General features: G+C 42.4%; 15 protein-coding genes, 1 long non-coding RNA gene and 4 other non-coding genes across 47 annotated transcripts in view; 13 read left to right on the top strand and 7 right to left on the bottom strand.

Moving 5' to 3' along the window:
• Window positions 1-10223, top strand: part of si:dkeyp-9d4.3 (caskin-1) — a 31498-nt gene extending 21275 nt beyond the window's left edge. The window contains exons 15-21 of one of the 2 annotated variants that reach the window (XM_034590982.1): window positions 414-521; window positions 1039-1140; window positions 1233-1371; window positions 1754-2556; window positions 2634-3282; window positions 4081-4711; window positions 8047-10223. In XM_034590982.1, coding sequence (XP_034446873.1) covers window positions 414-521; window positions 1039-1140; window positions 1233-1371; window positions 1754-2556; window positions 2634-3282; window positions 4081-4711; window positions 8047-8143 — 2529 coding nt within the window. In that variant the 3' untranslated portion in view covers window positions 8144-10223. The remainder of the gene's footprint in view (window positions 1-413; window positions 522-1038; window positions 1141-1232; window positions 1372-1753; window positions 2557-2633; window positions 3283-4080; window positions 4712-8046) is intronic. The other variant, XM_034590991.1, reaches the window with a different exon arrangement.
• A 785-nt stretch (window positions 10224-11008) lies between these two features.
• On the top strand, window positions 11009-13435 carry LOC117765007. Its single transcript, XR_004614488.1, has 6 exons — window positions 11009-11166; window positions 12162-12272; window positions 12476-12552; window positions 12751-12835; window positions 13034-13106; window positions 13299-13435. It is a non-coding gene; the product is annotated as an uncharacterized LOC117765007 (long non-coding RNA).
• On the top strand, window positions 12307-12396 carry LOC117771967. Its single transcript, XR_004615682.1, has one exon. It is a non-coding gene; the product is annotated as a small nucleolar RNA SNORD60 (small nucleolar RNA).
• On the top strand, window positions 12592-12679 carry LOC117771984. Its single transcript, XR_004615694.1, has one exon. It is a non-coding gene; the product is annotated as a small nucleolar RNA SNORD60 (small nucleolar RNA).
• On the top strand, window positions 12876-12962 carry LOC117771978. The gene has a single exon (XR_004615691.1). It is a non-coding gene; the product is annotated as a small nucleolar RNA SNORD60 (small nucleolar RNA).
• LOC117771997 lies at window positions 13145-13231 on the top strand. The gene has a single exon (XR_004615698.1). It is a non-coding gene; the product is annotated as a small nucleolar RNA SNORD60 (small nucleolar RNA).
• Window positions 13436-14135: 700 nt separating the features above from the next.
• On the top strand, window positions 14136-21812 carry gng13a (guanine nucleotide binding protein (G protein), gamma 13a). Of its 2 annotated transcripts, XR_004614487.1 has the most exons (4): window positions 14136-14436; window positions 15901-16008; window positions 16116-16675; window positions 21790-21812. XR_004614487.1 is itself a non-coding variant. In XM_034591194.1 (3 exons), the coding sequence occupies exons 2-3, from the start codon at window positions 15911-15913 to the stop codon at window positions 16219-16221; spliced, it is 204 nt and encodes a 67-aa protein (XP_034447085.1). In that variant the 5' UTR covers window positions 14157-14436; window positions 15901-15910; the 3' UTR covers window positions 16222-16597. The 2 variants fall into 2 exon arrangements, 1 of the variants encoding a protein (XP_034447085.1); XM_034591194.1 differs by lacking the exon at window positions 21790-21812 and having other exon boundaries at window positions 14157-14436; window positions 16116-16597.
• chtf18 (CTF18, chromosome transmission fidelity factor 18 homolog (S. cerevisiae)) lies at window positions 16530-27991 on the bottom strand. Of its 8 annotated transcripts, none has more exons than XM_034591004.1 (22): window positions 27748-27991; window positions 26896-26985; window positions 26662-26812; window positions 26289-26529; window positions 26112-26204; window positions 25589-25641; window positions 25347-25497; window positions 24986-25210; window positions 24808-24905; window positions 24573-24696; window positions 24331-24467; window positions 24131-24224; window positions 23945-24043; window positions 23722-23852; window positions 22835-22949; window positions 22516-22740; window positions 22220-22369; window positions 21832-21962; window positions 19716-19860; window positions 19480-19581; window positions 18705-18774; window positions 16530-16811 (listed from the first exon to the last, which is right to left on the bottom strand). In XM_034591004.1, the coding sequence occupies exons 1-22, from the start codon at window positions 27833-27835 to the stop codon at window positions 16690-16692; spliced, it is 2835 nt and encodes a 944-aa protein (XP_034446895.1). In that variant the 5' UTR covers window positions 27836-27991; the 3' UTR covers window positions 16530-16689. The 8 variants fall into 8 exon arrangements, with proteins under 8 accessions (XP_034446895.1, XP_034446904.1, XP_034446911.1 ...); XM_034591013.1 differs by having other exon boundaries at window positions 19480-19575; XM_034591020.1 differs by having other exon boundaries at window positions 26911-26985.
• A 1692-nt stretch (window positions 27992-29683) lies between these two features.
• Window positions 29684-40435, top strand: LOC117762774 (E3 ubiquitin-protein ligase RBBP6-like). The gene is made up of 20 exons (XM_034587403.1): window positions 29684-30102; window positions 30964-31063; window positions 32450-32624; window positions 32742-32830; window positions 32944-33040; window positions 33154-33290; window positions 33463-33635; window positions 33762-33865; window positions 33950-34317; window positions 36708-36771; window positions 37177-37234; window positions 37327-37381; window positions 37465-37785; window positions 37941-38036; window positions 38168-38173; window positions 38264-38813; window positions 39144-39577; window positions 39858-39953; window positions 40091-40100; window positions 40238-40435. Exons 1-20 carry the CDS (start codon window positions 29937-29939, stop codon window positions 40433-40435), a joined length of 3297 nt encoding a protein of 1098 aa, XP_034443294.1. The 5' UTR covers window positions 29684-29936.
• A 101-nt stretch (window positions 40436-40536) lies between these two features.
• On the top strand, window positions 40537-42439 carry LOC117764973 (neurofilament medium polypeptide-like). The gene is made up of 2 exons (XM_034591161.1): window positions 40537-41394; window positions 42390-42439. Exon 1 carries the CDS (start codon window positions 40608-40610, stop codon window positions 41337-41339), a length of 732 nt encoding a protein of 243 aa, XP_034447052.1. The 5' UTR covers window positions 40537-40607; the 3' UTR covers window positions 41340-41394; window positions 42390-42439.
• Window positions 42440-43444: 1005 nt separating this feature from the next.
• Window positions 43445-58471, bottom strand: cpe (carboxypeptidase E). The gene is made up of 9 exons (XM_034591107.1): window positions 58055-58471; window positions 48797-48993; window positions 48441-48608; window positions 47646-47763; window positions 47037-47219; window positions 46223-46362; window positions 45249-45348; window positions 44763-44881; window positions 43445-44011 (listed from the first exon to the last, which is right to left on the bottom strand). Exons 1-9 carry the CDS (start codon window positions 58284-58286, stop codon window positions 43913-43915), a joined length of 1356 nt encoding a protein of 451 aa, XP_034446998.1. The 5' UTR covers window positions 58287-58471; the 3' UTR covers window positions 43445-43912.
• Window positions 45108-63602, bottom strand: msmo1 (methylsterol monooxygenase 1). 5 transcript variants are annotated; one of them, XR_004614481.1, is made up of 7 exons: window positions 63500-63602; window positions 61906-62199; window positions 61668-61816; window positions 61283-61409; window positions 60972-61126; window positions 60038-60322; window positions 45108-45138 (listed from the first exon to the last, which is right to left on the bottom strand). XR_004614481.1 is itself a non-coding variant. In XM_034591117.1 (6 exons), exons 2-6 carry the CDS (start codon window positions 62158-62160, stop codon window positions 60133-60135), a joined length of 876 nt encoding a protein of 291 aa, XP_034447008.1. In that variant the 5' UTR covers window positions 62161-62199; window positions 63500-63602; the 3' UTR covers window positions 59521-60132. The 5 variants fall into 5 exon arrangements, 1 of the variants encoding a protein (XP_034447008.1); XR_004614479.1 differs by lacking the exon at window positions 45108-45138 and adding an exon at window positions 45202-45219 and having other exon boundaries at window positions 60027-60322; XR_004614480.1 differs by lacking the exon at window positions 45108-45138 and adding an exon at window positions 47607-47625 and having other exon boundaries at window positions 60030-60322.
• A 690-nt stretch (window positions 63603-64292) lies between these two features.
• Window positions 64293-75602, bottom strand: klhl2 (kelch-like family member 2). The gene is made up of 15 exons (XM_034591094.1): window positions 75129-75602; window positions 72342-72461; window positions 72108-72214; window positions 71851-71972; window positions 70309-70471; window positions 70001-70110; window positions 69760-69876; window positions 68738-68887; window positions 68514-68631; window positions 67619-67816; window positions 67412-67513; window positions 66463-66591; window positions 66183-66323; window positions 65951-66094; window positions 64293-65851 (listed from the first exon to the last, which is right to left on the bottom strand). Exons 1-15 carry the CDS (start codon window positions 75194-75196, stop codon window positions 65823-65825), a joined length of 1818 nt encoding a protein of 605 aa, XP_034446985.1. The 5' UTR covers window positions 75197-75602; the 3' UTR covers window positions 64293-65822.
• A 1401-nt stretch (window positions 75603-77003) lies between these two features.
• Window positions 77004-80348, bottom strand: med28 (mediator complex subunit 28). The gene is made up of 4 exons (XM_034591168.1): window positions 80156-80348; window positions 78235-78301; window positions 77659-77771; window positions 77004-77429 (listed from the first exon to the last, which is right to left on the bottom strand). The coding sequence occupies exons 1-4, from the start codon at window positions 80312-80314 to the stop codon at window positions 77226-77228; spliced, it is 543 nt and encodes a 180-aa protein (XP_034447059.1). The 5' UTR covers window positions 80315-80348; the 3' UTR covers window positions 77004-77225.
• Window positions 80349-80966: 618 nt separating this feature from the next.
• On the bottom strand, window positions 80967-85119 carry lap3 (leucine aminopeptidase 3). The gene is made up of 13 exons (XM_034595472.1): window positions 84867-85119; window positions 84546-84661; window positions 83977-84031; window positions 83793-83898; window positions 83550-83709; window positions 83285-83449; window positions 82885-83043; window positions 82631-82755; window positions 82358-82446; window positions 82170-82272; window positions 81790-81869; window positions 81590-81702; window positions 80967-81468 (listed from the first exon to the last, which is right to left on the bottom strand). The coding sequence occupies exons 1-13, from the start codon at window positions 84948-84950 to the stop codon at window positions 81282-81284; spliced, it is 1542 nt and encodes a 513-aa protein (XP_034451363.1). The 5' UTR covers window positions 84951-85119; the 3' UTR covers window positions 80967-81281.
• Window positions 85120-85918: 799 nt separating this feature from the next.
• clrn2 (clarin 2) lies at window positions 85919-89916 on the bottom strand. Of its 2 annotated transcripts, XM_034592431.1 has the most exons (5): window positions 89834-89916; window positions 87456-87792; window positions 86870-87049; window positions 86355-86701; window positions 85919-86324 (listed from the first exon to the last, which is right to left on the bottom strand). In XM_034592431.1, the coding sequence occupies exons 2-4, from the start codon at window positions 87706-87708 to the stop codon at window positions 86433-86435; spliced, it is 702 nt and encodes a 233-aa protein (XP_034448322.1). In that variant the 5' UTR covers window positions 87709-87792; window positions 89834-89916; the 3' UTR covers window positions 85919-86324; window positions 86355-86432. The 2 variants fall into 2 exon arrangements, with proteins under 2 accessions (XP_034448322.1, XP_034448313.1); XM_034592422.1 differs by lacking the exon at window positions 89834-89916 and having other exon boundaries at window positions 87456-87859.
• Window positions 89899-98256, top strand: tapt1b (transmembrane anterior posterior transformation 1b). 2 transcript variants are annotated; one of them, XM_034592405.1, is made up of 14 exons: window positions 89899-90144; window positions 92246-92376; window positions 92464-92582; window positions 93320-93482; window positions 93595-93730; window positions 94196-94293; window positions 94390-94459; window positions 94645-94725; window positions 94910-95019; window positions 96033-96092; window positions 96536-96604; window positions 96698-96774; window positions 96872-97044; window positions 97279-98250. In XM_034592405.1, exons 1-14 carry the CDS (start codon window positions 89967-89969, stop codon window positions 97533-97535), a joined length of 1722 nt encoding a protein of 573 aa, XP_034448296.1. In that variant the 5' UTR covers window positions 89899-89966; the 3' UTR covers window positions 97536-98250. The 2 variants fall into 2 exon arrangements, with proteins under 2 accessions (XP_034448296.1, XP_034448306.1); XM_034592415.1 differs by having other exon boundaries at window positions 89956-90144; window positions 97282-98256.
• Window positions 98257-102116: 3860 nt separating this feature from the next.
• prom1b (prominin 1 b) lies at window positions 102117-124004 on the top strand. 13 transcript variants are annotated; one of them, XM_034594213.1, is made up of 30 exons: window positions 102117-102752; window positions 111159-111220; window positions 111758-111784; window positions 111893-112098; window positions 112695-112815; window positions 113004-113067; window positions 113169-113258; window positions 113420-113443; window positions 113696-113913; window positions 114021-114095; window positions 114306-114369; window positions 114521-114529; window positions 114656-114815; window positions 115210-115362; window positions 115552-115675; window positions 115827-115930; window positions 116089-116173; window positions 116285-116431; window positions 116544-116615; window positions 117877-117969; window positions 118318-118335; window positions 118494-118547; window positions 118647-118727; window positions 118825-118893; window positions 119216-119305; window positions 120366-120481; window positions 121036-121101; window positions 121288-121384; window positions 122209-122243; window positions 122411-124004. In XM_034594213.1, exons 1-28 carry the CDS (start codon window positions 102482-102484, stop codon window positions 121352-121354), a joined length of 2730 nt encoding a protein of 909 aa, XP_034450104.1. In that variant the 5' UTR covers window positions 102117-102481; the 3' UTR covers window positions 121355-121384; window positions 122209-122243; window positions 122411-124004. The 13 variants fall into 13 exon arrangements, with proteins under 13 accessions (XP_034450104.1, XP_034450113.1, XP_034450122.1 ...); XM_034594222.1 differs by lacking the exon at window positions 114521-114529; XM_034594231.1 differs by lacking the exon at window positions 118318-118335 and having other exon boundaries at window positions 102118-102752.
• Window positions 124005-126316: 2312 nt separating this feature from the next.
• fgfbp2b (fibroblast growth factor binding protein 2b) lies at window positions 126317-127947 on the top strand. Its single transcript, XM_034596043.1, has 2 exons — window positions 126317-127374; window positions 127572-127947. The coding sequence occupies exon 1, from the start codon at window positions 126495-126497 to the stop codon at window positions 127353-127355; it is 861 nt and encodes a 286-aa protein (XP_034451934.1). The 5' UTR covers window positions 126317-126494; the 3' UTR covers window positions 127356-127374; window positions 127572-127947.
• Window positions 127948-129831: 1884 nt separating this feature from the next.
• On the top strand, window positions 129832-131884 carry LOC117768137 (fibroblast growth factor-binding protein 1-like). Its single transcript, XM_034596259.1, has 2 exons — window positions 129832-129955; window positions 130157-131884. Exon 2 carries the CDS (start codon window positions 130189-130191, stop codon window positions 130870-130872), a length of 684 nt encoding a protein of 227 aa, XP_034452150.1. The 5' UTR covers window positions 129832-129955; window positions 130157-130188; the 3' UTR covers window positions 130873-131884.
• Window positions 131885-138467: the final 6583 nt, after the last annotated feature.

Below are 138467 nucleotides of genomic sequence, written 5' to 3'. Positions count from 1 at the left end.
ATGATTTATTGTCACCTAATTCTTTATTTTATTCTCCAGTATGTGTCTTGCTATTTATACAAACCTTTATTATTCATTACTGTGTAGTGGCAGTCTGAGCATTAATGAAGACAGTATCTGTCTTTGAATTTGTGTCTGTTGTGCAGTATTACAGTTTCATTGTTCTGTAAGTTAAAGACAAGCTGGAGCTATGTTATTCTATTATTCTACTATGTGTAAACACTTTCTAGATTTTGTTGTAGAACAGGGTTAAACTCTGGAATTACTGCAGATGCTTCCCAGCTGTTTTCTAGACAGTTGGCTCTCCGGCTGCTACACTGTGTTCTAGAGCAGCTGTGTGTGTTCTGTGCTCTAGAAGAACCTCGTGGGCTCTTCTAGGAGCCGGCAGTACCGTTCTGTGTTCTGTGTTCTAGAAGCAGGCAGTAGTGGCGTGGCTGGGTGAGTTTCAGCTGCAGTTCTACACCACCCACTTCCTCACCGCGGGATATGATCTAGACACCATTAGCCGCATGACCCCCGAGGTAAGGTCATGACCCCTGACCCCCTCTCGCCCCGCCCCTTGTCTGTCAAGGCTCCACCCAGCTCAAATCAGCTCCCCACTGACCTGGATGATGTCATCATGAACCCTCCTGTCTCTGTCACCTGACCCCCCCGGTGTGAGTCCTGAGCCTCAACCAGTCACTTCTCATTCTCCGTCTGCTTCATTTACATACCTGTGTTCACACATGGCCACGTGTTCCAGCCCGTGCTGTAAACGTTACTCTGTGTTTGTCCTTGAGTGTGTTCCCTGTGCCTGTGTGCATGTGTATGTGTGTATGTGTGTTTGTGTGTCTGTGTGTACTGAAGCAGACACAGTGGTATGACGTGAACCCCCCTGAGGGTGGGGGGACACTTCAAAGCTAAACTATTCCTGAAGGCAGATCGCACACAGCTCACGTACAAATGTCAAACGACGGCATAAATTGGTTTACATAAAAAATAACACCTACTGTTGCTGTGTTGACCTTCTGATGGGACTAAATGTGCTTTGCGTTGAAGGACCTGACGGCGATTGGGGTCATGAAGCCTGGACATCGGAAAAAGTTAACGTCAGAGATCAGCAAGGTGCCGTCTACGGACTGGCTGCCGGACCACAAGCCTGTAAGACTCTATTCTATTCTGTATTTTGTGGGCTTTTTTACATTGTGTGCCCGTGTTTTGTGTTTCACTGTTTGTGTGTTTTGTTTTTTTAGGCCAATCTGGCAGAGTGGCTGTCTCACCTGGGTCTCAGTCAGTACTACCAGGTTCTGGTGCAGAATGGATATGAAAACACTGACTTCATCTCTGACATCAGCCTTGAAGATCTGCAGGAGATCGGCATCACTAAGCTCGGTGAGTCACAGATAACAAAGCAACCGGAGCTAATAAGCTTCTGATGTTGTTCAAGCAGAGTTGTCAAAACTCACTAATTGTGGATCAGGTAGTGGGTTGTCCACTGACCAGAAGGTTGTTGGTTTGATCCCCGGGTCCAACCAACAAGTGACCTTGGGCAAGATACTGAACCCTAAATTGCCCTTAATGGCTGACTTGTAGTGTGAAGTACTTTGAGTAGTCTGGACTAGAAAAGCACTTTATAAACACAATAAAGTCTCAATTTATTTAGTGTATGGTGATAGTAGAGTATTTGCCATCAACCAAATACAACTTTTATAGAAGGTGTAAATATGTTTTTAACTTCCTGCGTTCTTCTCCTCCACACCACCGCCCCCCTCAGGCCATCAGAAGAAGCTGATGTTGGGAGTGAGGAGACTGAAGGAGCTGCAGAAAGGAGAAAGTGGTTCTGAGCCTCCTCAGAGTCCCTCCACGCCTCCGACCAGCCCAGGTGGCAGCGGCAGCTCGGAGCCACGGAGGGAGACCAGGAAGCAGAGGGACGGGGCCCCGAGCCCACTGGCCAAACCTCGCCCAGGTCTCAAGCAAGCACAGACCCCTCCCCAAACTCCGACACAAACCCCACCACAGACCCCCCAACATGCCCGGACCCAGCAGGCCTCCCCGAGGGCTCGGCCGCGCCCCTCCACCCAGGTGTCTGCGGTAGATTCTTCAGTGCCGCTGCTTCGGCTGCCCAGCGAGGAGGAGGAGCGGCGGAGAACTCACAGTCTCATTGGCTCAGAATCAGATTCTAGATACGCCACCGTGTGCCGCAGCAGCTCCGCACGTACTGCTGCCTCCAATGACGTCACGGTCAACCGCAGCCAATCATCTGTCACCCTCCGACCCCGTCGGAAAGGTAGGCCCCCAACGCCGCCTAAACGCTCCTGTTCTTCCATTACCGGGGGTGACGGGGAAGGGGAGGAGCAGGGGGAGGGGCTGCTGGGGCTGCCAACCTATCGAGAGCGGCGGGCCAGTGACTGCGGCAGCCTGGGATCAGCTTTAAGAGCTCAGGAGTCAGGAGGCCTGGAGAGATCAGAGGGGGCTTCTGGGAGTGTTCGCAGCCTGGCTGCCATGCTGGAAACCTCCATTGTTGGTGGAGCCAAAACCCTGCCGAAGAATCTGGGAAGCGGCACCAACTACCTACAGGTGGGTGTCATGGACTGAGAAGTGTATATTATCTTTTTACTGGAAGTATTCATGTGTAACAATCGTGTGATCCTCAGGTGAGTCCGCCTGTACTCCGTCGCCAGGCACGCCTTGGATCTGAGGAGGATGATGCCCTAAGCCGCCGCAGGACAATCAGCGGACCAGAAGGTATCCCTGGTGATGAAGCTGACCTGTTACCACGGCAACCAGCCCAGCCGCGTCCAGAGCCCAGGCCCCGCTCCACCGTGGTCTCCTCAGCATCAGAGATCACAGACGGCACGGTGACGCTCCGTAGGAAGCCGCATCCCCCGGCAACAGATTCTAAAGCGCCAGTATCAGAGGCTACCACTGTAGTTAACATGGCAACCGCGTCAGAAACCATACGCAGGAGACCACGCAAGTCCGAGCATAAGGAAAATGCCGTTAAAAGCAATAACCAATCAGACTCTCCGAGCAGTCCCGTTGATGGTAGCCGGAAAAATGGAGGCGAGGTGCAGCAGAACGGCGGCGTGGTCCTGAGGCAGAGGCCTGTGTCTCAGGTCTCTGATAGGACGGAGCCCAACAGTGAGAGCTGTGAGTGGATGGAGGCCAGGAAGTCTCTTAAGCCAGCGGTTTCCCCCAAACCAGCCACAGTCGCACTGAGAAAGTCACAAGCTGAACCCCCAACACCAACACGCAGAGTCCCCATACCCGGGCCTGATCACGCTGAGAAGGCACAGAGCCCTGGTGAGACACACACACTCTCACACACACACACACACACACACACACACACACACACACACACACATACACACACACACACACACACACACACACACACACACACACACACACACACACACACACACACACACACACACACACACACACACACACACACACACACACACACACACACACACACACACACACACACACACACACACACAAAACACTTACTTAGTCATTGAGTTTATGTGGGACAGAGCAGATGCTTCTTTTCATCAAGAATCATGAATTATTCACTGAGAAATTGGTGAAAATTTTATAAAACTTCCAAAAAACTTGATGGATTCTAGGATCCGGCACCAAAACCGTTCTTTTGCGGAGGTAACAATGAAGTGAGAGCACTGCTTTGTTGCTGAAATACACAAGTGCAGAACTAGATTACACAAAGTACTGCCCGTTCTAATCCTGCCCGTTTGGAAAGGGCTGTTTATTTGGCCGGTGATGACGCTGGTTGCAGCTTTTCTTTCTGAAATCGTCAAATTGTAGTAAACATCGGCTGCAGCTCACAAAACCCTGAATATTGAACATATCGTGTTTCCAAATCGCACCAGATTTGACACTGCACTTCCTCGGGCCCTTAACAATGCACATGCCAAGTGTGAAGCTGATAAGATGAACACTTCTTGAGATGTAAGTTACAGACTGACAGGGATTTCTGGAATTGTTAGAAAGATAGAAAGAAGTCTAAGCTGTTACTTAGAACAGGGTTATGTGAAATATCTAACAGCACCATTTCTCTGCCTCCCTGACCAGAGCCGAAGCGAGCTCCTCCTCCTGTATCTCCAAAGCCCCGCGGCCCCCCAACAGCACCCAAACCAGGCAAAGGAATAGTAGCCTCAGCGACCATGAGCCCGGGCTCTGCGGCCACCAGCCCCACCCCGGCCCCCAAACCCTCCTCTCCGCTCTCCGCTGCCCCGCTTCCGGCTCCCGACACCCCCTCCGGTTCATCCCTCTCTCCAGGCCTCCCTCTTACATCCCCCTCTCCGGCCCAGAGTCCCTCCACCCCGTCACCACACCCTGTCAAACCTCCCCGCTCCTCCATCGCCGGGCTCTCCATCGACTTGATGGGAGTACAGGAGGAGGAGGAGAGGAAGAGGGAAGAGGAGAGGAAGAGGGAGGAGGAAGAGCGGAGCAGAGAGAGGGAGCTTAAGAGGTACGAAGAGCAGGAGGAGGAGAGGAAGAGAGCAGAGGAAGAGAGTCAGAGGGAGGTGGAGGAGACGCCCTTGAGGGAAGAAGGAGCGAGTGAGGAGGTGGAGAGTCAAGCGGAGGGAGCAGAGCAGGAGGAGGAGGGGGCGCAGCATCGTTTGGAGGAGACCAGCACCTCCTTGGCTGCAGCTCTTCAGGCTGTGGAGCATAAAATCAAAGAGGAGGATGCACAAAATGAGTGAGTATTTATAAAGTTAATCATCATATTTTGCCATGGAATGTACCATTTATATCCTACAACAATCTCCTGGGAGATCTTCCTGGCATCCAAGCTGATGATGAGAGGTTCGGAGCATCAATTAGCTCTGTCCTCAGAGTGTGGAGCCGCAAAGAGAGAAGATTTATTTTAGACATTCAGTTTTATGGAGACATTTGTCCTGAGACATCCTACGGAGCAGGATTTGAGGTTAGCGAGGTAACTTCAGGTTTAATCCCGGGTTTTCAGGGCTACAAAGCTGGTTCAGTTCTCACATCACCAAGATGAATCCAACTACTGACCAATCAAATCACTGAAAAGCCAGTCGTCATTCTACAGGATCAAAAAAGTTGACGAATATGTCAAATGATTAAGAGCAAAAGATATGTTTTATAGATGAGTCGAATGGTTTTGAAACAAAGTTCATCACAGTGAATAAAAACCTTATAACTACTATCGCTTAAGTATTGAACAAAGATTCTTTGCTTCTCAACAGACTTGCTGACAATGTTTTTAATCTCTTATTCTGTCTCTACAGAATTAAAATTTTATATTTCAAGAGAAGAGAAGATTAACTTTACTGTTCTGAAGAAAATTTCTCTTGCACATAAACTTCATCTTCTGCTAAAAAAAAACATAATATACAGCACATGCATATTTCTCTTCCATATATACACACAGCAAATCCACACTTATATCATCACCACAAACAAATATTTGCACACATGGTTTTAAGTAAGTCTTAGAGTTTCCATCCTGTATTTCTTTTCTCTAAATCAAATATTTGTCAGTTAGCGAGGCTTTAATGTCACACTGCATTTTTGCATTTTGTCAAACAGTTTTTTTAGGTGACAAGTCAAACCTTTAAAACAGAAAAAGGTCAGTTTTCAGTCACATTTTAAAAAACCTGTGCAGAATTCTCATCATATTTTAAACCACAGATTGTAAATAAAGATGGATGACACGACAGCTCCTCAAAAGTGACACCAAAGCATCTTGATCGCCACCTGGTGGCTGGCTGCGGTATATATCATAAACCCCATCATGACCTGTAACAAAAAGTCAAATTACACATCAAATTGAATTTTCACAAAGATGTTTATGGTTCTTCTAACACTGATGTTTGTTCAACCGTGTTTCTGGTAAGTTTCTACGAGTGACAGCTGATTGACTCGAGGATGTATGTCAGTGCTTTGATTCCTCCGCTCCACACCACAATCACTACCGTGCAGACGCTGGCTCCAACGGGTGGAAGATGGCAACGTTCATAGGAATAATTTGGCTCCATTTCTGGATTGTGGGAGGAAGTGGAGACGTCTATTTTTACATCTCCCAAGAAACGTTCAATCACTGGGTGTGCGGCCGGCTGGCGTTCACTCCGTTTTACTGTTGCCAAAGTTTTCTGTCTCCACAGCTGGAGGAACATTTGGACTTCTGGGTCAGTGGTGCAGTGTTTCATCCTCATTTGCAGCAATAAACTGGTTTAAATTTACCACAGCTCTCACTCGTGCCTCTGGCTGGCACCTTTACCATAGCGACGGTTGCTAAGGCTGACGTGCACTGTGGTATTCTGGGCCTAATTCCTCACCCCTAACAAACAGGGTGGAATATATGAATATATCTCACCTATTGCATGGCACAACCTTAAAGTTAGTCAGAGTTTTAAATCCGTCTAAATATTTGATTACCGTGGTAACAGCAGCTACATTGAATGTCTTGCGGCAGCTTCACAATAAAAGTCCCCCTGTGTTTGTGCCAGTAATCATTTTGATGATAAGCAGCAGAAGGAAATGTTCAGTTTGCATAAACAGAGACTTAATGCAGCGGTGACGAGGTGTAAAGAGAGAGAACAGGAGGCAGTCAAGCTGTTTGACATTAGACTAAACACTAATGTGGGAAAAGGCCAGACTGTGTCACTACCAATAAAAGTACTTTCTGCAGAGATAATTACTGGATGTAAATACTTTTAATGTATCGCTGACAATGAATGGGTTTTGATTTCAGGGTAAGAATGTTTAAAATTAAGGTGCTAGTTCCAGTGATGAATCTACAGAGGATTATTCAAAGTGAGTTTCAGCTCATTGTTCAGCTGTTAATCAGTTTCACCGTTCTGGATCACGATGATTCACGCAGCTGTTCCAGAAGCCACTAAAAGACCAACTGCTCAGCACCAAGCAGCCTCCGCACACAGTTAGCAACACACCGGTGGAGCGTTGAGCAGCTGAAGAACCAGATGTTTCTCTCAGGAGATCGTGGAGATGAACTCCAGAAACACGACATCAATGAGCATGTTGCTTTTGTAAATACTGGATGTGTAAATCAGTAATTGTTTGTCAATGGTGGAAGAAGAACTCTGATTGGTTACCTAAATAAACATTGTTTTACCACATTGTAGAAATACTCAAGTAAAAGTCATGCATTCAAAATGTTACTTCAAGTATTAACATCACCATATAAAGTACCATAAAGTCTTCTCTGTATAGAATGTTCCATTTCACAGTAATATAGATTATTGCATTATAATTACTGCTCCATTCATGTTCATGTAGCTGGTTAAGGGTTTAGCTACTGTAGTGGAAAATTACACTGACCAGTGTCTAAGGTATTGGAAATCCCCCTGACCAGGTGTCTCACTGCTGTGATACTGTCTACCTGACAGGATGGAACCCTTATTTGGCGGTGTCTCACTGCTATGACCTTGATCAACAGGGTGTATGCCCTTATTTGGTGATGTTTTTCTTCCAACTGCTACAGCGGACGGACAGACACAGATGATCTCATGTCTTTCATGTCTTTTTTCATATTATGTTTTATGAAACGCCTCTTTGTATAAGTTCTGGCTTTTGTGAACTTGCGGCCAGTTCCATTTTGAGCACCCGTGCTTGTTGTGTAACCTCTGCAGAGTTTACTATTATAAAGACTCAAAGGCAACTCCAGTCTGAGAATTTCATTATTTTAAATCTCAAGATGAATTTCCATCACACTACTTTATAGGGTTCTGAGTAGATGAATTTTGAGTTGTGTATATAGTATAAAATGGTTATAATACTCAACTTCAAGTACCTCAGATTGGTACTTAAGTTCAGCACTCAAGTAAATGTACTTAGTTACTTTCCACCACTGCTGTTTGCTCATCAACATTAAGATACGATGATACTTTATGTCTCTGTTAGAATCAGTTACTGCAGGTTTTAGGAACACTGTGGCTTCCATGAGAAGAACTATTTCAAATTCTGATTCACAGTAAATGTCTAATCTGCTGTGAATGTTTCTGCCCCTTCGGCTAAACTCCTCCTTGTTTTTCATCCAACTCGCAGCTCCAACTCCAGCAAAAAGTCGTCAGTCTCCATCTTGGACGACATCGGCAGCATGTTCGACGACTTGGCGGACCAACTGGATGCAATGCTCGACTGATCCCCTGCCCGCGCCTCATCTCCAACAAACCCTTCCCCCTCTCCCCCTCCTCCATGTGTAGGTACATCAAGACAGCAGCTCTCCCACGGCTCGACGCTGGTGCTCCGAGAGCGTGTGTGTGTGTTTGAGAGCGTGTCCCTCTGGTGCGAGCGCTTCTCATGTAGCCTTGTACAGTCAAACTGTGGAGGGAGTCCTCCTAACCTGGTGCAGTAGCTCTGTAGTTCGCCTCCCAGTGCGAGGAGGCCGCTCCCACACAACCTCTGACCTCTGCAGCCCAGTGAGCAGCCGCCGCCGCCGCCGCCGCCACCCTGGGCTCAGACGGCGGCGTGGACCGAGAAGCACAATCATTTTTCCTCATCCTTTGAAACTCTACAGACTCTGGCTTAGGACAGAGACGCTAACTCAGTCAGACAGGGAGACAGGCAGATAAGCATATTGCTTGCAAAAAAATAAGCACATAAACTGACAGACAGGCAGATAGACAGACAGACAATATGCATACAGATGAGAATTTTTAAAAAGCACATGGAAGCAGACAGGCCGCTTTCTGAGTCTGTCTCACTCCTGCGATGTCAACAGGATGCAATTTTCCAGACGAATCGTAGCCTCTGTTTCTCTTCTGTGTGAGTGGAGGATTGTGGGTAGCTGCACTTCCTGAGCTGTGTGTTGTCTCCGTTCATGTTGCCGTTGTTGCTGTTGTCGTTATCGTTGCTGTTGTTGTCGTTTAAAGAGTGTGTGCGTGTGTATTTCCCTGCTGATGCTCATGTCAGTGTCCTCCCACTCGTACAGTAGTTGTACTCATGATCAGAGCGACAACATAGATGTGTGTCCAGGAATTTTTGGTACACACACACACACAAGCATATACACACACACACACACACACACACACACATACATATTGAATTTTTTGTAATCTCGCTGGTGTTCTGTTGGTGTTTAGCTCCACCTATGGAGGTTTGCTTGGAAATGAATACACACACACATTACAAAGACTGACACACACACACACATTACAAAAAATGACACACAGACATTACAAAGACTGACACACACACACACACAGACACAGACATTACAAAGACTGACACACACACATACACACATTACAAAGACTGAGACACACACACACACATAACAAAAACTCACACACACACATCCCATACTGACACGCACACATTTATACAAGCACACTCATGCGGTGTATCCCTTTGTCCTGCTGCAGTGAACAGTGTTTTTAAAAATTAATCCTATATTTCAATGCTTTCTATAGTACATCCAGTATACATACATACATAGAGTTTATAATATATCTGGGTATTTGAGCTTTTAGAGCTCCCTCTAGTGTTGGTTAGTGAAACTGCCTCTAATCTGCCCCCCTTCTGTCTCGTCCTCTTTCTTTTTAATCTCCCTTTGTGTCCTGTCCGTTAACTCTGCATCTTTCTGTGCCTTGGTAGTTTTCTTTCGTATATTCTAAATATATTTTCTAAGTTTTCCCCTCCTAAAACCCTTTTCTCAGTTTCCTCACGAAACCCCTCGCTCCTTGTTTGTCTGTGTTGTAGCTTTATAGTTTTGACTTGTGAGTCCCTCAGTATATGATCATTGAATTCAGTCGCCCTGTCTGAAGTCCTCCTGTAGCCATTGAGAAGCCATGTTTGAGCCCATGTAAGCCCCTCTGTGTGCTGTTAGAAGTCGGCTCTGCTCCTCCTCGGCTCCCCGGTTTCCAGTGGTCCCACATGTAGGCCCGACAGTGGATCGGCCACCGGTGTTCATCCCAATGAAGAGTCTACGTGTATTTTTATGCTCTTTGAAAACAAAGATATATTTGAGAGACAGATGGTTCTATGTGAATAATAATACAAAATAATAATGATAATTATAATAATGATAAATGGTAATTCTAGACGTTGAATCGAGGTGATCTGATTGAGCCTGTGCATTTCTGGTTGAGTTCTGGATGTGTTGTGACGGCTGTTGTGCCATGGTTGGGTTTTAAGGTTGTGTTTCTGCTGTGGTGATGATGATGCATTCCTGTACAGCTGTGATCAGAATAAATGTGTAAATGAAATCTTGAGCCCGGTTGTGTGAGTGTTTCTTTTGTGTCTCATCCGATAAAAGACTATTATTATTATATCGATATATAAAACTTGTGTTGTTGTTTGGTATGAATGACACCATAACATAGCTTCTGTGAGGTCGGGTTTGGAGATTTTGGACAATAAGAGTTTTTGAAAACTACATACCTGGCCGTTTAAATACGATGCTAAAACATTACATGGACTACAATTTAGAAAATACACAAGTTGACAATGAATAAATGTAATAACAATAATAATAATTGCCTGTTTGTTTCTATACACTGAAAACATAGGCCATAAGAACACTCAACAACAAACAATAATAAACGTGCCTTAACCCTCTACCTCATGTGATGCTCTTTTTTAAAGCAGTATCAATATCCTCACATTTATCTTATTATTTATTAAAATACAATAAACACACAATCATTTGATCTGGATCTTGTTTATGTTTGCATTTTGTGGCTGCTGATGAATGAATGTGTGGTGGTTGATGTTGTTGTTTTACATTTTAAATGCACACAACTGTAGGAGCACTGTTGTGTCCTCTGCAATGACAAGAAAGATTTCTATTCTATTCAAAAAACTACAGCTCCCATGAGGCTTTGAGGGTGGTTCTGCGTCTAAGGCTCATGGGAGATGTAGTTGTTCCGTGTTTCACGCAGCACTGGGGTTGGACTAAACGTTTCCCGGAAGTCCCAGACCAAACTCTCCACCAATCAGTAAGTCCGAAGTAGACACAGCCCGGAAGTGGGAGGGACTTTCTGTTGGACCTGAACCGGATGTGATCCCTGCTTCGGTCTTTTCCTCGCAGCTCGTGGATGTGAACGGAGCCAAGATGAAGTCTGAGCAGTTTAATCTTAAACTCTTCAACAAAGAAGACATGAAAATCAACAGTTTTCAGTCCAGTGTTTCCACTTTGTTCCAGAGAAGCTTCTCGAACAGGTGAGTTTCATGTTAGTGACACGTGGAGGAGCTCAGCAGCCATGTTGCAACACGTGGACGGTGTGAAGATACAGAGGTGGAGGGGAGAGTTATATAAAGTAACTTATAATACTGCCACTAGTCAAAGCCTCTTTTAGGTCTGAGGAACGTGCATATTATAGATTAAATCCAGATATATATATTCACACTTACCAATCCAAAGTCTACATTTAAAAGCATTGTAGTAAATTAGCAAGGCCTACTTTCAGGATAAATTACTTCATATCAGTTAGTAATATAACTTCAGGGTTCCTCACATCCACTGGAGTTCTGCAAAGGTTGATTCTTGAACCTCTAATATTCAATCTCTACAAATCTTTACTGGAAAAAGCTTGATGTCTTAGCGAATGTCGGCAGATGGCATACTATTTATTTATATATGTATATAGCTGTATTACCAGACAACTAACTCCCTGGTTAATTGAACAAATTAGTGTCTGGATGCTACAAACGTTCCTACAATCGGATGAGGACAAAACTGAAGTTATCTATTGGGCTAGAAAGAAAATCTCAGTGTCTAGTCATTGAAAAGGAGAAATCGAGCTAGAAATATTTGTATGGTCCTTGAGTCAGAACTCAATAACAATATTGTACCTCTGACACCTTTAAAAAATACTCTGTCAAAACCTGATCAAGTGAAACTATCTCTAACTACTGCAGTGAACTTGTTACAGGTCTGTCTGAATACGGCAGTTTTAACATAAGTTGTCCAAAAACAGTTCCTTGCGGGACACCAGTGCATGTTTATAATGGTATATTTGATTATACATCTTATGAGACAAAGTATGAATTGTCAGTAGCCTCGCCAAGGTTAAAGAAAATGGCCTCTGCTTTACAATCTTTGTTCATCTTTGATTTTCCAAAAAGAAGCAGATAGCTGTGTGTGAGGTGCAGATCTTTGTGCTTGTTGTTTTCATGTTCGTGTCTAATAATCCTTTTTCCCTTTGCACTTACAGAAATGGCTGAGAGCAGGGAGATGAATGGTGCATTCTGGGAACTCAATCCTTCAGGGACAATGTGATGTGTCGAGTTTCAAGCTGAACGGGACCTCGTCGCCTGTGGAGCTGGTGAGTCTGTGTGTTGGTTGTGTTAAATGATTTTAGCCTGTGATGACAAACTTAAATAAACTTTTCTGACACCTACTATGAAAGCTGCACTGCAGCTTCTGATTCGAAATTTATTCTGAGGCTCTGTTTTCAGTAAATCAGTCTTCACCTATAAATTGTCAGTTTTCTCTAAATTAATTTTTACATTTTAAACCACTTCCCAGGTGAGAATGAGGCGGCTTCAGATCTGACGGGACAAACATCCTGTTTTGGACCAGACGAACAAGCTGGATGACGGATGGTGGGTTCATACAAGATGTTGGCATTTGAACACTTTTATAGCCGGTGATGACCAATCAAATTATTTTTCTGACACCTACTATGAGAGCTGAACTCCAGCTCCTGATTCTACCTTTTTTCTGAGGCTCCAACAGTAAATATATATAAACATGTTAGTAGTTTTCTTGATGTGGGTTAAAACTGAGCTGTTCTGTTACAGGTACATTCATGACTCACCACAGAGCAAATTCAGACTCTTGATGGTCCTGCTGATGACACAGCTGCCGGTGGGGTTTATTTTAAAGGTAAGTCAGTGTGTGTGGATATGTTGACTATTCATGGTACAGCCGGTGATGACCAATCAAATTATTTTCTGACACCTACTATGAGAGCTGAACTCCAGCTCCTGATTCTAACTATTTTCTGAGGCTCCTACACTAAATGTATATAAACATGATGTTAGTAGTTGATGTGGGTTAAAACTGAGCTGCTCTCTGTTACAGGTACATTCATGACTCAACACACAGCAAATTAAGACTCTTGATGGTGCTGCTGCTGATCTGGTTTATTTTAATGGTAAGTTGATGTGTGGATATGTTGAACATTCATGGGTCAGCCGGTGATGACAACCTAATTATTTCTGACACCTCATATGAGAGCTTCCAGCTCCTGATTCTAACTTTTTATTTAATCTGAGGCTACTGTGGATCATCTTTGTTTTTCCACTTATCCCAAAACATTGTTCTAATTTGTATTTGTCTCTTTCAGGTTTCCACAAACAAAACATGCAAATGTATTCATCAGCCAGAAGACGGCTGCTGACGAGCTGCACAACAGACCTGAATGAAGAAAATACTAATTGTGATGTTTAATGAAATACCCAATAAAAACTAATTATACAAATATAATAATGGATTTTATTTATTTAGCACCTTTCCTACAAGAAATTCAGCTCAGAGGGCTTAACATACAATTTAGATGTTATTTATATATGAGAACAGATATTAAGAACATGTTAAAAATGAATATACCAAAAACTCTGCAGTTACTGAAGCCAACATATTCATTTGATGCTTGATATGTTTTGTATATATTCATGTTCGGGTCAAATCTTTATTTACATACAGCACAATGTACAAACAATAACCTCTGTGAAAGGAACAAACAGACCTAGAGTCAGATCTGAGTATCTTTGTTTTCCGCTTTGTATTAATATTCAAAGTGTCTTGATTACTGGAGATTTGACGTTATACATATCAAATTGAATTAAAACTATGTGAAACAGTTTTCCACCTACGAAAAGCTGATGTAACAGCAATGAACAGTAAAATCACGTTTATCAGATTTGACTTGTTTTGATGATTTTAAAGAGATATTCACAAAGCACATGAACCATATGAAGTGTTTCTCTCATTGTGTTTGTGTGTCCTGAACCTCACACTTCTCATGTTTCTGGAGGGTCTCTGCTGCGTAGTAACCTATTAACCCAGAAATCCTCATCCCCGGAGGGATCGAACCCCCAGCGTGTGGAGCTCGTCCTCGTTTGCGTGTTTCCTGCAGATTTCCATGCAGGTGCGTCCCGGGGCTGCAGCCGTCATTTGACTGTCAAACCAGGCGGCGGAGCTGCGTCTCTCCTCCCTGCGCATCCCGCATCCAGTCGCTATCAGAGAGGAGCGCAGGGGAGTGTCCTGCACCGCCGACACACATACACACACACAACCTCCACCTCCTCCTCCTCTTCTTCCTCCTCTACTTAACTGAAGCTGGGACTCATCCACCGGGAGAAACTCCAGCGATTCACCCTCTCTCCGAGCGCTTCTCCTCGGCGGTTCGAGCCCAGTCTACGCCCTCCTTCCTCCGGCCGCGCACGGAATCGATCGGCGGTCCTCCCCCGGTAGGCCTGACGGTAAGAGCGGTTGTTTGTACGGGGGGTGGGGGAAGTGTCGCTGTCGGTGTATTCAGCCACATTTCATCACGACACAGCAGTGGCCGGGGCTGATCGTCTCTAATGTCCCGCGGTGAGAATCTGTAACCGAGCATGTTTGTGTCGGAAGCGACAGAAATACGCTGTGATATAATGTGCGAGGAGACACCAGTGAGTGCAGAGTGATGGAGACTGATGTCACTTTGGAATCATTCTACCACAAAGGCCCCGGGTTTTATCATGGAACATCTGGATGCTGGGAGACACACAGCTGGATGGATGCTGGTGGAGGAAACTGGCACCGGGAGGCCGACCTACTTAGATCCATTAAAGAGATGAAGAGGAGGAAGAGGAAGAGGAGGAGGAGGAGGGGGGAGAAACAGTTTCCAATAGAGAGGACTCAACTCTCCTCTGGGCCCTCTCTCTCTCTCTCTCTCTCCCTCTCTCTCTTCCTGCTGTAATGTGGCCTGTGGCAGGGTGGGGCAGCTTTTACAATAAATAGAAATAAGACACAGAGACTGCATCATCAGATTTGTCGGGTTACATTAAGGTTATTTTTAAACATTTAACTTATAACCACAAAGATCATTCCCTCAAGTCCTGTAATTGAGTATAAATACCTTCAAATTCCACTTATATGTTGAAATCTGACCGTTTCCTCCCCACTACGTCCATTGGAAGGAAAAAGTACCCACATCTTTCAGTGTATAAATACTCTGCTGCAAAAAAACATCCTGCATTGACATTTCAGAATAATGTGTATTAAAATACTGGATTAGTTACTGATCCATTTGTGTGCACATTCCTTTTATGTTGCGATTAAACTAGTACCTTCAATTATTTAAACATGCTGAATTAGAAATGTGATGGTATAAAGTAGCAGAAAAATACTTAAGTATACTCCCAGTACCTAAGACTGCCCTTGAGTACACTACATACTTTCCTCCACTGACTGCATTCATCTAAAAGCTGTTAACTACACAGCAAAATGCATATGTATAAATATTTGACACATGAAACACGCTCTTGATGATTCCATGCCCCTGATAGAACTAACAAATGCATAAGGGAGGCAAAGAGCTCTGTCCCCCCGTTCTGTTCGATGGTCGTCAGTTTCAACTTTAAGAAATAAACTGGGGATCCCATTGTTTAGTGAACAGAATTTACCATGGGATGCTCAACTGTACACATGGGGGGATGGGGGGATGGCAGAATTTACATGCTATCAAGGGGGATGGGGATGAAGGGGGGGTGCCCTCCCCTAACCCTTTTATCTTTGAGTGTGGGACAGTGAGTTGAACCAAAACAAGATGATAGAAGACGTAACCTTGGAAAATATAGATTTTTATAGACAAAAAGGTTGATAATGAAAATTACAGACAGTTGCAGCCTTGGTGTACCTGTACTAAAGTAAGTGTGTGTGTGTGTGTGTGTGTGTGTGTGTAGTAATATCATCATGGAGGAGTTTGACGTCCCACAGATGAGGAGAGAAGTGGAAAGCCTTCAGTATCAGCTGGCGATCAACAGAGAGAAATCCTCCATCACTGTTACCGAGTGAGTACTGGACCCCCTCAACACACACACACACACACACACACACACACGCTCTGTAAGTGCGGAGTATCCGATTGGTGCTGACGCTGTGTGTGTTTGTTGTGCAGGCTGGTGAAGTGGATCGAGGGTTGTGTCTGTGAAGATCCGTTCCTAAACCCTGAGCTGATGAGAGCCAACCCCTGGGTGGAGAAGGGCAAGTGTGTGATCCTCTAATGGTCACACACGCCAACACACAAAATCACGGATGCATATAAACTTAAGAATCACGCACTCCCACACAGTCATGCTGCACTAACTCACTCTCACACTCACTTACTCGCACACATACACACACACACACACACAAATACACACACATACGCACACACACACATTATTGCTATTATCTTGTTTATTTATTTGGAGACTCCTGAATGCTGTTAATTTATGTTTAGAATACTGTGTGTGTGCGTGCGTGCCTGCGCGTGTGTGTGCACAGCACTGAGTAGCTCTATGGAGGTTTGTTTTGACGGACTGCTGAGAAATGTTCAACACCACGTTTTTATTGGCTCTTTACACTGTCAATCAAAAATAAAGACTGTTTTGAATTAACAGATGGATTTTGGATTCATTCAAAAACGTACATACAACAAAGGTAAAATAAAAAAGTGTGTGTGTGTGTGTGTGTGTAATGCCAGTGCGTTACAGTAGTTCTCTGATGTAAATATTTCGCCTGACAGCGTTGGACATGCCCTCGTTGAACCGGAACCACACGTCACTGTTTCCCACCGCGGCTCCCATCGCAAGAACCGGACATTTCTCCCCTAGAACAAGAGGAAAAGAGCAATCAACAAATAAATAATATACAACAGGGTTCATCAAAGGTAGAGAGAAGATTCCTCAGGCTCCTCTCACACGACCTTTTTCTTGTGACATCAGTCACGTAATCTAATAGTTAACAGACCAGAAAGTGACTGATAACAAGTTTAACTTGAATGAGACTCACTGGAGCACAAAGCTCCACCAAGGCCAAACAATCCTACACAGTAGAATACAGGAAGTAGTCTGACGATCGGCACCGAATTGTTCAACCCATAGAGCTCGACATCATTTCTTCATCAAGATCTGATCCATACACTATTTCTGGAGAAATACCAGATCTCACAATGTTAAGAAAAGTGATTGAAAAACATTTCTTGAATCCAATCCTTTGATCAGAGTTCTTCCATCGCCCATCCTCCATCACTCCACCAAGTTTGATGCAAATTCCTTTAAAACATTATCCAGAATCTTGCTGAAAAATAAAAAGCAGACTGACTGACAAACAGACACTGATAAAAACACAACTGCCTCGGTCGAAGTAATAAGTCTTTAATCTACAGATACAACTAACTAACAAATGAGGTAACAAGCTCATAACTAGAAGGGCAGTCTGAGAGCGCACACCTCTGCCAAGGCTAACACCCTATCTCACCACGACAGTCTGTGGGATCTGTGTTAAAGGCTCATGTCTTCAATGGTCCTCAAACCTTTTCTTCACTGATGCCTCATCTCAGAGCAACTACCGAGAGAAGTAGATCATCTCCACTCACTCTCACACTGACGTCCAGGTATTCAGCAGGGGAATCAGGACACAGCTTTAGAGCCAACAGGACTCAGCTGCTCTGACCTAAAAACAGCCGCAGCTCTGCTGCGACTTTCTATCCTCGTTACCCTGCTGATCAATTACTCGGATGCATCATTTTTTCCGGAAGGTCAGTGATTTTAATGGGTCACCGTTTAATTGCTGAATCCAGGCCTGCGTCACCACAGAGCAGCTTGAATCCCTGGTAAAGTCTGTAATCCTCACTTTGACTCAGACTCTTAAACTTAATGTTAATGAACAGCAAGGTTGCATTTCAAAACTGCAGCTAAAGTGGAAAATCTGCTTCAAAAATATTTACACCAGATGTCATGCAGAAAGAGAAAAGGAAAATTACACAATTCAGTTTATTTACATCTATTGTACATGCAAATTCTACATTTGTTTGTTTCCAAAGACAAAGAGCTACTGGCCAAACTACGGTCTCCACCTAAGAGGTTATGTTACCACCTCTTTCCATGTGTTGGTCTGTTTATAAGCAAGATTACACAAAAACAACTGCACAGATTTCCACAAAACTAAGCTGAAGTATGGGACAAAGGGGCGATGGAAGAATCCCTACAATTTTGGTGCAAATCCAGACACAAGGGCAGATCCAGGAATCTATTTTATACTTTCTATAACATTGTTTTTCTGTATTTTTGTTGATTTCTTATGGATCTTGATGAAAAAAAGGGATGTTAAGGGGACTTGTATCTATGAATGTGTGTAATTTGGTGCAGATCCAGATAAAAATCCAGATCGAGTGAATTTCATTACAGTTTCATCAGGGGACTGTTGAGCCTCTGTGCTCTCGTCAGGTTTATGGAGCTACAATGATCCTTTTTGTTGATAATAGAAATATGATACGACCATTATTATGGTGGCAGCGCTGCTGACAGTCCAGATCTCCTGCCTGCACTCGGCCTCAGAAGCTCTGACTTAGAAATGTTACATAACACACATCGTTCCTCACCTCCAGTATGTTTGGACCTCATGCTGCCCGAGGCATTTTCCCCCCCAAACAGCCCCGTGCTCTCAGAGGGTTTGGTTCAACAAAGCTTCACTAATGTCACAGAGAGCGCTCTCACAGTACCTGTGTCTGAGGACAGCTGAGCTCTCTGAGGTTTGGGGGCGACGGTGCGACCGAAGAAATCCAGCTCCGGCTGCGGGACACAAACAGAGTGAAGAGGAGGATGAAGACTTTCAACGGGAAGTTCAACACTGTCCTCAATAAAAAGGTCAATAACAACGAGCAAACTCACGCTCGCTCTCTCATTAGCCTATTTTCCCAGTTTCATCATTGGGGACCGTAACCCAGTGACTTCTCATTATCCTCATTTCTGCCCCCTAGAGGCTCCGTCTCTTCATCACTGAGCTATTAAAACACTACAGCTCATTCTAACGATGTTCGAATCTGATGTTCAGGGCAGACAGCTGCCGGCAGCTCCTCTCTGGCTCCACCTACAGGTTTTTCATTTTTCATGGCCACGGAGCTGGGTCCTGACCTGGTCCTGAAACCTCTATGGTGCAGTTCAGACCTGGTATTAACGTCTGTCCTGAGAGATCCAATCCCAAGTGGACAGCTCTAAGTTCGTCAGTTCATAATAATAAGACCATATTTAAGGCTCAGTACGAAATATTTTAACATATTTATTCAAGGCCTAAAAATCTGATTATTGAATTTCACACTTTTCTTAGACTAAAGGAATGTGGTCACATGTATCCCAGACAACCTCCGAATGTGAACTGAGTGATTGGGTGTTGTTACATCTGTACTTCGAGCTACAGATGTTAACACCAGGTCTGAACGGGGTCGAAGGGGAAACCAGTTGGACTCTGTATGCAAGTGTGTGAGTGCTTAGACTCACCCTGATCTCCACTGTGGTCTGTTTGACAATGGTCTCCAGCCTCTGCTGATGGTTACTGGTTGATGTCGGACCAGCGCTCTTTTTTTCTTCCTTTTTCTGCAGCAGACAGTCACAGTGGATTATAAACACATTAGATTATTAACACACACGGTGGCCTGATTGTCTACAGGCTGTGCTGCAGATACAACAAAACCGAAATCTCTTGGCAAAAGCGTGTCGTGTATTTGGCGTCTCACCGCTGCAGGGTTTCGCTGCAGCATCAGTTGCTCAGCTCTCCTCATCCGTTCTTGCTCCATCTCTCGGCTGATGGTTTGTTTGGCCTGATAAGTCAGCTGGCGATGTGGTGGCAGGCCCGGAAACCTCACTACCTCCTCAACACGCCTGCAAACACACACACACACACTAAATAAATAGCTCTACACAAACAAGCGTCACACATAGTTGACATATTAACACTTTAATCGTGACGCAGCTGACACAGAGGTGAACCCTGTTAGAATAATAAAACGCTTTTGTGCCATGGTTGATGTTTTTTTATAATAAAACCCCGAATCTGCAGCATCTAAAACCTTAATCCTCTTAACACTGATCTCCATCTAACACACACACACACACACACACACACACACACACACACACACACACACACACACACACACACACACACACACACACACACACACACACACACACACACACACACACACACACACACACACACACACACACACGATAAAACCAGATAAAAGCTATTTATTGCATCACTATAAACTATTGATGCCGTTACACTTTGCAAAGTGAAAGAGCTACTTGGCTAAAACTCCCCTGGAACATGGCTGTGTGATATGACTACATATATATATTAGGCTCCATCGTTTATTCCACTCTGACGCATTCACACTCTTTACATATACATATTTTCACATCATGTGAACAAAGCTTTGTCTACACGGCTCAGAGGCAGACGGGTGCATTTTCATGAGGGCAACACAAACAAGCGTGGAGGAGTGGAGGTGACACAGAACGGGGGGGTTCTGTCAGTTTTACAGTATGTTTGGTATTTCTATTTCTGATCATATTAACAGTTTAGTTTGCAATATAGTTGAAAAAAATATTTCTATTTATATTTATTAGAGTTATTAATATCTATTTTATATATAGTGTGTTGATTACATTATAAGAAATAGGCCTCTGCACGTGGTTAGTTTGTTTAAAATATCATTGATTTACATAAAATGTGGATATTTATGTAGATATGCATCATTACATTGGGATATGAAACTTTAGTCATATCACACAGCCTTATCTTTTTACTTATCGCTTTATACACTTCACACTGTGCAGCAAATATTCAGTAGTTTAACCTCTGACAAAGACATTTATCTGTTTAGCTGTTAGAGATGTAAACACAAGAAGTCGTCATCTGCAGAATGCGGTGAACTAAAGAAAAAAGGGTTTTACACCACAAACAAACCCAACCCTGGTTCAGTTTGATCCGGACTATGACCATCTCCTGGTTGGACAACATTTTGGTCCATTGGTCTAAACCGTGGTTCGAGGCACCTGTGATTTTGGTTTGGTGGAGTCCAACCAATCAACAAGAGCATCTAATTAAATCCTCCCTCTGGGACTGGGCGTATCCACTGTCTGGGATGTTCCAAAAGTCTTTACCCATGAGGCCTCAGAGGGTGTTGTTGTGGTGAGCGAGCGACGGCAGGTACAGGAAGGTGTAGATCAGGAGAAGCAGCAGCAGAGCTAACAACAGAGGCAGGCCCCAGTCGTTGGTGACCAGCACGTTGTCACAGCGAGCCTGCAGGAAGGAACCACCCCGGACATTCGGCTGCTCCACGACCTGTGACGGCATGGCTGAGGTGACTGACTACTTATCCCATTCACCAGAGTCTCCGCTGTCCTCAGGCGTCATTACAAAAAAAAAGGGTCCAAATAAACAGGTTTCCCAGGTTAAGTTTGAGACGAAATGTTTCCACTAGTGCTCGCTCTTTCCAGTTCTGTCTTTTGATTCAGTATTCCTCTGTTTTGTTGATGTTGTCCAGCTTTTTTCAACAGCTATTTCATCCTCGCCATCCTTTGACCCGTTTGTCCATCCACCTGCATCCACCCAACTGGTGAGTGTTTGCAGTTTGCCACCTGGCTCCCACACCATCACACACGCAAACACTATGTGCTAAGGGGATTATTTTCTAAGCCTACATGCAGAGACCCACAGTGCGGACAAGAGATATGACCTTCAACATCCCTGAAACACATCTGCTCCACATGTGTCCACATGCAACACACAGCGGGATACAGGTGAGTGTGTGTGTGTGTGTGTGCGCGCGTGTTAGTACTCACGGCTCCAGCACGTATGTGTACTGGCCCTCTGGCGTACGGTCCTGCCTGTAGGAGAGGTTGTAGGCCAACATTGTGTTGATCAGCTCGCGCATCTGCTCCTTCTCTCTGCTGCTGAACAGCTGAGGATTCACCTGGATGAATAAACAGGACGTGAGATCAGCCAGAGTCACTGACAAGTTTACTGTAGCTGACAAATCCAGTGCCATAGAAAAATAAACTAACATGGTTTAGAGTCTACGTAAATATGGCTTTGTCTTATTCGCAATGAAATTATATATCATAATGTGTTTTCTCTCAGGTCCACATGTGGTTATTAGACTCAGGGAGGATTTCCACTCACTATATATACATACAGACACATATGCATTCTGTTGTTGTTTTTACTTACAGGCCGTAGTTTTGGACTGATGATGTTGAGGAGCAGCGTGAGAATGTCAAGAGTCAGAGTGAGGTGGCTGATCCTTGTTCTAATGGATGGTGGGATATCAGCCAACATGGAGGACAAGGCGTTCCTACTGCCGAGGAGACGGGTGGTGGCCTGTAGAGGACACAACAAGGACTCAGTGATGACGTACCTGCTTAAAGGATGTAATGTACGTGTTGTGTCTTGGTTTTTCGTTTGGTTCCTTATGTTATTTGTCACACAGCTCCACAATGGAGTGTGTAGTTGATCAGTAACCGTACCTCGTACTGGCTGTGGGGATAACTGATGCGGGGCACGTGCGTGTGGGCGAACAGGAAGTGGAACGTGACGGACAGGAAGGGCAGGTATCTCATCAGGGAGAAGTTCTGGTTGTGCAGAATCTGTTGGTTTAACCGGTCTGAGAACGAGAGCCAATCCAGAGCCTCGCACACACTGTGCATGTTGGGGTCCCTCGCACGCATGGAGAGATAATTATCATACAGACCCTGAGAGAAAGGACAGATGTGAGTAAAGTGTGGGCCAGTGTTTTCGGTGCTTTTCTGAAGACTAGGATTTCAGATAAAAAAATGTCTTCATTACCTGAGAAACCTTCTCATACTCTCCACTGGATGAAGACAAGTGTAGAATGTGCTGAAACCTCTGAGCTCCCACTCCTGGGCCTGGTGTCCCGTCAAACCCCTCCCCAATGCGTTTCCTTAGAGGACAAATCAGGACAAATGATCAACATCTACTTACTGAGGGACAAAGAAGAAAAAAAACTGCTTTCTAAAATAAATTAATTCAAAATAAAAAAACACAAACCACAAATTACAATCTACCATCTGTTTAACAGTCCCACGGACCAAAGAATAAAAGCTATAAATGAAAACCAGCAGGGATCATAAAAGCTTAGAATTACTGTATTTACCAAGGGATTGATATTTGTATCATTGGCACATTCCAGATGTTTTAAACAGTAAATCCTAATATCAAATATTATCTAATATAATCAAATATAACATGAAGTGAATAGGCAGAAAAATAGTAACTTGAGGGATGAATGGAAAGGTGGACTTATAAAATAAACAATTATTTAAGGTCCACATATTTTACATAAGATCAGGGGTCTGCAAAAGAGGACTTTCATTTTTTTTAAATTACAAAATAACTTTTGTAAAAAGCATTTTACATGAAATGCCAAGAAAAAAAAAAATATATGAAATATTAAATACCTTTTTATAATCAGTGAAAATTAAATCAATGCTTTTTAAAGATTGACAAATTCTGTTTCTAATTTCACTATTGAAGTCCAAAGTAAATGCAAACTTACTCATAGGTCCCTCTTTGCCTCATTTAACATCTTTGCCCACAGTGAATATGGTTGTTAATACATTTTAAAAAAGGTATCTGCATCCAGCAGATACAGCAAAACGTTTATGATTTCATGACAAACTCACACACTGAGACAAGAGGAAAAATAATGGTACCGTTTTGTTCGTGGTAACTGGAAGATCTCCTGCCACAGATGGAACAAGCCTTTGTTCTGATCCTTCTGTCCCACAGAGACACACTGGATCGTCTTGGTGTCGAGCTGCTTGTGGCCACGACCGTGGAGGAACTGCTCAGACACAGTGCACACATTTAAATCAGTTACCATTAGACAGATCCTCACCTACATCTAGGCCCCTCCTGCGCTGTGCTGCCACCCACCTGCAGTGTGTTGATGCAAGACCTGATGTCATTGTCTGTCTTCTCACACAGTGACATCAGAGTGCCTGTGTCCGTCCTCATCCCCTGATGGAGAGAAATCTGCAAAGAAGGGCAAAACAGGCATCATACACCAAAATGCAGCGTTCGTGTGGCTTTGTCTCTTCCTGTGTGTGCGTGTGTGCTGACCTCTGCCAGTCTCTGTGCGAGGCGGGAAGACTGAGTCTGAGGGAAAGCCAGGAGGAAGGCCTGCAGCCTGAGAGGCCTGAGCGCTGGAACATAACTAACAGGAAACAGAGGACATCAGAAAAAAGCTGGAAGTAATGTAATAAGTCACGCGTGTATTGGATTTTTTTTATGCTGCTGTTGAACGCCACAGTCTCTCTTACAGGTCGTTACAGATGCAGATGATTGGTCGAAGCAGGATGGACTCCTTCTTCTTTTTCTTCTTCCCAGTCTCTGTTCCGCTCTCGCCGCCATGTCCGTCTTTCCTGTTCAGCGTTGCTAACAGAATGCTGATGGCAGCCTGTTGAGCACCACAGATTAAACACAAGAATATATCAAGATATTATGCAGATTTGAACCACATTATTATTATTATCACATTAGTTTGCTGGTGCCCTGAACGTACCGACGGCGCTCCATCAATCTCATCAATAATGAGACAGTTTGGTCTCTCGTTGACTCCCAGCACGGACTTCATCTGCGTCGCTGTGTCGATGCGTTTCTGGAAAATCTCCGCACTGCGGTCATCACTGTAAAAACATGAACCGTGCCACTGGAGTCACTACGGGAGGATTCCTCTGTAACTGATTCTCGTTCATTTACTTGCATCATGAGGTGAAGTGTGGATTTAGTTTTCTAACCTGGCATTGATTTCCACGACATTGTATCCAGCGTGTTTGGCGATAACATGAGCCAGGGTGGTCTTCCCCAAACCTGGAGGCCCAGACAACAATGTTACCTAGAGAGGGACAAAGAGAAATGAGTTCTTTTATATCAATTAAAGGTCATTCTACTGACACGATTGTGCAGATGTTCCACCTTGTATTTGGGTCGTTTGTACTGATCCAGTTCCGCCTCCAGTATCTCCTCAGTCATCTCTATCTTGGTCTTGAAGCGATTTGGATTCTGGTTGCCTTGGTTGGGTTTGAACGAGTGTTGGTGGGCAGCCTGTCTGTCAGGGCGGACAGGGCGGGACTTCCTCTCTCTTCCAAACACAACAGTGTCCCAAAGTTTCAGCCACTTGAGCAGACAGCGGTTGGTAAACTGCAACGAAAAGCAATCGCACACATCTGGTGTTCAAGCAGTGTCCAGGAAAAGACTTAGATTTATACGTAAAAGAGCGCTTTTCGTTTTATCTTACAAACACAGACATGCTCTGCTGTACAGAAACACGACTTACATCATCACTGAGAAGCTCTGTGTAGTGTCGGGGAGAAAATCTGTCCACCCAGAGACGCGATCTTCGACCTTCTGTGTCATCAGGATCTTCAGCATCATCATTCTCCTCATCTCCTCTGCTTTCAGACTCAACAAGCCCATCGTTCACACTGCTGTAATTGAACATAAACAGCAAAAAGAGCATGTATTCATATTCACGATGTTTGCATGTGTGTATAAGAGAGATAAAGGAAGGGGGGTTACCTGGCCAGCAGATCTGTGAGGCGCTGAGATTCCAACACAACCTGCTGATGGCGCTGTGGGATTAAAAACAGAGGAGAAAGGGGAATATATGAAAAAATATAGAAGTGAATTTTTTTTTTATCAAAATTATAGAATTACATTGAACAGGTCGATGACTGGATAAAGCAAATTAATTATTGTATACAGTTTGTTTTGGTCTCAAAAAGAAGACACAGACATTAGATTAAAACCTCTTTTTCATATTTATTAAAAATAGATTAATACATTTTCTTTTTCAATTATTACTGTAAAATTCTAAATCATTTACTTATGACAAGATAAGCTTGGTGTCTTCATTGTTTTGTATAATATGACTTAAACAATTGAAAAATGTGCTTTATTTGGCAGCGGATAAACTCAGGTCTTTAATTGAAAATATTGTATTATTCACCTTTCGCCACTGTGACCAATGAGAATCAACTGTGTGTCGCAGTGCAAACTACTTCACAGTTAATACACATTCAACAGCCACCGCATTACTCACCCTCTCAGCTTCTTCCTCTCTCAGCACACTTATTGGCACCACCAGCAGCCCCAGTGCACCATGGGAGTTTGGTGCCACTCTGGTATCCACTACCTGGAGAAGCACACAGGTGAGAAATCAGTATATACTGGACACCAGAGGTTTGTAAGAGTTAATCAGTGTTTTAAAACAAGGTACTATGAGGGGTTTGTGTGTGAATGCGTTTGTGTGATTGCTGAGGAGTTTAACCTTTGTCCCTAATTCTTCTTTCTGTCGCAGGTAGACCCGACTCCCTGACGAGTCCGTCACACTGACGTACTCTCCCTCTAACGGAGGTCGCTTCAGCACACACAGCGATGCTGGCACCGCTGTAGGAGGTCGGCTGGGCGTCTCTGGGATTGTATCAAAGCCACTGATGTCCAACACAGCAGGAGTAGACCTAGAAAACAGACATAGTTTAGAAGATTCCAATCGGCAAAGTTGTGTTTTTAAATTGCTTTTAACAACCAAAACTCTATTTGACAGCTAACAGCTATTTGAATTCCCGATCTTCATCCTCCCTCCCTCCTACCTGAAGGTGTGAGATGGTTCATACTGCTCTGGAGAGGATGGAGGTGTGACGTCAGCATTCTGCGATGGGCCTCTGTTGTCTCGAGCTTGTGATTTGCTGAAAAGCCGCTTGGCCACACCCTGATCCTGCTTCTGCCGTTTCGCCTTTGGAGCTAAAAGGACAAAATCAGATATAAAGTACAAACTAATGACAAAAACAAAGAAAACCAAGGTCACACAGCAAGAGTGAACTCACTGGTGGGCTGCTCATCCAGCAGGTGCTCTATGTCTGAAATGTCGTCTCCTTTAGCCCGAGTCTGATGTCCGTCCGCCTTGGGAGATTTGTCTGGGCCATTCACAGACACATTTGTATAATGATTATTACTGCTGGAAATGATCAGCTGATGAAACACTAACAACAAATCTAATAAGCTTGAGAACTAATTCAAAATTTAAGTAATTCTTCAAACAAACATTTGCAGTTTCCAGCTTTTCCAGCGTGTGAAAATGTGCTGTATTAATATGTATAAGGAATTTGGATGCATTAACTTAGGATCAGGGACATTTTAACCAGCATTTTCCCACCATACACGTTCATTACTTCTGTCATGGAGGTTATGTTTGCATTGCTGTTTGTCTTTTAGCAGGATTATGCAAAAACTACTGAAAAGATGTTATTGAAACTTTCTCACTTTCTTTAACATTGTGAGATTTTGTGTTTTTCAGCATTATAGTGAATTTGTGATAATGCAGAGATCTTGATGTAAAAAATCTGGCTCATAAAACACACTCAAAATCACCAGGGGACTGATATTTATGAGTGTGTTAATGCTTTTTAAAGATTTAGTAGAAAACAGTAATAAAATGTACCCAGAATACACGACAAACCTGTATGACAAGTATGAATGTGACTTGATATGATTGGTGTGTGGTGGAGCTACACAAATAAAGTCATGTTTCATAACTAAGATGTACAGCTGCTCACTTATTTATGTGTTGTTAACTGCTGAGGATGTGCAAGAAGAAGCTAAAACGAGTTAATGAGAAATAATGACGTGTTTTTTTTTTACAGAAGTAAGTTTAAGTTTAAGTCTGTTGGGGGACTCACCCTCCATCTGAGCCAGAACCTCCAGCTCGTCTGCGAACTGATCCTCGAAATCATCCTGGACCTCGAACAGTTCGTCATATTCGTCCATGTTAGACACACGTGGTGAGACACTGCGGTTCTATACAAGTCTGAAGACAAACACACAATTTACTAAAATAAAAAGTCCATCCGCTGCTTCAGTTCGTTTCACGGAGCAGATTTCCCGGCAATTTTTTTTGTTGTGAAGTTTAACTTCCGGGTTACAGATTCATTTTCTTCTTCTTCTTCTTCTTCTTGTAAAACAAAAATCGAACAACGCACATTATCGCCACCAACTGGCGTGGAGGGTGACTGCAGATTTTTAAATAAAACTAAATCAAAGTTTAAACCTTCAAGTCTGAACTGTTATTAGTGTTTTCAATTACTGTTATATTTTTTTTTAACTGGATTTATTTATTAGTAACTGTTGTAATTTGCACGTGTTATTATTGGTTACTGTTATAACTGTTATTCACGCAAGCTCTTAACTGACATGGTTTATCAACTGAAATTAACTCCTTATCGCGGGAAAACCAGCAATAACGAGGCTAATCATTTTTATGTAGGAGCTCGGTGTGTGAGTGGGACAAAGGTGAGCAACACGTAACCAAACCTGAAAGTGACAAAACAACATTTACTGCAGCACACGGAGAATCAGATTCATCTGGATGTAACTGGATTTTGATAATTGCTGAATTATCAACCCGTAAGTAAGCGAATGAGTGACGTCTCGTGTTTCACAAAGAAGGAAGCAGTGGACAATACACTCTTTGCACTTGTTGTGTTTTTTTTTTAAAAATGCTAATGCTAGCGCGTTGCTAACTGTTAGCAGCTTCACTCTCTGAACACGGACCCACAATTTTTTGAAACAACACACAGGACAGTCTGTGCCGTCACGTGGTTGTTGATCCCTTTCACATAAACTGCTCTCCAACCCACAGATGGAGGTTGTCATACATGATTTTTAGCTCAAAATGTAGGAACACTTGTGCCTTTTGGCAGAAATGTCAGTATGAAAGAAAAAACCCGATTGCCTCACCATTGGCTCTAATGTTATTTTAGAGAGGCCACTGCTGGAAGGAGCCCCAAAGTCACACTTCTCTAGCTCGCTCCCACGGTCACATTTTTTTAACTTTAACCAATAAAAATCATATCTCTGTTCGGCAGAGTCTTGGGATTCTCACGATAGGACTCAAGCAACCAGCTCATCAGAGAAGCCCATCTATAAAATCAAATATCCGAAGGCAGTGAAAACAGGGCCATTATATGGTAAGATACACAAAATGTTTTGATTACAAAAATGATTTTTTTATTACAAAGTAAAAACAATTTACATAAATAAAATATTTTACAAACATCACTGTAGAAATGTTTTCCAGGTTATATCCAAGAACTGATGGAGGTCCTGTTTGACAAGGTCTTTAAAGACCCTGCACCATAGGTCGATGAGGTTCAGAAGATCAATGTCCCCAAACTGCTGTCCTCTCAGTAGAGAGACTACCAAAAGAAGAGGTCATTTGTGTTTACTCAAATTGTAGTCAGCCAATCAGAAGAGGGCCTAAAAAAAAAATGAGAGGCAGAAGAGGGGACATGGAAATACACATTGCAGCAGTTTTTTCAACTGTAAACCACTGAAATATCATCTTAGGGGTATACACCCCTAAGATGATATAAGTGTATTTTTTACACTTATCTGGGACTGATAAGTGTAAAATTAAGTCCCAGATACTTATCTGGGGCTTAATTTGAAATTACGGGGACTTTAAACAATGTGGCAACAAAGGCAGCTGCCTTTAATCTGTGTAACAACAAAGGCAGTTGCCTTTAAACTGTGTAACATCTAAGGCAGCTGCCTTAGATGTTACACAGGCAACATAGGCAACTGCCTATAAAAGTGTGGCAGCATATCAGTAGCAGTTTATGTCTTTACATATCAGTTGCAGTTTCTGTTGACACTGAAAGACCCTCTACGAGCTGCTGCCACGATTTTGGTTTGCCGTTACTGGTTCTTTTTTCCTATCGGCCTTGGTTTGGCTCCAGTTCCATTCTGCGCCATTTTGTTGAAACAGCGAAGAGGATTTTGTGGATTTAACTTGAATTAGTTTGTTTTCATACCAGGCCTGTGGGTTTTTGTTTGTTTTCTCCCACCTGTGCTTGATTGACCTGTGAAAATGTCGTGTGTTCACTATAAGTTTTCTTCCAAACTGGACTACAACACAGTCACTTTCGATGGGCTGCATATCACCCTCAACGGGCTAAAAAGGCTGATTATGCGCCGGGAGCGCCTCAAGGCCACAAAAGGCGACCTGCAGATCACCAATGCGCAGACTCATGAAGGTAAGTTGTCAGCTGACGCCTTTACTCATGTGTGACACATCTGTCAGACATTATTTTTAGGTGGTTACCGTAAATGATGCATTTTCTCCATTATTCGACATTCATTTCGTGGGTTTTCTGAACTGACTAACAGTGAAATAATCAGCAGCTCGTAGAATAATAGTTTTATTTACCTTTTCGAGCAAAAATGTTCACAATGTGCCAATTAACAACAGATTCTAACCTCTCAAATAATATTTTCTCTGCTTTGACATCTATAGTTAGTAAATTAAATATTATCAGGTAGAATAATATTATATTAGGTACCACAATAAAATGTCTGGAAAAAAAACCTTAGATTGTTTAATTCTTTGAATCTTTGTAATTTCCCTGGAGCCAAAAATGATAAATTCAATTTGCCTGTTTTATCCAAAGTAGTCCCCATAGAGTTCATCCTAGTTTTACTAGAATAACATTATAAACACAATAAGCTGCTTTAAATGCTCTAAACTGTTTAATTTTCTTTTCAAAATGGCTGTAACATAACCTTCTGTTAATTGATTGTTTAATCTCTTTACAGGGTTTTGTCTAAAGTAACTACCAACTATCTCCTGAGCCTTATTGCTAAACACACATGTCAAGAAAACAACACACGTCTAAAAATTCTGAGAATCAGCTTTTTTTAATAAATTATTTATTCATATATATATATATATATATATATATATATATGAATAAATAAGTTTGAACCATGTCTTTGCAATCCCACTTCATGCATCTGTTTACTTACAAAGGCCTTTCAGTTCTATTGAGTGAATTGTGGAGTCATTGTTAGATTGTTGTGTTTGTGTTTTCTAATGATTTGTTGCTTGTGTCTTGTAGAATATACCGATGATGAAGACCAAATCCCGAGACACTCCTCCGTGATTGTGCGTCGCATTCCGTTTTGTGGAGTAAAGCCCACTGGCAGGACGTTCATTGTGTATGTATTAAGTTATTACTGTTATTAATTTTAAGTCACTGGTTTGTTTATATTAGATTTCCGAGTTATACTTATTAAATTGATCCTGTAGTCGGTCACAATGTTGGTAACTGATGGTTTATTTTTGTCCTGTGTGTTTTTGCAGACATCGTTCTCCCGAAGCTGTGGTTCGACCGTCTAGACCCGTATGTAAAAACAACACTCTGTCCTCCTCCTCCTCCTCCTCCTCCTCCTCCTCCTCCTCCTCCTCCTCTCACTCTCTCACTCTCTCCCCCTCTTTCTGGCTTTAGTCACATGTCTCAAAAACAGCATTTGTGTTGAGATCTCAACCTCTATGTGTTTTATGATGTCTTTTTGGGGAGGGTTTTCTGGAGTCACCAAAGTAGTTTGTTGTTTCTCTCTTTAGAAAATCTTTTTGTGTTTTGAAATGAATATATTAAAGTTTTAAATTCTTGCTGAATGAAACGAGGGTGATAAGAGAAACAACAGACTCGCCATTATTGTTTTTGAATGCTCTGAAATGCCAATTGTTAAACTGTTGCCACTTTATAATTTAATTTAAATTAAACATTTCTTTCATATTGAAATGGTTTTCTACCCTGCTTTAGGCCAGTCAAATGTATTTTTAAAGGGGTTATTTATTAAATATAAATATTAAATATTTATTGTTTGTATGTGAGACTTCCTTCTTGTTGTTTATCGACTCCTGACCTGCACACAATCTCCTGACATAACAGGGGAGGTTTTAGATTCTCAGTGCAGGGATGTGACGGTAAGAGACAGGTTTGATGCTCTTTGACAGTACTGTAGTAAGATGTTAAAGGCTGAGAAAATAAGCAGCTCTAGACTTGGATATATGGCAGCGTAGGCGCAATGAAAGTTTGCTTTACTTGTTAAATGTTAATACAGCTTTATTTTTAATTCTTAATTCTCTAAGCTTTCCAAACATTGACAATCATTTTTTATTTAGATTTTTTGGGTTACAATAAATCTTGCAACTTATTGTGCTAAAATTGCCTTTTGTATACTAGCTGTAAATGATTTTAAAGGGATTTGACTTCAGCATAAATACATAATTAAATAGTAGTTGTTTAATGCAGTTAAATGGGCTATTTCTTCAAAATATTAATTGTTTTTGTAGATAAGGATCTTTAAAATTCAATTAAGCTTTGTTTTAATCAAGCAACTCTAAAAAAGACCCAGCTCTAGATGGGTCTGTTAACCTTTTCTAGATTTTAACACAAAGCCGTCAGTAGAGAGCTGAGTGTTCTTTAGTTCAGTAATCCATGTCTAGGTTTGTGGACAGTCAGTGGTTTAAATGCTCACTCTAATATACTTAAGCATTATCTCCTGGACTTTGACTACTCGACAAACACCTTGATTTTGGTGCGAAGACTTAAATGGCGTGAGGGACTGGACACAGATGTGGTGGGGAACTATCTGGGCTCTTATCTTCCGCTGTGTATCGCTTAGATGTTCTGTTAACACCTTTATTATCTGTACTCAGATTCTCCTGCAGACGGATTCTTCTCCTTCTATGTCACTCGCCGAACTCGCCAAGGTAACGTATCTGCGCATGCTGGCTGAACTGCAAGAAAATGTTTCTTAAGTTGAATCGATTTGTCCCTGTTTTTATTTCATGGTGTTGATGTCCCACTTTTGTCTTATGTGTTTTTAGACGGCTAACCTGGTTGACGCAAATGCATCAGAGGAAGACAAAATCAAAGCCATGATGTTGCAGTCAAACCATGAATATGACCCGATACAGTTAGTACACAAACATTTTGCTCTTGTATTTGCCCAAAGTTGTATTATTTTTATATCATGAACATTCACCAGATGTGGACAGTTAAAAGAATAAGATTTACTTGTCTCTGTAGTTATTCCAAGAAAGCAGTTGGACCTCCACCCGCTCACTATACCTGCCATCGTTGTGGAAAGGGTGGTCATTACATTGGGCAGTGCCCCATGCTGTTGGTAAGGATCCTGTATAATTTCCTTTAATTCTCTGTGAAGTTAATTGTTACTACATCGCAGTAGTGATGTTAGATTTAGAGTATGATGATATTCTGTTAACTTTTCAGGTCAAGGACAAGAATGGGAAGGGTCCTAAGCCAGTCAGGATTTGTAAGGGGATTCCTCAGAGTTTCATGGTGAAAGCAGAGCCTGGCACCCAAGGAGCCATGTTAACCAGCACTGGAGAATATGCAATACCTGCAATAGATGCGTAAGTGAAGGATATCCCCAAATACACACTATTTACCTCCTCCTCCTCCTCCAAGAAAACTAATACTAGAATTAACTATTGTCATATTTATCTTTTCATTTTATATCCTCTGTGGTTTTTTACTTGTTATGACAAAGGCCTTAAATGTATAAATACGAATGTGTTCATACAGGAAAGCATACGCACAAGGAAAGAAGGAGCGCCCCCCCTTTGTTCCACATGAGCAGTCATCGTCTGAGGACGATGCAGACCCAATTCCTGACGAACTCCTGTGTCCAATCTGCAACGACCTGATGACGGACGCAGTAGTTATACCCTGCTGCGGAAACAATTACTGCGATGATTGTAAGTTCTTTCTCGTAACATGGATTAGTAATAAAAATCCGTCCTGGGCTATGTTTCATTGTTTCAGTGTGTTCATTTGGTAGTCAAATGGAATATAGCTTTGAACTAAGGACTGTTTGTTTCCAGGTATCCGGACGGCCTTACTGGACTCAGAGGAGCATGTCTGTTTCACATGCAAACAATCAGATGTTTCACCTGATAATCTCATCGCCAACAAATTTCTTCGACAGGTAACCCATTTCAAACACACGCTTTTTGATGTATGTCATATTTGTTTGATCAGAGGTGTTAAGCAAATCTTTTTCTTCATGCAGGCTGTGAATAACTACAAGAATGAAACAGGATGCACCAAACTCGTACGCAAAAAGGTCCAACAGGCAGCACTGCCTCCGCCTCGCCTCCAGTTGTCCAGGCCTCTGCACTCAAGACAGCAGGACCCACTGCTGGCCAATGTCACTCACCCACCCCCTGCAAGCGTACCAACGGCTGCACCTCAAACACAGGTTCAGCCCCCTGCACCCTCTCCTCCTGTTCCTGGTCCTGTTTCTACTGCTGCGACTGCTACTGCTCCTCCTCATGCTGCTGCTGTCGAAGGTCAAGATGTTTCACCAGCTCCTGCACCTGTCGCTGACCAACATTCTCCTATGCACTCTACCGGCCAGGGCGAACCGCCCCTTGCTGGGTAAGTTCAGTCCCATATTGTTTGAACAATTACATGAAATCACCCACTCAACATGTGATGTCTGAAGTAAAGGGCCATTGCAACTCATCTCAATGTGTCTGCTTGTTTATGTTTCAGTGAATTGGATCCAAATGCATCAGAGGAAGACAAAATCAAAGCCATGATGTTGCAGTCAAGCCATGAATATGACCCGATACAGTTAGTACACAATCATTTTGCTCTTGTATTTGCCTAAAGTCTTATTTTTTTATATCATGAACATTCACCAGATGTGGACAGTTAAAAGAATAAGATTTACTTGTCTCTGTAGTTATTCCAAGAAAGCAGTTGGACCTCCACCCGCTCACTATACCTGCCATCGTTGTGGAAAGGGTGGTCATTACATTGGGCAGTGCCCCATGCTGTTGGTAAGGATCCTGTATAATTTCCTTTAATTCTCTGTGAAGTTAATTGTTACTACATCGCAGTAGTGATGTTAGATTTAGAGTATGATGATATTCTGTTAACTTTTCAGGTCCAGGATAAGAGTGTGGAGGGTCCTAAGCCAGTCAGGATAAGTAAGGGGATTCCTCAGAGTTTCATGGTGAAAGCAGAGCCTGGCACCAAAGGAGCCATGTTAACCAGCACTGCAGAATATGCAATACCTGCAATAGATGCGTAAGTGAAGGATATCCCCAAATACACACTATTTACCTCCTCCTCCTCCAAGAAAACTAATACTAGAATTAACTATTGTCATATTTATCTTTTCATTTTATATCCTCTGTGGTTTTTTACTTGTTATGACAAAGGCCTTAAATGTATAAATACGAATGTGTTCATACAGGAAAGCATACGCACAAGGAAAGAAGGAGCGCCCCCCCTTTGTTCCACATGAGCAGTCATCGGCTGAGGACGATGCAGACCCAATCCCTGACGAACTCCTGTGTCCAATCTGCAACGACCTGATGACGGACGCAGTTGTTATACCCTGCTGCGGAAACAATTACTGCGATGATTGTAAGTTCTTTCTCGTAACATGGATTAGTAATAAAAATCCGTCCTGGGCTATGTTTCATTGTTTCAGTGTGTTCATTTGGTAGTCAAATGGACTATAGCTTTGAACTAAGGACTGTTTGTTTCCAGGTATCCGAACGGCCTTACTGGACTCAGAGGAGCACATCTGTTTCACATGCGAACAATCAGATGTTTCACCTGATAATCTCATCGCCAACAAATTTCTTCGACAGGTAACCCATTTCAAACACACGCTTTTTGATGTATGTCATATTTGTTTGATCAGAGGTGTTAAGCAAATCTTTTTCTTCATGCAGGCTGTGAATAACTACAAGAATGAAACAGGATGCACCAAACTTGTACGCAAGCAGGTCCAACAGGCAGCACTGCCTCCGCCTCGCCTCCAGTTGTCCAGGCCTCTGCACTCAAGACAGCAGGACCCACTGCTGGCCAATGTCACTCACCCACCCCCTGCAAGCGTACCAACGGCTGCACCTCAAACACAGGTTCAGCCCCCTGCACCCTCTCCTCCTGTTCCTGCTCCTGTTTCTACTGCTGCGACTGCTACTGCGACTGCTACTGCTGCTGCTCCTATTCCTCCTCATGCTGCTGCTGTCGAAGGTCAAGATGTTTCACCAGCTCCTGCACCTGTCGCTGACCAACATTCTCCTATGCACTCTACCAGCCAGGGCGAACCGCCCCTTGCTGGGTAAGTTCAGTCCCATATTGTTTGAACAATTACATGAAATCACCCACTCAACATGTGATGTCTGAAGTAAAGGGCCATTGCAACTCATCTCAATGTGTCTGCTTGTTTATGTTTCAGTGAATTGGATCCAAATGCATCAGAGGAAGACAAAATCAAAGCCATGATGTTGCAGTCAAGCCATGAATATGACCCGATACAGTTAGTACACAATCATTTTGCTCTTGTATTTGCCTAAAGTCTTATTTTTTTATATCATGAACATTCACCAGATGTGGACAGTTAAAAGAATAAGATTTACTTGTCTCTGTAGTTATTCCAAGAAAGCAGTTGGACCTCCACCCGCTCACTATACCTGCCATCGTTGTGGAAAGGGTGGTCATTACATTGGGCAGTGCCCCATGCTGTTGGTAAGGATCCTGTATAATTTCCTTTAATTCTCTGTGAAGTTAATTGTTACTACATCGCTGTAGTGATGTTAGATTTAAAAAGAGTGATGATATTCTGTTAACTTTTCAGGTCAAGGACAAGAGTGGGAAGGGTCCTACTGGCCAGGGCGAACCGCCCCTTGCTGGGTAAGTTCAGTCCCATATTGTTTGAACAATTACATGGAATCACCCACTCAACATGTGATGAAGTAAAGGGCCATTGCAACTCATCTCAATGTGTCTGCTTGTTTATGTTTCAGTGAAATGGATCCAGAACCTACTGTGAGACGAAGCCCAGAAAGTACCCCAGAAATTGGACCACATGTGAGTCCCCTCGGATGATCTGATAATAATGCATCTTTCATGGTTATTATAGAGCTCAATAGATAGTTTTCTGAATAGCGATTTTGATCATCACCCATAATATTTTTACCATCCAAGGTAGACTGACCACAAGTTTGTGAAACGATGTTATAAGCTCCCGTAGAAGCCACAAGTCCTTATGATAGCAACTGCATTTTAAGAGAAACGTGTTTTATTTACACAATCCCACAATCCATTCTAAAAGTGGGCATTCAGTGTCACGCTCTATTATTAGAGTTATTAACCTACTTAAGTGCATCCTTACCAGGCACCTGTACATCCATGAGAACTGGAATAGTTCCTGACCCTAACCCTAACCCTAACTCTGAAAGGTAACTACATTTTTTTCACTGATTTCTTCCGCAGGGCTACCATTTTTCTGTTCTTGGCCACCCGCCACCGACAAGGCCGCCACATCCATCAGGTAAGAGGTTGGATTTAGATCATTTAAGGAGGCTCGTGAGCTTGAAGGAAAGACATTCAGCAGCTAACTAAACTGTGTCTCTGCTCCATTAGGTCACCAGTCACGGCCCCATCACTCTCACCGAGGGGGAGGCAGACACTGGGAGAGGTGAGACCCCGTCTATGGAACTATTAAATGTTTTTATTCTAATATGTCGGCCTCTCGATGAATGTTTCTCTCCCTTGAACCAGGTCCTTCAGAGGTAGAGGAGACCTTCCCCCGGCCCACCTCCAAACAGCTCCACCTCCTGGACCTGCTCCTCCGGTGTACCCGTCTCCATACCTGTACCCGCCCCCACCACATCTCTACCCTCCTCCTTACACATCTGGCCTTCTACCTCCTCCTCCATTCGGTTACCCGCCCCAGCCAATTTATGCCCCTGGACCACCGGGGCTCAACCCTCCCTGGATCCCACCTGGTGTCCAGCCCCCTCTACCCCACCTTGGACCCCCCCTCTCTCAGCCCCCCCTCTCTAAGGAAGAATTCTACAGACAAAGGCACCGACAGGACAAGTGAGTAGTTTATTTTTGTTTTGAGTCGTCCTACAGCTACACTAGCTAATCATTTTGGGATTGATACACATTTACACTACTTAGCGGGATTATGATGCATTCAGTATGATTAAGTAATTTTGAAAGTTTGACTGTTCTTGTCTTTGTATTCACAGAACTACATCCAAACTGGATGAATTTACTAAAGACTTCCACAAAGAGCGTATGAAGTACAAAAATTCACCAAAGAGAAGAAGACCATCTTATTCCAGGTAACTTAATTAAGAGGACATTTCCAAATTAGTTCATAAGCATAATCCTTCAAGCCATTCAGTTTATTACATAAGCAGATTTCTTTCTCTCTTGGTTTCCTGATTTTCTTCTCCATTCTTTCCTTTCCCAGGTCCCGGTCAGTCAGTCGCTCTCCATCCGGCCGCTCTCTGTGCACTCGCTCTAGATCAAGATCTAGATCCACCCGTTCACGCTCCCCTTATTCCAGGCACAATGGATGCAGTTACGGACGTTCATGGTCAAAGAAGAAGCCCAGGGAGGAATCTGAGCCATCACACCATTCAGCAGACAGCGGTGGTCTCCTCCCAATCTCCCGTCCACATGGACTCCCGCTCCTCCATCGACCTCCCTCTCCGGTGGATGGTTGGAGGAGAATGGGGGAGGAGGGCCCCTCTTTACTGGGACCTCCTCCTGGAAAGCGGCGGAGAATGGGGGAGGAGGGCCGCTCTTTACTGGGACCTCCTCCTGCAAAGCGGTGGAGAATGGGGGAGGAGGGCCGCTCTTTACTGGGACCTCCTCATGGAAAGCGGCGGAGAATGGGGGAGGAGGGCCGCTCTATACTGGGACCTCCTCCTGGAAAGCTGCGGAGGATAGATGGACTAGGGGGTTGCAGCGATGTCCTCTCCCACTCACATATGTCTCACCAGTCCCCGCTCCACAGACTCCAACTCTCTTTAGACAGACCCCTGCCTGGGAGCCGTGAGATGATCCAAGGAGACGCAGATCGAGGAACCATCAGACCTCTAAAGGACCTGCCGGTGGGTTTAATTCTCAAAAAGTCTGCCGAGAGTGAAATAAATTATATTTTTACCTATATAAACAGTATGAAAACACTTTATGTGGTTTTGAGAGGTTTAAAAGAATATTTGTTCAATATGAATGTTTGGCAGGTCAAATTAAACTGGTTGGATTCCGCAGTGGAGGTTGTAATGGTAAACGCATTGATAAAGACTCAAACTCTGCTTGGAACCACATTGTAGTGTGTTATAAATATTTATTAAATGTTTCTACAAGGCGCATAAATGCTTAATACCATGACTTCTACTTGAACCTTTTCATTTATTGTATGTATTTTTGTCCAATTCCAGATGCCACTCGCCCAGAGGAGGATCAAGTTGAACAGAGATCTGGGGAGAAAAGGCAGCACTGAGACGTCTGCCTCAGACAGAGCACCATTAGGTCCTGAGAAGATGTCGTCCACATCAGACCGATCAGCTTCTTCCAGCGTTTCCGAAGGTGACAGATCCAACAGTACAACAGAAGGGGCTGGACGAAAGGAGCTGTCTGCATCTGCAGAGAGGAGAGCCTCTCGCGAAAGACCAGGGAGTGCTGGAGAGAGACTGCCGGGCTCAGACCGAGAGCAGGACAGAGTCTCAGGACCAGACAGAGATCGAGACAGAGTGTCTGGATCAGACAGAGACAGAGGTGTGGGTTCTGAAAGAGAGAGAGAGAGGGACAGGGTTTCGGGATCGAGCTCACAGAAAGTAGCAGCGACAGCGGAGAGAGACAGCGACAGAGAGAGGTCAGTTGTTGTTTACTGCCTTAATGTTTTTAAGATACATTTTGTTTGTTGCTTTTGTGGAATTGTTGAGATCTTGAGTTCCACCCCCTGTCACAAACCAAATTTGTATATGAGTAGCACTTATTACATTGGGAGCCATGCTCATTCCTTGGGCAAAAAGACCATTACATTTTATAATTTTTTGACATCCATATAATGAATTCAGTAGGATTAAGTAATGAAGAATATGAGTACTGAAGTACTTTTTAAAGTTTGACTGTTCTTGTCTTTGTATTCACAGAACTACATCCAACCTGAATGAATTTACTATAGACTTCCACAAAGAGCTTATGGAGTACAAAAATTCACCAAAGAGACGAAGACCATCTTATTCCAGGTAACTTAATTAAGAGGACATTTCCAAATTGGTTTTAGTTCATAAGCATAATCCTTCAAGCCATTCAGTTTATTACATAAGCAGATTTCTTTCTCTCTTGGTTTCCTGATTTTCTTCTCCATTCTTTCCTTTCCCAGGTCCCGGTCAGTCAGTCGCTCTCCATCCGGCCGCTCTCTGTGCACTCGCTCTAGATCAAGATCTAGATCCAGGACTTACTCCCCAAGTCGATCCCGCTCCCGTTCACGCTCCCATGGGCGGTCTTTTCCACGCTCTCCTTATTCCAGGCACAATGGACGCAGTTATGGACGTTCACGGTCAAGGTCCCGCTCACTCTTGCGTTCTCCTCCTCCCTTCCGGGCCGGACCCTGGGAGGGAGCAGAAGGACCAGGACCCTTCAGGTCCCGGTCTCGCTCCCCTGGTGGCTTCCGGAACCGCAGCCCTGGTGGACGGAAGCCACCTCCTCGGGAGCTTCCACCGTATGAACTCAAGGGACCATGTCCTGGAGGCCATGATCGCTGGGAGAGAGAAAGGTATCGACAATGGGAAAAGGAGTGCACAAACTACTACGACTACTACGACTACCCCGACTACGACAACCAACATCCCTCACTACATCACAGAGGTTGTGGCAAAAGAGACAGGGAGAGGGACAGAATGTCTCCGTTACCCAGAGATTACTCCCCTCAGGGGAGAGGAAGAAGAGGTAGAGAAGAGAGAGGAGCTCCCCCTCACCATCCGCCATCCTCTTCATCATCAGGGACTAAGTCCAGCACAAAAGTCCTTAAAACAAAGAAAGTAAAAAAGAAGAAGCCCGGGGAGGAATCTGAGACATCACACCATTCAGCAGACAGAGGTGATGCTACTCCTGTCAGAGATGAACCGATGGATGAAATCCCCTCAATCAATAAAACACCTCCCAGCTCCTCAAAACCTGCATCTGGCTCTGGAGTCGCTAAAGCTCCTACTTCTAAAAGTCCTGCTGCACCCGCTAAGCCCTCAAACAAGACCGTATCCAAGACCCAGTCTGATAAGACCAGGAAAGAGAAGGCTCAGAAAGTAAAACCTAAAGTGAAGACAGAGGCTGTGAAGACAGAGGCTGTGAAGACAGAGGCTGTGAAGGCAAAGAACGACAAGGTAAAGAAAAACACCGCAGAAGCAGAAGACTCCTCGTCCTCCTCCTCCTCTGTCGCTAAACCGGTTAAGACCATTAAAGCAAATCCAGAAGATAATTTCAACTCAACTACCCCCAAAAAGGAAAAGAGTAAAAGCTCTACAGTGAGGCCTCCCCTGCTTAAGACCCCTCCACTGTCCTCCCAGACCCTTACTTACCATCAATGCTCCCTCTTGTTGCTCCAGCAGGGAAAGATGGCGAAGGGTCTGTTGTGAAGAGCAAACCCAGGATCAGTCGAAAGGTCCTGATGAGCCACAGCAGCTCCACCAGGTGAGGTTATTTGTTGACCATTTGATTTTAATTTTTTTTTTATATCACATTGTTTGCTGCCTTGATGTTTTAGATACATTTTGTTTGTTGTCTTTGGGGAATTCTTGAGATCTTGAGTTGAACCCTCTGTCACAAACCAGATTTCCTGCAGGATAATGGAATCAAAGTTTAAAGGAGTAGTGTTGCTATGAAATACAGTAGCTTTGGCTTTAGTTTATTTTCTATTAGCTGCTTAACTTCAACAGTTTATCAGGAGACAGATTTAAATATATATTTGAAACTGAGAAATTTGTAGTTTGCTATTAGAAACCATTATTATTATCTAAACTCAATGAAAACTGTTCAGTGTTAAAAACCTTGCATTGATCGTCTTGTCACTAGTTTGTAATGTCTCCAGTTTTAGTTCTAAAATCTTGAGCTGTATCTACAACATAAGGAAAACTTAAGGACCTAACGAGCTGCAGGATGAATGGAACAGTTACAACCAGTTATAATCTTAGGCTCCTTGTGTTAAAAACGGAGCTGAATTAGTCAATTATTCACTCGACAGAACATGAATCTACACATTTTGATGATGAATTAATCATTCAAATTCTTTTGCAATCACAAAACTCCACCTTAGTTCCACCTTCTTCTTAAGTGTGAGGATTTGCTGCCCGTCTTTGTCTGATGTAATATTAAGAGTTGAACCATCAAAGTAAAGATGTCACCTGGGGCTGTGGTAATTTATTGACAAATGTTTAATTGTTTTATGAGATGTTAGAGACCGAATGAATCAACTCAAGAGAATAATTGTCAGATATATTAATAAATATATTAAATTGTTTATTACTTATTATTATTTAGTTTCAGAACTGAGTGAATCTGACTGAATGACATTGGCACTAATATTTTGAACTGTATCCAGCCCTATAGGTTATTGTGTGAGGAAGATTGTTTGTCCTCAACCCGTCACATTCCTCAATCAACTTAAATGTTTTTTGTTTTTTCCTCAGCTCTCGGTCGACTCGGGACAAAGAGAAGCTCAGAAAAAGACCAGAAGGGCCCGCAGCCCAGAGTTATTTCAGTATTATTTCAGTTAAACTATGAAGCTGATAAAAAAAATGTTTTAATACATTAACTGTTCTAATATATTATATTATATAAATTTTGACATTGTGAAATGACATTAAGAACTCATTTCCCAGCCTGAAGTTGTATGTCACCTGTTGTGTACATGTCAAAAAGTGTGTTAATAGATATAACTTGCATGTCCCTGCATCCATGTAATTTTTTACTATAATAAAGGCAAAGAAACCAACATGAAATACGGATTTGATTGTGGTTTATTCCATGTGCAGATAATTGATTAATTCTATCCACGGCGTTCTGTCGGGGGATGTAGCTCCTGTGAGAAAAGGCGCTGACACAGTCTGACAACACAAAGGGGGGGCGTTTTATTGATCCGTTCATTCTTTACAGCTCTTTATCAGTTACTGTAGCTTTACATTCAATAAATTCTTCCCATGGTCTCAGACCGGGTGAACTGTGTCCACACTGTGTCCACTCAGAAGATTATAGTGTCAATTTGTCCTTGAAAAACACCTTCTGCCACACTTCCTTATTATTCCCTGTGTGGTGCACATACAAAGGGAAACTGAGGTGGACCGATTCATTCGTTTCATGGCCTTGTTTTTCTTTGATTGATTGATTTGGTACAAAAACCAGACAGTTCTTGCTACTTGCCTACTTCATAATACAGTATATAGATGTATATTATAACCATTCACCTTGTGCTAAAATCAATGCTGTGCTGTAGTCAGTTAAAAAAATCTCAACATCAATAACACACAGGGGGATGAGCTTGCCTGTGTAGTTTATAGTATAATGTTTACAGTGGTTTTACAGTGTTTTTAATGTCCCTGATTATCTCAAAACCATAGTTGTACTTTTTTGATATGTTACACATGGAGAGTATTTGTCAGCATGTGTGTGTGTGTGTGTGTGTGTGTGTGTGTGTGTGTTACCGTGGAAGTGGAAGCGTGCACTGTGTTTGTGTGTTTTTTTTTTCCACTAAAGCCTGGAGAAACAGAGACATTTAAAACAGGAAATGTGATTATTCCTCACGAACAGAGCCACGTGGTAAAGATGTAAACGGCTCTTTTACACACATTATTACTCAGCCACTCGTTGGTTATATAGATGGGTGCTATGGTTTTCAATCACGTGTACGATAATGAACGAAACACCACAGAAATCCACACCAATCCCATTGCTGTCACACTGCCTGCAAATTCTCCTCCTGTGTGTCTGTGCAGGATATCTGAACAATCTACAGGAGTGTGAGGCAATCCGTTAATACATTAATAAACAACATAATCAATTAAAATGATGATTGAAAGAGAACAAAACAAATAAGAGACAATATATTCTTTCTTTTCCTTTTTTTTCTTTTTCTTCTCAAAGTGGACGGGCACACAGAATGTTGAATATATTACGTCGACGTGTGAACGGTCCAGTCGCGAAGCAGACGAGCGCTTCAGAAGTTCAGTGTCTCTGACATCATCTTCCACCAGTCCATCAGCTCCTCCCGCTCCTCCTCCTTCCTCTCCATCAGAGACTCCAGCTCAAAGTCCACCTGACACACAAGCAGTCAAAACATTATGCTGTTGTCTCAGTGGGCCGTATCCACACACAGAAAAATACTGAAATAAATAACGGGGTGAATAAATGTAGAAATACATAAATAACTAAATCTAAAAATATATAAATAAATACAGAAATAAATACATGTATAAGTAAATAAATAAAAATCATAAAAATAAATTAAGAAATGTATATATAAATAAACGAACAAACAAACAAATTAATGGATGAATAAATGTAGAAATACAGAAATAAATAAATCAAACAAATTATAAATAAATAAATGTATAAGTAAATAAATAGCCCCTCTATTCCCTTTGTGCACTGCATTAATAGCACAAATGTGGCATTTATAGTACGCATACTACATGTTTGGAGTACGCTTTGTTTAGTCACTGTTGCCACGGGAAATATAGTGGAAATGTGCAGGAAGTATAAAGTTTCTTTCAACTGACTTTTCACAAATCTTAGTTTTTTCATGTAAAACACTAATTACAGTAGGTTTACTGTTGGAATTATTGAAATTAAACTCACATTTCATTTTGAACTCTCAGTTGGTATATTAAAAACTACACTTCTGAATATAAACAATGTTCTCATGAATCCCATGCAAATACATAATCAGATCCTAGTGTGATGCTTTACTGTATATTGTTAAGAACGGTTGCCTTTATATCACATTTCTGCACAAGTTAGACCCAATGTGCAAAGTGCAAGCATCGCTCAGAGACAGTGAGTCTTACCCGGGTTGCAGGGCTGTAGGGAACAGCCACCTTCTTGATGACAGTCAGGTATCCTGGAGCAGAGGCGGCCACTTTGAAGTTTCCTGGAGCCAGCAGACGCCAATAATCTCCATCTTTGGCTGCAAAATACAGATCCTCTTATTAGTTCATATACTTAATATAACAAATGGAGCAGGAAACGGATGCTCAGCTAAATAAATAATCACATTCACAGCACTGACCATGTATTTCTATCACTCTGAAGTAGGTAGAAGTGACCATAGAAAATGAGAAATAGTGCACTACATCCAGAAGGTGGCAGTATTACAACATCTTACACTCCAGGCCTCTTGTCCTTACAGTTTGTGTGTGTGTGTGTGTGTGTGTGTGTGTGTGTGTGTGTGTGTGTGTGTGTGTGTGTGTGTGTGTGTGTGTGTGTGTGTGTGTGTGTGTGTGTGTGTGTGTGTGTGTGTGTGTTACATCATAATTTGCACTCAATGCTGATACCTGTCGTGAGGTCGTGGTCGATACCCTCCACAGAGATGGTGGCATTGGAGATGGGGTTACCCTGGTGGTCACGCACAAAGCCCTTGACACCACGATGAACCTACACACAAAGACACACGTTACACACACACACACACACACACAAAGAGAAAATTTGACTAGGAAATTAATTTCTGTCTGTGGTTTTCAAATGGATCAGTTCTCTTGGACGATGAAACCGGTTTGGATCCTTTGACCTACTCCATTCACGGTTTTCTTGTCAAACGTCTTGTGCTATTCACATTGTGGATTGTTACTGGGGTTTTTTACTGCTTCCTGTTTTGGGCTCTGGGTTTCGTCTGGTCCCGTCTTTGTGTTTCCTCCCTGTTAGTTTGGCTGAATCCCAGTGTTCCCCCCTCAGGACTCAAACCCTGAACCCTCAGAGACTAACTTGACATGAGCTGGTAAATGACTGAGTGTGAGAGGCAGCAAGGGCTGGGAATAGTATAAACAGGAATATTACATTACTGTGGCGAGTTTTTAATTCAATGCTGTTTACTTTCTCTACGTCAAAGGTGCTTGAGAGAGTGGAGATAATTTTTGAACAATGAATTCACTCTGTATTGTGTCATTGTGCAAACATTTTATTAATGAATGTATAGGAGAAAGAACTACGCAAATTCTTGCTACGGTTCAGCCCCAGAGCTGACCACTCTTATTTTATTTGATGTAATGTCAAGGAGATCTTGCCTCAACCTCGACTAAGTTGTGTCAGTTCCCTAAACTTCACCAAACCTTCCCAATGAGTGTGCCGCACCAGAGAATGTATCCTGGTTCTTTTAAAGCAGGTTATTTCTGTTGAGCATTAGCATTTTCTTCACTGAAGATGGAGCACTTTGTTTTTTTGTTTTTTTTGGGTCAGCTGCATCAAACACACCTTTAGAAAAACGGATGACAACGTTGGAGTCTATTTATAGAGCCGGTTTGCCGCCTACCTGCTCGATGTAGTTGACGAGCGAGTTGCGGTTCTGCTCCCAGTAGAGCTTCAGCGAGTCCTCGTTGGGGAACTTGTCACAGCTGAGCTCCAGAGTGATCTCGAAGCAGTTGCTGCTGAGGTAGTTGAAATCCTGCATTCCTGTGACGGGGCACAAGATGGAGGAGGAGAAATGAATTTAATGAGTGGAAGTGATGGGAACACTGGTGTTGTAGGGATGACAGTAGAGAATGTACATTGTAGGGATGAATGATGTGTAAAAACAATCATATTGAAGAAGAACCAATTGAATGTTGATGCAGATCAGGATGTGGAACATTGCAAAATAGGGGGTTTTTCAACATTCTTACCAAATTCCCAGGAAATGATTCATGGACCATGATGAAGAAAATCCAGCACATTGAGGAGACTGATATCTGAGTGCGTGATTTTGGTGCAGCCTCTACTGAGGAGCATCCTAGTTTTTAGTTCTTTTTATTTTATTGTGTATTTATATAGCATCGGTTTAACTCATATAGCAGCTTTCAAACTATTGAAATGCAATTCAAAGTGCTTTACAAGTTAAAAAAAACGTTTAGATTTAGAGACTAATGGAAACCAAAGCAATCAATAATAGAGAAGACAACAATAAAAGAAATTTAAGGTAATAAAAGATATATAATTGACACTAAATTGTCAATAAAGCTAAATAGAACAAGATAAATAATAAAGAAAAATCTATATAAAAACATACAATTATAAAACACTACATAAAAGTCAGGAAAGCAGTGTAGAGTTATAAATGGGTTTGATTGGGAATGGTTTTTGTTCCTTACCTCCTGGCACACTGTACCAGGCCCCTCCATTGGTGATGCCATCTTTGAAGCTGGTGTCGTCGTCGGTCTTGCGGCACGGGGCTCGGTGCTGGTCGGACATCACCGGGTTGTATATGGAGTAGGCTCTGGCTAGAGACTTGAACATCACATCATCTGGACTGGCGCTGTACTCGTGAGTGGATCCTTACAGGACGAACGAGGAGGAAGGGAACAAACCATGTTCAGACAGTGGCTGCGATAAAGTATTAACTGAACACCTGCAGCTGCTGCACATTAAACCTGTGCTTACGCAAACACATGTTTTATTTACTTTGAGTAATGATGCACAGGAAGCAGCGGCAGGGGGAAAAAACCCATCTGATTTGAATTAGAGTTACGACACTCTGAAGAAAAATGGATAAATCGTTTTTGTTGTTTCAGTTATAGGTCATTTTTCTCTCTCTCATTAAAACGGTGGAAACATTCTCATAAAGCGGAAAGGAACAGTTTCTACACGACTGAACAAACCAAACACAGAAACAAGGTGTTTGTGTGAAGGTGTGTGTGTGTGTGTGTGTGTGTGTGTGTGTGTGTGTGTGTGTGTGTGTGTCTGTGTGTGTGTCCATGTACCAGTGCGGGTCTCATCGTATGGGTAGTTGGCCACCACGTCTCCTCCGTGCAGGTTAGCCGACAGGACAAAAGGAATATCCATGATCCAGTGGATCACTGCCTTGGACTCTGGAGCCAGCTGCAAACACAACACATGCATTATGAATATGTAAAAAAAACACATGTAAGCAAGTCAAAGGTATTTCTGCATCTACAACTACAACTGAAAATTCTAATAATGGTGATTTTCTATATTTTGTATCCATAGTTACCAGGAACTACACGTTAATGAGCTCCACATATGTAATGATTGACATGTTCCTTCACTAATCAATATTTATATCAGACCTACAATAACTGATTAATGGGATTCATAGACAAAAAGAATAAATATCAGCCTTTTGCTTAAGTCATTTAAACAGTTGTTATCTGGGATATGTCTGAGGCTCGTCTCTATTATTATTAATAAACGTTTATTGGTATTATTATTATTAAACTATATTATGGTATTTTTGGTCAATTTAATCTATTAAATTTAAGTTTATTGATTTTTAATTGTAAATAGTGATTGTTTTCTAATAAATTCTGTATGTATGAGCTTTTATAGAAAAACTGTGTATTCACTTCATATGAGAATATATTTACAATTGAATTGTACCTTGCTATTGCTTTAATGGAGCATATTTTCCTTGTAGAAACATTTTATTGTATTTGTATCTTGCTGCCATGTTGCAGTAAGGGGTTTCTGAATAAAATGTTTTAAAAATGAAAATCCCTTTTAAATTATTATTATTATTAGTCATCTGTTTTATGCACCTTGGTGTTTTCGTCCACAGCCTTCTTCATGTTCTGCAGCAGGTGGTTGTTGGCTCCGCCCTCCCTCTCGTTGACGTAAATGATGCGGTCCAGATCGGGGAAGTTCCGGTTCAGATCCACGCCCTGGGCGTTGCTGCGGCCCACGAACCAGTCCTTGATCTCTCCGGGCTGAGCAGGAAACAGCAGAGGACAGTCAGATCGTGCCGGATATGAATAATTACTATTCTTAAACGCAGTGTATGTGTAATTTAAAACCAGGAGCTGCAATTACTCGCTGTTTTAGTCATTGTTTGTTGTCTTATAATCTAAATTGGATCCTGTTTGTCTGTATTCACCATGTCATGCTGTGTCATCACCTGTGACGCGGCCTTCTCGAAGCCGTCGGGGTTCATGGAGGGCATGAGGTGGATCCGGGTGTTGTGGACGAGGTCGATGATGGTCTCGTTGCCCTGCTGGTACTGGTTGCACAGGTACTGAGCCAGGTAGATGAGCAGCTCTCGGCCCACTGCCTCGTTGCCGTGCATGTTGGCGATGTACTTGAACTCGGGCTCACCTGCAGGGAACAAGGAGACACTTGCTGTGTTACCGCGTCACACAAGGAGCCGTAATTGGACATTATGTATTCAACCTCCATCTGTGCAACATCCCTGTGATGTCATTCCCTTTGTAACAAAAGGTGGTTTTCATCAGTAGTCATGGAAACATCTCCTCTGGACAAAGAGAACATCACTGATAACGCTATCTGATTTGTAATGGACGTTACCCTGGACGCGCGCACACACACACACACACACACACACACACACACACACACACACACACACACACACACACACACACACACACACACACACACACACACACACACACACACACACACACACACACACACACACACACACACACACACACACACACACACACACACACACACACACACACACACACACACCTCAGCAGTGACAAACACACTGAGTCATCACATGAGGGATTAAACTGAATTGAACACTGCGGCCCACGACTCCATTTGGACAATAATGAGTGCGAGAGACGGTGGATTATTGGGAGACACTGTCACAGACTGTTGTCCCCGACTCGTGTTGGAGTGACAGGTCCAAGATCAGAGTCGACTTCATCACTGAGAGTTTAACTCCAGGACATTCTGCGACAACATTAGGGATCCTCAGGGACTGTGGCAGCCTATAAATCCAGCGTTTGGCTTGTAGAGTAGTTTATCAGTCACTCTCTCAGCCTCTAAGTCTGTCAGGTCCTCACAAAAACAAGCCGCCAACAGAAACCATGCTTTCACAAAGGGCTGGGTCATAAGACATTATCAATAATTGTCACGATATCATTTTCATCAATAGATATAACGTAAGGTCCAATATATATATTGATATAATGCTTATACATAGAGTTAGTACAGTGATGAGGTAAAATATATTAATTCTCCGCTCATAAGGAATTAAAACCACAAACTTAACTCAGCAGCAGAAATCAAATCAGTCTTTAAACCTTAAATAATGTGACATTTATCATAATTATCAATATCGACTGAAACAAAATGTATGTTTTGATTATGTAATGTAATGTAATGATTATATCCCCCACCCCTACTTTCACATGTAAATTAAGTTCAGAGAAGACTTTGTTTATAATTTACCAATAAAAACTCACATGCGTGTGATTAAGAGATTAACAGAGAGTAGGACATGGAAATGTACAATGTTCGTCTATTACTTAATCATGTCTTTCAGTGCATGAGCCACTTTTTATAATAGAAAATATTGATTTTTGGTGAGTCTGGCTCTGTTACTAATGGTTGTGGTGTTGCCCATCACTAATGTACACCCACCCAAGGAGGTGGTTTCCGCCCCTGTCTGTTTGCTGGCCTGTCTACTGATTGGTGAAAGGATGTGGGTTCGGGAAAAATCCATTAAATATTTGGTGCAAGTTTGGAACTTTTTTCCCCTTTCTTTAACATTGTGAGATAAGGTGTTAAAAGTCAACACTTTCACAGATTTGTCAAGGAATGATTCATGGATCTTGAAAAATCTGGTATATTCAGAGGACTGATATCTATGAGTCAGAGTTAGTTGATCAATTTAAGGGACTGTTGGACCTTCAATGGACAATTTAATACGAAAGTACTCTCAACGATTTGTGGACAAACCTTTGTTGCCCATGTCAGTGAAGGGAAATAATTACTCTCCATTTCCTTCATCCTGTAAATTAACGTTATATATCACAGATCTATTTATATCAGTATGTTTCACCGAGCTGTGTTTTAATGACTGAGGCTCCCACCATCTGTGTCATATACTAATTAGCCTCGCTTCTCCACTGTTCCCTCGAAAACAGCACACGATGAAGACAAGTGATAATAAGGAGCCGTATAAAGTCTCTACAAAGAGCCCGTTCTTTTGAATAACTACAAACCGGAGATTAGTGGCTTTGTGGCTGCACGACAACTAAGAACGTCTCTCGGCACGGAGGGGAAAAAAAGCTCTTTTGTTCAGAACAGTGTCGAGTTATGAAATGTAGATCAAGAGAGTGTTTTGAACTCTACTCTGATTTAACTATTTTAAAGGCCTCCTTTTTACATTTTTAACTTGATTAAAACCAGTTTGTTATGTTAATGTCCTGTAGAGTTCACATTTGCATCTTCTTTTAATCAATTTCTGCAGATTTTTGAGTTTTTGATGTATCCGTAAAAAGTCCAGTTGTTTCATGAGTGAGTAACACACACACACGCACACACACACGCACACACTGACCAGCCCACACCTGGCAGTCAGGTTATTTTTAAATGCTCAAATCTGGTTCCTCTAATGATTTCAAGACTACAATTAACTCTTTCCGTCTTGACATTAGCGAATGGATTTTACAGGCTTCAGAGGCCTGACAGAGCTGTCAAACACACACACACACACACACACACACACACACACACACACACACACACACACACACACACACACACACACACACACACACACACACACACACACACACACACACACACACACACACACACACACACACACACACACACACACACACACACACACACACACACACACACACACACACACACACACACATTGAAGCTGGACTAGGCCAAAACGAGTAACAATGATTCAAGCTGTTACCCAGATGCTCAGCATCTAGAGACTTCTCGTTCTCCCTGATGAAATGTTTCTGTGCTGTTGAGGCTCATGTTCTTGTGGGACAGGAAACACAGCTGTACATGTTTCATACATGTAGAACAGTTGACAGACATAGAAACGATTATAGTGTATGGGCCAATGCGTGTAGGTATTGACCATGTGTTTGGGTGGGTTTTGGGGGAATGTGTATAAGAAGAGCAGCCGAGGAGAGAACTGATGATAATTCTCAATCATAATCAACAGTTCAATTTCAACTAATATCATGAATTATTATTTTTGCTAAGTCAGGTTTATGAAGCAATTCTTTTTACACACACACACACACACACACACACACACACACACACACACACACACACACACACACACACACACACACACACACACACACACACACACACACACACACACACACACACACACACACACACACACACACACACACACACACACACACACACACACACACACACACACACACATTATTGAGCAGACAACGTATTTTACGAAAAGGCGACTGTGATGTGTCACTGCAGAGCTGAAACAATCATGAACAATCATCTCAGCTGTCAATCATGACGTTTCAACCGGTTTTAAAGCAACAAATAACTAATTGAAACCAAATTTTCCGGAAAAATTAATACTTGAACAAACATCAGAGTGATAAGAACAACCTAAAATGACAGAAACCCTCTTTGAGAAAAATGTATCTGACGTGTACTTAGTTTGGTCCAGTGCACCTTCACTAACATGGAGGAGGAAGGGGTTTATGACCTGTAGTGCCGCCAGCCACTAGGGGGCGATTGAGACAGTTTGGCTTTACTTTAGAGGAGGCGTCATGTCGTCCATCTTTATAAACCATCTATGGTGGAAAAGGACTGTATGTAGACACCTTTTGTATCTTTAATATCTCTGAGCGGTGGAGATCGTCTGAATGTGTGTGAGATTGTGTGTGTGAGATCGTCTGTGTGTGCGTGAGATCGTCTGTGTGTGTGAGATTGTGTGCGTGACACCGTCTGAGTGTGTGTGACAGGCTGATGAAGCTCCTCCCTTTAACACCAGCTGATGTCTTCCCTCCACAGGTCAATAAAACACGTCTGACGTCGGCTAAACTCACTGCATCATCCTCCACTTTGTCTGGAATTATCAAACCCGTGTGACGTGCGATCAATACGGTCTCCGGGGCGACCGCGCAATAATGACTGCAGCTGCGACGTCATCGGGGAAGCACCACATTATAGGGCTCTCTGTCGTCATGGCAACCCTGACAGCAGCAGGTGCTCGGGGAGACGAATCCTCCGGGAAGCTGAGTAAACACACTCTCACTCTGTGTGTAACTAGTTAAGCTCTAAAGGACTCCCAGCTTCGTGGTCTGACATTACACCGACACGGCAACAAAACGGGACAAATAAAAACATTTCAAAATGCTAATGACACCTACAGGTGATGTTCGGGATCATACAACTGCTGACACATGTATTATATGGAGCCCAAATGTAATTAAATAATTGAATCTAACCTTTAATAGAGTATGTGTGGAATTTTCTTTCATTGCCATGACCATTGACTGATATTTTTATGATTCCTTTTAATGAGTGGGTCTGATGACAGAAGTTCCTGTGATTTTATGCCCTAGAAGTCAAATCAGGTCAATTTTATATTCATACCACATAATAGCAGTTCAAAATGCTTAACATCATCTTAAAGGCAAATTATCAACATCATAGATTAATCTAATAATGTATAAAGGAATAAATAGTTAAAATTGGCTGCTGAACTGCACCCACTATTATGATAGTGTTTACTTTAAAGGCTCTAAAAATAGATTTTCTCAATCAGCTCTTTTCTCTGAATGCCGCAATCCTAAATGAATACACCAATTTCTACTTAAGTTCAAACAATTTACGTCTTTTCACATCAGTGTGATTCGTGTTCTTTTTCTCAAAATCATTTGCCAAAATCATTTATCGCACCGTCACACAGTGGAAAATGGCCACGGTGATGTAATTAAATGTTTCCTTGTGTCCATTATCTCTTGTGAGCGATCTGTCACTTGACTAATGAAATAATAGATTGATATTTCCAGCTCTGATATTAACTGAGAAGTCCATTCGATGACCTGGCGCACGAGACAGTACAATTCTTAGTTTTACCCGATAAAAAAACAACTGTCAAAGCCTTGTGGGCAGATGTAGTCATACTGATTGTGAACACTGCAGTTACAGAAGCTGATGACAAAAGAAAGGACAGAAAATCAGATAAACATGTTTCAGCTTTTTCAGAAAAACGAATGAAAATGTGCACAAAACAGAAGCCATTGTACAAGAGGCTATGAACGTAAGTGGGACTTCTGCTGTCGACACACCACAGGACACGAAGAGACGTCTCCCAGCGTGTTGAGATGCAGAAGGTAACGGAGGATGCATGCGGCGTGTGATGTATAATAAATGACTTCTGGCTGATGCCTCTGCCTTTCTCTCATCCTCTTTCCGTCTCTCTGACTCTCCCTCGTTCCCTCTACATTCTTTCCCCCACCTCTCTCTCATCACCCTCACGCTACCAAAGATTTCCCCGTTTTTTCAATCATCATTCCTTTCTTTTTTGTTTCTCCTCGTCTTTCAGCTCCTGCTTCCTCCTGCAGAATGGAATTCTCACAGGGGAAACTATCCCTCCACCGGGGTTTACAATCTATTCTCCTCTTTTTTCTACCTTCTATTAGGAACATGTTTCATTTTAAAGCCACTGTATATTCGATGTACCATATGTCTTCTAAAATGTCATGACCGGTGGCTGCTGTTCACTCTAACCGGGCATCTGTGTGCGTGCTCACTGGGGATTACATACTTCCTCTGTCGTCTGATAAAACAGTTCAGTGTGGAGTCGTATGACCACATGACATAGTCTGCACCATATTGGATGGAGCAGTGCCTCATATACCGTCAGACAAAGTCAAACCCGTTACTAGAGGTAGGGTTTCTCCTCCTATTAGGAGTCCTGTAACTAGTTCCAGACACGAGAGTCACAATAGTTTAGCCAGAGCTCTTTTCACAGAGAAAAACCCTTTTCTTTAGCTCCTGGTCACTCAAATATGATCCAGCTGTGAGATGCAAACACCTCGTTCAAACGGAGGAACATGTCACCTATGGTGGAGGATGTTTTCACGTCTTTTTCTTTAGTCGAAAGCTAAATTAAGTAACATTCATGTGACGGCTATTATCATCAAAATGCAGCCTGAATAAACACTCCAACATGTCAGCGATATATTATTGCATATATACAACATTATTGAATAATGTGTAGTAATAATGTGTAAGAAGCATTTAAATCTTATATGAAATGGGAAGATAGGTTTAATTACATACTGCTGTTTGGTTATAATTAGCTTAATATGTGTTTTGTACGGTGGCCAAGAGAGAGAGCCCAACGCACTGCAAATTAAGAACACATGTAAATGAAGAAAACAACTTCAATTTGATGACACATGTGCTGCAAAAAGTCACAACACACGCAAATACAGAAACGTGCATCAAATAGCAACAAAACGGAAATGTTTCCAGGGGACCCAAACGTTTCCCAGGGGACCCCCTGAAGTTATTGACATCTGCTACAACTAGATGGGGTCTATAAGGCGGGGAGTAATAAGAAGCCGAGTCATAAAAACAGGTCATGCCTCGTTCTTGTTGTCCACTTGGGATAAATCTGTGGCAAAATGGCTGCAAAGTCTCCACTGGAAGTTGCGTCAAAATAAAATATTAACACAAATAGGATGACTTTAACTCATTTAAACAACGCTGTGTACGGCTTCACGTGTCAACAAACCACACACAACAAAAGCAGCTAATTTGGGCTAATTTAAGTAATGGATCACAGGGTTAAACCATCACGGAATAATGTGAAACCATTTCCATGTTGTCATGTCAGGAATATCTCCTTTTCTTTACATTCTGCTAACATTTGTGTAAAGTCCAATATCTACTCTCCTTTCAGCTCTGTTTGGATCTGAATCTTCCATTTTTCTCACATACAAGTCACTAACTTTGTCTCTTGCTTATTTCTGCTACAACCAACGAGCTTTTTTACGATGAAAGTTTGCCGGCTGCATTATTCCCTCCTGCATTATTTGAGGAAATGCCCTCGGTTACTTTGCAGCAGTCGTCCTGCACTGTGAATTAATATGTGACCAGTGTGTTTACACTCTTGGCTATAGGCGTTTCCTGTGCCGCAGCGTACGACAGATGGCTGCTTACTGACAGATGCACGAGCTCAAGACCATGGTCCTCCGGAGCCAGCCGGCCGACCAGCCAACCACGAGCGGCCAGTCAGCTCAGTGCACTAAGCCGATCTGTTGCCCCGGCAACCGCTATTTTGGCTCCACCTTAGAGTTTCAACACATTTGCAGGGTCAGATCAAATATTAGGACGGGCACCTCAAAGGGAAGCTTGGAGATGTCTCGGGCAGATTTTTATTCCTCCTGTCTAACACACGCTCATCCATCATTTCTACTCCTTGCACTTAGAAGCATCACCTCTTCATAGCTTCCCTCGCCTTCGCCCTGTCATTCTCCAGATCTCCTCTCTCTGTTGCCTTCTCGGTTTCATCCCCCTCCTCCTCCTCCTCCTCCTCGCCGTGGATGTTGTGCTCAGCAGAGATGAAGGGAGACGCGGGGAGGGAGGAGGGGGAGGAGGGGTGCTACCCCTGTTGGTGAAGCAGCGGCCTGGAAACTCATCTGGTAGTAATAAGGGCCGCTTCACATCGCTACCGTGACTCATGCCTGCGCACGCCCACCACACTATTACAGGCTTATTTAGTACGTACGCACGGTCATTAGGGCCTGGGACCATTTGAGCTGCAAAACATACAAAACCTGTGGCGCACGGTCGAGACCACACATAAACACACCCAGAGAAGAAAATACACCTTAACGAGATTTAGAGTTGTGATCCCACAAACTACATTGTAAACTACACTAATTAGAGGTGTAAGTTTCCTCCTTGTTTTGAGGCCTCGGGATTTGCTGTGCTGAAATGAATCACTTCCTGCAGCGACTTGGACACGAATCAATGACCCGCTCCTGGACGCTCCTTCATCTGAAAGGTTACATGTCCTGCAGGTCAATCCATTTACTGTTCCTCTCACTATCAGGAGTCTGGGTCGTGCTCCGATTCTTTATTGGTTTTCAGATGGGTTGAGGCATTATGATGAAGTCGTGGCTCAAAACCTGGACAGCTGGTTCTGGTTTGTTGACATTTTAATATATTAATACACAACACATATAAGACTTTGTGAGAGATTGGACGGTGAAGCTCTGGACTTATTCTCATCCCTGTCCGTGGTGTTTTATCACAGTCTGCTGTTACCACGTTAGGGTGAGGTATTGAATATCAGATAGTGAGAAGCAGACACGGCTGAGAGGAAAGATTCAAAAGAAAATCCAACCATAAAACACAAAGGAGAAGAGGTGAAGGTCCTATCCTTCATGGGTCCAGATGCTTCTCTTCTAAAAATGTATATTGCCTTTTTTCTTACGTCTCCAGCTGTTCTGACCTTTTTCAATATATTTCAAAGACGTCCCTCTCCTAAAGCAAATGTTGTTTGTGCTTATAAAGTGTGAATTTATTAAAAAAAGAAGGTTCTGCATCTAAGAAAAACAGAAGTGGTGGTTTACCCACACATTTGCATTCACTGTCCCTCAAACTAAAAGGCCTCACATTTTCTGCTCCTTCTCCCCTGGGGTTTGTTCCAGTCTGCAGTCCAGTCCTGTCAGTGTGATGGAGACAGGGACAGACCCCATCCCCATTTCAATCCCAAACTGGGATAAATGAAGTGCATCCATCTATAAACATACAGCTGACCAACACCTAGAGGTTCATTTAATATTCATCCCTCCATGTGTATCCCTCTGCTCACGTTGCAGCCCAACACTGCGGATGCATCTGCTTCTGCTTGTAAATGATCTTTAATTTGAAATTAAAAAAGAAACCCTGCACCCACTGAGCTGTGCCATGACGATGCCACCGCCTTCGGGCTGTTTTCGCACTTCGAGATTCGAGATAAGCACGTAGAGATTCTTATCAACCAGCAAAATGGCGGCTTTGCGTGGCTGATCTCTCACAATCTATCATCTCGTACTGCTCTGGAGAAATGCAGCAGGCCCCCCTGCATGCGCTCAGCGGGGTTTTTTTGTTTTACGCACGGCACGACACACCTGCGCTCCTCCTCCGGTCATCCGAGCGTCCCCACTCCGGTTTCCCTTATTATAACCCTTAGAATAAAAAGCATCACCACCCAGGCTGCTATGCGCCAAAGGTGCGTGATGTGTTTTTTGTTATCACGGCGTGTGGTGATGGAGAGGAAAACCAGTGGGGATGGGATGGGGAGGGGGGGGTGCACGCACAACCGCCGCATTATGGAGCGGACTTTTTAATGTGTGCGTAAAAAACTGACCAGCTTCGTGCGTCCCGGGGTTGTCGGACATCTCCAGCACCAGCAGCTCTCGGCCCTCGAAGCTCTCCCCGATGGTGTAGATGCGGGTGATGGTGGGACACTGCAGCCACACCGACACCAGCGCCTTCCGCAGCTCCTCGTAGCGGTGGTACTCGAAGGAGATCTCACCGTCGGTACCGGCCAGGGCGACCGTCGCGAGCCCGAGGAAAACCACCGACAGGAACAGTTTCATGTTGACTCTTTTTCTCTCCGAAGCCCTGAGTGTGAGTGTGTGTGTGTGTCTGCCTGCGGCTCGGTCCCAAGCCTTATCTGTGCTGCAGCTTCAGGCTTTAAATATCTCTCCTTCTGCTCCCTCTCTCCTCTCTCCTCCTCCTGTGTGATGCGCTGCTCCACCTGAGCCCGAGCTCCCAGTCACCCTCCACCGGGAAGTCAGGGAGAGGGAGGACACACATCCGGCCGGGGTTTTCAAAGTTGAGCGAGCGAGTAGATCTTTATTTATAGAGAAGATTTCATTCCAGGTGGACAGAAAAGAATATGAGGATTGGGTTAAAAATAAAAACGAATTAAAAACAATTAAAATAAGTTTTAATAAAAGATCAAATACAATTGAGACCAGTCAACCAGACGAGTGAAAGGCAAAGCTAAAGAGGAGAGTTTCTAGTTTAGATTTAAAAGATGTTAGTGTTTGAACGCACACAAATAAATACATTAACTGCAACAAGCTGTTTATTTCATATTTCTAAAGTCAAGGACAATAAGTTGACAATAAGATATATAATTGGAAAGACCATTATAGAATAATAAAACTGACTAAACTGCAGATAAAATACACTGAATAACCTTCATATACGATAATCACATAAAATGTTGTTTCATTCTGCTTGTTTTCACATAAATATATTTTTTGGGATGTGTGTTTTAGTTCATTCAAGCTCTTTTAAGCCACTTTCATGAAAAAAATCATTAAATTAAATTAAATGAAAACGACCTGCAATAAACTCTGTCATCATGACAAGAATCAAACGTCTGGGGCTATTCTACAGTTTGTGTTTTTCATATGATTAATTAATATAGTGTGTCTTATTTGGTAGAGTCTTTCAATTTTCTCAATTTAAAGCTCTGAGCACCAAAATAAATCCAGCTAATGAGACGTAGGCTCTTGTTGTGAGGCCACTTCCTGTTCGGTGTGGGCTGCTGCTGGTTGGCTTGATGCTGCTGTGTGCTGGATGGGGCTGTAGGGGTGTGACCACAGTGCAGCAGAGACACAGGGAACTTTGACCCTGTGAAATCCTCCACATCCTGATCAGCCCAGACTTGTGAGATCAGCCAAACCACAGAAACTCACCGAGAGGATTGAAAGATGATGAAGATGAACAATATCTCCTTAAAACGATGGAACAGATGTCATGTCTGATCACATACAGACAAATAAAACTGCTCAACACAACCAAACACAACCTGTTCAATGTAGTTCAAAGGTTTTATTGTAATGTGACAGAAACACCAAAACAAAACATGCTCAAGATTTATTTTTGTAAAAATTAAAACAACATTTTAGTATTGTTACAGTCTTAAACAAAATAGGCTTGATTATCCTGGAAGCTCCACACGGACAAATCACCCCCTTTTTTAATTTTTATGTTTTTCTTCATCTTTTTCTTAAGAAACACTTCTGACTCGGTCCAGGCGTCAGCACTGAGTTTAGTCAGTTCCTGTTAAACTGAAGCTTTAAAGAGTTCAAAACTGTGTCATCGTGACTCAGTTCAACTCCCAGAGGAAGCGCTTAAAGTGCTGAAACATTCAGAGGTACACAGAGCGAGGTCGTGCTCAACGACAAAGCAACAAATCAAAAATGAGGATGTTGATGGTTTTTATTCAGCGAGCAGCACACAACAACACACAGAGAGGCACAGAGGGTGGACTGAAGACTACAGGCAGTCTGATTCAGAATCTAAATAACAGCAGAGATGTGTGAGTGTGTGTTTGATTGTGCACTGACACAATGTGTGTGTGTGCTCACTGTGACACTCACTCCCTCCTCCCGACACACGAGGTGTGTGAACAGAGGTGTGAGCGGTTTACTCCTCCTTCTTGAGTCCCTGTTTCACCAGGTGTTTGTTGTACTGGTTGTCCGTGTTCAGCACCTTGTCCCACCACGTGAAGGTGGAGGCGTAGTTCCCCACGAAGTTCATGTGGTGGAAGTCGTGGAAACGGGTGCCAGCGTAGAAGGGGATGAGGTGAAGAGGGTTCAGGGGGATGTCATAGCCGCTGAGAGAAAAAGACGGGAAGTACAGGGTAAGTCACCTTTTCAATTAAAAATAATATGAAAAACAAAAGCTAAAATTACTAGTTTTTAGACATTTTCCAACAAGACAAAAGTTTGTTTAGATGAGATGTGAAAAATAATCAGAAATGTTATTTTTGAAATGACAATTTTGATGATATTCATGAAATTCAGCACCAGTTGCTTACTTAACATGTTAATGTTATTAATAATATTTCATACATCAGTGATCAAATATAAAAGCACAGAAAGACAAGTGGTTTAAGAATAGATAAATCCAAAATAATGTTTTAAATATACACATACTCAAATATCAAGAATCTGATATTATTATACAAACAGAATCTGTGAACTTGGCCCATGTCTTGTATTATTTTATGAAATGTTCATATTTAATCTTTAAACAAATTTAAATCTCCAATACACATTTGTGTTTTATTTATCAAAAAATACACTTAAATATAATAACAATTGTAAAATGCCCACATTATGATAAAGGGGCTCAATGTCCACTGATGGTACAACATGATAGTAACATCTGGTGTTCTCTGGGGCCCTCTAGTGGTTGATATCACAAGCTACTGACAAGAGCTAACATCAGAACAAATGTAGCTGCTGCTCTATGGAACCTACCTGTGGACGTCGATGGTCTCCAGCAGGCGGAAAGACACCCAGGCCCAGAGGAAGAACACGTGGTTACAGAAGAGCATGATGCCGATGAAGAAACCAGCTCCCAGGATGAGGGTCTCAGCTGGATGGGCGTATTCGGCCTGCATGCCGAACGGAGCCTGGACGACAGAGGAGAGACGGTTATGTACCATGATGTGTTCGTACTCACTGGGTGAAGCCGCAGCATGTTTAATAACTAACTGTACGGTTGAGAGTCAAACCAGAAAGGGGGGTGTTTCTGTGTATTCATCTTATCACTTGTGCATTCCACTCACAGTGAACTCATGGTGGACTTTGTGGATGTACTTGTAGACCCTGCGGTGATGCAGCATGCGATGGAGGAAGTAGTGCCAGGTGTCTTCGACCACAGCGCAACCGAAGCACTGAAGCAGGACGTACGGCCTGGAGACAGAGGGAGGGACGGAAAAAACTCACTGAAATATTCTGACCAGCAAAACAAAGAAACACCATAAAACGATTAGTTCAGTTCAAAAATGTTTTTCACATCCTGCCCGTTATATCAATTTATTAAGTCTTTCACTTTTATTCTCCAAGATTTTCTTTAGTTGTTCCTGGTTTTTATGTTTTAAATTGTTCTTGCTCTTTTTATACACAGTATTATATATTTTTATTTGCTTATATATATAATTAAACACTGACCAGCGTGGCATGGAGTCCCAGTCGTACGGGATGTTGAAGTATTCAGTGAAGTAGTACGTCCCACAGATCAGTGGCAGCTGGATGCAGAAATGGTTGAACAGCAGCATCTTGAAACATCTCCACTGTTTCTCCCAGGTCTCTGGTTTGTCCTGCACACACAGTGGAGAGGCTCATTTAGACCAACCTCACACTGAGGAAATAAAATGACCTCCAACAACCACAAACAACACACACGAACCTGCTGGATCTTGTATCTCTGCATGAAGGGCAGGAACTGGAAGATGAAACCAGGCAGACAGAAGAAGAAGTAGATGAACTCGTGGACTATGAGCGACCCCCAGGTGGCAATCTGAAACTTGGTGTAGTTGTCCATCATGTAGCCCCACGCGTGTTCCAGGGACGGCTGGAAGGGGTTCTCGGGTAGCACTGCGTCGACATACTCCACTGCAAGGTAGGCAGAGCTCAAGATGTCTGCCGAGCCGTTCACCATCATGATGGACAAAGGAAGGTGGCTGCAGGTCTGGAGAGAAGACTGGAGAACAGGAACACATATGTTACATACATGGAATGAAACTGTGGTTTTCTCTATAAACACTCACAAAAACAATGTCAAGAAAAGACCATCTACAACGAGCTTTATATCTTTATCATATTAAGGCTAAAACAGGAGAAAACTTTGAAACACTGTACAATATGTACAACAGTACAAAATGAGGGAATTAAGATAAAATAATCTTAAATTAAAATAATCTGAATGGACACATTTGCTAATCAAATCATTTAAAATAATTATAATAACAATACATCAAATAAACATCAACATAAATTAATCTTCACTTCACCAGAAGAAAGAAATAAGTCATTTAATATTTGGGCTTTTAACGCATGTCAGGGATAATCTTCTGAAATACATAAATGATCTAAAAATGGAACCACTGCAATTCAATTCAGATGAATATAACTCATTTTGAGGTCACAGTTCTAACATGTGTGCTAATCTAGAGGTAGGCGATAAAATAACTATCAATAATTATTGCAGCGACAAAATATATATCGATAAAATGCTTTTACATTGTGCAAACGCAGTGAGGAGGTACAACACATGATCTACCTCAGGTGACTATATCTTGAAACTTAAAAGAAATAATAAAGAGACGTGTGTCGCAATAATCATGAAAATCGACGGATGTGGATTTTCTTTTATCGCTCGGCCCTGAAATGATTCACGCAGAACCATATCTGTCCATCTTTATCTATTTGTGTCACATTAGAGCTTGTTACCAGATCTCAACATCAGTATTTACACTTTATCTTAATATTTTGTCACCATTAATTTCAACCTGCTTCAATTTCCTACAACAAAATATTGCCTAAAATCTCCAACACACTATTAATAAACCACATTTCATTCACAAGCATGTAAAATAACACTAATAACAGTCTATTGTTGTAACTACTTTAACATTTCACTGCAACCTGGTGATAAAACAGTTTGTTCTAGTCTCAGACAACAGACTTCCGCACATAAAAACATCCCATAATCTCTCTGTCTCAGCCGTGTTACATTTAAATAATTAACAATAGTCCCTGCGTCACTCCTTCGTGCACCACATTTGTTTAATTGAGTGTTTATTAATTAAAACCCCATCGCGTCTCCTCTCAGGACTGGAGATCGTTTACACACAACTACACACCAGCGCGCTGCCTCCATTACGGCTCGACAACAAGTTAGCTTCAGCCTTCACGTTAGCCGTTAGTGAATTAAAGAATAAGACATGATTAAATCCCTCTAAGTCATTAAACTGCGTCTGAGGACGTTGTTGATCTCTCACCTTCCCGAGGAACCGTCCCGTTCACCTGAGACAGAGGCGGAAGACCCGGGGTAATGTACACGGAGATCCAACGCCGTGATTGGCCGAGCGGAGAGGAGACTGACGTCGCGGGGGCCGAGCCGCCCTCCCTGATTGGCCCGCGGTGTGGAGCGATGATAGTGAGACTGCAGGTCGCCCCAGCAACAGCCAATCAGCGGGCGAGCTCCGCTTTCATAACCTCCGCGGTTGTTACATGGAGCGAAGGAGATGAGGTGGTTCCACAACTTTGACTCATGTGTCTTTACTTAACTGTCAACCTCCTTTAAATACACTTAACTTATCACACTGTTCTGTACGAGCACCAGAGGGTTTCTCTCCATGTAAAGAAGATAGAAAGTGAACACATCACAGTGTGTTATAACTTTTTATACACATTATATCTCAGACTTTGTAATGTGTGAAATTCAGTCTTGATAAGGGCTGAAAGTAATTTGGAATTTGGCAATAATAGCATGTTTTTGTGTAGTTTTTTTTACTGTACATCATACTACAACTGCTGCTATCTTTAACTGCTATTTACTACATACTGTGGATGTACATTACATTACTTCCCATGTAGTATTTCTGCACTCTCACACATCCTATCCACATGTCCCTTATGTATTGCAGAAAAAAGCTCCAGTTATCCCCATAATGCCAACTTTTGCACACTTGTAACCAAGGACATGATTTATGCAGAAGTTAAATAACACAGCCTGTTTGACATTATAATAAATGAGTTATGGTAAAACTATTAAAATATCACACACACAGGTTCCATTTCAATGTTTTACTGATTTGGCAAAGTTTTAAAAACAGATTATATCATTTCACAGCTTTAAATACAAGAAGCATATTTATTAATGATAATATAAAACAAGTAATGAAACGTTTTCAAAGTCATTAGCCTACATGACATTCCTCAATACACTGACAAGAAACAGCGATACCAGTTACTATTATAGCAAGTTTTCAATAGTAGGAGGAAGAAGGAAGAGAAAGAGACTGAAGAGAAAAAAAATCAAGAGTAGGTTTGGTCACTTTCCAGAAAGAGAGAACAGATCAGTAGAGTAATCAAGAGAGACGGAACAGAAAAAACACTGAAATTGGCACATTCATAGTACGTCAGGGTGTGCAGTAGTTTATAGGGTTGCTACACCGAAAGGAGAAGAGGGTACTGTCGAAGGATACGAGGTTCAGAGACGGGGACCATGCAGTGAGTTCAGGCTGTCGTTGTCGTCAGTGGTTAGAACCACGGTAAAGACGGCTGCCAGGTGACGGCAAAGCACTCGTACATCCAACTGTGTGTCAGCTTCTCCCTCTGTCTGTCACTGCAAAAACTCAAAACAAGGCTTTTCTCCTTCTTCAGAAGAGTTCCAGTGAAAGTCTTGGGTTTTTCTTTCCGTTTTTTTGCTTTAGAAGAAAAAGAAATGTACATTTTCTGCAGCTGCCTCTCACACGGCCGTTCTGAATTCATGCGGACTAATGCAACCGACGCGCCGACACTTTAAGTCTGCTCTCCAAATGTGTTTCTCTGTCGCAGGGCAGCGGCCGAGTCCAGCCGCGCTCTGTCCGGTAACAGCACTCGAGGCTAAACAACGGAGAAGAGAGGGGACGGGGGCGTAATTTGACATTCAGGCACTCTTGAACAGCAACACTGCAAAACTGTAAAAGGTCAGAGGTCAGACGGAGTGCGCTCATGCGGCGTCACCACACAGATGCACACAAACACACACATGCTCACATGTGCAAGCAGTGGAGCACCATTAAATGCAAGCACGCACACACACACACTCGAACACACGTCTCAGGAGGATACAAAAAAAAACGAAGGAGAAACAAAGATTTTAGACCCAAATGTTCGTTCTTGGCCTTCCTCTCCCATGGATCAGAACAGTGGTCTTCCTCGGTGCTGGTTCGTGTTAACATGAGTCATGTTAAAGTCCCTTTGCAGTTGTAGTAGCTTGATTTCAGTAGCGTTTCAATGGCACTGCACCGGTTCAGTGGTGCTTCAAACTGCTTAGTCCAGTCGCTGCTGCAGTCCTGCCAGGAGGGGGATTAAAACACGGGTTCCATTCCCCCCGTCAGTTACAGCGCCCCCCCTGTTCAGGTAAGTGCAAAGATCTTCATCATCATCTTCTTCATCGTCTTCAACAACAACACTCTTGTCATTTCCTTCATCTGCGTCAGTGCCTGTGCGAATGCTGCCCAAATAACCAAGCATTGGCATCATAAACAGATCCAAGATCAGTATTCAGCAGGAGAATACATTCTGCTCCGAGTCAGCGGCGGGTGTCAAGAGCAGTCATAAGGGCTTGTCAATCACTGTCACACCTGCAGGTTAAAACATGTATATTTATTATGATGGTACATCACTGATGCCACACATAATGAAGTTTTCATACATACCACACAAGGAATGTGTGTTCACACCTGCATAACTGCGTCCGGTGCTCATGCAGGTCGGCAGCAGTGTCCACTTGTCCGAGTTCTGATTGTAGAACTCCACGGAGGCCAAATTACAGCTGCCGTCATCTCCCCCCACCACATACAGCACGTTGTTCACAGCACACACACCTGAAAACACACACGTACACAGAATGAAGGAGGGGGGGGGGGACACCTCACACCTCAGGACGTCTGACGGACAGACCGTCGTACTGACCTGCGTTACGTCGACACATGTTCATGTCTGCTACCTGTCGCCAGCTGTTGGAGGTCGGATCGTACACTTCACAGCTCTTTCTCACCAATGGACCGTCGTGTCCACCCACAGCATAGAGTAAACCTTTTAACACACCTACACCTGAGGACGCATTGGAAACATGGTCAATGGCACAATATACATCTTCTTCCCCTGTTTCTTTAATGTTGTTTTAATATGTAACCATCACAGTATTGTTTGGGATCTTTGATGGTAGATCAAAATATGTTTTACAACCCACCTGCTCCACTGCGTCTTGTGCCCATCTCAGCGATGTAGTTCCACGCGTTAGTTTTTGGATTATAAGCTTCTACTGTACTCAGACACTGTCTGGTCGCTCCATCATAACCTCCGACTGCGTATAGGACCCCTGACAATCACACAAAGAAGATATGTGACTCAGAAAGAAAGAGGCGGTGGACTAAATACCAGAAACATGTTAGTACATTAGCCATGAGGGGATTTAAAATGTGTGAAACCAAGTACTCCTAAAAGTATTTTGGTATTTAAGTTTTTCTTAATTTCATAAGTTTTACTTTATGGATTATACATTTATTTCTCCTCGTCTTATATTATATTGTCCGTCTCTGACGCTTCTCTAGGTTATTTCTTTCATTTTCTTCTGTAAAGCACCTCTGTAAACATCTGTTTTGAACAAAGCTAAAAAGATTTAAAAAGTGGGTTAGTTAATGAAGTGTTTCTCATTCTGTGTACATGAACGTCCAGTTCATTATTCAGATAATACAGATAGTTTTTCTTGAGAATTTTTTGATTTACATACTGTATTACTGCTTTTTTAAGTATTTGTGGAAAAATATACCTGCAATTTAAACAAAAGAAACACAATGATGACTAAACACAGTAATCACAAGAACAACTTCACCAACATGAACAACATAGTATTTTGGATAAACTACTATAAGTGGAGAACAAAGAAATCAATCCAATTAAAAATTTTGAAATTTTTGTAAACTTTAAGTGTATAAATTATATAGAAAATTATACCCAATCACAATATTAGCAGAATTCCATCAACATCTCTGTGTCAAAACAAAAATACATGAGCTTTACACTTTAAGTTGTATTTATAAAAGGGCTACAGTCTTATATTGTCGGGTACGTCTATTATTTGGTCCAAACATCTTTGTATATCTGCTGACTGTAAAAACCAAACCAGGAATTATATTCACCATTTACAACTCCCACTCCCACACTGCTGCGCCGGGTGCTCATGGGTAACACATGGAACCATTCGTCTGTCTTAGCGTTGTACGCCTCGATGGTGGACAAACCTGCAAAACCACAGAAACAACCACATCTTGTATGATTCTCTGCAGTTACACACCTGGTTTATCATCATGTTTCAACATCACAGCCACACACTGACACAATCATACCTGTGCTGCCATCAAAGCCTCCCACAGCGTACAGGAGTCCGTTGAGCACGGCAGCGCCGAGCGTCGATCGCCGGTCCTGCATGCTGCTCACGCTGGTCCAGCGGTCCATCATCGGGTCGTAACAGTCGACGGTCCGTACACGCAAAGAACCGTTGAAACCGCCGACTGCGTACACACAGCCGCCCACGTACACCACACCTGAAGACACCGACAGAAGAACATTAACAAAAATATCTACAGAGACACACATAAACAGCCTGATTCATGAAAAAAGCAGAAGGAGCCTCGGTTGCACAACTCATTATTAATGTCACCAGGTTAAAAAGACTGAAGTGAACAGTTTGTAGCCTCTTCCAGTTAAAAGACGCATTTCTAAACTGAAAACATCGACAGGCCGACAAGCTGTTCTCCATTTTCACTGCTGAGAAATACAGCCGTCTCTTATTTTTACCTGAATTGAAGGGCATAACATAGGGTCCAGGTGATGCTTATCATGATGAGGTATTTGGGTTGATGTGGATATCAATCACTGGCAAACGTCTACCAGTGCAGAACGGGAGACGGACTCCAGGGTTAATTCGAGTCAGTTAACTGGTGTTTACTTTATTTGCTCTTTAATGGAAACGGTCTGCGGTGGTTAGCACTGTCACCTCACAGCGAGAAGGTTCCTAGTTTGAATCTGGGGTCTTTCCGTGTTGGGTTTGTATGTTCTCAGTGTTTCTGTGTGGGTTTTCTTCAGTTTCCTCTCACAGTCCAATCACATGCAGATTGGAGTTAGGTGAATTGGAGACTAAACTGTCTGAAGGTGTGAATGTGATTAGTTGCTTGTCTCTGAATGTTGGCCCTGTGATACACTGGTGATGTGACTTATATTATGTTACTTAGGCTTTCCTACCTGCTCTGCACCTCCTGGTTGGGAGTTCAGCCACCTGGTACCATCGCTGCTCCTCAAAATCGTAACATTCAACACTGCGGATCGCCTTGGGAGCCTGGCCTCCGACCACCACCATCACCTAAGAACAACCAGTGACAGTAACATGATGGACTGTGGATCAATTAGGGCCTTGGCCGGTTTAAGTCCTCTGCTCAGTGACTCTTAGTAGGTGACTGTGTTTGTACCTTCGGGCAGCAGGCTGGAGTCCTCATGCGTGTGCGTGCCGTCTTCATCAGAGCTCTCTGGTCGGCCGGCAGCAGGTGATACTTCATGGCCTCAATCAGGTAATCTTTACAGGCACTGCTGTTCTTAATCAGACACTCCTCCTCCACCCGCTGACACACCCGCACAGTGAGAGAGGAACCAATCAGACAGCAGCGTCTACAGAGATATTCTGATATATTGTTAATATAGATATTGTGACACATATTTAAACTATAAAAAAAATGAAACACAGGCTTACATGACAGAAATAAAGATCACTGAACCATTTAAAATCATTTTCCTATTGGACTCACTATACTGACTCACAAACAACAAAATTTAGTTTTTTTAAATAGTGAAGCACATGAAGAAGTATATGCTCTCATTCACGTGTTCTTGGTGCAGCTAAAAAAACTCAATGCCCCTAAAAGTGGTGAAGGCACAACAGTCAACAACACACACACACAGAGAATTCTCATCATAACAACCTGTCGTCTGTGAGAGGGAAGCAACTGCAAAAGTCACTCTGTGTTCATAAAGCTGATTCTGATAGAATATAAAGTTGTTGCAACAATGCTTCAATATGGATGCTGCTGCAAAAAAGTTACAAATACTAAAGCACGGAGGATTCACACACGTTTTCAACCGGGGACACAAAGGATCTTTATAGTTACAGTTCGGCAAATCAGTATCAAACTAAAAATATGGTCATAATCTGCCCTTCTGTTCCTGAAGTATGGGTTTTGGAATAATGTGCAGAAAAGAAAGTGAACGTTATCTTGCCACAGTGAAGGTGACCTTTGACCCTTTAGGAAATGGACAAGTCATCACTTCTCCATCTGATCCTATTATCTATCATCTATCTATTCCTGAAATATCACCTTTACCAGAATGGGACAGACAGACATAAAAACCTTAATGCCTCTGTCCACCCCTGTCGACAGCTTGAAACTGACATGTGTTGAATAAGAGCTTCGACAAAATCAGACGTAGCCTCTCGTACCTGCACCAGGTATTCTCTGGAGAGGAGTGGCAGGCGGACGTGCTCCATCAGGTGAGCCAAGTGTTCCTGGCGCACGTCTTTGTCATGGTTGACCCAGGCTATGACTGCTTCAAAGACCTGTACAAGAATGAACACACCTTTAGCACTTCAGCGACAGAAACAATAATTCTGGTGGTTAGGACACGCTGAGCAGGGTGTGTGTGTGTGTGTGTGTGTGTTGGGTGTGTGTGTGTGTGTGTACCTTCTCTTCTGTGGGGATGGTGAGCTTGTCGCTGGCGATCAGGCTGGACACTTGCTCCATGCCCAAATTAAGGAACTCCTCACTCCCGACCACCTCAGCGAAATGTTGCTCTGTCAGCAAAAACAAGAGATGGAAAATAAATCTTTACGATTACAGATTTTCGCTGTTCTCGTTCTGTCCCACATCCTCCAGGACACACACACACACCTGTTTCAGTGGAGCAATGAAAAGCAGTTACACACACACACACACACACACACACACACACACACACACACACACACACACACACACACACACACACACACCTGCGTAGCTGTTGGCCTGTGCGAGCAGCTGAGAGCAGGCGTGCAGGTCAGCGAAGGCTCGTATTCCCAGACAGTTGGACGGATGAAGCTGAGAGCTCAGAAACTCACAACAGGCCTTTTTCACCTCGTTCAGCTGGAGCAGGCCCGCTGCAGGCAGCAACGCCTGTCACACACACAGACACACACACATTAAGTGGTAGTTATGGCACTGAATAGAGCAAATGATTTAAGTCGGTTGATCATAGGCTCGATCGGGCAAAATGTCCTCTACAGATTTCCTAAGCAAGACACAGAAGTGTTTAATTTGAGGCTGCTGCTGTTGTAAGACCTGTTTGATAAAATACATGGTCTGTGTCATGCACTGTACAATAAATAACAAGAGTAAAACTCAGAAATTACTTTTCAGTTTGGTTTTCGTCTTTTTAACTTTCCAAAAAGACATTAGACAAGGCAAAAGTTCAAAAAGTAGAAGAGAGGTGCGTCAAACATCATCACCATTTATCATGTGAAATAACTGGATACTTGTGAATGTTTATTTGCACTAAAGTACAGTGGCCCTGACAAAACCCCAACAACAAATCACAAAAACCCAACAGCTTTCATTGCTGATTGGATGGATGCACTGTCCACATGTTTTTGTGATTTGCACTTCAGGGCCACCATACAGAAGGGAATTGATTTTTCCTTCATTACAGCAGCAACCTGATGTCGAAGAAACATCCATGCACTCACTTCTGCAGGAAAAAGCCTAATGAAAGCATCTGATCAGGAAATATTCCTCTATCACGTTGTAAATTGTTGGACAAATTTGTTCAGTCCAACCAATGCTACACAGCAAATGGTTGCGATGGAGTGAAATTAAACTAGCAGGAATACAAAGCTTGAAATTTAAAGATTCCAATATTTAATTATTTAACGTGACATAGTTTGTCCAGGCTGTACCTGGATGTACTCTGCCTCTCGGCCAATGTCAGCAGGGAGGTGGTGATGCAGATGAGAAGGATAGAAGGATAGTTTCACTTTAATACATAGAATGGTTAGGTATCAAACATGTGTAAACCAGTGGGTTTAGCACGTCTGGAGATTTAGGTTTTTTATAATGGCATCATTTTCTGGAGTTATTTGTTAAACCTGCTTATATTGAACCAGGTCACCACTTGCGATGCACCCACTGCTTTCCAGGAAGTTTAATTACCCGTTTATTTTCTCATAACTGACCAGCAACAGGTGAACTACGAAGGTTTTAGCATCATGTCAGGTAAACATGTTTACAATTTTAGACCTTAACCTCATGACCTAATATGCTATTTATTTATGTATAAACACAGCCATTCATGTGACAACATTAATTCTAGGAAACTTAAGAGGTATAACAGCAATTTAGACCCTCGAAGTTTGGAGTTAATTTATTATTTCAATATTTATGTTAAAATAAATGAGTGTGTCGATTGAGAGAGAGTGTGTGTGTGTGTGTGTGTGTGTGTGTGTGTGTGTGTGTGTGTGTGTGTGTGTGTGTGTGTGTGTGTGTGTGTGTGTGTTTACCTGCACGTTATCCTCTGTGACCTGTATCTCTGCTGTGTAGATGTAGTCCACCAGCAGGCCCAGAGTCCAACCATCCATCTCCTTTATCCTCACTCTTTTCGCCCTGCTCTCGGCCATCTCCCCTGTTAGTGCACACGCAGACACACACACATGTTCGCCATCTACTGCCACAAACATAATAACTGTGTACTGTGCTAATCAGTGTTAAAGGATCTAAAAACATGTGTCTTGCGGCGAGGATAGAAGATCGTCCTTACCCGTGAACATAGCGTGGAAGTAAGGGCTCCCGGCGGCCAGGACCACTCTGTGAGCAGCGATCTCTACGTCCTCCGCCACTATGGTCACATCACACAACAGATTCTGGCTGTATTCACATGCAGGAGATGGAGACAGAGGGAGGAAACATGTCCAGTTAAATGTCAGACGGAGGGACACAAAGGATTTGAGGAAGACGAGACAAGAGACAGAATTAAAGACGGAGTTTGTCTCACCTGCGCAGCTCGTTCATGACTTTGAACGCCTTCCTCATGTGCCGGTGGTTGAAGGTGATGGGGCCTTGCCTCTCGACTCCATCTTCTTTGTCCACACCGTGTGGACAAAGTCTAGTGCACCTGAGAGGGACAGTGCAGACATGAAGCAAACACACAAACACGCACAAGAAGAGAATCCGTGACAGTGCACACGGAGATGATTTTGTTGCTACAGGACAAAGCAATAACACTGCTGAGCAAGCACGGGTCACTCGAGGTCTCCTGATACATGGAAATCAGAATGAGGACATCTCAGAGTGTGTTATGGTTTTCACTCCAGAGATTGTGTTAAGATTGTCGTCCATTTTTCTGAATTATGTTTGCAATAATTTTAACCCTGCTTACATCTGTTTCTTTATTGTGAGCAGCTTTATCTGTCAGCAACTGCAGCTCTGGATTCCTACAGTTCAATATTTGCTGTCTCTGATTTACAACATTGGTTAAAGGGGGTTTCTTCCCCCAAATGACATGAAAAAAACATGCGCTCAGTGGCCACTTCATGGATTATCAATCAGACAGAGCCAGGAAGCTGCCTGGGTAACACAGACCCTCAGGTTAACTGGGTTTCAACTGGATTCGGTCCTTTGATTAGTTATGGATCTAAAATACAAACTATGTCCAGACCAGAATTATAATCTGATGTTGTGGAGATGTCCTGTGAAGGGTCCCCGTGTCTAAATCCCACTTTAATTATTAGTTTGTATTGTGCTCAACTGGTATATTTATCCCCTAAAGTGTTGATTAATCAAATTATCTCAAACTCATTGAAGATAAAGTCTTACTGATTTCTCGGTTGGCCTTTCACAGACATATAGGTATCAGAGTTTATGTTTGCTGACATGAAACCTTTAATTTTACAGAATAAAAAATGCAAAGGATGTGTACTTATCTACATATTTATTTCTAGATATTTATAACAAAGTTTATGGTTGAACTGTAAAATTTCAAATGCCTCAATTGCACTTAAATTCATATATCAGGCAATAGAATTTCGTACTTTTCAATATCGACATCAGCCCCAAAAAGTTGTGGGCTACAGGTATGGATTTATTTCATCATCATATAATATGCTAATTCTTTTCTTAACTTATTATTCATTTCACATTTAATTTAGAAATGCCTGAAAATATGAAAACTGTCCATCCCTCTTCCCCAGAGACCAAGTTTAGATTTTCAAAAACACTGTCCAACAACCCCAGTCCCAAAGATATTGATTTTACAGTGACATTAAAAAAGAAAAGTAGTAAAAAAAATCTGAGGGGCTGAAAACCGATATTTGTGGTCATTTCAGGTTGAAAGATGATGCAAATGGTTACAGACAATGTTTCGATTAATCAAATAACTGTTGCATCTCTTCACTGGATGATTTCAGCGTCATGAGCACAGAGTTTAAATCTTTGACCTTTTTAAAATACACCGCAGCACCTCGTGGGACACTCTGTCTTTGGCGGAGCTGCTCTCGGTGTGTTTCGGTCTGAACTGACTCAGTCTGCAGAACAACCTTGACCTATTACACATTGTTTGAAAGCTTTTTCTCCCGATTCCATCTGTGAAACCCGTGAATCCTCACAACTGCCACAGCTGTTGACGCAGAACCGGATCAAATGTTTTGCCGTGAAGGCTCTTCAGTGTTTTACCTTCCGAATAGACACGCGACACATTAATCACATTTAAAGGACTTTTTAAAAACTATATATTGAATGGATGGGATGGAGTTGTGATGTGATCTGCTCTTGGATTGAATGCAGGCTAATGCTTATCCTGATTGACTCATTCAATGTGTGATTGTTGTTTGACGTGGGCGATGTGGGTATCTCTCACATTAACTACAAAGATAAAAAAAAGAGGGGTTATATATGAGATTAGATTTTTTTTACCTTCTTCCTTTTCGAGCAAGTATTTCCTTATTTAAATATCTTTCACTGGGATTAGATTTGTACTTGTTTTCTTATTTATATACAACTAAAAACCTTATATACCCTTTTGTATGCCCCCAAAACTAAGTGAGGCAAAAAATGTAAACTTACATTTCTACTATGTTTGTGCCTCTCAGTGTATTCTGTCTGTCAGGTTGTTTAAAAGAGTTCCCTTTTTACCTTGTGCACTAAAATAAATTATCATTTTAAATACGCGTTGTATGTGAAGTTTAAATCTGAAAACAACTAAAGAATATCTATAATTATCGCAATTTCATTTTCATCAATAGCAATGTAACACAAGAAAATGGAAATACTCAAGTAAAGTAACAAGTACCTCAATAGTGTAAATGAACTATATTCCACCACTGTTCAGCACACGCACACACACACGAACACACACACACGCACACACACCATTCATAATAAAATCATCCATTTAATTATGTTGTTAATGTCAAAATCACGTGGCCCTCATGTTCTGCCACAAGCACACCCACACGCACACTCATACACACAAACACAAACACACAAACACAAACACACACACATGCATTGGCTTCATAACTGTTTAACACACATCCTCTCTACCGCAAACCAAACACCCCCAATGTCCCCAACCAACAGGCAGACCCCCTCCAGCCTGCTGCAGCCTCCCGGAGCCTGGATCCTGCACCCGGTCCCCGGTCCCCACCCCCGGGCAGGGAGCAGACACGCCGGCTGTCCGCTGTCTCTGTCAATGCGGCACCATCAGTCACAAGCAGCCACTGGGAAACGTCAACACACAACCAACACACACACACACACTCACACTGGTTTCTCACACACTTACAGCGGATGACTGTCCATGATTCCGGTGTTGTTCAGAGGCTGCACACTTGGCCCAGCGGCATGCACCATTCCATATCCACCGTGTCGTCAGTGACCGGATCCGAGGCTCAGGCGTGAATCACGGGGACCATCTGTCCAGAGGCGAGACGGGCTGACGGCAGCCGCGATCACAGCGCTGCAGCCCGGCTCCGAGCAACACGCAGCCCGGTGATGACTGCGGTGAGTCTCCGCACCAACACGTTGCGATCCAGCCCGGCTGCTGTACCCGGAGGACTGCTGCCTCTGCCCGCCACACACACACTCACACAACCCGCCGCTGTGTGGACGGAACCAGCCGCCGAGAGACACCGGGTTTATTTTGATTCTGCTGCGGCGCCCCCACCTCTGTCCTCCCGGGTGCGTGTCTGTGTGTGTGTGCGGGAGGCGGACAGACGAGGATACCTGTTATTTTCCAATCGCTGATTAAAACGCACAAACAAGGACATGACGGCAAAGACAAGAGCGGACAAGGTGTCCCACAAGAAACACTGTCTCCCTCTAGCTGTGGAAGACTGTCCGGAGAGGAGGCCAATAATAAGACTAATACTACTAATAATAAGAATACTAATACTACTAATAATAGTACTATTACTACTAATACTACCACAATTAATAATACGATTAAGTCCTAAAATATATATTTTTTGAACACATTCTCTCAAAATCTTGGTCTTTATATATTGACCTAATATTCTATAATTTTTTTCACCAATTTAACCATACAATGATTTTCAGTTTATGCCACAGTCTAGAATATCTCATACCATTTGATGTCAATTGTCACACTTTTGACTTCTCATCTCATAATTGTGATGTCAAAATTCCCAATAACTTATAACATAGTGATAATTTTGAGTTAGTGAAACAAATTCTGCACATATATTGTAAATCAATGATTCCATTTTTACTTTATATCTACTAATCTTATCCCATTGACTCTGTGAATCAAGATTTTTGATATTTCATGTCATTATTTTGATCTCTCTAATCATTTTGACTTCTCTCAGATTTTGATTTCAACTGTAACACAATTCCAAATCTAAACTTTTATCATAACTCTTCCTCTAGAACATATTATTTTGGGGTCTGCTAACAACAATGGTAATCTGTCAAATCCCAGTTGGTTTCATGTGAAGAGCCTCATTGTGTAGAAAACTTTGTCCGCAGAGTCCGTCTGTTGTGATTTGTGTCTGGCTGTACTGTTGGCGTGGACAGGCGAGAGCTGTGAAGCTGGAGGAACAAGTCTGTTAGGGTGTGAAGACACTGACTGGATTAGAGACACCAGGCTGTCAGAGGCCTCAGTCATGGCTTCACTCATGTCAAACATCCGTCATGATATGAAACAAGTCACATGGAATCAAAGCTGCAAGCAGGTAGTTGTTTTTACCCACATGATAATTTTTGCTATGATGTTGTGCAAATAAAGTTATCATTAAAAATGAGACATCTTAGTTATAAGTGATACTTTTGCAGATATTTAATGAGGGACAAGCTTTGGTGATTAGACGGGGTATTTCAGTAAATTTGCACATATTTGGGAAACTCCAAATTATACAAAAATAAAGTATTGTCAAGCTCTATAAAAAAAAAAAAGGCTCCACTTCCCATAATGCACTATGATAGCATCTACTTCCCTCTAAGTGGCCATGTCTGATATCATCAGGATTTATAACAAAGGACTTCCAGACCGTTTTCACAGTCTGGTAAACTGCCCTTCATGTGTGAAATTGTTGGAATGCCCCTTTAAAATTCTACAGCCAGAGCTAGATCCTGTTTTCAATGATGGAACTGTCAAAGAGTAGAAGCAAGATAAACACCATTAAAGCTTCAGACAAGATTCAAAATACTCACAATTTGTATTTTATTTTTTACAGTATAAAAAAAAAAATATGTTGACAGCAGAAATATTTACATGGATCAAAATACTGAAGAAACATTGAAGTTTGTGAATGAACGAATGAATTCCCTGCACAGTAAACACCTCTCTTCAGTTTCCTCACAGGTTGACAGAGGGCATCACACGACGTCCATGGTGCTGTGTTCTTTCCTTGAGTTTGTATTAGTTTGGCTTCAGAGGGGCGGGGGGCAGACTGGCAGAGGCCTGCTCCAGAAAGGCCAGCGGTCCAGGGGGAGGAAGGTCCGAGGGTTTGCGGTGTTGAACGCTCACATCCTCGAGCACTTGTTGCCAGTGGTGCAGTTTGGACAAGTGCTTCTGAACCAGCAATTCTTTCCTCTGTAGCTCGTTACGTAACTCTGACACATCCTGAAGTGAGAAAAAAAAAATGGACATGTGAAGAGACAGATGATAATTTAGAAACACTGAGATAAAGGCCACTAAAATCTGGATTTGACGCAGGTTGTGGACGTCAGTGAGGGTTTTGTGATACCCCAGAGTTTGTTTTGTGTTTCGGGAAATAGTTTGGCAATCTTTTTTAAACCCAGGAGGTCGTGGAAAGGACCAAATTATAACGAAAGTCAGTCCAATACTGTACCTCTTTCACCACCTGCTCTGGCTTCTGCACAGATAACTGGAGCCTTTTCTGTAGGAAGAAGCACTCCGTCTGTCGAGCCACGTCCAGAAACTTTTGTATGCACTGATCAACACCTGCAATCAACAGATACATACACAGTATTCAACAAAACGAAGTACAACACCATATTTTGGTCGAATGAAAACAGACAGCTGAAAAAGTTCAGCGTGTTAGATCTTGTGCATAATTTGACAAATGAACATAACCTGAAATACAGCTTCAGCAGTGGTTGGGAGAAATAGGAAGAGTCATACTATTTACATATTTGTTTATGCAATCTGGCCTTAGAAATTAGAGAGAACCAGTTTTATTTCAGTTGGTTCTAATATAGATCTTTTACTATGGTTTTTCAAATACGTCTTCTTATTGAAATGTACTAAATGGATGGTATTTTGTGATCACACTTATATAATTATAAGTAACAAATACATATATACTGAGCAGGGGTGTAGTCATTTTTTTAGACATTGTAAACCAATATTAAGTCTATAATATGACCAGAAGTTCAACGAATAAAACCTTCAGGACTTCGCTCACCAGTTCGAATCTCCTCTTGGTCTGTTCCATTAACGTAGTCCTGACTCACCAGGGATGCAAAACATGCCTGCAGAAAAAAACCCAGAGAGCAACGTTAGTAAATCAGCCTTTTTCTATACGAGTGTCTCAGTCCTGCTCACTGAGCACAGTCCTCTAGTTAACTGACTGGAGGTATTTGAGGACAGATGTCAAAAGATGTTTAGCCATGAGAATCTTGTCCCCCTTGAATAACACCAGCTTTCAAAAAATCATTACAGCATCGAGAGAGAAACCAAGATATTAATCTGCTGCTATAACAGGCTTCACTCTAATGGAGGAGGTTTTCCAAAAGACTTTAACAGGGGGACAAAGTAATCTACTCCTGCAAGAGCATACGTGATACTGGGCACTGATGATGGGTGATTAGATCTTGCTCAGTCTGCATTACATACATACAAAGCTGCTTGTGGGGAACCAGCGTCTGTGACCTTGTCTGGCTACAGTCTGGCTGTTGTGCCCTTCTGTCTTTTGTTCTGCATTAATCACAAACAGGCAGGGGACACATATATTTGTTTCATTCCATTAGTTAAGGTCAGGGCTCTGAGGATCTTCTACACTAGGACTGCCGCTGACAATTATGATTGATCTTCTGTTTGATTTATCATCTTGTCAATAAACATTTTTAAAAGAGTAAAACATGACATTGTTCAAGATGATTTAAAACAAATATTTGTAACTGTCTTGTTATGAGTCATAAACACCGGAATATTCAGCTTACACCTTTAGATCTAGAAATCCAGATTCTGACTCACAGGAATCAATCGCTGCAGATCTATTTGGCGCAGAAAATGAGAAGGAAGATTTCTTTGAATTCAACTGTCAATTAAATTAAATGTTTTAATCTATAGTGTCAAAACATAACGTCTGCTTCCACCGGTCTGGTTGAGTGGAGAAAAATAGGGGAGAGAGAGAGGGGGGGGGGGCGAGGACAGAGAGACCAGGAACAGCTGTGTAACGTTTATATTAAAGCTCTGTCGGACTGGTTGTTACACTGAAAATAAATAAAAGTGATATTCATACAAATAATTATGTTTGTTGACTTTTTCACGTGGAAGAAACTTTAAAATATCTAGAAGCCTTGTCCAAACAGGAAAAAATAAGGAAAAGGCCCAGGACAAAAGTAAGTGGACAGAACCATAATGTGTGAATGCGATTGTGCAAAGTGTTAGAAACCAGATGTGTTGGTGTTTTATACATTTCTCTGTGTAATAAGAACAATCATGTTAGTTCTTATCATCCTAACTTTCCCTCAGGATCAATAAAGTATCTATCTATCTATCTATCTATCTATCTATCTCTCTGTATATACACCTCTCTATCTGTATCTCTCGCTATACCTCCCTATCTCTCTATATAACTCTCTATCTGTCTCTCTCACTCTATCTCTATCTATCTATATCTCTCTGTATATACACCTCTCTATCTGTATCTCTCACTCTATCTCTCTATCTCTCTCTATACCTCCCTATCTATCTTTCTCTATATACCTCTCTTTCTGTCTCTCTCTCTCACTCTATCTGTCTGTCTCTCTCTCTCTACCGTTCTCTATATACCTGTCTATCTGTCTCTCTACCTATCTATATCTCTCTCTATAGCTCTCTATCTATCTATAACCTGTGTGAGAGTCGTTGTGTTCTATGCTAGCAGGGTTAAAGGCGAGATACAATGTTTTGGTAGCTGTAAATAAACGTGCTAAAGCCTGAGGTTTGACAGTGACTCAGCATTAACGCTGACAAACACTCAACATCTGCATTTATCTGAGTTGAGTCGCTGTGAAATGAGGTAAAATGTGTCTCAGCCCTGCATCAACACCGGGGAATCATCTCATTAACAGCAGTTAGCACACGCAGCTAACGGAAGCTAACACACAACTTCCTCCCACCTCGAACGAAGCCTCCAGTTCGTCCACCAGCGTGTTGCTGCCCTGAGTCCGGGCAGCGGGAGCGGGGAAGCCCGGCTGTCCCGGTCCACCCGGGCCCCCGACGGGATGAGGACCGGGCGGCTGCTGACCGGGAAACATCCCACCCATGGACGACGCCATCTTGATCTGAGAGGGATGCTTGTTGCTGCCCGGTCTGCACATGCGCACTGGTGTGCACGATCCTTCTGGACAAAAGTATGTGGACAGACCAATATCAGGAAATATGTCATAAATGTGTAGTTTCTAATCTTTAGTTTATGTTGAAATATGGCTTAAAAGTGGCTGATTATCCTATATGTTAATTTTTGGAAGTTGCACATTGTGGTGCTATTGAATTGTTTGTTTTGTCCAACCAACCAATCATTCAACCAACCAACTAATCAATCAATCAATCAATCAAACAAACTTCACTTCATTCAGATAAGAACAAACATGATATTTTAAAGCTGTTATAACAATTTTAAAAAATGAATGATAGAAAAAGGTAGATATATGGGATAAAACATTTAATAATATTAACAAATAAGAATAAAAGATGTTGCATTTAAAGATTTCGACACTTCCGACCTTTCAGTTGAATCATCGTTCTCATCACTTTGGTTAAGTGTTCTGTTGTTTTACACACTTTTGATTTTGTCTGCCAATTTGAGCACTTTCCCACAAGAGCGGAGGCAACATGTCAACACCCGTTTGTTTTGGAATGAGATGTCCATTGATCACATACTCTATGTAAGACCCAACATCATAAAGACACACAGGCTCATAATTAAAGACATACAGAGTTTATTTATACAACATGTAAATTATCTGAACCTTTATTTAGTCAATACAGAGCTTTAAAGTTTTTTCAGCTAAAGTTACAACAGTGAGGGGAAGAAAATGTGCAATAATCAAAGGTCTAAAAAATATCTTGTACAGATAAATCTGCTGGATGTAGAAATTCAAAGATCCATCAACCCTTTATAAAATATTAGTCTTTTATATTTCGATAATGGCTTTCAGCAGCAAAATTATACTGTATAATTCTGAGTGAACTTTGACCCTTGGCATTTAGCTCTCTGTCTCTGTTGAATCCGGCCAGAGTCTCTCAGCCGTGATGTGCCAGCCCGGCAGCAAACTCCACCAGTGTACGTGTTGGTCTCCCGGACATGCCTTTCCTCAGGTAAGGAACTTCATCTTTGTTACTCATCACACCAGCGATGTCCAGATGAGCCCAATGTGGAGCTGTGACAAACTCTCTCAGGAATGCAGCTGCTGTGCATGCGCCACCAGAACTAGAAAATAAAACAGATAATAATGAAATTCTGTTAAATAAAGCCATGAATCGACTCCTCTGATCCTCTGATGCCTCCAGCAGGAGCTGCAGGCGCTAACTGAGTGTCGTGAGATACGTACCGGCTGTACTTGCCGACGTTGTTGAGGTCTGCCAGCTGGCAGTCAGTCACCTGTCTGGTGTAGTGCTGGAACAGGGGCATCCGCCACACTCGGTCACCTGTCACAACACTGGCCTGCAACACACCATTAGTCAACACTGGAGCTGAGAGACACCGATGGGCGTGTGTCTATTGTATTTAGTTTGCATACGCCTGCTGTACCTTCTGCAGCTGCTCCCAGAGCCAGTCAGAATTTGTGAATACTCCAGTTGCTGCTGAGCCGAGCGCTACATCCATCGCACCTTGAAAACACAAGACGACACATTTTGATATTTACTCATTGTACCTGCATACCTCACTTTGGGCCTCGCAGACACGTCACAGTGCACTTCATTTACATTGTCTTTTACAGTCTGTTATTGCTTGTGTGTGTGTCCTGTCTGAACCAAATTCCTTGTGTGTGCCGACTCACTTGGCCAAATAAACCCGATTCTGAAAATCATATTCAATCCAGTCGTTTGTCTGCATTTGCCTATAAATGACACATTTCACACCAGCTCAAACAAACACCCCAAATAGTTTTTAATGTATGAAAATCCCACCTGTTAATGTAGCAACATTGACGATGGCCCTGGGGTTGAAGGTGTGTCCATAACAGAGTGCGTCGGCGAGAACCAGTCTGCCCTCTGCATCTGTGTTATCTACCTGTATGTGGAGAGAACAGTCAGCTCATCTGTACACACACAAATACTCACAGATCACTGCTTCTAACTTCACATCAGGGCCTCACCTGGATTGTTTTTCCATTCTTAGCTGTGACTACATCACCTGGTTTAGTGGCCTTCCCACTGGGCATGTTCTCACACAGAGGAGCCAGACCTGATTTAATAATAGGAAACAGAGAGGCAGGGGGAGCTATAGTAAATAAATGATCTTCAGTGATTCAGTGTTGTAAAAACCAACAGAAAATCGATCTGGGTATTGACTAGATCCTGGATGACATAGACTTTTGGGAGCTGATGAGGATACAGATGTTAGGAGGTAAATATGTCACAAAACTCACCAATAATGTTGACCGGCAGTTTCAGAGCTGCTGCTGTGACAATGGATGAACACACGGTGGCAGCACCGCCCATGTCAGCTCTCATTGCATCCATAGAAGCAGATGGCTTCAGAGAAATACCTCCACTATACACACAGACACACACAGACACAAACACAGGTGAGCACAATGAGTGCACTGTGTAGTATAAATGAAGCAGTAAGTGCAGAACATTAGATATCCAATGAACTGGAGTGTGTAATATTATGGTTTACGTGTCAAAAGTGATGCCTTTGCCCACTAAGAGCAGCGGGGCCTCCGTGCTCTCAGGTGCACCATTGTAATGAAGCTCCAGGAAGACAGGGGGCTCCTCTGAGCCTTTGGACACGCTGAGGAAGGCTCCCATCTGTTGCTCCTCAATCCAGCCCTGGGATCTTTATAAAGACATAAATTATTAGATTATTAGATCACTTCTCTTTCACCCCAGCCATTCTCCGGACATTGATAGGGATATATCTATGTTCCCGTCAAAAGGTGTAACTGAAGCAGCCCAACATCTGACAACACTGTAACACAAAAGCTTTTAAAAGTTTCAATATCTCAAACGTCCTTTAACAACGTGACAAATGAACGTGTTTCACGTCTTAATTGTACGATGATGAGTGTCTCACTAACCTCTTCTTTATCGTGACTCGTCCAGAATGTCCTGCTAGTTTCTCTTCAATGATGCTGGCAAATACAGTCGGCGTTATGTGATTCGCTGGAGCTTCCATTAGCATCCGTGCCAGGTTTTGGCCTTCAGCGTAAAGAACTCCTTTCTCCCACCCGACCGAGTCAGCACTGAGAGTAACAACCCACAGACAAATACACAGTGATGTGAAACTGCATCAATGTGAATGCAATAAAAAGTCCCAGTTTTAGCTTCCAGCTGTGGGTCTACCTTCCATGGAGCTGCGTGGTCACTTTGGTCTTCTTCTTGGATTTGAGTTGATCATAGTGGAACAGACCCAGAGCAGCGCCTTCAGCTGCCGACTGAGCGTCACCGCAGCCGTCCACCTCCACGTGGTTCACCTCCAGGTCCTGGAGTAACCGGCAGCCAGCTGAGCACGTGCAGAAAAACACACAGACATCAGCCAACTGCAGCCGATCCCCCACTGAGACGAGCCGAGGTAACGTGTCTCACCTGACACTGCAGTTCTGATGTTCTCCTTGCCGGTGTCCCAGTTCTCTGCCCCACACACTGCTGCATTGCTCTTACCCAGTCCTACTACTGCTACACAGGGGAAGTCCTGGAGAAGACACAGAATAGATACTTAGATACTGTCATGTCATTTGTTGTATTTAAATCTGATGTCACACTTTGTTACCGTGTGGACTCCATAGAATATTCTGCTTCTGCCTTTCTTCAGCGCAGGTCCAGAGCTAGACAAGGAAAACAGAAGTTTATTTAACACAATAACAGACACAACTCTGGAATAAGTTTCTGATAATTAGTGTTTTATCACTGTGTGCATTAGAGATGCACTATTTTTCTGTCTTGGTAACACTTAAGATGTGCTTTGGTGTTTATAAGTCTTCATAAAGCTGTATATAATGACAATTACAACCACAAAAATCAACATAATATGTACGAACAACTGTATGTGATCAGTTTATAGTAGGGCTGGACCATTTAAATATTAATAGCATTGATACTGATAATATCACAATAAATGTCACATTATTATTTCTTTTAAGTTTAAAGAGAAACTTTTTTACAAATCTGAGGTACATCAATTTAGTGTTATACCTCCTCACAGTGTTTGAATAATGCAGAAGCAATGAATCAATATATATATCGGACTTTATTTATATAACTATTGATGAAGATTATAATGCGATAACTTTTGCTGTTGTGTTATTGCCGAGCCCTGGTGTGCAGATGATGGAGACTCACATTGTCAGCAGCTCAGACAGTTTTCCTGACACTGTTTGGTCAAAGCCTGTCGCTGCCTCTGTCAGATGAAGACCAGCCTCCTCTCCCTCCTTCTCAAACACCCCCAACACCAGACCCTGCACACGCGCACACACACACGCGCACACACACACAGAAAAACACTGTTGCTCGCATGAACACAACCAATAACAAACACAGCTCCCACAGACAGAGAGTCACTGATGTAACTCTCTCTCTCTGCCAGATGTCAGATGTTTGACAGGTGACGTGGTGCAGGTGATTGACAGATGTTTGACAGGTGATGTAAGCCGGGCTTCTCACCTTCCTGTGGCTCAGGTGAGTGTGTGAAGCAGAAAACGACCTGCGGTGGCTCGTCCTCTGCACAACTCTCCTCACGAGAAGCATCGTCGCCTGCTGCACAAACAGAAACCGACAGAACCGGAACCGCTTATCGTCTCATTCAGAGAAGTAAAGGTCGCAAAACATGTGCAGGACGAAGCCGGACAACAAGGTCGCGTTTTCTCTAACGTCACCAACAAGCGACGGAAACCCGCGGTTGTCGCCACCTGGAGGCAGATGTGGGTTAAAGCAGTTAATATTTGACTGGACGCTGGTTTCTTCTCCAAACATTTTAATCATCAGTTTTCTGCTTGATAGAGAAAATATCAAAAGGGAAAACATAATAATTTTAATTTGAACTCATGTTAAAAAAATGTGACAAACCAGTTAAAAAGATTAAGTGATGGCGAGTTCCTACAGAGAAACGTTATTGTTATTTGAGAGGTCTTTAAAAGGTCATTAATAATTTACAATAACTTTCCATGTGAAAAATTACTACAAAAGTAACTCATATGAAGACATGTCAATTTACTGCAGCTTTTAAACTACAAATCTTAAAGAAATTCAAACTGACGCCCGAGTTGACATCTCACAATTCATCTGCTTTTTGTTTTTTATTATTTTTTAAAAGAAGAGACAATATTATGTACTGTACAGATATGGTGTGCATAAACTAAAAAGGAGCAAAGTCAATGCTCATGGTCCCAGATGGTCATACATCTAACCAAACACACAAATAAGAAAAAAATGTGCCGTGTAAATAATTGTTTATTTTATTGTTTTACAGTTAATTTGTGTTTGACAGAGATTTGTTCATTTCCAGCTCTTGTTTCCCTGAATATGAGAAAATCTTGAAGAAAATACAGGAAGACATGAATTGAACTCAGCACAGGAGAGTGCATCAATCTCAGACTTTTTCATAGAAACAACAACATAACTGATTATTTGCACTGATTTTTAGAATGTGTACAAAATCCGTCTTCAGATGTGAGCTACTTTTATGACCAAGTTAAATTAAATGAAAATCAAAGATCTTTACTTTTACAGTTTTATCTAAATGTGATACATATGTACATCCTTCTCTCCCTATGAAATCATGCTCACAGTGTTGCAACCAACTAAAGGAGTTCCTGTAAAGATCATTACTGTAAACCACTGACTTCAGACCTTATTCTGAGAAATGTGACAAATCTGTTACAGACATTTCAGACATATGATGAAAAACTAATCATGTATTTACACATGCAGCTATAGACAGAATATACAGCACAGGACGTTCAGAGCTCAGTAGTTGACTTTGGATGCAAGACACTTTGTATCCATCAATGCAGACGAGGATCATTCAGTTCAATCGTAACTCCTGCAAAAAGAAAACCAGCCGGCGGCTTCTGTAATGTTGGAGGCTACAAAGCCGTAACTTTATAATTGTAGCCACTTGTCATAAATAGTGTAAAATCTGTACACAGGGGCTCTGGCACAGTGTCTGTTTCCACATGGAAGACATCATACGTGATGTAAGTGCTGACACGATGCTCCGTGTTTGGTTCTTTAGTAGAGCAGGTCCAGAGCAGAGATGGTGGGTTCCTCCGGTTTCTTGATCTCTGGTTTGGGCAGCTTGATCCGACTCATGGCGACCACTCCGCAGACAGCGAAGTGAGTCGCTATGCTCCCCACGCTCAGCCAGAAGGACCAGTCCAGGCCATCGTCCAGGACAACCAGGACGAACAGCTTCTCCTTGTAGTTAGCCACCCGCTCGGTCAGACGGTGGTGTCTCAGGGCCGCCAGGAAACACAAAACACCCAGGGCACCGAAAAGAGCTGGAAAATACAGAACATGGGAAGGAGATACAAAGAGAGAGGTAAACCGACTGCACAAAAGCCAAGAGAGTGGATAAAAACACTCAAGTGGAAAACATGAAATGCAAATTGAAAAGCAAAATAAAATTTGAGGGAGGTCTCGAAGAAAGACAGAGTCAGCTCACATACCAGCTATTAGGTTCCACAGGTAGAGTCCTTTGTGCCCCTTGATGCTCTGGTAGGGAACCTTGCGTGCGTTGTAAATACAGAAAGACAGACTGACCACAGCGAAGCCGATGGCCACCAGCAGGAAGAGGATCACCATCATGTGAAGGCCGCTGTTCAATGTTCGCACGAGCTTTGGGAAAACTGGACAATCAGACAGAAACAGAGGAACAGACACGTAATCAGCCCAGTGAGCAGGTTTGCGTGAGACAAGATGAGGAAAGGAAACAACACATTCTGCAGCCACCAAACGTTTGTCATGCTGTACTGAATATTCTGGATTAAACAGAGATGTTGGATGGTTTACATGCAGTTTTTGACTTTACTGAATATTCTGGATTAAACAGATGTTGGATGGTTTACATGCAGTCTGTGACCTTACTGAATATTCTGGAATAAACAGATGTTGGATGGTTTACATGCAGTCTGTGACCTTACTGAATATTCTGGAATAAACAGATGTTGGATGGTTTACATGCAGTCTGTGACCTTACTGAATATTCTGGATCAAACAGATGTTGGATGGTTTACATGCAGCCTTTGACCTTACTGAATATTTTGGATCGCCTCCTCCCGAGCCCGCACCTCTTGCTCTTCCCTCCCTGGAACAAACCGTAGTAAATGTCCCCCACAAACTGCTCCAGTTCCGGGTGGGACGCGTTTACTATGTCCACCCCTGTTTTACACAGGATCCGCCCGGTGACCCAGCGCTCCGTGGCCAGGGCCACGACCAGGAGGACCACCGAGCCGACGCAGAGCACCGAGGCCACCGAGAACGTTATCCGTTTCCACAGAGAAGGCATCTTACGAGACCATGGTGCCCCGGGGAAGGTAACAGGACGCCGGGCAGCGACCGCGGTGCGCACCCGGCGATCACCATGAGTTTACTATATAGATTGAAAGGTTAAAATAAATCATGATCCAACAGAAGAGTGTTGTTCCTCTTGTTGAAATGTTGCGTGTATTGAGTCACAGGGGATGAGAAACAGAATCTATGACGGTCAAGGAGATCGCTTACCGGGAGAAACCCTATCCCTGCCCCGCTGTGCTGCTCTCTCTCTCTCTCTCTCTCTCTCTCTCTCTCTCTCTCTCTCTCTCTCACACACTCTCTCTCTTTAATCAGGGGTTGAATTAACCTTTGAGACTTGGTATTTGGATCTGCAAAAGTAACATCTAATTGGTGACCTTAGTGCAGCAGTAAAACAATGTAAGAAGAATTAATTGTGTTAGATTGACAGATGTGGTTATTTTTTTAACACACACACTAAAGGTCACTTCATGGCAGCAATCAGTTTAGCATTCAGTGTTTAGGCCTTGTGGTCCTAAATCTCATATCTTGCTCCGTGCATGGTCCTAAATCTCATATCTTGCTCCATGCATGGTCCTAAATCTCATATCTTGCTCCGTGCATGGTCCTAAATCTCATATCTTGCTCCATGCATGGTCCTAAATCTCATATCTTGCTCCGTGCATGCTCCTAAATCTCATATCTTGCTCCGTGCATGCTCCTAAATCTCATATCTTGCTCCGTGCATGGTCCTAAATCTCATATCTTGCTCCGTGCATGGTCCTAAATCTCATATCTTGCTCCATGCATGGTCCTAAATCTCATATCCTGCTCTGTGCATGGTCCTAAATCTCATATCCTTCTTTATGCATGCTCCACTTAGCCTACTTAGCCTATATTGGTTCTGTCTTGTGCATATTAGTGCTTTAAAGTAAATTTACTCAAAATGTATACAATTGTGAGGTACCTGTACTTGAGTACATCTTGTTATTTTTACTACTTTAATACTTTCCCCACCACTATATTATTTATAGATAGCACAGCATCTCGCCCCTTTGTCAGCAGGGATTGGCTCCAGCCCCCCCACTCAGAGAATGAGCGGTATGGATAATGGATGCACAATAGTATATCTGCAGGTTTACATTAATCACTGAATGTGCAATACAATATACACACAATAAACCCAAACATAAAGTATAAATGTAGCTAAAAAACACAATAAAATTGTTACAAAATGTCTATGTTTATATTGTGTATAGTTTGGTCCATATATATATTTGAGAACTTTAAGTTGTTATTTCATGTTGTCAATATGTAATGTTTATGTTTTCATCTTCATATCTCTGAATGACTTGATTGGAGATATAACTGTAGTTTTGTTATCAAAGACAATGACAATAAAGCTCTTTTGACCTGCGAACAAGACTTTGATTTTCTGAGTTTGATTGTGAAAGTCGGAATGTGCACAACACATGACAAAGATCTTACAGTGGCTCCTGATCTTGAGACGCTGCCTTGAGAAAGACCCCTCCGTCAAAATGTATTTTTAAGATGATAATCATACCTGGTCCATATCACAACAAGATTGGACATCCCAACACAGGAAAACACAATGTTCAGAGAGGGGTCTGATCACTCATCTTTGCTAAAGAGCAAGTTAATTTGGTCGTATGTAACAGAGCTCGGGGCAAATACAGCATGAGCTGTGAGCCCCTGTTGAATCCTGTTCTTGCTCCGCCTATGTTCCCCGTGTACAGTATGTACCCTGGTTCATACACAGGGTCATGAAGTTCACTTCACTGCATGCATGCATTTTTTTTTCTGTTTATAGGCTTATTTTTTGTTCTATTATATTTACTACTTTATTATGTATCATTTACTTATAGGGAGTATGCACAGTTTTTAGTACATTTTATGTTTATTACATTCTATTTTGAGCTATTTTAATTATTCATATCTTTTTTATTGCTACTACTCTATGTGCATCTATCTATCTATCTATCTATCTATCTATCTACCTATCTATCTATCTATCTATCTATCTATCTATCTATCTATCATTGTTATTCTGGAATAAAAATCCATTCATCAGAAATTAATAAGTGAATCAATCAACTTAAGGAGCTGTAAAACGGCCACACTTCGTTTTCTAGCGACACCCTCTGGCGATGGGACGACACTGCGGGGCGTGATGACGCCACGGCAGCTGACCCCCCCCCCCCCCCCCCCCCCCCCCCCTCCTCCTCCAGCAGCAGCTGAGACCGTTTGGAGAAGATGGCGGAGTCGCTGTCGACTGGTCCGGGAGAGGAGAAGGAGAAGGAGACGGAGGACAGGGAGCGGGACGGCAGCGCTGCCACGGCCGAGAAGAGCACGGCGAGCGACGGGGCCACGGAGACGCGGGGGTTCCGCGACGAAAATGGCGGCAGCGCGGGCAAGAGACGGAACCTGTCAGGTGAGAGGGAGCTAGCATCGTCTCCAGCGCAGTGAGTGTGTGCGGGGCGGGCAGCGCTAAGCTAGCTGTTTGTTTTACCGGAGCCTGGCACCCAGCAGCCGGGTTCAGGTCACGGTGCGGCGGCGTGTGGGAGCTCATCTGTCGGGTTCACGGTGCCCCAGCAGGGTTAAATGTCACCGCAGCCTCTCCAGCGGCTGCTCGCGGTGTCAGAGTCGCCGGACTGAAAAGTTGCCCCCGGTTAGAAATCATCAGATAAACTGTGTTTGTTGACGTTTTTCTTTCGGGGGGTTAAACCCGCCGAATTAGCTGCTAACGGTCCCTGGTCGCTGTGTAACATCTGATGTGTCTTCATCTGTCAGGTCACTACTGAGAGGCTGAAGTCAACATTAGAAAGAGTTGATCGCGAGGCAGGTTCTGCAGTTATACAGTGCGTCCTTTGCTTTTCATTTTAATATAACATGGGAGGTGATTAGATCTGCAAAGGGTAAATCACTTAAAAGTATGTCAATAATGTTCGTGTGTTTAGGTTATGATCACGATGTTTGACCCTAATTGTAGCAATGGGGCGTTTGAAGGTTTTAGCACAATTTAACAAACTACTTTTATTGCTGCTGCTACAACTTTTGAACAGACCCTTCGTTTTGTGTCGTGCACCTGCCCCCCCTCCTCACTCCACACAGTATCATGTCTCCACCCAATCTGGCAACATGGGCTCTCCTCCAGGTTTGCGCCTGATCTGTGGATGTAGACGCCACCACAGATATTTGTCAGACACTGAGCTGGATTACAGCATCGCTACGGGGCTAATTCAGTGTTTCCCGTTAATTACATAGACTGTGGTGAGCCGCCAGCTAATTTGTCCCCTGTTAAAACTGGTATAACTTGCATGTTTAGTTAAAGGTTCAGTGTGTAGAATTTAGTGACATCTAGTGGTGATTGTGCATGTTGCAGCTGAATACCCCTCACCTCCCCCATCCCCTTCTAAACAAGAAGGAGAACCTGTGGTTGCCTTCAGTTGTCATAAAAACTCAAAAGGTGTTTAGTTTGTCCAGTTTGGATGACTGTAAAAAACATGGCGGCCTCCGTAGAGAGGACCTGCCCTGAGGTAAATATAAAGTAATTAAATATAAAGGAATCATTCTAGGATAAAGACAACAACAATACAATGTAGGGGATCAGACACTAGTGAGAACCTCACTAGGTTTATTTTATATTCATGTTCTGCCAATAGATCCCTCACACAGTGTGTGAGATCCCTCTCACACACTGGACCTTTTAATTATGTATAATTCTAAGCTTTTTAGTCCTACTTTCCATTCAAATGTTTTACTTTTTGCTCCACTACAGTTTAACTGACAGTTTAGCTACTTTTCATGGAAAGATTTTAGCATTCAAATTTTGTTATTCCATGGTTAAAGGATGGGGAAATTACCATATGCAACTCTGAGTCTGTGGTTTCTTTGAAATCTATTTTAGTAAAATGCATTTACGTGGCATCCCCACGTAAATGCATTGTCCCCTTGATTTGTGAATGAGTGTCAGGTTTTCTAGCTCGTGGATTATTTGAAGACATGCTTCCCTTATGGTCCAAGAATGTTTAACTATATATTTTAAAAGTTTTCACATTATCCAGCATGTCTAGAATTTAATATCTCGACCATTACATGCAGTAATTGGATTTAACTGAGCATCTTTCCTCGAGTAGTGTATTTTTTTTACATACTCTTCGAAATGACCAAAAACTAATATACCAATACAGTTGTGATTTTTTAACATCAATGATACAAATGCTTCCCTTTACCCTTCTCTTGACTGTGTAGATTGTGTCGACGGTTTTGCAGATGTAAGCTGTAACATCAGCCATTATCTCCTCCGCAACCTCTTGCAACATCTGAATTTGGGGTGGAGGTTGCAGTGGAAATGCACAGTCAGCCACTATTATACCTGAATTAACCCATCAAAGTATGGTTGTTATATGTATCAGGTGTGTGGGGGGTGGACAATGTTGGAGCGTGAAGTTCACTGACCTTAGTCAAGTAATTTAGTTTTATATTGTCTGATGTAACTTTGCTCTGCTTCTTCTCTGTCCTTATGTATTTAGACCTGTCGCTGGTCAGATTTATAACTACCGAGCTCACCAGAGGCTATTTCCTGGAACACAATGAGGCCAAATACACAGAGCGCAGAGAGCGGGTCTACACCTGCCTGCGTATCCCCAAAGAGCTGGAGAAGGTAAACACACAAAACATTCACTCTGCGAAATAATAAAATGATTATGTCATAAAATAATTAAATGCATTTCCCTCTTCCTCTTTATAGCTGATGACATTCGGCTTCTTCCTGTGTCTGGACGCCTTTCTCTACGTGTTCACGCTGTTGCCGCTCAGAGTCATTCTGGCCCTTTTACGGCTCCTCACGTTGCCATGCTGTGGCGTCAGGTAAAGTTCACACAGAAGATAGTCAGCAGATTTTTTTAAGCAGTTCCCTTAATTGATCTTTGGCCACAGTGATGATCCGTACTCGATTAATCATTAAAAGCTTTTCCTGTATATAAGCTTTGTTCAAACAGTTGACGATTGGTGTTCATTGAATTGTGTTAGGTATACTTTACAGGATATTTAAAGCCAGTGCACCATCATTACAAACTAGTTTTTAGTATTATATCATTAAATCTACAGATGATGCATTTAAGATGTTTTTCTACCCTGTAGTTCAACTTGTATAGAAGAGTGTATCCTTCTGGATGTGTTTGAACTTCTGTACAAACTACTATTGAAAAGACTCCTTATTTAATCAATTAACAGATTGGGATTTGGTATTTTTATTAATCTAATTATTTGTTTAAATTGAATATCTTTGGGCGTACAATCAGAAAAAACCTGATGTTCTGCAAAATTGTGATCACCATTCACAGACTTTCGTAATTTTATACACCAAAAACATAAAAAATGATTGAAACATTTTTCAGAGATTTATTGAAGATGAAAACAGATTTTAGTTTCTGCAGTGGACTGGTACAATCTGACAAATCCACACAGATTTAACGAGCAGCTTCTCAGAACAGAAATAACCATTGCACTAATGTGTTTGACCTGTAGAGGGCAGTGGAGCTCTGCCTGACAGACAGCATGTGATTTTGAGTATGTTCTTTCATGTGTGTATGTGTGTATTTCAGTGGCTCCCGCCTGCTGCAGCCAGCACAGGTATGTGATGTCCTGAAAGGCTTCATTATGGTGTTGTGTTACTCAATGATGAGCTACGTGGATTACGCCATGATGTACCACCTCATCAGGGGACAGTCTGTCATCAAACTGTACATCATCTACAACATGTTAGAGGTAAACCTGCAGAAAACGTCTGAGAGTTCTTAACTCTGATTCTACTGAACTCTGACTCTACTGCAGAGTTAGCCGCCCACTCATTTACTTCCCTTGTTGTTGTGTTTGTCAGGTGGCGGATCGCCTGTTCTCCTCATTTGGTCAGGACATCCTGGACGCTCTGTACTGGACGGCCACTGAACCCAAGGAGAAGAAGAGAGCGCACATAGGGGTGATTCCTCACTTCCTCATGGCCGTGCTCTACGTCTGTATCCTCACTGAGAAAGACTTGTTGTTGACCTTGTAGCAAAGACAATTAGTCATTACGTCAGTTAACATGAAAGTAAACTACTTTATTAAGGTTTTTTCTGAACTTTATTTAAAACCATTAACAGATGAAAGAAGATAATGGCAGGCAAAAAAAAACCCAGAATACAATTGCATGAAAATGGATTTGGCCATTGATGACATTGATACCAAATCAATTTAAAGTAGTATCTACATATGTATTTTTATGCATACATATACTGTATGTAGTCGTGTACAAACAATAACTGACAAGAATGATGATTCTCTTATTGCACATCACTTTTTTGGGCTTCATTTCTGGATACTAGGAGGATTTTGAGACACGTCGTCCATTTCATTGCAGTCTATGATCAGACTGAAAACCATAGTACAATGTTTTTACTGTAGCCCTCAGTGTGTTTCTTCCTTAACATGTTTGTACCAAGTTCTTCACGCCATCCTCATCATGGTTCAGGCCACAACTCTCAATGTCGCCTTCAACTCCCACAACAAGTCTCTGCTCACCATCATGATGTCAAACAACGTGAGTGTGATGCTCGCAGACATAATGACTGAGTTGAAAGTGAACGCAGCGCAGCAGGAGCTCAGTTACATGATATTTCTGTCTTTTTCCTTGCAGTTTGTGGAGATCAAGGGGAGTGTGTTTAAGAAGTTTGAAAAGAACAACCTTTTCCAGATGTCTAACAGTGGTAAGTGCTGGATGAAATGCAAAAAGAGCCAAACATGTGCCGCACACATCAGCATTTTTTTGGGACATTTTGTACCTCGCCCTTTAAACTTGGCGATTTAGTGCGAGGTAAATTTATGGAATCAAACTCAGCCGCTGTGAGTCCAAAGTAGGTTAATCCTGGATTGATTTGTTTGTTTCCCACAGACATAAAAGAGAGGTTCACCAACTACATCCTCCTGCTCATCGTTTGTCTGAGAAACATGGAGCAGTTTTCATGGAACCCTGGTAACTAACACAGCTGCTTTCTCTATGTATGTGAACACATGAGGTTATAGATCCATCATTGGTTCATCCTCATCTCTTCACTGTCTGTCAGCCTTTAACTGTCCCTGACTCACTTAAATGAAATCATATCTAGTACTGCTTTGAATATTGACACTGATCAATTTTTTCGTGCGTTTCTTCTTAGACCACCTGTGGGTGCTGTTTCCTGATGTAGTCATGGTGATAGCATCAGAAGTTGCCGTGGATGTTGTCAAGCACGCTTTCATCACCAAATTCAACGACATCAGCGCTGATGTGAGTCCTTTCACTACAGTATTACATAGAGCACTTCCTCAGCTTTGTTGTGGAGCGAGTACTGTTTTAATTTGACAAGATTTATTGAATTCCAGGTCTATTTTTTTCAGTTGTTAAAAGTCACATCTTAAAGTCTTCATGCATGGATGGGGTTTCCTCAGTTAATTTGCCTTTTACTTCCTTTTGTCTGAATAAATTTAAAGGCTTTTAGCAGAGTCACTACATTCATTAGCCAGGTCTCAGTTCAAATAAGTTGGGATACTTAGAAATTGCATTAATATCCATGTTAGTTGTACTCTTCGCCTTTTAGGGACAATTTATATGAAAAGGATTCTGTGTCCACATGTTCTCAACACCTGTAGAATATCTGAGTTTCCAGCAATATAAAAACCATGTTGATAGGACATTATTGAAATATTGCAGTTGGAAACTCAGGAAAACACTGATCAAGATCAAAGATCAAGAAGGAAACTTGTGGCTCAATAGAATTGATTTCCTCTTCCTCCCTGGCTTTTCCTGCTCCACTGACCACACTCTGTTTCTGTGTTTTGGAAACTGGTCATTTCTCTTGATCTCACACCGTCCCACTCACACCAGATACTCTGTCGTACCAGAGGAAAACCGACGACCTTGTTTACTTCCCGCCTCCTTCCCTCTTGTGTTCTCGTCCTCTTTGATTTCCTTCAAGGAGTTGTAACCACGGTTGTGTAATGGAAACCAAAGCCACAGGAAGGGATTAACCCCTTTATCTCCAAACTGTCAATCCTCATCACACAAACCTCCCTCACCTATAGTTAGCTCTGGACCACTGGTGAATCCCGTTCTCATTTAATCCATGTGAACACATTTTAGTTTTTGTCTCTTTACACTAAATTTAACTGATGTTTACTTTGACTCATCTTTACTACCCACATCTTTACTCTTTACTTTTATCCACTCAACTGATTATTATGAGACGCCAACAGGAAACTTTAGTTTTAATGATGGTTTTGTTACCCTGTGTTTTTTCCCAGGTGTACGGAGAATACCGAGCCAGCCTTGCCTTTGACCTTGTCAGCAGTCGACAGAAAAATGTGAGCAAAAATAAACTCAAACATTTGCTTTGTCTCAACCAAACTGTAAAACCAATTTCTGATAAACCTTTGAAGTGTTCCCACCATAAAATATACTGATGAATCTAGGTTCTGTCCATCCATACGTCCGTCCCCTTCTCTTTTATCGCAATATTTCAAAAGAGTTCAGTGCATATGATAATAATGGTAGAATACACTTCATACCGTTTCATTAAATGATTTCACTACATCTGGACAGAAATGGATGTAAACTGTATTATTATTATTCATTAGATAATAAGCTCAATATATTTTGTTTAGTGACAGTGTTCAGGATATGTCCACTCATATCTCCCTATTAGATATGTCATGATTTAATGTAAAAAACGTTGGACTGATACATTGGTTGAACAAGTAGAATGTAGTTGATGTTTTTTGAGATAACATGTTTTTTGTGTCCTCAGGCGTACACAGACTACAGTGACTCAGTGTCCAGGAGAATGGGCTTCATCCCGCTTCCCTTAGCTCTGCTGGTCAGTCACTCTCTATGAAGAGCTTCTGCCATTAACACAGTGTTCATTGTACACAGTTTAAATCTAATGTTATGTTTGTGTTTCTTTTTCCAGTTGATCAGAGTAGTGACAAGCTCAGTGAAAATCCAGGGTTCACTCTCCTTTATGTGTGTGTTGCTGTTTTACTTGGGGTAAGCATCAGTTTGTCTTTTCCAATTTTTTAACACGCATGCAAAGTTTTATTAGTTCTGCGTTTCATGTCCTAACTGTTTGTGTGTTTGTGAACAGGATGATCACTCTGAAAGTGCTCAACAGTATCGTTCTGCTGGGGACGTCGTGTGTGTTTGTCAAAGCGGCCAATATGGAAGAAAAGCTCTTCGACCCTCCACCTTCTGCCACCTCCAGCCGAGTAAACTCCAGAGCTAACCGCACCAAACACGTTAACACGCCACCACAGCAAGGTAGCAATCAGTGCACCCCTTTCTCTCTGTGTTGCTTAACCTGTTTTAGCTTGAACATGCTCCCTTAAAAAATTCAAGAAATGTGTTCAAATCCTGATTTATCCAGCCAACACGTTCCAGCTGTTTTCATGAAGTGGCTATTAGAGATAATCCACTTCCTCAAAAACATATTCAGTGTTAGTTTACTCCTTAAGTTTCTCATCTGCTTCTATTAAACTCTGTCTCCCTCAAAAACAGAATCCACTGCAGACAAGGGAGGAACACCACTGGCATCAGACAACTCTCAGCCCAACACCACTGCCGAGAGCTCTGCCCCCACCCTTCCCAAGAGCGACTCAGACACATTCCTGACGACGCCCGACGAAGAGGATGATGACAAGATCATCAACACTGACACAGGACTGGAAGGAGATGGACTCAAACCCAGAACGCCCAAGAAAGACTTGCTAGAGATAGACCGCTTCACCATCTGTGGCAACAGGATAGACTGACGGCCACAGAAACAAGCCAGTGTCCTGGAAACACAGCAAGGTTCAGGGATCAGACACGGGTCATGGAGCGCGCTCAGAGCGGACTTATCCTTGTGCACCTGACCCCAGGAGTATTTATTTATTTATTACTGAATAAAAACCAGCCATGGTATCAAGCTGTTACTACAAGCAACAGAGGCTGCTTCAGATGTTTCCAGCTGGTCCAGTTCCATTTCAGGTAGACTCTGAGGATGAGTCGCAGTCGTCAGGGCAACCTCCAGAAATGGTCATTGGTGACATCAATGCAGATGAGTGGCGTGCACGGCTGGCGTCCAGCCTGTGTGAGATGGTAGGGACGTGACAGCTGGACTGTGCGAGCGTGTGTTCAAAAGCACAATCAAAAAAATATGGCGAGGAGTCGTTTTTAGACAGAACAAAAAAAAGTGTCAATTTTTCAATTTTTTTATTTTCAGATGTTTGACAAATTATAATATTTCAAATGAATTTTTTTATGAAAAATCTCAGACCTTCATCCTAAAAATCAATCGTGTTTAGCTGCAGGATTAAGACTCATCATCACGTTAACACATTGTGGAAATCATAAAGTCGATCTGCAGACACCAACATTCATTTTGATTTGAATTGAGTTTTTGTGATGAGCCCAGATGTGATGAGCCCAGATGTTCATCACGATAATAATGACAGCAGCTTCAGGTTACACAGTCTGGACACAGTCAATAGTTTGGAGGTTGTAGTATCATGACATTTGTGTTGATATTGTTACTTTAAAGCACTGAGGCGAAACAGTACCTGTTTGTTAAGACTTAAGTGTTATTTGAAGTGATCACCAAGCCAGACGGGTTCAGCAGATATTTCTATTTAAAGTGATTTTTTTTTAATTTTCCAGTACAGTCCGTGTGTAAGCTCATCGCTCAAGCATGCAGCCTCGAATAATCATTTCATCAACATCAGCTTAGAGCAATTTCTATATTGGAAACTGTGAACTACAGAAATGTCTCAGTGAAGTGCGACCGTGTGCTTGGTCTCATTTAAAATTCATGGTGTGTGACACCAGCATCAATTGAACATATTTTTCGGTTTTTCACTGTTATCTTCAGAGTGGTATGAAAAGTAAAAATTACATGTATGCATGTAAAACTGTCAAATCTAAAAGACAAGAAACAGGATGGAGGAATCATCTGAAGGAAGTGAACTCGGCCGTTTTCGTTTTCCATAGAGCTGAGCAAAAGCTAAAAGCAGGTTTGTGCCCTAGAGGTTGTTGTTGGTATTGTTTGATGTGGTTGGCTGCTGCTGGCTTTGAATTTGAGAAGAGGCTCTTGGGAAACATCTATGTTCCACAAGAAGTCTGACTGTTAATGCTGTGAAAACTTGCTGCGCTGTGTAATCAATTATGTGTATCCAACAACTCTATCTGCTCTGAAGTCCCGGACTAATGTTAAGTTCAACCAGTCTCCGGTTTTTGCCTCTCATGTATCATTGTTACATACAAACTAAAAATGGAAAAAATCCGCCAGGGGATCTGTTAACAGATTCACAAGAACTTAAAACCATTCATTGTTGTGATGATGGGTGTAGAACCATCAGCTTCTTATCAAACAAGCTGGAGAAAAAACCTATGTTGCTGAATAACAACGATTTTTAAACAATTTTCAAGTTGCAGCTCTAAAATATCCTCCTTCCTCAATTTTTACTTACGTAATCCAAAGTTTTATTAATAGTTCTACACTTGTTGCCTACGTTGCTGTTATACACAGTTTGTATACAAAATAATGTGTCTACATTTTATGAATATGAATTTCTTGTTACCAGGGATGAAATTAGAGCTGCCACTTCTGTCTGTCTTAGGAGAGGGATGTAGAAAGGGTTGATTCTCCTCACTCAAGTCCAGGGTGAAGGGCAGATGAGGTCACCCATTGTTAAGCCATATGAGGCAAAATTGTGATTTGCTATACAAGTTAAATTTGATTAAACTTGGAAATAGATGATAAAGGTCTTGCAAAGCATAGAATCTTAGTGTTAGATCAAAACCTCTTAACCCAGGAACAAATTCTTTATGAATTAGTTTCCCACCTCAGACTTGTCATCAGGCAAAATGTATGTTGATCAAACTCAACAGTGTGCAAGATTCTTTATCGTGCTGTGGATTTAATATTTTTAAAATCCAAATGGTCCTAAATCTTCTTTACGAGCCTGAGAAGAGAATATTGTTACTGCGTTGCTCGGCATTTATCCTTCAGGAAAATTGAGTCTTACCTCAGCTTTGACTTAAATGTGCTGGTTGTTCATGAGAGGCACAAACCTGAGGTCAGTCCAACCTCACTACGGGAGGACATTCAATACAGGAACATAACTGCATATTTACAAATGAAGGATCAAGAGTGTGTATGAGTCATGATGGTGTGACGTGTGTTTGTGTGTGTTTGCGTGTGTGTGATTGCAGTGCATGAATGGTTCTCACTACTTGATGTATGAATCAGATCAGATCACAATCCATCTGTGTAAAGCATCTCCTCACATGGTAGAAGGAGAATAAAATGATTTTTTTTGTAAGCCTGTCTGGTTTGATTTCAATGTTTAACCATTAGTGTGTGTGTGCGGGCGCGCTCACACAGGAACAGTGGTGAGTGTTTCAGTGAAAGGAGTCACTTCTGTTCACAGGGCAAACACTGACGTCCACTGTTCCCCTTGAATGGGCATTTGGAAGGGGGGGGTGTCTGTCATCACAAACATTCTCACACAGGGAATTATCTGCTTCTGGATACTCGACTTGCATTTTCCCGATTTCACAGTGAACCAGCGGCCGTGTGGGGTCGTGTTAGGAGGTGAGACGGGATGAAAGTGAGCGCTGACACATGTCGCAGACTTCAAAGCCATTTCCTGAGATTACACAACTTAATCACACTGTTGCTGTTTAAACTCTGGGTTTTCCCTTTAATGAACTTGAACCTTCTTCGCCTGCCAAAATCTCACCGGCCTCGACCGTCTATTCTATCTGATCCACCTCAGAAGTGAAGGTCAGCTGCTCAGTGAGCGCAGCGAGGAGTCAATGACCTGCGTCACATGCAGAGAGACCCACTGGGAATGTGGGCTCCGTAGTTATGTGTATTCAATTTCTGCCAATAGATCTCCTGAAATTCTACATCCTGCTCCTTTAAAAGACTTATCAGGATGTGGAGAAAACAAATATCAAGTTATCCCTAATTATAACTTCTAACAAGAACTAAACACTCATCTGTCCAAACCCACAGAACTACTGTGTTCGGCTAAATTCAATTCAGCCTCATTGTTAGTATTTTACCGTTTTGTTCTGCGTTGACAAATCAAAGTGTCTGATGGCAAAAGTACTTTAATTACATACTGTAAGTAATCTGACATTCTTTATTGTCATATTACAGCCAACTGCTTTATACCTCTACTACAATTTAGAGGGAAATCTCTACTTTTTCCTTCACTGCATTATCTGATAACTGAAATTCTTATTTCACTGATTATTCTCCAGTGTAGACAATTGAACGTACACAATATGATGCTGTTGTTTATTAAACCAACCACATATATATAGTAGCTGCAACACTTAGTCAATTGATTGTGAACAGAACATTTTTGCCACATATTTTGATAACGAGTTTAGATTTAGCTTTGGATATATATATTTTCTGAAAATTGAGAGCTACGACAATAATACGCCAACAAATACTCTCTATACCTTATCAAGCACATGAATACTTTAATAATAATGTTGATTATTACATAATTTTGTGAGGTAACAAAAGTACTTTTACATGGTACTACTTTGACTTGAAGTAATGCAGTACAGAGACAGACCGGTTAAAAGTACTTTTACATTGTATTACTTTGACTTGAAGTAATGCAGTACAAAGACAGACCGATTAAAAGTACTTTGACATGGTATTACTTTGATTTGCAGTAATGCAGTACAGAGACAGACCGGTTAAAAGTACTTTTACATTGTATTACTTTAACTTGAAGTAATGCAGTACAAAGACAGACCGGTTAAAAGTACTTTTACATTGTATTACTTTGACTTGAAGTAATGCAGTACAGAGACAGACGGATTAAGAGTACTTTTTAATGGTATTACTTTGACTTGAAGTAATGCAGTACAGAGACAGACCAGTTAAAGGTACTTTTACATGGTATTACTTTGACTTGAAGTAAGGCAGTACAGAGACAGACCAGTTAAAGGTACTTTTACATGGTATTACTTTGATTTGAAGTAATGCAGTACAGAGACAGACCGGTTAAAAGTACTTTTACATTGTATTACTTTAACTTGAAGTAATGCAGTACAAAGACAGACCGGTTAAAAGTACTTTTACATTGTATTACTTTGACTTGAAGTAATGCAGTACAGAGACAGACGGATTAAGAGTACTTTTTAATGGTATTACTTTGACTTGAAGTAAGGCAGTACAGAGACAGACCAGTTAAAGGCACTTTTACACAGTAATACTCTAAACTTGAAGTAATCCAGTACAGAGACAGGTGACTGGACTCCGCGGTGTCGCGCGCCACAGATGCGCCCAGGGAGCTCTTAGCGTGCACGAGCGCGGCTATGCTCTCTCGTGCACGCGGAGCTCGGTGCCGGTGGGACAGACTGAGGACACCCGGGGACTCGAGCTCATCTTCGGCCACTGTTCCGCTCAAGTCGTCGCAGAGCTCCGGGAAGATGTCTGTGAGGAGTCCGCACCGGGAAACCAGCAGCTAGCGGCCGCTTTCAGAGTGTCGCCCGTCGGATGTTGAGTTAGAAAGTTTCGCTGCGGGGATAAGAAGAAGCAGAGGGACCGGTGTCCTCTCACGTCAACAGCCCCGTCTCCCTCCTCCATCCTCCCGCTGTGACTGTAAGCACGACCCGGGAGGAGCTGGGAGTTTGATCCGGTTGTTTTTTTACCACTTGTCCTTGTGTGTTGGGACTTTTCTGAGCCATGTTGTGGAGCAGGTGCCTGGTCCTGCTGCTCTGCTGGGGGGCCAGCGGCGGCGAGCAGCAGGCGGACGAGAGGGACGGAGCCTCGGCCGAGCTCCGGACGGACTCACGGAGACAGCGGTCCCCTCCGCCGGTGGAGCCCCTGGACTTTGGGTTCGTGCCGGCGGCGGTGTATGACACCCACGCTTACTACGAGCCGGGGCCCGTAGGGATCCTCTTCCACATGGTCCACGCATTTCTCTACGTGGTTCAGCCGAACTTCTTCCCCAAAGGTGAGATGATTATCCTCGTGTGTGTGTGTGTGTGTGTGTGTGTGTGTGTGTGTGTGTGTGTGTGTGTGTCCTCCATCCATCAGCCCTGGTTCTGTCTCTCATCCCCAGGATTTCTCTCACATGATGGGGGATCCACAGAATATTATTATCTCTATTTAACACTAATTGTCATGTGGACAAAAACACTCAAATGTATGATTTCCAGCTTTTTTTTATTTTCCTCTTTGCCTTGTGTTTAAACCCCCAGAGAATGTTGATTGTGTTATAAAGAGGATAATGGTGAGATAAGAAAACAAGATAAGATGGAGCTTAATTAATCCTGATGTGTGTTTGTGTGGCACATGCTGATTATATATAGTTAATCAAATAAAAACCAAGGCCTACACACAGTACATAGTGTATATGTGTAGTAGAATAAATGATAAATGGAGAGAAAATACACATTTCAGCGTAAAAGTACAAATGGAAAAAACTGCATAAAGTTCCATCAATGTTACAGCAGGGTAGAGTTACTATGCAAAGATCTATAGGAGGATGCATCAGTGTTAAAGTATATGTCACAAATGTTAGAAATAAGACAAACATGTATATTTCGAATTCTGATTCAGTACAAAACTGTTTATCAATGTCATCTTTTGATTTTGTGAAATGCTGAATATTGTCACGTCTCTTCAAATGAAAGAATCTGAGTTGGAAATCGAACTCTTCAGACATGAACCGCTCACAGGTCCCGAGCTGTGTGGACTGGTCACAGGGAGACTCGGCCTTGGGGCCATTGAGGTGGGAAAGTGCCTCGAGGTGACGCTTCTAGGTGAACTATAGGCGACTCTTTGGTGGAACACAACCCGACTGACCTGATGTACGTCACTAACCAAACAACAAAGTCCAAAAAACATTCAAACTCCCAGAGAGGGGGGAGGAACGATCCCCACATGTGCACATCTGCACCATAGCATAGTGACTTAACGCATAACTTCCGGAAAACACTTCTCCAAGTGGCGGCCTTCATCTCCTACTGGTTCGAGAGAGCATGTGCATGGCGTGACTGCCACGATGATGCCGTAAACCAGAGTTATGAGCATATTAATGGGATCAATCACTGTCAGAGCTCACAAGTGATTTCAAGTTGATCAGGTGGGTCACATGATCAATGCGATCGGAGTGAATGGTGACTCTCTGGTTTAGTACAGTAGCCCCAGTGATTGATGGATAGAGCTCAGCTACTTACGACTAAACGCCGTTGGTTTGCCGGGTTTGTATGCACAACTGTGAGTGGTCACGTTGGAGGATGACACGGTGCAATAGGATTGAAGGTTTTAAGTTGCTGCCATTTTGGTGTCCAGGGTTAGGGCTGCTGGCTCGGTAATCAATTAGCAGATCAGCGATTAGAGGAGGCTTTCTCAGTCACCTGCATCACTGTGTAATACCTTAATCCACTGGACCATATGCTGCTGCTGTCGGGGACTCTCCAGTGTGATTCACTGTCACACACATGCACAGGTAGAGACCACCTGCATGTCCCGTCGCTCCCTCCCCCCCCCCGACATCATGTGTCCAACGTGTCCGAAATCATGGTTAAATAGTCGACACACATCTGATATGAAGCCTGTTATTACACAGTTTCTAGCTGCTTAGAGGCTTTGGGGTTGGCAGCCTCATCTACCAGCTCCCCTGAGCCCTAAATATATAATAAGCCAATTTTTGAAGCTATAGAGTCAATTGCTCTATTAAAAGTAGTGATCAAACCGATATGTGTGTTTCGGGAGCTGATGCCAATATTTAGAGAGCAGGGCGGCTGGCGGCTGAGGCGTAAAATACTTGTTTCATATGTGAACGACAACAATACAACAATAATAACAGAAGAGACACATAATTGCTGAACTAGAATCATCATTATTGAACACTAGTGCATTATTCTTAAAATTAAAACCATTTCAAATAGATTGTAGCCTCTGCCAAGGCTCAATAATCCCATAAAAGTCATACAAGCTACATTGAATTACACTCACTCATTGATATCATTCGCCCAAACATGACATATCTTTCTTTTTCAAAATCCAAGAACTGTTCGGTGGGAAATCAGTGTCTCACAATGTTAAACTTCCTTCCAACAAGTTCCTGTTAATCTGTCCATTCATTTTTATGTGTTATTTTGCTTACAAACACGTATACAAACTAACGGACGGGGGTGGAAACCTGCTTTGCGGAAGTAAAAAGTTGAAAAATGGTCTTTGTGTCTGTTTGCTTGAGTAAATCTAATCCTTGTAAACTACTTATTAAGTTGAATTGAAGATAAATATCCTGTGAAAAAATAATATATTATCTCAAAATGCCAGAATAACTCCCAACAAATTGGCCTGACCGATTAATTAGTCTATCAACAATTAAAATAAGTGAATTAGGAAAAAGCACAAGCATCTTCCTTCTGAAACCACTGTGCATCCAAACCCTCACAAGATTTCTGTGAATGTAAGTATTTGATTATTTGAGTTAAATCAGTGTCTCATTCTCACAAAGCTGAAACTGCTCTAAACTTTGAAAGTGGAAAACAAAGCCTGATTTATAAAATAACCTCTTCACATATAGTCTTTGACGCAGAGAGACGAGTTTCACTTCTTAATTTCTCCTGACGGACAAGAACTCACTCAGGATTATTAATACCCGAATATTTTATTGTCTCCGTTGCTTTATAAGATACGACTGTTAACAGAAATGATAAATCTTTGATGTGGCTATGTTGGGATAAAAAAACGAGGCAGCATTAACACAATTTGCTGAAAGAATGATGACATTCGACTGCTTTTCTCTCCAGAACAAAATAGAGGCACACACACACACACACACACACACACACACACACACACACACACACACACACACACACACACACACACACACACACACACACACACACACACACACACATTTCTCATTTCAGTTTGCTTTTAGAATATGTAGAAGTCTCAAATAATGATAAATAATAAATAATAATAATTTCCTGTGACACTGTTGTCAATGGTCAGGGTTCCATCCGGAGTCAGGTGGAGAAATGAAAAGTGTTGTGAGGGAGAGCAGAGGAAAAGTACTTGACGGATTAATCCTGTCAGATCAGTTCAGTAATCACTTAGTAACGTGGCACAAAAAGCTGTGCATGTGCAAAATGCTCCACAAATTTATTTAATATTTTCGATGTCAGAGAGTTCCCTGCTGGTATTTGAGTGGAAACACATAATGAAGAAACTTGCCAGTAGCTGTAAACTGGATGGTCAGTGGTTCCCGACCAGCAGCGGCTCAGGCGTAACCTCCTCCTCCTCCTGACTCACTCATCCTTCAAATCTGTGTGAAGGTTGAATTTAGGGTGAAGAAGCATTTTGGCCTCTTTCACTGTGTGAGGAGTCCATGTCTTCTTATCCCCCTGATACACTACAGGCTAGATTAGAGGATTAGCATCCGCAGGGCCAATGCTACCACTGTGCCGCTACCACTGCTACAGATGGCATTGTCACACACACACACACACACACTCACACATACATGCACAAACAGAAAGTGGGTCATAGTCCTGGTATTTGTCTGTTTGCCTTAATTACTGTGATTGGAAGTAAACAGGATGTTTATCATGGAGCCAGTGTCTTAAATCAGATCACACTGAGGTTAAACTCAAATTGTTTTTCTGATGGGAAGAGAAAAACATTTGTAAGATAAGGTTTGAATTACACTTTCATTGTTTTTAGGTTGGCAACTTAAACTGTAGGTGTCTCTTGTGGAACTGAAATGATTGTTTGAACGATCAATTAGTCAATCAACAGGAAAAGCAACAATATTGATAAGTAATTCATCACTTCAGTCGTTTTTTAATAATTACAAAACCTTAAACAAATTCACTTCTAACTTCTCAAATGAGAATGTTTGCTGGTTTTCTTTCTCCTCTAACTGAATATTGTTTGATTTGATATAAACAAGCAGTTTAAGTACAGTCAGCTTTGGCTCTGGAGAATCAAGAGGTGTATTTGTCTAATGTTTGTGTAACCTTAGTTACTGTAGACACTGTTTTTGATTAATAGTTTAAACTTATTATAATAATATTATATTCATACTAATTTCTGTTGCATATTAAGTTGTCTATTATTATTATCTTAGAATTACATTAATTATATAATACATTGTTTTATTGATCCAGAAAAAACATTTATTGAATTAATTATTAATAAGTAGTTATTGCATATAACTATTATTGGTAAAATGCTTCATATAATATTTATATAAATAATTGGATTTTTTTATTGGATTTTTTACATTTTTATTGATGTATTTAGGTTTAATATTTAAAGGAAAAGTGAAGATAAAATGAAAAGTTGTTTATGAAACTCTTTTTTCGAGAAATAGAACATGATCCAGCCTGAAATCAGGGTTACGTTTTATTCACAGAACTTTCTCTCTCTTAATGTGATCTTAAACTATAATTTCTTCTTATATCGAGAACACCATGAAAGGGAAACCATGGATTCCACCTAATCTTCTAAATTGTTTTGCTGCAGCTCGGCTGTGGAGCTTTCTTTAGCTCCTGCTGCCATTCAAATACATACAGTTCTTCTTACTTAGTCAGACACACAGGACAGTCAATCGTATTTTAAGCAACATGAGGGCTACGTAACTGTGCTTTGGCAAACCTCACATGACTTATGCAACGCCTTCTGAGCTGCGGCCAACAACTTCACCTCCTGTTAACATCATAGGTTTTGACAGAACACTTTGCCAGAGAAGGAGGGACCCTGCAGCTCACTTGTTACGAAACCTTTCCAATCACAACAATGTCCATTTATATGCTGCCATCACCAGCAGGTCACATGATCGATAACAAATACCAAATATATATGTTCAATTAAACAATTTAATTGTCTTGTGAAATCGTGGATAGATAATCAAACTGGTGGACGTCATCATGGTCCTCTAACTGTCTTCTGTTTTATTTAATCTTTGAATTGAATTGTGATGGAACCTGCTTCTTTCAAAGGGAGGTTAAAGGGGTCCACTGTCGGGGGTGCCCTCCAACTCACCTGGTAGAGCGGGTGGCCCACATGTGGAGGTTCGAGCCCTCCTGCAGAGGCTGTAGAATCTGTTCTGACCCTTTGCTGCAGGTCTGGTCCAGTCTCTCTCTATCATTTCACTTTCCAATCTGTCCTGTCAATATCGGCATAAACGCCCCCCAAAAAACATCTTCAAAATAAAATGTCCATTATTCAGGAACATGGAGAGACCAGGGGAGGATTCAGGGGGGTCCTAGTTGAAGTAGTCTTCAAAATATTGAGATTAATTATTATTAAGAATTTTTATTTTCTAAGCTTTTTTGAACAATGAAGAATTTTCAAAGCACACTCAATGATGTGTGGCTTTGCTCAAAGCTTTAGTACTAACAGTAAACGAGGAATTACCTAAATGTGAACCTTACTGAATCAGGAATCGTGTTGGACATATGATTGCCCCCCCCCCAGTGCAAACTGTGGCCCCTTAATGGCCCCAGATTCAGAAAAATCCTAGATCCGCCACTGTGTCCAGCAATATGTGTCGACTCCCATCATCCCCCCTGAATCCTTTCTGTCTCTGCTGTTTAAAACATTTAAAAGCTGTCTTACTTCCCCTTGAAAACTCTTATCATAGTAACATTTAATCGCGTCAGGGGCGGAATCTAATCATGCAAGTGTTTGTTTGAGCCGCCTGTGTATTGGACTGAGAGTGTTATTTTACCTTTGACGCCTCTCATGTAAAAAGCAGCAGAGACGGTGGTCAGGTTGTGTAAGGCCTCGCAGTAATCTCTCCGAGCATGTCAGCGTGGAGGATTGTGCTGGACTCCATTTACATGTTACAGTAGGAGGGTTGTAGGTTCGGTCTTACAAACCACTACAGATAACCAGCTGCATCGTTTCATGGTTCTCTGCTCGTGCTTTTTAGTCTCACGGCGCCATTTATAGTCCTGAGAGTGTTTGTTTGATTGTGGATCCAGTGTTTGCGCTCATTGCTTTGAATGACCAGGTCAAACTGGGGTTCTTTCATTGATTAGTCAACAGACAAACACAAAATGATCAGGAGCGATTGATAATCAAAGAAAAGTTGATCTATTACAAATATCTCCTCAGAGCAAACATGAAAAACAAGGAAATATCACATTAACCGAAGAGAAAGTCTGTTTCTGTCGCACTGAGTTCATGTTGGGCAGTGGGCTCTTCATCCTTTCAGGTCTAATTCTTGTGGTTCTCTAACCCCCCCCCCCCCCCCCCCCCACCACCACCACCACCACCACCACCCCCGCAGCCCCCTTCCCTTTCGTTTGCCACAACCACCTCTCATACTGGGTCACTGAACTAAGCTGTCTAAGCTTAACTGCCCTCTGCGGCTAATGCTAACTAAGAAGCTGAGCAACAACAGGTGGTGTCAGATGTGCTCCTACGCTGCATCTGCAGAGCGGACACGGACGTCTTCACCTCGACGTGTCGGACCCAGATCAGTTCTTAGTAAACTCTCAAACACAGGTGCAGCCATTGACGAAAATAAGGCCGACACTAACCACCACGAGGAGACGATACCTAGAGGATTAATCACGTGGTCACAAAAGATTCCCAGTTCCCTTTCCGTTTCACTCACCACAAAGTCCCTCACAGCTTTAACAACCTAAAACCTCCTGTGATTCAGAGGCCGTTTTGTTTGCAGTCTGTCATTCATCAAAATAAATATATTTTAGCCTTTGTTTTGTCAGTGCAGAGAGGAAATTCAATCTGAAACGATTCGTTGACTGATGAAAAATCTGTTCATTGTAGGATTAGGATAAGAAATCTCAGGTTGTAGCTTCTCAAAAGTGAAACATTTGTTTGTTTCCTATATCATTAAAATACCCAACAAACAAAGGATAGAGGCCAACTTGAATTTTCACTATTGTCTCACATTTTATTGGCAAAATGATTAATTGATTAATCAATTAAGTTGGACAGGAACAGTGTTTATTGATCAACAGACAAAAACCTGTAAATGAGCCAGAGTCAGCTTTATATTTCTTCTTTGGCAGTTCTTAAATTCAACCTGAAATAGTAAAATAACCTTTCACATAAGACAGGTGGTCTGGTAGAGCATTACAAGGTATATACCCTGAACTAACAGTACAACACACCCACGATTCAAACAATGATTAAACCATTGGCCATGAAATAATCGTTTATTATGAAATGTGACAGATGACGAGGGGGGGTAAACAGACGTTTGGTTTACGCAGCACAAACAGTTTAAACTTTACCTCGTTGATAGGTGAGAAAACAGATGGTAACAAACACATTTAATCACATTACATTTCATCTTCATCATGTGCGTTCTCACCTCACGTGTGTGTGTGTGTGTGTGTGTGTGTGTGTGTGTGTGTGTGTGTGTGTGTGTGTGTGTGTGTGTGTGTGTGTGTGTGTGTGTGTGTGTGTGTGTGTGTGTCAGCTGTGTCAGCATTTACATGCTAAACTGGCCTCCATCTGCTTGTCTACTGTACCGAACACAGACATTTAATCAGCATCAGAAATACTTTTTGATCCAAGGGGGAAATTGAGTTTCGTTACAATTCCTCCAACAAAGAGTATCAAAAAAATGTATACAGAGCTAGAGAATTGTAATAAATAGAAATATAATATAACAAAAAAAGAATGTATGCATTATACCACTATATATGTATGGAAAGAAAGATTATATATGATTATATATGTATATAAGCATAATACAGTATATAATACATCCTCTTCCTCCAGCTCTTGTTCCATTCAGCCACATGTGAGAGATCTGTCTAATAACTGGAAATGATTTTCTTTGTATCTCCGGGCAAATTGAGCTCACTATTTATTTTCTATATGTTTGCATAAATATATTCTTGTGCACACACATTGTTGTTTCTCTCAGTTGTATTTTCACTCACAACAGCTTGTGTGTAATAGTTTAATTCTTTGCTGTAGATGTTGTCAAATTTGACGTATAGCATACGTAGCATGTGTGAGTGTGTATTTGCTTACATGCGTGCAAGCGTTCCAGTCAGTGTGTGTGTGAGAGAGTGAGAGAGAGAGAGCAGGAATCTGTGTTCACCTGCTGACTAACAGTCTGGGTGAGTTAGCATCCAGGTAGGCTTAGCGCTGGCTGACCTATATAAACAAACAGACAGCTGGACGGGGCTGCAGAGCTCGTGGCAAACACACAGTTCAAACAAGTCCCGCAACACCAAGCTGTTACATGAGGAGATACAGTCACACTGCCACTGTCTTTATGATGTCTCTAATGATTCACATGATCTGTGTCGACATCCAACTGCCTGTAAAACATGATTTTGTTGTTTAGCATCTGTAGATTGAAATACATTAATTTGTATTATATGTTCTCTGTTTCTTTCAGATATGATTGTTAAAATCATTCAGCAAAACATGGGGGGAATCAAAATACAGGAATGGAGAAAGGTACGCTTGATTCAAGTGATGATTAAAGATGAATTTAAAATGAGTTTTGTTCCTTTTTAACACATGAATTAACAACTGAATGACATTTAAAATGAAGCCTTTGCTGTTACACCTTTGAGAGACTTTGTTCTTTACAATATTGTGAGTCTCAACCTTATGATTTCAGGTGCTTTGAGATAATGTAATGCTTTGATTTGGTGCTATTCAAATAACCTGATTAAATTGGACTGAATTGAAAGAAAATGAAATAACAAAGCCTCATTGCACAGTAATAAATCTCTTAAATAATGTATTTATTAATGTAATGTACATATATGTATGGGATCATATTGTCACATGATGCTATTAAGAATGAACTTATTCGACCCTTTTCTTCATGTTGCCTTCTCATCATACTTTAGAAAACTGTAATGTCTTGGTCGTCACACTGACTTTGTTCTTTCTTTTCTTTTTGCTGCGGTGGTGTGTGTCTGTGTGTGTGTGTGTGTGTGTGTGTGTGTGTGTGTGTGTGTGTGTGTGTGTGTCATGGTGTTACAGCCAGACAACGTCGTCCTGTTGCTACAGGTACATTTTCCACCACACTATACAATTTTCATTCTCATGCAAAACATGTCTCTGTAAAGGCCAAAGAGTGAAATAATAACAATTCAATCACAATCCCTCTCCCTGTAGTGGATCTACTACGAGGCTGGATTCCTCATATGTTCCACCATCGGTATCTTGTTCATGGTGCTCACCCCGATCATCGGCATGTGTTTCTGTGTGTGTCGATGCTGCGAGAACTGCGGAGGGGAGATGCACCAGAGACAGAGGAAGAACGCCGACTGTCAGAGGGGTTTCTACACCGCCTCGCTGCTCGCCTCCTCCATCTTCATCATGTGAGTGATGTTGTTGATGCTCTGTGGAAGTAAGAGATACGATCAGTTAGGTGTCACTGATATATCACTGTGGCTGACTGTGAGAGGCCTCTTGTCTGAATGAGTGCTTTCACATCAAAACATTCACACACAAATACATTTGAAGATCTGCGAATATGATCTGAACTTATCATAGTTCAAAGATGGGTCCAAAAGACGTCCCTCTCGATCATGGTTTGATTTGATGAAGATCTTTGTTGTTTTTTTCACTATACACAACCGCTGACATGTGGTTTTCTTTCTTTGAATGTCAGGTTTCATTTCCTGGCTCATAGTATTCCGTGATATAAATTGTATTATCGTTAAAGGAGAGAGATTGACAGAGAGAGATTTTGATTTCTCATTTAAAGACTTTATTCACGAATGTATAAACGAATGAAGAAACCGGCTTCTCCAAATGTGTCTGACACATGGAGGCTTCATTCAGCTGAATGTCTGAAGGTCTCTGAGTTCCACCCAGCCGGGATCTATCTTCATATGACGATGCTTCCCTCTGCTGGTGAATAGTGGTTATAACACCCAATCTGTCTGTCTATGTGTGTGTGTGTGTGTTTCAGTTTGGGGGTACTTGTTGCATATGCTGCCAACCATAATGTCAGCATGCAGATCAAGAGCACTCGCCGATTAATTAATACCAACATCAGGGACCTGAAGACATTCGCTAACAACACACCTGCGGTATGTACAAACACACACACACACACACACACACACACACACACACACACACACACACACACACACACACACACACACACACAGGTGGCAACCAACGTCAAGGTGCATCGCCGCCATCTCATCCACAGGTTTTCCTGGTCTCTCTCTCTCCGCTCTGATTGAGTGTGTGTGTTTTTTTTCTGTTGCAGCAAATTGACTACCTGACAGCTCAGTACACCACAGCAAAGAACAAAGTCCTGTCCGACCTCGACAGTGAGTGGAACTCAGGCTGTTTACACACAGCGTTGGTCTCATGCCTCTTTCTTTGTCCTGTTGTCATGAAACCTTTTGACGTGTCCGTGTTTCCCCGACAGACATCGGGCCGCTGTTGGGCGGGAGGATCCACAGTCAGCTGGAGAAGGAGGTGGTGCCGTCACTGGACAATGCCCTGCGTATGGTCGGAGGTAACACGGCCTCTTTGTCAGCCTTTAGTGTGACCTCTTGTTGAGCTGAGACAAAGCAATATGGAGGTCCACATGCTGACGTCTTTTAGGGACATCATTTCACCATTTTGTGGTTGTTTTCTCCTCTTTTGATCCGCTCATATTTTTCTTTTCATCCAAAGCAAAAGTTGAGGGGGCCATCAAAGGTAATCAGAGCTGAGGAGGAATCTGTGGTGCAGTGCTCGTGACTTTGTGTTGGTGTTAGAAACAGATGCTGATCCTGAACTACTCTGTTCTGTCGTGGTTTTCCTCTGTGGATTGTCATGATTCTGATAGTCCTGTCCTGTGGTGTGTCTTCATATACAAAGCAACATTACTATTATTTTGGCCAGTGTATATTTTTTCTCAAAAAATTGCTCCCTTGTGACTCAGTTCCATTCCTCGTCTGTTGTTTGCAGCCATGCGGGAAACCAAGGAGGCCCTGGAGAACGTCAGCTCCTCCCTGGAGGTGCTTCAGGAGGGGACGGGGAAACTTCAGGCCAGCCTGTCGGGGGAGCGGGCCTCTCTGTCCAACACCCTGTCCGACCCCGCCTGCACCAACGGAGCCGTCTCTCACACCTGCAACACCATCCGATCCACGCTGTCCCAGCTGGGGGTCAATGCAAACTACATAGGGGTACCAACGGCCACGAGATTAGAAATCAGAACCACACAGATATATATTAATTTGCCGCAATGACTTCATAGTTTCTCATCTTCCTGTTTTTTCATTCCGCTGTTCAGCTTCCAGATGTCAATCACGCTTTGGCCAATGTCCAAACAGTCCTGAGAACAGATCTCAGCAACATTGTACAAAAGGTCAGTCTCCGTCTTCTGTTCAGCTCACCAGATGAGAGCCCACCAGATGAGAAAAGTATTAATACCAGGTCTCGATACAGAGGCCTGAGGATCAAATGTCATTGTCCAGATCCAGATCACATCTTAATACCAAACCCTTCATCCTAAACATGAAATAAAATATATACAGTGTTTTTTAATGATCTTTCCTCTCTTTCTCTTCACTTCCAGGGTTACTCATCCTTTAACGACACCCCGAGTCTGGTTAAAGAGCAAACTAAAAATATTGTCTCAGGTACAGAAGTGTATATAAGTATATATGTGTGTTTAGTTTGTGTAAAAACAAATACTAAGCTTATTTTAATTTTATGAACTTTCCCTATTCACTTTTATATTCTGTCTTTCTCTCACCTTCACCTGCAAACTGGTGGATAATGAAACCATAGCTCTTCCTCGTAAGTTCTCCTTTCTGCCTTTTTACTTTCCGTTTCTCTATTTTTAGGGGACAGGGCGTCTAGTTGAACAACATGTCTGTCTCTCTCTGACTTTTCTGTTTGTCTTTTTTGTTTGTATGTGCGCAGGAGTGAAGGGGATGCTGGATAAGATCGGCACAGAGATCAACAACTTCGCCAAGATGTTCCCAGTGGAAGCGTCTTTGGCCAATTTCACCACTTTCCTCAGTGAAGGGCAGAACAACATCGAGGCCTTTTACCCACAGATCGACCAGTTTGATTTCTACAGGTTTGTGCAAATGTGGGGCAAGAATTTTGACATCTATCGCCTGAATCTTAAAACAGAGCTAACAGACAGTGAATATTATAAAAATATTAATAGCAATAAACTTTATTTACATATGAAATTCAACTCAAAGTGCTTTAAAACACATGAATACATACAATGAACATAAAAACAGTCCAAATGAATGATGATGTTTCTGTGTGACTGGTTGATGTGTTTATAACAATGTTTGCTCACAAAAATAATGAAGCAATTTGATTCTTCTGCCTTCAAGTGGCAACGAAATCTGTTTTTCTAGGTTTAAGGTTTGAATTATGATGAGAAGCCTTCAGGAAATTCATATGAAGCATTAGTGTCTTCACAAATGACACAGTGTGTGTGTATGTGTGTGTTGCAGGTGGATCGGCTGTGTGGCAGCGCTTTGCCTGGTCGTCTTGATCTTGGCCTTCAACATCCTCGGACTGTTCTGTGGCACCTGTGGCTACGATAAGCAGGCCTCACCCACAACCAGAGGATGCCTATCAAACACCGGCGGCAACCTGCTAATGGCGTACGTTACGTTACTTTTCCATTAGATACACTGATAGTGGTTTTCTTGGCTACAGAATGTCTGCTTAGAGAACAACTAATGAAAAGAACTTTAATATGGAGCTTAAATATCATTTAATTGAACTGAAAGAAAATCCTCAAAGAACGGGACTAAGAACTAACGTTTGCTGCGTCTCTTGCTCTCTCTCAGTGGGGTGGGCTTCTCTTTCCTCTTTTCCTGGTTGCTGATGGGCGTCGTGACCACGTTGTTTGTTGTTAGCGGCAACGTGGAGAAGCTGATCTGTGAACCGCTGGCAAACCGACAACTATTCCAGGTACTAATTATGAACACTCGCATCCCGATTAGTCTCATTTTGACTCTCGGAGACTCTGTGGAGCAGTATTACATAACAGACAACACTGTGGCTCTTTGTGTGTGTGCGCGCGTGTGTGTGTGCGTCCGTGTGTGTGTGTGTGTGTGTGTAGATTATAGACACACCGTACCTGGTTCATCCTGCCAAGAGGAACTTCCTTCCTGGGATGCTGTTTCAGAATCCAAACATTGACTTGACTTTGGGAATCATGTACAGGTAACATGCCAACACTTCATACGTGCATACTGTGCCATACCACTTTTAAAAGGAGCTGACTGGTTGAAATACATTTTTATATTTATGTAAGGATACATGAACATACTGAGGTCTACTGTTCATGGTAAAAGTGTCATCCAGCTGTATTTGTGTTGCAGGGAGTGCTATGAGAACAACGGTCTGTATCAGGCTCTGCAGCTGGAGACCATGTTCAACATCAACTCCTTCCTCAACAGAACTGTGGTAAGTGAGCGGCTTAAAGCAAAATACACAAAGCGGGAAAAGAGCACAAACACGCCGATGGGCTGAAGGTGTTAACATGTGAGTTTGTTTGTGTTTGTCTTGTCACCACAGTACAACAAGGACCTGGCCAAAGTGTTTGAGAATGTGCAGGTGGACCTGCAGGACATCGCCCTGCTGGAGCAGGCCGGCAGAGACAACCTCATCAACTTCGCCAACGCTGGAATCGGACAGATCGATTATGAGACGTACCTGTCTGAGGTAATCCGCTCAAATACAGACTGAATTCAAAGTGAAATTTTAAAACTGATTTTAAAAATGAAAGTCTAGACATTGAAGATATTAATCCAGTTAATCTCGTGTCTCGTTGTAGTTAGCCAAAGGGGTTACTCTCGTGGATCTCCTCTCCTTTGCTTCTGACCTGGAGGCTCAGGCTGACCAGCTGGTGAGTGTCATCATTACTGTGCCAACAAGTTACAACACCAGTGTTACAGCAGCCAAAATCATATAATAAACTTTATTTATTTATAAAGCACTTTTTAAAAACTTGAACACACAAAATCTGCGAGCCTCATCTCCTCAGGTAGGCAGATAATGCAGATTATAACAATTTTGTTTGTTTAAATTTGGAAGAGACGTTAGTTTAAACTGATGTGAGTGATAAACATGTAGTCTCCACAACCTCCCACTGTACAAAAAGGAAGCAAAAATATGACATCTGAGGTGACGACATCTGGAGCCAGAGTCAACACAGTAATGATCAGCTGTCAATGATAGTACTTGTGTACTTTTACTTTTTAGTTCGGTCCATGTCCCATCCACCACTAGGGGGCAATCCAGATGATTTGGCTTCACTTCATGGTGATAGTAGTACTAGTCCATCATTACATACAGTCTATGGTGGTAAACAATTTGTCTGAAAGTTTTAATATCAGATGACACTGCATGGATGTGTGTACCTCCATTACACCAAAATAAAAAATAAAAATAAAAAAACGCTGTTGTACATTGTTCCAAAGATGTAGAAAAGATCATGCACACAAACTTTCATGGCTACTTATGCACCAACATCTGGAAGTTCAATGCATGGCATAACATTGCACCAGAAAAGATGCAGCATCAGCATCTCAACTGCCAAAATAAAGAAGAAGAAGTAATTAGCTCGTTCACCCCGGTGTCACGTTTCCAACACTCCTGATAAATGTCTCTGTATTCTGCAGAGTCATTTGATGATTGTATCCATCCCCATTGCAGACAAAAGCCAGTTTTTAGTGGATGTTAGTAAAAATGAATCTTCTACCTTGAACCGTCATATTTTGTTTACGGTAACAATGATTGTAGGTCGATTGTTTTTGAGCTTCAGGGTGTTGAAGACTGGCGGAAACCAAATGTGTATCCAGACTACCTCTGTGCAAAAGAAATAAAAGGTTTCCCTTCATGCTCACCAATCAGGCTGAACAAGCCGCCCATTCACTCACGTTTATACCGTATACATTCACGCTATAGGGCCTGTGGCACATGGGACATGGCACAGAGGGATACGTGTGCTCATGTGTATGTTAGGAAGGGAAGAAATAATAAATCACTCGGTTACTTCTCATTACCAGATGGACCTGAAGATTGCATTGTACGTTTTTGTAGGAACGACTGCAGTTAAGTCAAGTATCATAAAACTCATGTTTGTTTGTTTGTTTGTTTGTTAACAGCCCCGTGGCGCTCTGGAGAACGCACTGAGAGGACACGCCAGCAGCATCAGACAGATTCACCGAGAAGTGGTGGTGCCCATGGAGCAAGCAATGGTGACCAACTCTCCCACTACACACACACACACACACACACACAATAACTCCACCACACACAAGGAAATATACCGACAGATCCTCTCCCACCACCAGCTACACCTTTCTCCAACTCTCAAGGAGTTCTGGATTTAAAACTTGAGATTTATTCCTTTCATTTTGTCTGTTCAAAATGTACAAATCTTTATTTGTTCACCACATAATCAGCACAATCACACATTGAGGATTACAGATCACGTGAATATTTCATGTCACTAAAGAAGTCGCAGTTGTTTTCTGTGTCTTTGCTCTTCCCCTCAATGCTCCTTCTTTTTTCTCTTCCTCCTTTCTTTCACAAAATGACGACAGAAATATGTCCGAGCGCGGGTAAGCCGCCGTTGATGCACGGCACGTTATCGGTGTATCGGTGTTTGCCGTAGCAACGTGGTTCAGCAGTTTGCGTGTTGTGAATTTGAACATGCAGACATTTGAACATACACTTGTTTTGTTTGTTAACAGTTTTTGTTTTATTTCTTCTGACACAGAGCACGCTGAGCCAGAGCATCAAACAGCTGCAGAGGACGTCCAACGACCTGCCGGTGAGGAAACTCACACAGACGGAAAAACAATGTTGTTTATCTTTAGCGGCGTATTAAACACAGAAACACTCCAACAAATGACTTTTTTCTGTCTCTCAGGTGAAGGTCAACAACATCCTGAGTGCCATTGATGCAGCAGAGTACCTCATCACTCATAACGCCTCCCATGTGGTGAAGCAGGTATTTATGTTAGACTATTAAGAATCCTCCTTATTTATGTTGTTATTTGGTGTTTGGAACAAATATTTTCAAACTTTGTGTCTCTGTTGTCTTACAGGAAGCAAAGGGCTACATGCAGAGCTTAGTGGGATACTTCAAACAGTACACAGAATGGGTCAAAAACTCTGTGAGTATTCTCCCTGTTTTTCTGGCTTCTTGAAGGTCACAGGTCAATTTTCAGCACAAGAAACGTGTGCAGTGGGAAACTCAAAATAAAATCATTACAGTGTTGTTAATCATTTCACATTGAATTAAACGAATTGTTTAGGTTTCAGTATAGTACAGACGCTTTAGATATTTTGTCACCAGATTGTCACCAGATTTTTTTTAAGAGAGATCAGGCAGCAGGAAGTGAAATGTTCATACTAAACAAGTTCTGGTGACACAATTGTTTTCACATGATATGTATACGTATGTGTGTGTGTGATCATGTGTATTTTTCCTTACAGTTAACTGCAGAGGTGGCTCAGTGTAAACCCATCAGTAACATTGTTGACAGCATCGAGATCGTTGGGTGCAGCTTCGTAGTCGATTCAGTGGTAAGACACTGGAACAGTGTGTGTGCGTGTGTGCGTGTGTGCGTGTGCGTGTGTGCGTGTGCGTGCGTGCGTGCGTGCGTGTGTGCGTGCGTGTGTGTGTGTGTGTGTGTGTGTGTGTGTGTGTGTGTGTGTGTGTGTGTGTGTGTGTGTGTGTGTGTGTGTGTGTGTGTGTGTGTGTGGGAGACTTTTGGAAGGAGCTCTGAATTTTTTCGACCACATGTATGAGTACAGTATGTTCTCCGGCCTCTGACACACACTGAATTGGACAGAGCGTGTTTTGAGGCAGGGTGGCGACTTACATGCACAAAGATCCTTCAATGTTTTCACCTGCGGCCCAGAGGAGCTGTGATATTTATGTTTTACCTATACATCATACATTAATGGTTTGTGAGAGCCTAATAGGAGCTCAAAGACGCCACAGACTGTGACCAGCAGCTGCACATGTACATATGTGCTGCATGTGTTTGTTTTTATGTTCTGCTCGATATTTGCACATCTTATATTTGTGCCTCCTAGTGTGTGCATGTCTTGTGTGTCCTTGTGTATGTGTCTTTGTGTGAAATGGAGCAGGAATAATCTGTAGGGCTGCAAATATCACTATATGCATTCATATTTTTATGGTGAACCGTTTAATCTGCAACTCAAACGATTTGTCAGTTAATCAATAAATCAGTTGACTGAAAAGTAATTTTGCAAAGATTTTGACGAAATGCTAAATTTGCTGGATACATCTTGTTGATCAAATGTTTTTTTGCAGATGTAGTTTAGTGTAATAATCTTGTGAAATTATATGAAATCTTCAGATTGCAGTACTACTGACGAGATACTTCAGGAGCAGTCATTTCTGCTTTACCTTTACCACAGACTTCGGACTTTTTAACTTTTACATTCACGAAAAAACATATTTATCACACTAGAGGACAGAAAAACTGAAAAAGCATCACGTTTTCTTTGAGATTTATTATTATTAACTCTAAATATCAGTTTTAAAGAGGTTAGTTCATTTTCATGGTCAACTTGATAAAAATGTGAAAACTTACAGGTGAATTTGTTTTTTCAGAACACGTTCTGGTTCGGTCTGGGAGGCGCCTGCATCTTCATGATCCCCAGTATCATCTTCTCCATCAAACTGTCCAAGTATTACAGAAGGATGGACACAGAAGACGTCTTTGAAGAGTGAGTCCGGACAACACACATGCACTTTTAGTTAATAAAGCAAAAGACAGATCATTCTTTAGCTTTACTGCTAGCTTCTTAAATCCTCCCGGATGTCGATCAAAACCAAATTAACGGATCCTTTTCTTCTCTCTGTCCTTTTTCATTTTTTCGGTTTCATTGTCTTTGATCCTCCTCACATTTTGTCGTCGTTTCATTACCTCATCTCTTCTCCAGTACCTCTTACCCGTGGATTGTTGCACTTTGATGTGTGTCTCCTCTCTGTGAGTCCTGTCCTCTTCTTCCACGTGCCCTCTCTCTTTTTTTGGTATATTTCACACTTCAGTTTTGGATCTCTTCTTTTCTTCTCACTCCTTCCATCTGAAATCACGTGCACGATCTTGTCTCTCTTTGCATGGATTCCTGCTTCGTCGTCCTCCCTCACGTCGCTCTCCCATTTTTGTACTTCTTATCCATCAAGAGTGACGCTCTCTGAGGATCTTGCCTTCCTTGTTGCTTTCGCCAGTCTTCCCATTCTCTTTCTCACCTGTCCACCCCTCGCTCTTGTGTTGCAGTATGGGTAATACAGGTAATCATGGTGGCCAAGTGATCGATATCCTTGGAAACCTCTCTGTGGTCAGGTACGAGTCGTGCCCACCTAATTTCCCTGCTAGCATGCTGCGGTATTAATCGGTGGAGGGATATTTTTCTGCAGACAGAACTAAATGTACAACATGAGATTTTTTCACAAATGTTAAATTTCCCTTGTGTATGTATGTATGTGCTTGAATGTGTGTGTGTTTGTGTGTGTGTGTGTACATGTACAGTAGCTCCCCCTATAACGACACTCTGTTCCCTCGGGCCTCTGCCCCCCCGAGCTACTCCGACTGGTGACCCACAGGAACGTTCTCCCTTTTGAAAGAGGTATTGGTTGTTGATTATCAGTTACATGTATTCATCCACTAATCCACTTCGAACTGAAGTCACCATCTAACAACCTCCAGCCATTCAACCACCATCGGTCTGATGTGACTGACGTTTCACCGTCTTCCTGTTTCTTTCATATCAACTGTTTCGTCCATTCGTTTTCTTGAACCTTCGTCTGTCACCCCAAATGTTCCATTGTTTAAACGGCGATGAGCTCAAGGCCCCATGTCTGAAACTGTGAAGACTGTAACATGTTCGTCTTTGGATTTGTTCAGCGTGTAGGTCCCTCAAAGTGAACAAGCATTTTTACTTTTGTTTACTGTAAAAGAACCTTCTAAAGTGGTGTGTATAAATATATAACATACACAAGATATATACACTGATACAAACATATATAAACCTTTATTTTTTATTATATATATATATTTTAGGAAAGAAATGGCTAGCATAACTTTTAGCTACTGATCACATTGGTCATTCCTCAGTCTTGCTTCTCGTGATTATCGTAGATTTAAAAAAGAAAAATAATATCACAGATGTATCGATTTAGTTACATCTGGGATTTGTATCAGTCTTAAAGGTCAAAAAAGGATCCCATACCACTAAGTTTTTAATTTGCCTTTTTATCTTTTCCCTTAACTTTTTCTACTTTAGACGTTTGTTATGCACCAAATTTCCTTGTATGTTGAAAAACCTACTTAGCATTCAATCCGATTCTGATTCTAACGCACTAACTTTCCAAGAAATATGCAAGACTCTAGGTCTTAGTCGTCCAGGAAAATAAAGATGTTCATAAATTTGATTTCCTTTTTTTTCTGCAGTGGACAAGAGAGCTGGAACTGAGCTTCCCCTTGTGGTAAGTTTTCATTGTTTATCTCAGTGACTCTATATAAAGATGGATGAAGCATCTCCACTTCCTCTGATGGACAGTGAAGCGTCTTGATAAACAGTTGATCTCATCATCACTCACCATAGAACACATCGCAGGTTATTTCTAACGTGTGCTCTCTCTCTCTTTTTTAGGATCACCGGAATTTCCAGCTTTTCTTTGATCATGTAACACTTCCAGTGACAAAAGGGAAGAATGAGACCAATCAAAGAACTGTGTGGTGAGGACGTCCCACCCCCCCATCAACCCTTCAAGCCATTTGACAAGGACCTCTAACACCAGCCAACTGTAATTTATCTCCTACACACCAGCGTCAGTCCCACAAGCACAACAACAGTCCTGCCAGTGTTTCATACTTAATCAAACGTCAGAATTTTTTTTCTGAGTAGTTAGTTTGACAGATAGAGAATGAATTTGTTCTTACATTGTTACAGTTTTAACTTGGTGACACATGTACATTTTTTACACTTTCAAAACTTTTGAAAGTTTTATATATTTTTGGTAATGTTTGTTTTATAAAATGTAAGTAGCTTTTTTTTGTAGGAGTAGCTCCATTTTCTTTTCTTTTTCTTTTCTCTGCTTGGTGAATGTTTGTAACGCAGCTTGCATCGTTTCGCCTCTCCAGGTTTACACTGACCAGATTGATTCTCAAGGATTTTTACATTTTGATAAAGACACGTCTTCACATTTTTGCCAAATGTTTGATGAGAAAACACCACTCCTAGATATGTATGTTGAATACCAGCTGCCAATTAGCTTAGCTTAGCATGTGCGCAAAGAGTCTATGGTCATGCTAGCGGTCGGGCTTTAAGCTAATGTAAATGCTAACAAGCTCACAGCTGCTATGTTTACCGTGTTCACCATCTTTGTTTTACCTGTTAACATGCTAACATTTGCTAATTAGCACTAAGCAGAGTCAGTTGGAGTTAAACCAAAGTACTTGACTAATATTATTTTGACCTGATGATGGTGCAAGATGAAAAGTTACGTAACCAAAGCAGCATGAATGTTATCTATCCAAGAGTTATCGATATATTTTAGTCTGGACCAAAGTGGTGAGCTAACAGTCTAACGTAACAGTTAACGTGACTAAAGCGTCAATTTGGATCAACAGGGTTTGTTTTTGTACGTATTAAAGAAACGAGGGAAAGTGTTAATTTGGTCGATTTTGTTACCACGTTCGCGGGGGGGCCAGGTCAACTCCTCTGCCCCCGGTCTTTATGCTTCGCTAGGCTAACCGTCTGTAGCTTGATATTTGGCTCCAAACTGTACATGAAAGTAATATTGATCCTCTTAGCTAACTCTTGGCATTGAAGCGACAAAGGTTATTTCTTCGGTGGCCGAGAGACGCACTGCAAATGAAGCAAAAAAAGAACTCATGCAAATTAAGAAAGCAACTTCATCAATTTGACGACACATGAAGTTATTGAAGTCTGCTACTCGTCAGTGTTGATGGAACTTCACAAACCATTGAGCTTTTGCGTTGAGCTCTCAGCTACCGTATATTTCCCTCAAAACACAGAACAAGGAAACTGGCTCAGTTTTCCAATCTTTGAGAAAAGAGTTAATCCTGGTCCATGCTACTGCAAGAGGCGACACGTTACAAGCTATACACACACACACACACACACACACACACACACACACACACACACACACACACACACACACAATGCAGCCGGAGTTTATGGCGAGGGCGCAAATTTGTGAATAAAAACTTCCGTCCAATAAGCTTTGTTTTTCTTCTATGTTCATAATTCATGAGCAACCATTGTCTGGACTGTGTCGACGGCTCATAAATCACCCATCAACTATTGAAATTTTACATAAGCTCCGTGCCTCAGGTACGAATGAAAAAGGAGCTCATCTGCCAAGAAACACAGAACACGCGGGAACATTCATGTAACATATGCAGGGCTGAATACATGCACACACACAGCAGCCAGAAGGCTTCAGGTCTGTAAGGGGGGGGGGGGGCCTTGGCAGTGCCTGAGGTGGCGTGACGCTGCTGCATCCTATCACACTACAGTGACTTACTTTAGAGGGAACATCTGTTCCCCACAACATAAACACACACTCTTCACATGTTTGCTTTCCCCGTGTCTCTTACAGGGGAACTGTTTCTCCTCCCAACCAGATTGATGGCTGTAAAAACAAAAAAAAATCCCCTGAATGTACCGAGGGCATGTGTGCATATGTACACATGTGTACGTGTGACTCTGTATGCAGCAGGAACACGATACTGTGGACACACTCACTTTTTACGGTGTGTGTCCACAACAACTGCTTCATATATGGATTATTTAAGTCGCTTTAAAGACAGTGTCTGTTTTCGTGTTCAGTATTAAAACTGTATTGTGCAGTCAGGTCTGGTCGTGAAATCAAGTTGCCATATGAAATGACACCGGTTTACACATTACATTCAGGTTTAATACGTAGACTGCAAATAAAGATGGACGACACGTCTCCACTTGTTCTCATTATCCAGAAATGAAGCCAAAATTTCCCAGATATGCAAGCGCTGCCATCTTGGAACGATGACATCAGAGTCTGCGCAGTAGCGATCGGAGGGGGTGGAGCCCCAGCATCAAGGTCCCATAAGATGCATGAGTTCGACAGAGTCCTCCTTTTTATCGCATCAAATAACTAATTAAAACCGTGTATTACCGTGTATTTCGGCTTTTTAGTTTGGCCCATGTCCCATCTGCTAACATGGAGGAGGCCGGTTTTATGACCTTCACTGCAGCCAGCCACCAGGGGGCAATTGAGAAGCTTTGGCTTCAGTTTTGGGGAGCTGTCATTTCTCCAATCTTTATATACAGCCCATGGTTTAATCTGAGGAAAAACCTAACTTCATAAATAACGTGTAATGATAAAAATAAAAGTAAAAATAATGTGGTTTTACGGCTCATTGAGGGAATGTTTCTTGTCCAGGAGCAGTGACGTCCAGGAATCTGTTGACGGTGACGATTTCACCACAGTGTTGATGAGTTTTCAGTTTTTTAACAAGTCTTCAATTGCTTTCACCAAGTGGGAGATATTGTTGGTGCCAGAAATCCCCGATTTACGGAGCGTGCACACCAAACGCAAAACAATGAGATCGCATACAAAGCCAATGCAAAGACGAGAATATATGCAAAATATGTGCCACTCGCACTGGGCAATGCTAACGACACAAATGACGGTAAAGAGCCTCAGGTAGCACTGGAAACGTCAGTAATCCATGATGCAGCTCCCGGAGAAGACTTCTCCCCCCCGAGCTTTCTAAGCCTCCGGGTGGTTCTGTGGACGCACACACACACGATTGCTGTGCAGCCAAACTTTGTCCAAACCATAGACTGTATATACTGTAATCAACCACCAGGGGGAGATTGAGACGCTTCACTCTTGTTTCTCTTCAGATCGTTTTAAATACAGCTCAAAAAAGTGAAGCGTCTCACTCTCCCCCTGGTGGATAGTTACAGTTATAGGTTTTAAACCCTGCCTCCTCCATGTTAGTGGATGTGACATTGATTTATTTTTTTAATTCTTATGGTTCTTATGGTCGTCCCACCTTTTATATACATTCTATGGTTTGGGCAAAGTTTGGCTGCACAGCGATCGACTGTAGCTTTGATGGTGACACAGCGACAACACAAACGTTGCATCTTTAGACGGACACGATGAGGATTTTATTTTTACAGGGTCACAGATCAACTTTTAACTCTTCAGCAAACAAAATCCAGGCTGCGCTTTTGGCTCCGGGCCCCTGGCTCCTTCCCCCTCTTCTCCCAGTCGCCAGCAGTCAAAGAACCTCCTATGTGACATTATATAATGTCTTGCCCAGTCTTTTTTCATAACGTTTGGCTTCATGTGTGTAGCCTCCTTCAGGCTTGTTAGTCCCCCACCCTCCCCCTCCAGGTCCCACAGACCCGCTGACCTTCTTCCTTCTCCAGTTTATGTTCTCCCCCTCCTTCCATCCATCACTTTTTAAGTTTTGAACGTACCACACAAGCCACATGTAGTCGCTCTGTGTGTGTTTGAGAAGGGGGGGGGTCAGTGCAGAAGGAGGAGTCTGGGTCCCTCAGCTCACCTGAATAATACCTTCTTTGTGAGCCCAGGCCTTATAAAGTCACACTCCGATGCTTACTAACCTTACAGACTTCCTCCAAGCTTCTGTGCGGACACATCCACCCTTACCCTCGTCCATTCATTCATCACCGACACACCTAACGCACCATGAGAGCCAGGATGGGAGTGATGCTGCTGGTTCTTGCAGTGACCGTTTGTTTGTCATATGCTCAGACCAACAACATCAGCAATGACAGCAAGCCGCAGCAGCAGCAGCAGCAGCAGCAGCAGCAGCAACAGCTGCAACAGCAGCCGCAGCAGCAGCAACAGCAACAGCAACAGCAGCAGCAGCAGCAGCGAAGCATCTGGGATGAGCCCATCAGATTCACCACCAAGACCAAGGACTCCTGTACCATGGTAGTGTCCGGAGCTGGGGACTATACTCGCCTGCGCGTCTCCTGCAAAGGTCCCAGCCAGGGCCAGACCCCGGCACGCTCCTACTACTGCGACTTCCAGGGGAAACCCAACCTCTGCCGCGCCTACAACCTCAACCCCCGCCACTACTTCACCCAGTTCATGTGGGAGATGAGGAAGCTGAGCAATGCCTGCCAGGGACCCAAGGTCTACCGCCCACAGATGTGCAAGAAATACCCAGACGAGGCCCAGATGACCTTCATGAGCTCCTGGCCCAAACCCGCTGCCTCCAAGCCCGCCACCCCCAAGCCCGCCACCCCCAAGCCCTCCAAGCCCGTGCAGGAGCAGCGCAAACCGGTGGTGCCCGCCCAGGTCAAGCCCGCCCAGGTCAAGCCCGTCGCCACTCCTAAGCCTGTCAAGCCCCAGCCCCAGCAGCCCGGCAAGCCCCAGCCAGGCAAGGCCCCCCAGACCAAGAAAGCTGCCCCCAAGCCTGCGAAGACCACTACTCGTCCCACAGAGCAGACCGACTCCAAGGCCTCCCGCATTGCTAACGAGTACTGCTGGAAGAGCTTCCACGGCGTCTGCAGCTACTTCATCGGCTGGTTCCAGAACTGAGACCATTCTGCAGATGAAGGTGAGTGACGGAAAAAACAATGAAGGAGAAGAGGAAAGACAGAAGTGACAGAGTTTAAAAAGTCAGATTAAAAAAGGGTTAGAAAGACAAGAGAGGTGGTTTTGGCGCATTGATGAAAAGCTGTAAAGCCAGAAAACTGCCCAAACTGTATTTACCTTGAATTGATCTAACAAATCCTCCATTTCTTGTTGTTCCAGGTTGGATTCACCAGCGTCAGATCCGGTCAGAACTCCTCCCATCTACATTTGACCACTCCAGGATCTGAACGGGAGCCTCGTCATCTCGTGGCCTTGTGAGGCCCCACTCCCCATTCTCCGCACGCAGCATCGCACAGGCCGAGCTCACATCACCCAACCTGCACCTGTGCACGGTTAGCACGGTTAACAGATGACTGCTTAGATCTGTAAAACACTCACAGCAAGGCAGAGGGAAACTACGACAGGCGTGTGATTCTGTTTGTATATGATGTAAAGTTCCCTCCTCTTATCGCATGCTCAGATGTTTCGAATAACATTTATTACTCCAGGAAAGAAAATGTGAAGGTAAAGAGAATAAAGTGAAAGTGGTGACTTCTCCTTCTTCTCCTGTGTCGTTCATTTGTGCTTCTTCCTCTGAGCTGCAATTACTTTTTTCCCCCCCTCCACACTCGCTCATTCAAAGAAGTCCTTGTTTCTGCTTCATCGCCGGCTGTGACAACACGTCTGGTGTTAACATGCAGCACAGACGGCAGTAAAGATAATACAGCTCGGTTCGCAGGAGGCGCCTGAGCTGAGCTAAACACTTCTTTGTATGAGCTGACGGGTCCGGTCTTAAGAGCCAGTGTGTGCAGGAACAGACGGGGGTCTGTGTGCAGGTCGAGGCCAGAGCGCGGCTGCAGCTCTGGTGTAGTTAACACTCACTCACATACACAAACACACACAGTGTAGGTGAGGAAGGAAGAGACCAATCACTTTTACTCACTGCACAGCCACTTCTTTAATTCTTGATGTGATGTATTAAATATTAAGATTCACAAAATTCCATTTCAAAGTTTCCAAAGATGCAACAAAATGTGTAAACAAGTATGCACAATATTTTTGGTTTGATAACACGCTAAAGTCGTAAGAAATACATGCAAAACTGGGTTTAATATTTCCGTTGGATTCAAAAGTCAGAAATGTAGGAAACTTTTATTTTAAAGCATTACAACTACTTTAGAGGAAATAAAATGGACGGTGGAAGGACTATATGTTTAAATAGAAGAGTCACTTTATGGAGCTGATGTCTAAATGCTCCAGTAATTGTGCATGAGAAGATGTAAAAAGCATTTACTGTAAAAAAAAAAAAAAAAATACTGACATTCTCATGCATTCAGCCATAGCTTAATTAAACATACATTTCTGTGACAGCTCCAGAAATTCATGGACACTGAGCTCAGCATCTCGAGCTGTGTTATAAAACTCTGCTTCAGTGCTACAACACAAATAATAAAATAAGATTTCTGTCAGTTTTATTCTTAAAAAATTAACATATTTAACTAATTAAAAGAAGCTAAAAATACCAGAACAGGCCTATTTAGACACATTGTGTTTCCTGTGGTCGGTCACAGGATCCATCACATCAGTCTGTATCATTTAGTGCAGTTTACCACTGGAAACCACAGGGTGGTGCTGCTGAGCAGAGAGGAACCATCCAGTAAAAATGTATATTTCTCTTTCTCTCTCCCTCCATCTCTGTCACACACACACACACACACACACACACACACACACACACACACACACACACACACACACACACACACACACACACACACAGGTGGGTTTTTTTGCCAATTACGACATTTCATTGTCTTATATTCAATAGATGGACTAAACCTTAAATAAATACCATAAAATGTAATGATTAATCATGTGGGGATTAACTTTTGTCCCCAACACACACACACACACACACACACACACACACACACACACACACACACACACACACACACACACACACACACACACACACACACACACATACATGTTTATTTGTTTATTTAGAGATGTTGTAAACACAATCGTCTGGATCCAACATCCGAGAATGAATGTGGAGTTGACTGCATGTGTGTGGTGCTGTGAGCTTGGGTTAAAATGTGGTAATCTGTCTTGTTAAAGGTCTTTAGAATAAACTCTCTCACACACACACACACACACACACACACACACACACACACACACACACACACACACACACACACACACACCACCCTGTGAAGACACACAGATCCATCAGTTGTAGTTTCTCGTCTCTTTGATCTGAGGCTGAGCTCCTGATGAAGGCGGAGTTCAGTTTGAACAAGTCAGGTCAGGACAGAACAAACACGTTCGCCTTCCTCTGCCAAGCTTTTTGTCAATGGATCTTAGAGGAGGTGTGTGTGTGTGTGTGTGTGTGTGTGTGTGTGTGTGTGTGTGTGTGTGTGTGTGTGTGTGTGTGTGTGTGTGCTGGGGCGGGAATGGTGGGCGTGTCGCAGCATCTCTGTTGTATTAAAGCAATGTGCGGGACAACAGGCGGCCACAGGAGGAAGCTTTACGCACAGAAACGCTTGTCATTTTCGGTGAGTTGGACTCAGTATATGAGGCTTTTCAGTTTGTATAGTGTATAATAGTTTTACTTATCATTACTTTTCTGAGCAGTGTTTGGATTTAGAGCTCTTTTAAATACACATTTCTATGTGCGTAAAGGTTTGGATAAATAAACCTGTAACTCATTTCAGACTCTACACCGTGTCTCTTATCACCACCCTGTGTCTTCCCAGGTATTATACTTATCAATCTTTTAAAAGACGGCATGCTGCTGCTGCTGAGGACCCTCGCTCCCTGGATGCTGTTGGCCTTCCTCGGGCACCAGGTCACTCTGTGCTCCGGTGCGCGCAACAAGACCCGTGGAGCGGACAAGCCCGTGAACCCACCCGCGGGCCGAGGGCAGAGGAGCGGGCACGACAAGGGGGCAGCGACCGGCCGGGGGAAGTTCACGCTGAAGGATAAGACGCAGTGCACGTGGGGGGCGAGAGACTTGGGGCAGGCGGTGAGGCTGTCGGTGAAATGTGAGAACCCGGAGGCGCGCGTCACAGGCGGCACCACCGCCATGGAGTGTAAATACGACGGTAAACCTCAGAGCTGCCCGGGGTACCTCTCCGACCCCAAGGGCTTCTGGAAGCAGGTGGCCCGCGCGTTCAAGAGGCTCCAGGGCAAAGTGTGCAAGGACCAGCGCTCACTGGTGAGGGCCGGCATGTGCAAGCGCGCGCCCCGGGACGCGCACTTCAAGCTGGACCGCTCCAGCTCGGTGGCATCCTCTCAGGGAGGAGACCCGAAGACCACCGCCGCACCTCGGCCCCGCACCACCTCCACCACCACCACCTCCACCGGACAAGACTGCACCAGGCACCAGAAGACGGCTGAGCAGTACTGCAGCAGCTCGTGGGCCAGTGTTTGCTCCTTCTTCTTCTCCATGGTGCAGAGTGACGACTGTTAGCTGAGCTCAAGTTCTCATTATACCACGAAATGTAGTGAGTTACTCAGGTACTGTGAGAACAAAGGAACTTGCAGACCCACGTTACTTGAGTATTTCAGCGTTACATTACTTTAAACTGCTCAGTTACATTTCAGTTTGATCCACCACCAAGTGTCTGACAGCTCAGATTAAAACCATCTACAACATGTAATGAGGTTATTAAATATGACACATTTTAAGATTAGACCTCCCAACACTAAAGTACATAAAATACTTGTACTTTAAATCCTCTGTACTTTTACCTCAGTCATTTCATTGTATTTTTTAATTTAAAAATGTCAAAACACACACACCGGTACAAAACTTCAGTAGGACTTTGCATTGACTTCCATTCATTGTGGACAGCTACACCCAAAGAAATGTAGCCATGACCAATTCAAAGCTAACCACAGTTCACCTTAACTACCACTTAACTTAACCAGGAGCTCGGTCAAATGAGGTTTTGCCTCATTAGGACTGAGCGTTGGTTCCCATGAGGCCTACTGGTCCTGACAAGGTCATTGTTTAATGGGGAAATGTCCTTAAGAGTCAACACAGAATGAACGATTTCCCATAATCTGGATGTGGATTAATCTGTGAGGAACTTTTTGAATGTATTCTGTATTATTAGTTCCATACAGACACATCACAGCTTCACACATCTTTCAAATATACATTCGACATCTTCACTGACGCTAACTTCATGGTTTATTTGTTTATGGAGTCAAAAAATTATATTGTCAAAGTTTTGAATGTTGAACGTGACACATGATGTCTGCTTTGTACACTGTGATCTTCTTTGTACTTGTAATAGAGTATTTTTTTACAGTGTGGTATTTTTTTATTGGAGTATAGAACCTATGTATTATGACGCATAACTGAAGATTGATGATTGTAGTCGAGTGGTACTTTCTTCTACCTCTGGTCAAATTTATCAATCAGACACCACTGTATTTATATAACACAAATAAATATCTTCTATTTTTGTGGCCTTGAACAAGATGTGACTTTTCATTGTTGTATGAACACATGCATCTGGATTGTCAATGTGAAAATATACACTGAAAACAAACCAACCCTTTTTTTAATCGTTGTTTTTCTTTTATTGAGCCATAAAAATGTATATTTTCTAAAGATAAATTGTTACCAAAACAAAAACAAATCAAGTTCTTGTAAAGATTCTTCTTTTCAGTGCAGAAATCAGCTTCACCTTGTCTGTCTGGAACAAAACTATACGTCTGTGAGTCCAAAAAGCGAATTGAGATTTCCTCCTCCTCAGGACTCGCACTGTTTAAACACACCCTTAAAATACCATTAGAAAAAGTAGTAAAATGTTCAAAGCCCAAACTGTTAACTTTAAGGTTTTTAATGAAAAAAAGAGACTTTGAAATGAAAAGAATGAAAAATGAAATTTCTCTGAAATGATTTTACAATTTTTCAAGTCTGTCTTAAACCCATAATCTGACCGGTGCCTAAATGAGCAAAAAGATTTCCAAACTTTATCTAAAGTTAAGTCTGAGTCAGACAAATCAAAATGTTGTTCATGGTTCAGCGTTTCCCTGTTGAGCTGCAGAGTAAGAACATTTTAAAAAGAGGGAGAATTGTGATTAGAAATGATGGAAACGATTTCCACTTTGGAACTTGAGAACCCTATTTGCACAGCCTCATCTTCATCACTTACATAAAGAAAGGACAGCATGAACCACAGGAATGTTCTCGTGTACGGTATGTTCCTTATGTCTGCTTCTTTCTATATGGACCCGAGGTTACATCATTAGATCATTTGTCATGTTTTTTTTAACTTGTTCTGGGAAAACGAGACTCGGATACGTTTGAGAAGTTTTGTAGAGTAAACAGTTTACAGAAAAGACAAATCATGTCAGACCCTGTTCCATGTTTCCTCTCTCCGGCTGTGGCCTCCCTCCCACCGCTGACAGGTTACAGCACCACACACTCAGGACGGAGCGATTGTACATAATGTCCACATATCAGCCTTGTTCCTCCCGTTTCCTGCAGCAAACTCTAATTACTTTCTCAGTGACAGCAGCCAGCTGCATTAAGAGCCAATTCTATACAGCAACCTTGGAGGTAGAGGCTGCTACGATCCAGCTGTGTGTGCATGTGTGTGTCTGTGTGTGTCTGTGTGTGTAATCCCCGAACAAGTGCAACCCCAGATGTGGATTTTTATGTTTTCCTGTTTCGTCACCTCTGACCCGCTGCTCTTTGTCCCGTCACACAGACACTTAAAAAGCCAACCGGAGACTGATATCCCTCTTTTAAAGGAAGTCCGCTCTCTTTGATGGCACAAAGGGGATTTTTTGTGGACATATTGTTTTACTGACTCCTTCTCCAGAGCTCAAGGACACATTCCGGCACCACCACACACTCAGGGAGGAAGCAGTTACTCAAAGGTCAAAGGTCGAAGAAGGAAATGAGGATACCCTCCAAAGGTCTGCGCTGCGAGGATCGACCACCTCCTCTCCAAAGTGACTCATCACGTGTGGTGCTTTTTTTTAAAATCTCTTGCCTCCAGCAGGTTTGGATCAAAAGAAGAGCCACCGTCAGGACGACTGCTGGAGGATGAGTTTGGATGGAGAGTGGAAGGACTGCAGGGCCGTTAATCAGATTCTGGTTTGGCTTCAAACCCCCCCCACTGCTCTTCAAACAGTGACGTTTGTAGCTGATACTTATTGTGTGTTCATGTGGTGATGGAATAATCTGGAAAATTTGTTCCAGAAGGGAAAGATTTACATGAATTCCGCCTCAAGTCAAGTGAAAAAGAAAAATCCTGGATCTCCGCCCCCCTTATCTGCATTCGTACCAAATTCCACAAACGTCTGTCTGTCTGTATGTGGAACCTGTAATCTCAATAATATCTTCTTCGTCAGATCTTTTGGTTAATCTGACTGAGTAGTGCTGATCGTCATGGCAACAACATTCATAGACTCACTTCCTCTTTAGAAGTTTGTCAACGAAGTAGAAGCACAAAGTTTGTTTTGTTGCTGCAGAGCTTTATACTGAGCTTTGACAAGTTGTGAACTTACGTCTGAAGATTGTGTCAATTGCTTAAAAGACCTTTGAATCAGTCGAGATGCTATGTGAGAAAAAGAAAAATTCAGTAAATCTCTCAAACTTATATATAAACCACCCACATGGACAATGATGAAGAAGATTCAGATATTGGAATATTAAATCTTCATTGCAGATGAATTCCGAACCAAAAATCTTCGTCCCTGCACCGAGTTTGGTGGAAATCGGTTGAGTTGTTTTCACGTGATCCTGCTGAACAAACAGATAAGGGTGAAAACATAACCTCCTTGGTGGAGGTAAAGAGGAAACACAACCTCCTAGCCCCAGTGAGCGTTTAACATGGGAGTGGGCGTGGTCTATGGGTGGCTTCCTGCCTGTAATACAACCAATCACACACAGCAACAGATCTTCAGGTGTGATAAACACACAACAAATGCATTGTAGCAATAGTAACATGTTTGCTCATGACAGGAGGGTGTGTGTGTGTGTGTGTGTGTGTGTGTGTGTGTGTGTGTGTGTGTGTGTGTGTGTGTGTGTGTGTGTCGCTCTATCATTACTAAGTGTTTACACTGGAATTTGCTCGCGGGCAGTGCCAACGCTGTGCTCTGATATTTATCTTTTACCACCGCACACTTTCGTCTACACAAGTATGCACAGTGATTCATGGCAGATAAAGGTCACACGTCACTGGTCTTTGCGTGTTTTCCTCCACACACAAAGACCACAGCCAAACAGGGACTTATAGTATTTACAGAATAGATGAATAAGCGAGGTTAGTCACTCTGCACAAAATAAACAGATCAGATGTAGATTCATAATTTCCTAGTTTCTAACAGAGGCAGATGTAGCACTCAACACAATGCCTCCACCAACCAGTGCAGTTTCAGTCTACATTCATCTTTTTCCCAGATTTATGAGCTCACTGTGACCTTTGACCTTTGACCATTGAAATCTAAGCAGCCCACCTTGGAGTCCAAGGGACAACTGGTCAAAAGTTTTACAAATTCCCTAAAGACACACTTGAGATATCATGTTCGAGAGGCCAAAAACCTTTGACCTTTGCCCACTCAAATCTTATCCGTGAGTCTAAGTGAACATTTGTGCCAGATTCCCTCAAGATGTCCTTAAAAACCACGTTCTCAAGTCAAAGAAGAGTTTATTCCCGATGTAATAAAATCTTCCTCATACATCACATTCACAAGAACATGGGGTCACAGTGACCTTGACCTTTTTACCCACGTCCACTAAAATTGGATCAGTTCTTCTTTGAGTCCAACTGAATATTTGTCTCCAATTTGAGGAAATTCCCTCTAGGCAATCTTAAGCTATCGTGTTCACAAGGCTGGGAGGGACGAACAACTTGAAAACGTGATGCCTCCGGCCACTAGATGTCGCCAGCACGGAGGCCCCCCCCCGCTACCCATGAAAGAATGAGCGGTATAGATAATGAATAGATGGATGGATGAACAGATTCCTGTCTCAGCCTTGTTCCTTTTGGCTGGTTTGACTCGATCTCCCGCCTCCACCCGTCCACCAGATGTCCTCGGACTTTCCTCCCAGTCTCACCCACCTGCTCACCTGCCTCTCCTTCCCTGATCAGCTCACATTGTGTGAACCGCCCGTATGTCTCCACTCATTTACCAGGTTGTCGAGACATTTATCTTCTGCGTGTTTTGTTACCGCACCACCTGCCTGTCTCCCTTTTCACGCTTATCAATACAGACGGTATGTAAACACTGTCCATTCATCATTAACTCTCTCAAATGTCCCTGTTACAGAAACAGTTTTCTCTCAAACAGTTCTGTGGCGTCCCGGTGGAACAGCGGGTGTGAGATGCACACAGTACATGATGTCTGAGAACCCGTTTATGTGGCCTGATCCCATGTGAGTAATGTTTAGGTGTGTGTGTCCTTTTCCTTTCCTCATCTCGGTGCGTGCCTCGTCTTGTTCCTTTCCCTCGGTGAGGAAGGTGGCGTCTTCACACCCGGAACCCGCCGTGGAAGCAGCAGCAGCCTGTGACTCCTCGGCTCAAAGTATTAAAATAACTCCTTTTTTAAAGCCCTTTGAGGTTTGCAGGTAAAAGCACGATCTCACAAAACGGCAGATCCACATCGGCCCGTGTGTGCGGAGGAGTTTCAGTGATTAAACAAGCAGGTGCAAACAGGTTTCTGAGCCCGAATGCTTTGTTTGGTTGAAGACGTTCTTCACCGATAAGCTCTGAGAGTTCACGACTTTAATGGTACATTAAATTGGATTTACTAGATCTGGAACAGGATGAGAGAGAGAATGTGTTTTGCTGCAGAATATAAGAACCAACATAAGAATATAAGGTCTCTGTATTGTTCCCTCTGCCAAGGAGGTCATGTTTTTACCCTGAACGGATTTTATTGTAACTTGGTGGAAGTGTAGGACGTGGGCCAAGAAAGAACTCATTAAATTCTGATACAGACAAAGGAGCAGATCCAGCAATTAATTTTTCACCCGTGTCTGTTTGTTTGTTTAATTGTTAGCAGGATGACACAAAAACTACAAAAACTATTTCCAACAACCCTTTCTTTTATTTTTAATTGAACATTTTATGAAAACCCTCAGCAGTTTTCCAGCCTGTATTTTACTGCACATACTTACAGTGTGAGCATATTGAAACTTGTGTAGCAGGAGTTTGTTCTTTCATCTTTTCTCTTCCGTTCATCATCTCGTGACCTTTCAGGTTTTCTGTGTGACCGACTAAAGAAGGGCCCCAGACCCCTGAGCTGGGACTCTCTGCTGTAAATGGCTCCCCTGTGACATTATGGTTGAGGAATTTTTGGACCATCCTCACACATTACTGTGCCACTATATCTCTCTCTATGCAGTAGATCAGGTGATAGATAAAGGGCCGAATAACAGTACATTGTAGCGTCTACACTTTCATATCTAACTCAGATGCTCGAGACAGAAAGGCACCAACTTCAACTTCTGGTCTCCTTGATGCATCAAGTCTACGTTAAACTCTTTTGCATAAGACATCAGATGCTGCCTGAGTTCTCCTTTCACCAGCTTCCAGAAAACTTCCATAACAATTAGAGCGATGGTGTGGTAACACAGTGTCATGAAAGTTACAATTATTCTCGTAATTTAACAGTTTTGTTGATGAATCTATTAATCAATTGATCAGTTGTCGAGTCTGCAGTGTGGTTTTCATTCCCACAGCCCAGAGCTCTTTATAGTTCGTGTCAAAATCCAAAAGATGTTCAGTTCACTTCATTTGTGTGGGAAAAGAAAAGAAATAAATCCTCAAATCTGAGAATTTCCCTTTTGGTTGAAAAAATAATTGGTTAAAGTAGCTGAAGGTTAATTTTCTGTTAATTAACTAATGGATTATTCACGTAATTGTTTCTGATTGACAGTTTAAAAGCCCTGGCAGCTACATGCAGGACGATCGTATCGGTGTTTGACAAGTTTGAGCAGCTTCTGTTTTGTTGCAAGTTCAGACAATTGCAGTGAAAATGACGCAGCATTAAGTTTCATTTAAGATTCTAATTTGTCGTCCGTGTGTAACAGGAGCTGCCGTCCCCGGAAAACCAACTATTCACCGGAGTCAACTTGAACTTGAACTTGTGTGATGAACGGGAGGAGGAGCCGGACGGGAAAACACATCCAAACACAACACAACGCTCCAGTGACTGCTTCAGATGTGACCTACAAAGATGACACAGCCAACACAGACCCACCCACCGACGCCCACACCCAGAAACACGCGAGGCAGCGGGGGGGGAGGAGTCGACGCCATTGTTCCTCCTGTGGCTCGAGGTGGCCTGAGCCCCACGCCCTGCTGTTCAGACCTTGTTATTGGCTGCTCGTCTCTGTGGCAACAATCGACGGCGGCCGTCACCGGGAAAAGGATAACAGAGGATAGGGTAGCAGGACCTGAGGTGACCCCCCCCTCCATGCTCCTTTAAACACACAGACACACACAAGGAATTTAAAATCCTCTCACTGACAAAAGTTTTGAATGCTCTTCTGCAGGTACAAAGTCACGTTCCTCTAAACAACCATCTGTACAGGTGAAATAAAATCGAAGGGCAGGACAGTGACACTCGCAACCTTTTTGCGAGGCCTCTTCATGAGTAGATCATCTGCTGAACATGCAGTGGTGAAAACTCCATAGACGTGATGCTGCCAGCAGTGATGGAGGCGTCTGTTCCATCTAGGATCTTCAAGCATTTAAAGGATTTCACCCAAATTAACAACCAACTCCTGGTGGTGCCAAGTCACGAGGGTTATTTTCTGGGAGATTTAAATGTAGTTCATCACGGCTGTGAGCACCGCAAGTGAAATTCCTTTCATTTTCCTCATTGTATTGGAAAGATTGAATCAATCTCAAGAACCAGAAACCATCAAAAACTGGATTAATTAAACCTGTGCAATGACTTTTGTGATTTGGGTGAAAAAAAACGATGGTTTTTGATGTTTTCACATGCTCATATTAAGTGTTTATGACTTTCTCTTTCTCACATTATGGCTTCATAAGTTTTATTATCCTGCATCTAGTGAAACAATATTAT

The sequence above is a fragment of the Hippoglossus hippoglossus genome, chromosome 1 (genome assembly GCF_009819705.1).
Source record: "Hippoglossus hippoglossus isolate fHipHip1 chromosome 1, fHipHip1.pri, whole genome shotgun sequence".
Taxonomy (NCBI): Eukaryota; Metazoa; Chordata; class Actinopteri; order Pleuronectiformes; family Pleuronectidae; genus Hippoglossus; species Hippoglossus hippoglossus.
The sequence above is the reverse complement of the archived record's forward strand: the minus strand, read 5'-3'. Positions and strand labels throughout refer to the sequence as shown.

Excerpts from the sequence above, each read along its gene's own strand:
- gng13a (XM_034591194.1), top strand. The coding sequence starts at position 15,911 with ATGGAGGAGTTTGACGTCCCACAGATGAGGAGAGAAGTGGAAAGCCTT. Across the intron at positions 16,009-16,115 it reads TCCTCCATCACTGTTACCGA|GCTGGTGAAGTGGATCGAGG; the intron begins GTGAGTACTGGA and ends TTTGTTGTGCAG.
- chtf18 (XM_034591004.1), bottom strand. The coding sequence starts at position 27,835 with ATGGACGAATATGACGAACTGTTCGAGGTCCAGGATGATTTCGAGGAT. Across the intron at positions 22,950-23,721 it reads CAGTTACCACGAACAAAACG|GAAACGCATTGGGGAGGGGT; the intron begins GTACCATTATTT and ends TTGTCCTCTAAG. Across the intron at positions 21,963-22,219 it reads TCAGTCCAAAACTACGGCCT|GTGAATCCTCAGCTGTTCAG; the intron begins GTAAGTAAAAAC and ends TTATTCATCCAG.
- LOC117762774 (XM_034587403.1), top strand. The coding sequence starts at position 29,937 with ATGTCGTGTGTTCACTATAAGTTTTCTTCCAAACTGGACTACAACACA. Across the intron at positions 32,831-32,943 it reads CATGAATATGACCCGATACA|TTATTCCAAGAAAGCAGTTG; the intron begins GTTAGTACACAA and ends TTGTCTCTGTAG. Across the intron at positions 37,235-37,326 it reads AAGGCCGCCACATCCATCAG|GTCACCAGTCACGGCCCCAT; the intron begins GTAAGAGGTTGG and ends CTGCTCCATTAG.
- LOC117764973 (XM_034591161.1), top strand. The coding sequence starts at position 40,608 with ATGTCTCCGTTACCCAGAGATTACTCCCCTCAGGGGAGAGGAAGAAGA.
- cpe (XM_034591107.1), bottom strand. The coding sequence starts at position 58,286 with ATGAAACTGTTCCTGTCGGTGGTTTTCCTCGGGCTCGCGACGGTCGCC. Across the intron at positions 48,994-58,054 it reads CCCCGGGACGCACGAAGCTG|GTGAGCCCGAGTTCAAGTAC; the intron begins GTCAGTTTTTTA and ends TGTTCCCTGCAG. Across the intron at positions 47,764-48,440 it reads CTGTGGACGAAAACACCAAG|CTGGCTCCAGAGTCCAAGGC; the intron begins GTGCATAAAACA and ends TTGTGTTTGCAG.
- msmo1 (XM_034591117.1), bottom strand. The coding sequence starts at position 62,160 with ATGATGGTGAACGGCTCGGCAGACATCTTGAGCTCTGCCTACCTTGCA. Across the intron at positions 61,410-61,667 it reads TGGGACTCCATGCCACGCTG|GCCGTACGTCCTGCTTCAGT; the intron begins GTCAGTGTTTAA and ends CTCTGTCTCCAG. Across the intron at positions 60,323-60,971 it reads GAGACCATCGACGTCCACAG|CGGCTATGACATCCCCCTGA; the intron begins GTAGGTTCCATA and ends TTTTTCTCTCAG.
- klhl2 (XM_034591094.1), bottom strand. The coding sequence starts at position 75,196 with ATGGTGCATGCCGCTGGGCCAAGTGTGCAGCCTCTGAACAACACCGGA. Across the intron at positions 72,215-72,341 it reads GTCATGAACGAGCTGCGCAG|CCAGAATCTGTTGTGTGATG; the intron begins GTGAGACAAACT and ends ATGTGAATACAG. Across the intron at positions 70,472-71,850 it reads TCACAGAGGATAACGTGCAG|GCGTTGCTGCCTGCAGCGGG; the intron begins GTAAACACACAC and ends TGTGTGTGACAG.
- med28 (XM_034591168.1), bottom strand. The coding sequence starts at position 80,314 with ATGGCGTCGTCCATGGGTGGGATGTTTCCCGGTCAGCAGCCGCCCGGT. Across the intron at positions 77,772-78,234 it reads CCAAGAGGAGATTCGAACTG|GTGTTGATCAGTGCATACAA; the intron begins GTGAGCGAAGTC and ends TGTTGATTGCAG. Across the intron at positions 77,430-77,658 it reads CAGAGCAGGTGGTGAAAGAG|GATGTGTCAGAGTTACGTAA; the intron begins GTACAGTATTGG and ends TTCTCACTTCAG.
- lap3 (XM_034595472.1), bottom strand. The coding sequence starts at position 84,950 with ATGCTTCTCGTGAGGAGAGTTGTGCAGAGGACGAGCCACCGCAGGTCG. Across the intron at positions 84,662-84,866 it reads CTCACCTGAGCCACAGGAAG|GGTCTGGTGTTGGGGGTGTT; the intron begins GTGAGAAGCCCG and ends GCGCGTGTGCAG. Across the intron at positions 83,710-83,792 it reads CATCAGAACTGCAGTGTCAG|CTGGCTGCCGGTTACTCCAG; the intron begins GTGAGACACGTT and ends GCACGTGCTCAG.
- clrn2 (XM_034592431.1), bottom strand. The coding sequence starts at position 87,708 with ATGCCTTCTCTGTGGAAACGGATAACGTTCTCGGTGGCCTCGGTGCTC. Across the intron at positions 87,050-87,455 it reads GAGGCGATCCAAAATATTCA|TTTTCCCAAAGCTCGTGCGA; the intron begins GTAAGGTCAAAG and ends CTGATTGTCCAG. Across the intron at positions 86,702-86,869 it reads CCTGTGGAACCTAATAGCTG|CTCTTTTCGGTGCCCTGGGT; the intron begins GTATGTGAGCTG and ends TGTATTTTCCAG.
- tapt1b (XM_034592405.1), top strand. The coding sequence starts at position 89,967 with ATGGCGGAGTCGCTGTCGACTGGTCCGGGAGAGGAGAAGGAGAAGGAG. Across the intron at positions 92,377-92,463 it reads TCCCCAAAGAGCTGGAGAAG|CTGATGACATTCGGCTTCTT; the intron begins GTAAACACACAA and ends TCCTCTTTATAG. Across the intron at positions 94,460-94,644 it reads TTTCCAGATGTCTAACAGTG|ACATAAAAGAGAGGTTCACC; the intron begins GTAAGTGCTGGA and ends TGTTTCCCACAG.
- prom1b (XM_034594213.1), top strand. The coding sequence starts at position 102,482 with ATGTTGTGGAGCAGGTGCCTGGTCCTGCTGCTCTGCTGGGGGGCCAGC. Across the intron at positions 115,931-116,088 it reads ACTTTGGGAATCATGTACAG|GGAGTGCTATGAGAACAACG; the intron begins GTAACATGCCAA and ends TTTGTGTTGCAG. Across the intron at positions 120,482-121,035 it reads ACAGAAGACGTCTTTGAAGA|TATGGGTAATACAGGTAATC; the intron begins GTGAGTCCGGAC and ends CTTGTGTTGCAG.
- fgfbp2b (XM_034596043.1), top strand. The coding sequence starts at position 126,495 with ATGAGAGCCAGGATGGGAGTGATGCTGCTGGTTCTTGCAGTGACCGTT.
- LOC117768137 (XM_034596259.1), top strand. The coding sequence starts at position 130,189 with ATGCTGCTGCTGCTGAGGACCCTCGCTCCCTGGATGCTGTTGGCCTTC.